Source organism: Echiichthys vipera, assembly GCF_963691815.1.
Source record: "Echiichthys vipera genome assembly, chromosome: 4".
NCBI classification, from domain to species: domain Eukaryota; kingdom Metazoa; phylum Chordata; class Actinopteri; order Perciformes; family Trachinidae; genus Echiichthys; species Echiichthys vipera.
The window spans coordinates 14,557,003-14,701,181 of record NC_139829.1 but is presented as its reverse complement, the minus strand read 5'-3'; the positions used below and the strand labels follow the sequence as shown (position 1 = coordinate 14,701,181).

Genomic DNA, 144,179 nt, shown 5'->3' with positions numbered 1-144,179 from the left:
TAAACGAAGCCCGAGCAAAGAGAGAAAAACAAGAGGTGGAAAAGAAGCTTCAGGTGCCATCCAGATTCCACAGCTATCCTTTAGTCTTTCATGACCAAATCAAAACATACCCAGCGTCTCTCGTCCACATTGTCAACCCCTTTACTGCCTCTCCCCTGCCCCAGCTGCTCCATCCATCCATCAACCCATGTTTTTCTAACCTGAAAGTACACACACAAAACACACCTCTACTAGCTTATCCATCTCAAGCTGCATCCACATTCATGCACACATTACACAAATACTACACACGTCTGCATGCTCACACAAGTACATACACACACTAACAGATGCACCAACAAACAGGCACCCATCACCACCTTTAACCCTTCCTGTCTCCATGCTAAAGTCGTGATAGCCTCCAAGAAGCCTGTTGAAACGCTAGAGTTGTTTTTAAGCCACGCTTTCACTATCTCAGGTCAAAATGCTTTCTGCTGAAGGAAGCTCATCATCTTGCAAACTCTGGAAAAGGGCTGTGAAAGGTTTTCCGGTGTTTCAAATTCAGCTTGTGTCCTGCCACCCTCAAAAATGGATGACTCCTGTCAACTTAAGTGCCTCATGAAAATGCAATTCTGAGCCGAATTTCGCCATTTACCTCTGGGGGTACGGTGAGGTGCAATCTAACTTTAAAACTCTTAGTGGTGCCTATGATAATAATAAACTCAAGCTCATGTTACGGGCATGCAAACCAAAACCTCAGCTTAATAGCTACAGACATCTTATTTGGGATATTCAAGATAACTTTGAGAGTTTTTAAAACTTTAAGAGCAACACAGCTGCTGGCAAGATTGAAATATGCCTTCAGACAGAATTAACTAAGTTTCAAACCATTGGTGACAAGGATGAACCCTTAAAAAGGTGGTGTGTGTGTGTGTGTGTGTGTGTGTGTGTGTGTGTGTGTGTGTGTGTGTGTGTGTGTGTGTGTGTGTGTGTGTATGAGGGTAACTGTCTCCCTCTGAGGGCTTCTCCCATCCCTGCTGTGACTAAAAGGATTGTGGGGATATTTGACATAATGGCAGAGAGAGAAAACTTTGTTGGGAGCCACAGCCAAAAGGCACAGGAAGATTTTTTTTTTTTTACATCCTAACCCCCACCCCCCCTACTTCTTCTTGTCTTCTCCCTTCTCCTTCTCACTACCCACTATCTCTTCATTCTGCTCTCCACACCGATGTGTCTTTTTAGAGGCTTCAGAGCCAGGGTGTCTTATCGAGGCTTCCCAGGTCTACAGGCAAGGCTGAGGAGAAGCCACTGTCAGTCCCACTCTCTGCTATCAGCGCTGTGGCAGTCACAATGAGGCTGACATGCATACTCAAGCAAGCACATTCACATTGGTACACACTCACACAAACACACACAGGTTTATCAACCCCAAACAAAAGTCTGGTTTAGACCAGAGTCATTTTCCTACAGAGCCTTCCTTCAGCAGAGAGAAAAATTGTGCTTAATGGACATAATTGTAGAAATGCTTTATGAAAACTGTCAAGAGGGACCAGACCAGTAAATACAGAGTGGGTGAAGCTTACAACAAGCTGACAGCTTATTCAAATAAGATGCTGAACACATCGAAATGATATCCAGTCAGTGACAAGGCCATATCAAGTGCATTATTTCCAAAGTAATAAAGGCACTATTAAGGCATAAATGGTGATAGTGCCGTTGAGGTTGGCTTTCTGCTATTCTCTCTTTTAAAAAAACAAACAAAAAAACAACTATCCTGCTAAATGTGCTCTTGTTATTCACAGTCACAGAGACAATCATAATATTTCCATCCATCACCAACTATTTCAAAACCATCAATCGGCTCTTTGTTTCCAACACTACACTCCTGTCACTTCTCGACCAACTGTCGTGTATCATTCTTAGACAAGTGTACTCATTGACAATTTGAGGTGGTGTTTATTCTTAACTGAAAATGGGCAATGAGTCACATCATGAGACACAAAAATATGTAGAAAAACATTCCTGCAAATCAAATTTACGTAACATCTGTGACAGGGCAGAGAGAGGGAGAGACACATCAAGAGGGAGGCTCAGACGGCATGAAAAAACATGCAGACTGTTAAGTTATTTGCCCATTGTTCTCGCAGGCTATGCAGGTGTGATTAGCAGACAAGCAATCTGAATCACCCATGTTGTTTTAATGGGTGACTCAACACACACACACAAACACACACACACACACACACACACACACACACACACACACACACACACACACACACACACACACACACACACACACACACACACACACACACACACACACACACACACACACACACACACACACACACACACACACACACACACACACACACACACACAAATAACTTCTTACCTGCTTTGGAGTGAAAATATTTGCAAAATCATATTTTTTTGTTTGCTTGCATTTGCTTGTATTTGTGTGTCTGTGGAGGACATGGTGGATGTGCTGAAGCATGACAGAGAAACACATACCTGCATATAAATATTACTACACCCAAATGAGCTTCAGTTAGCAGAAAATATGTACAGGCATGCCACAAAGATTAGCCAGGGTCATCTATCTATATCTTAGTGACATGAAAGTTCCCTGGCTGTGAGAGTTTGTCACTGCCACCTCTTAGTATAGGGAGACTTAAATTAAAGTTAACATTTACGTAAAAGATGTGTGAAATCCTTAGTGACTCCATAAGGCTTTAAGTAATATTACACTTTCCCTTGGGGAAATTTATCCTCTTCATTTGACCCATCCCGACTAATTAGAAGCAGTAGGCACTTGCCGCAGCATTAAGTGACCAACTTCACTTCTTTGATCAAGGGCAACAGCAGGAGTATTCCCAATACCTATCATTTCGGGTTGGAAGGAAAAAAGTACACCCAGAGAAAAACCATGCAAAAGCAGAAGGAACAAGATCGGTTCCAAAAAATGTTGAGCGAAAGAATATAGACGTTAACATAGAAGTTTTTCAAGGCTTTCACACTTTTCTTCCTCTATTTGTCTTCCTTTTGCTCTTTATCCATCTTGTGTGATCAAAATTAGTCTTCTCTACATGCTTATATTACACCTTACAGGTCATGTTCAAACTGGTATAAATTAAATAGCAGATACTTTGGGATTGCTTCTTAAACAAAAATGAAAAAAATACCCGCTGTACACAAAATGAGAGGAAAATAGATTTGCTGAGTTAGCGCGTGTGACAGTTACCTCTGTTAACCTTTGTTTTCTTTAGATTTTCTCTCACAGCTGTGACTTAAGTTAAATCCCAGCTGTTTGACATTATGCAGAGTCCAGCTGTCCTGACACACGCAACAGGATGAAATGGAAATCACCTGAAGAATGTATTTCCTTTCAGTAGAGGGAATGTTTGTGTGAAAAGGTGAGCATCGATTTCATCCATGTGTGCTGCTTTGTTATGTGCAACTCTTACATACAGTATGTGTATGATGGGGCCAAAGCCTCTGAAACACCGAGGTAGAAGACGCCTACATAAAGAAGTGGGTTCTGACACTTGTACTAGACCTAGAACAGTGAGGATTATTTCTCTACACCCACCACCACTGGCATGTTCTGGCCTATCTGACAAGCTGTCATTTCCGGCATTGTTCCCTCCGTGCAACTGCATAGTAACAGATGATATGAACAAAACTGTTTATAGTAGGAAAATAGCACAGATTGAAGAAAAAAATGTAACTGCAGAACTCAATCTCCACCACTGGCAATCATTCTAACAGCCAAGCTAGAACATTTTTTATTGAATCTACCTGCAGTAGTATATAATATACCAAATATAGAGCTGAATGCTTCATCAGCACTGTCAGATATCTTAAACAGTAGTCCTTCCCCATTCACATCATATGTTTAATAGTGCTAGTGGTAACCACTCTTCTTAAAACAATAAGTTGGTTCTCTTTAATGTGACAGTTCCAGTTTTATTTGGGTCGCAAAAACACATTATTCAAATTGGAAATGAAAGCAACCTTCAAGCTTTTGAACCGCCACCACGTCACAGCTGGGAGCGATGTGGAAGGCTTTTAAAGTTGGTTTAAAATATGTGGATAAATTCAGGTTAATAGGGGGAATGATGGGACTAAAGCTGCTTGTTTGTGTGTGTGTGTGTGTGTGTGTGTGTGTGTGTGTGTGTGTGTGTGTGTGTGTGTGTGTATGTGTGTGTGTGTGTGTGTGTGTGTTTGCGTGTGTGTATTGTTTGCACATGATGCATGCACAACATGAGAGTGTGTGTATGTGTGTAGCATCATTAGAGGAAGGTCAGTGTGACACTAGCAACACTACTTCATAAATAATGTAAAACGCTACAGAAATTAGACTTTGTAATTATACCTCTCCATGGCACGACGGGTGCAGTTTGCATGTATGTAGGTGTGTGCATCACGTGCGTGTGTCTGTGAGTGTGTGTTTGTATAATCTCTAATTAGCTCCAAGAGAATACCAGTGGCTATTAAAGTGCTGAATTAGTTAGAGCTAGGGATGAAGAAGGCAGTGCTCAAAATGCCTCAGTTCATTAGAATGTGTGTGGTCTTGTGTGTGCGCACATGTGAATAAACAAACTCACAATAGGAATATGAGAGGGAAAAGACGAAAAAGAGACAGCTTTTAGAAATATGCGTGCTCACAGGCCTATGTTATATTTGTATGAATGAGCATGGGTGAATCAGTGTAGCACTTGAAATGACATACAAACCTGTCAGGTCGGTCATAGTTTACACCGCCACCTCCAATCTCTGACTAAACCTCAAACGGCACATGGTATTTAGCTACTACTCTAATGACATTTAGTGCTGACCGATCAGGACTGTATGTTACTCCAATTAGAAGAAACACTCCCTGTATGGCAAGCTGTTAGACAAACCTCGACTTCTCCCTGCAAATTTGGGGATGAATTATTGAAAAGGGCAAAGCTGAGCACCTTGATGAGGTTAGCACATTTGGCTGGCTGAATGGTCAAACTGACAGAGCTTGAGGAAAGAGGAGAAAGGCCACTGCTATCTCAGCAGCTCAGAGCATAGCTGGTTCGGTGGCTTTTGTCTAGAAGCTGGGCTTTATCACGCAACCCACTGGTTCACTCAGCTCAACCCGGAGACGACTTATAAGACAGAAGTTCAAGTAATAATCTTCAAGATTTTCATTTAAATAAATGTCTGTTAAGTCACTATCTATTGCACAATGAGGTAACACTATGGCCCACTGAGGAAAGTATTTGCATTTGCAGTATTGCAATCTGGATGTCAGTGGTGGCGTGGTTAGCGACACATTTTTCATCATTCAGCAGTGGTTGGTTCACAAGAGACAGTGGGTAATGCAAAAGACTCACTCTTCAATTCACTTGTGTGTGAAGCAGCATAGTTTTATGGTCTTATGTTGCGAGTAAGCGGTTACTATGGCTGAACAAACAAAGAAAAGAGCAATGACAACTGAGTGACGTTACACACGGTTACTGTTACACACACCAAAAACACACCTGCAATTACTGCTTATCCCCTTAGGTTCCGCCAAAGAGAATAGGGCGGAGACCTTGAAGATTTTAACTTTAACAGTTCGAGGTTCCAACAACTGTCCGAATGGTAGTCATTTACCAAAAAAAATGAAAGATGTTGGTATTCTGAATGCAAGATTTGAGCCCACGTTGCTCCCAGGAGTCCAAGATCCAGTAAAGAAAAAGCCTCAGGCAAAGGACTGTCTTCTGTGGACGTCAGAAAACATTTGCGCTTTAAATATAGTAGCAAAATAGAAAAGTCAAATAGCTCAATACGAGTGTGAAAAGGTCACTGATATATCAGCTGCTCAGCAAGGATGAAAAAAATGTTTTTGTAGTTTTTTCTGAGAGGGTCTTAACCTGATCACACAGCAACAACATCAAATGGTCAGAAATGCAAAAACATTATCACAACATTATCTAGTCAATGGTTATAAAAGAGTTACACTATGAGTAATGTTGCAGCACAGAATTAAAAGTGTGGAAAGCATTTTCCAGTAAAAATAAAGTCAGTAAATCTTTTGATTTGTTTTGTCTTTTTTTGTCTTGCTTTTTTGTTTTCCTATTTCATATTGCTGATATTCTGGGATATGTTATGGATTATATGGGTTAAGTAAAAATAAACCTTGGGCTTCAGCCGGTTCCTTATTTGGTTATTGATGTGGATTATATTGTGTGAAATGGATCGGTGTAAGCATGTATCATAATGATTTTTTCTGTTGCATATTCACACAAATTGTTATGCTTTTGTTCTTTAAAATGTATAACCAAAATAAAAATTAATTCATCAAATGAATTCATCATCAGTGTATTCAGACTCACTCTACTATTTCCTTACAAAGCATTATAAAAGATAAATGTTATTACTGATAAATTGTGCAAAAAAAGAGAATAAACATGATATTGTGACATGATATTAAAGACTTCGTAAACAGTTCAGTGTCACTGCATGAAAGTTTAAATTGGCTATTGATGATAGAAATAGAGAGATTAGAACTGACAGTGAACTCATTTACCTTGATCATTTGACAAGTTCAAGAGAAAATGGCGATTGCAGACGTGAGCATCATGGTACCAAGTCTTCAGCCAGTTTGACAAGCTTACAGGTCATTTGGGATGGTTATGGGACATTAAGGCTAAAAGGCTGTGGAGCCTTTTAGGTGTTGTTCACATGTTGAAAACTTTGCTGCATGTTATAACCTACAACGCAAGAGTGTTCAATAACCATTTATTTGTGTTAAGCAATTTTGTGTCATTTGTTATTATTAATTTGTTGTTGTCACCCAACACGTACGGCACAGCTGACATTTCTTGAGGTAGTCAGATATTGTTTTTTCGATCAATTCTGCATTAGGGTATCAAATGCATGCATTGTTTTGTTTTCAACAGCAGACAAAATGAAACAAAACAGTACTATATCCAACCATATTTGAAAGAGTTTCTTGATTTTTTTAAATTTATATATTCTCAGCAACACCAAGTGCTATTGGGACATTTACTAGAAATGACTAAACCCAGCTGATGGAAATCTTTTTTTTGTTACATTTCTTCCATACATTTTCTCTTCCATACAATTCACTTGACAGCTGAAAGGAAACACAGCTACAGAGCCAAGCAGATCACTTAACTGTTCAATGCTGTTGTATTTCCTGAATGTGTGCATAAACCCTGTTCATGTGCTGATGTGTTTGAGAAATAAGGAGTGTGTTAGCCGTCCCTGAGTGTTGAAGATGATGATGACAGAACGGTGGTACTGGGGTTCTTTTCTGTCGTGCTCCCTGGGCCCCTGACCCACCTAATTGGTTTTCAGTGTTTAAAAGACCAAATCATCAAAGACGCGAGTGACGCGACTTTCAGAGTCACTCTATTATTTATGACTGACAAGCAAAACTTTTCGAAATACACTCTCATATAAACAGACGAGAATCAGGACATATGTGCGCACAGACGTATTCTGTAGAAGGGCACTTTGAGGTGATCATGTACGCACACACACACACACACACACACACACACACACACACACACACACACACACACACACGCACACGCACACACGCACACGCACACACCCACACGCACACACGTACACACACACACACACACACTGTGTAAAGGCATTGAAAGACAAGTCAGCCATCACACACTGACACAGCAAAGAGAATATATGACCAAAGGGGGCTGAATCAGTGTGTCTGTGTGTGAGTATATGTGGAGGTGTGTGTTTGAGAAAGGAAAAGGGAGATGGACAGTGTGTGTGTGTGTTTCAGAAAGAGATAGATTTTATGTGTGAGCGTGTGTGCACGTTCAAAGCCTTCATATCTTTCCTCTACACAGACTCTGCAGAACTGTTCTGACAGTGCAGAAGTACAAACACTGATACAAGTTCTGTGGGAGTTTTTGCTCCAAACAATACAGAAAAAGGCTCATGCTAGTGATCAAAGTTGTAGAATAACCCACGGAAACATCACTGCATAATCCTAGCCATTAAAAATAGGCTCATAAATTCTTGTTAAACTCTGTTGTGCACAAAAATAAATGTCAAACACATAATGGACTTGGAGGCTTAAATGTTAAATTTAAATCACGGAAGCGTTTGACACACAGCCTAAAAACAAAACAAAAAAATATGTTACTGAGCTCCCAGTTGCCTCAAAATGACTTTTCCAGTTCTACAAATAGGGCATACTTCAATAACTTCTCACATAGCTAAACAAACAGCCTCCTGCTCAGCCTCTTTTACATCAAGATGTCAGCTAAAGTCTGAAGAAAGGACTGAAACCACAACAAACAAGGAACTTTTCCTTCTTTCCATGCATGCTCTGCAGCCATCTCTCACCCCCTGAGCTGTGTTTTGACCAAACACATTTGGTCACCACCCAGCTAATCACTGCCTATCTGCCCTGCCTAGTGTTCAAGGCAGATGTAGCAATGCTATCTGCTCCAATATGAACTTGTTTTGATTTTTCCTTCTTATTTGATGGGTCTCCATCTCCACCAGGCTGACACTACTGGATACAGCTCAAACCAGGAGAGAACCTGGCTCCACCCACACATGTTCAGCGCACGCACACACACACACACACACACACACACACACACACACACACACACACACACACACACACACACACACACACACACACACACACACACACACACACACACACACACACACACACACACACACACACACACACACACACACACACACACACACACACACACACACACACACACACACACACACACACACACACACTTTCATCCTAGGCAATGTTTCCTCTTTGAGTGCCAATCAAACATTCATGACAACTTGCTTTTGGACTTTCAACAACATCTTTCTCTACCTGCCTGTCTGTTTCATTTCTTCTTCAAAAAGAATCATATTATGAGTTTGGTCAATATTGCACGGCATTTCTCCCTCTCTTTACTACGTTGATAGAGCTCCAAGCGATAAACCCTGCCTCTATTATTAGCAGGGTAATAGAGGGCTATGGTTCTGAGGATCTGACAAGGAGATGATAACAAAAGTGCTTACTCCTCCGTTCTCCCTGCACTCCTCCTATATCATTTAGAAAACAGTCGCAGTGCAGCAGCAGATCATGGCCAGCTAATGGCCTTAGAATATTACTGCTGCCACAGTAAGCAACAATTAACATTACTCAATTTGTACAGACATTAATGAGAACATCATTAAATCTAAGAATTTATCTGTTATTCTATTGCTTTGCTATGCTCCAATAAATATTTGTGATCACGCTCAACAGTCAGATGCCAAATTAAGAAGAGAAATTAAGAAAAAGTAAGATTTGTTAGAGCTGTGGAGGCCCAGAGTTGCTCTCAGGATTGAGCTTCCCATTATGGACTCACAGCTGCTTTGTTTAAGATTTCATACCCAGTGGTTTTGGCAGTTTCAACCATAACATGTATCTGTATTCCCAGAAAATGCCCCAGGGTTCTTTTCCAGACGCATTTATCATCTCCTGCAAATTATTATCTTTGGAGAAGCTCCAGATTAGACACCTGGTGACATCATAAAGTTGAGTCTAAGTTCACATTGTTCAGGCTTACAGGGAGTGTCTTCCTCTTATTCCCAAATACAGGCTGGAAGTTCTGACATGCAGGAATACATTTTGTGGCGATCCTCCTTGTTTCCTCTTTATTAAAACTTGAGTCTTACTTTTTTAGTTTTGGCCAGTTATGAAAACAATGTGCTCACTAAAAATAACGGCATTTGTTGAGATGTTGGAAAACAGAGACTTTGTTTCAGAAAGTCTGACTGGGCAAAGAAGTTCAAGCAGACAGGCCATTGGACAGTTTGAAAACATGCCAAAACAGTGTATTTGGAGGTAAAAGGAAAGTAAGTGCATGTGAAATGTCTGTGATAATCTATTATTACACAGGAAAACGGTGTGCACACAGCTACAGAATCTTGTACCAGGACCTTTAAAAAAAAAAGGCCCAACTAAAGTATCTGTTTAAGTGTATGCTATATTTACAATATTTTCACTGCTTCACTTTGCCATCAGAAAACGCTCTCCTTTGGCACTACATTTTTCTCACCGTATTCCTACGCATAAATGCAACAGCTGAGCACTGTATTACTCAGCAGAACAGCAGTTTGAGTCAGACAAATATAAGGGGGAAAAAAATCTGATCTGATCATGCGATTGTGCGGACTAGTGTTGAGTATTATGTTGGACAAAACTACAAAATAAGACCCATGTTGTATGAAACAAGAATTTCCATTATAGGACCAATATGCACTGTATAACACACACACACACACACACACACACACACACACACACACACACACACACACACACACACACACACACACACACACACACACACACACACACACACACACACACACACACACACACACACACACACACACACACACACACACACACACACACACACACACACACACACACACACACACACACACACACAACCAGACAGTAAAGCAGTGCGACAGAGAAGAAACAGAATGAAAAGTGACCGATTAACATCTCAACAGATACCAATATATACTACGGGCCTTTCCCAGTTTGTGGGAAAACCAACCGCAGAGAAAGTGTGTGTTTTCTCTATTCTGAAGATAAAAAACAAACACAGGAAAAAGTAAAACAATATAGCACATGCTTATCCCAACAGGCTCATATGATGATTATACTGCAAGTGTCCCTGTTCTTGTTCTGGGGTGAAAGCCAATAACATGTGCATGTCTGTGTGCTTGTAGTGGATTTGGATTTAACACTGCAGTAAAGGCAACCAAAGCCAGAGTAGATTTCCAAGGGTGTATGCATTTTGAACCATTGTGGGCGACCCTGAAAGGCCTTAACAATAACAAGTAACTGTTTCCCAGGATGACACCTCGTGTATGTATGTGGTGTGTATGTGTGTGTGTGTGTGTGTGTGTGTGTGTGTGTGTGTGTGTGTGTGTGTGTGTGTGTGTGTGTGTGTGTGTGTGTGTGTGTGTGTGTGTGTGTGTGTGTCTGCATTGTCTCTTGCATTCTCTAGTGTGTGTGTGTGTGTGTGTGTGTGTGTGTGTGTGTGTGTGTGTGTGTGTGTGTGTGTGTGTGTGTGTGTGTGTGTGTGTGTATGTGTGTGTGTGTGTGTGCGTGTGCGTGTTCTGCCATGCCTAAGAAAGTGACATATCGGAGCGGCTTCCTGTATCTATAATTCATAATGCAGGCTCTAAACAAAGACCGGAGTGTTCGGCTCCCATCAGACAGGCTACAGGGGAACCGACACAGTTGCTAAAGCTGCAAACAAAATATAGCTGGGTAGCTAGGACCTGGAGCTAATAAGAGGTATTACATACTGTGACAGCAGGAAAAAGCACACAGGCTGACAGCCACATGTGGAATAAGGGATACTATTTTCTCTCTGTCTCTTTTTCTCTCCACCCCGATGGATTTTCTCTGACCCACATTATCAGGAAACAGACAGGCAGACATGTAAACAGGTCTGAATATGACTCAGTGTGCTGTCTGCACTGAAACAAAAGCTCTTTCAACATCGTCCCATTTTTCTATTCTTGTGATAAACACCTGTAATCACCCCACACTCACCAGGAGGACAATCAAGCAATATTTAGAAACTCCAGCTCCAATTATTCTCAGAGGACAGATACAAAATTTATGCCTGTTGTCCGTTGAGGTTTATCTTGTCTGCTACATAGGCAGAAGCTTGTCGAATTAGCCACTCTTCGCTAAAAAAAAATATTTTTTTTTTTCTTTACATAAGGTGCAGTGATAGTCAAAGATATTTTCATATCAGTGAGTGACTACTTTTTTTAAAGCTTTAATGCTGGATACAATACAAAGATTAGTTAAATTACACAGTAATACTGAAATGATTAGTTGATAAATTGTTGAGTCAGGGGAGAGGAAATTAAAAATGATCAATTTGTGTGATCAATTAATCATTTAAACCTGCAATAACTTCATTTATTTATTTATTTCATCATAAATAAATCACCTTTTAAGTTGATATAGCAAAAGTGTTAGTTAACAGTTGCTTTTTTAAACATCCAGCAGTTATGTGCAACATTATCATTCAATTGGAGTTGTGTTTCTGTCCACCTGATGGATGAAGTCCAATATTCAGTCCCTTTTAGCTCAGTCTTTTAATCTCTACCAACTCCTGAGGGAAATATTTGCCTCTTAAGCTGCTAAGTGTTCCACTATGTTCACCAGCTGGGTTCTAACAGTTTGGCACTGAGCAATAGTGTAAAGTGGGTTTTAAAACCTTTTTTGCTGAAAACAGCAGCCTGTTCACAGACAGAGACTGCAAGTAGAATGGACCAAGATCAAACCAGAGCGGTGTGAGAAACTAGTGCCTTGGTTATTTAAAAAACAAGCTAGGACAGCAGTGGTATAGCCACAGCATATGCTCTTTCAAATTCTGAACACTTAAAAATATCAATATTTCAGAATAAATCAAGTATTAAAAATTTGCTTTCTAATGTATGCAGTGTATACTTGATATGGGAGATCCCGTTGCTTCTATGTATTCAGTGCATTGAGATGTAATGATGATCCCACAGGGCCTTACTTACATCTGCTACTGTTTCAGTAACTCCAGAGTCGATGGGACCTGTATTTGCTGTAATTAAAGTGCTACATTTTGTTCATAGCAGCAGGTGACATTTATGGTGCTCTAAACACACAAATTGTCATGGGCTTTTGCAAGACAAATGAGCAATTATGGTGTAAAGGAAAAAAACTCTGGAGAGAGAGTGAAATGAGGTATGTTAATATTGAAAAAAGAAAGATGAGCCATTGCAGAGATGGCAAAAATAATGACACAAGGAAATGGTATGGATGTGGCAAAGGTTGAGTTGGAAAAGTGGCCTTTCGTAACTGATGGAAGTATCATTTCTTATCTGGCATTGTGACTCATCCTTAAGAGCAGCCAAAAATAGCTTTATTACCGACTGCACATGCAGTACATTCCCCTCTTATTAAACCATGACTGGTCCACTTGCCTCAAGCCGGTATATGGTCCCACAGACCATCTTCGCCCCACTCTAATGTTTGATTGCAATAACAATAGAAACATTTTTAAGCAACTTTCAGTTCTGAATCAACACCTGCTGCCATTGTTACTGTTCTGTGTTTACAAGTAGGTCATTTCGGAGAATGTAAACACAACAATAAATGATTGCAGTGTCCTCTGCACCTATGGCAACATAAGGGCCCCTGCCAGATCCTTTTTTTAAGAATATTATTTGGCTTTTAATGCCTTTATTTGACAGGACAGCTGAAAGTTGATAGGAAATGTGAGAGAGAGAGAGAGAGAGAGAGAGAGAGAGAGAGAGAGAGAGAGAGAGAGAGAGAGAGAGAGAGAGAGAGAGAGACGGCAAGGACTTAGCCTCTGTATATGTATATATATATATGTGCCTGCTCTACCAGGTGAGCTAGTGAGTGCCTCGCAATGAAGAAATTGATCAACAAAGAAATAAAAAAAGGCACAGGAAGAATAAGATAAACAGAATTACAGAGAGGGAGAAGCAGAGGAAAATACTGAGGTTTAAAAGCAATGTGTACAGTGTATTCTATTCAAATGGCACCTGACCAAGGAAAAAAAAGGTCTGGAAATAGCCCGATGCTTTCAGATTGTTTGTTCACACCTCCCACACTTCCTAGATAGAAGGAGACAAATCACATTAAGCATCTAAAAACTGTTGAACCCTGAATTGGTATGACTAGAGCCGGCAGTTTAACCGTGGGCAGAGGGAGCTCTGCCTCTATGGACTATTTATGCAAGGCTTACTGTTTACAAGACTTTCAGCTCATCCAAGCCTTTCAACTGTTGTGTTTAGGTTTTGCCCACAACAATCAGAACACATCTGAAATTCCCTAAACATGTAAAGCAGGGTTCTGGCATACATGCATATTCTAGTAACTGTTTAAACCTTTCTGTTTGCTGAACAATAGCAACATGTAATCAAAATGTTCTTCGGCTTTGAACACATGCACTTCAGTCTACTTTACTCCACAGAAAGAGGCACAGGTAACTGAATGTTAAGTTGGCAAACATATTAGAAATGCTATGTTTTCCCTGTTCACCTTACAAATGTGGCCAGTTGTATTTAGTTTATCCACCCAGGAGAGACAGACAAAATTAATATTTATATTTATAAGTTGCTGGTGGGTGATATAAATAGTTCATTACCTTTAATCAATCAGTAAGAGCTGCAGTGTGCTGTAGTGAGAACAAACCATATTTTTACCCATTTACTGATCTAACACTATCAAACATATCCTAAAATTTTTCCCTGCACTCTTTTAGGCCTAAAATAAATCTTCATGTTTAAGAGCCTCTAAATCTGGAAGCTTGCTCGCTGCAGAGCCTGGGAGAATGGAGACACTCAACAGCTCCATCGCCAAAATAAACAAGCCAAGGAACACAAGCCGCGTGTGAGCCATAACAAGATGATTATGGTTGTGGCAGCTAGTTATTGTCGCCTGATATGGAGAAAGAGGAAAGGTGCCATGTCATACCAGCCTCTGCTGCCAAGCCCATAAACTCTGTCTATTATCCAACAGAGCTGGGAAATGATGTTCTAACTGAAGAGCAGCCGCCAGGGGGAAAGCTGTAGTGGTGAGGTATTAAATGCAGCACTGCCACTGCATGATGTGAACTAATAATGGGGATATCCATTTTGCATTCTGGCCCATCCTAGTGATAGCCAGGTTTTACAAATCAAAGTTTCTTCCTTCAAACTTTCAGTTCACCTCTGAATCTGCTTACTACAACGTGACTGAGAAAGCATCTGAAAAAGCTGTGTCAAACCTTAATCTTCTAAATGTGTGTGGGGTGGCCTAAATAAGATCTAAAGCTATAGCCAACATCTTGTAGTGTGAGCCTTAACTAACCATGTGTGCCAGGTTCTAGGATAAGTGGCACTCAACCCCTTTAGCCAAGGGCTCCATTTTGAAACAGTATGCATTTTAATGTATTAGGTTGGCACAAGGTTGGAGTGGGGGACATGGGCAACCGAGCTGTGGGTGGGTTCGTATCTGTGTGTGTGTGTGTGTGTGTGTGTGTGTGTGTGTGTGTGTGTGTGTGTGTGTGTGTGTGTGTGTGTGTGTGTGTGTGTGTGAGTGTGAGTGTGAGTGTGTGTGTGTGTGTGTGTGTGTGTGTGTAAAAGAGAGAGTGCTCGCACAAGACGAGTAACGGTTGCTATTCACAACTGTAAGACCCTTTTTTTTCCACTATGTGGCAGAGCTTTAGGATTACCAAGGCAGCCAGCCTGTGCCCCCATGGTATGTAGACACTGTCGCTCTTGTACACAAGGGAAGAGGGTGGGGTGTGAGGGGTTGGAGGAGGACTAAAGTGTGTGTGTGTGTGTGTGTGTGTGTGTGTGTGAGTGTGAGTGTGAGTGTGTGTGTGTGTGTGACAGAGAGAGAGAGTGAGAGAGACAGAGAGTTTACAGTACAGCTTGCAGGAGACAATGTCAGCTGCCCCTCCAATAAAGCAGAAGCATTTCATCACTATCCGAGAACACAAAGCCAGACATAAATATGGTGCCATCAACAAACATACTGTAGTTATGATAAGAGACAATGATGTTTTCCATTTATTTGCCATTCGGTTCCTGTCACAATACAAAGTCAGTTCACTGAGCAGTGTTGGCTGGATGATGATACACATTTTTAACACTTGAAGTTCTTTGAAAACAAAACCAAAGTTACAAATGTAACAAAGGTTCTATGAATCCTGGATGAATGCCGTAGGGAAATTTTTAAGCCAGCGCCCTGCCAAAGAAAACCCCCATGTGGACACAAGTAAAGTAGTCTTCAAAAATGAATATGTTTTATAAGATGACTACTTAGAAAACAAAACTCCGGCATTCACAAATTGCCTGTGATCCTAGTTTTGGAGCTGTATGTGCTACTTTCCATTATGACTAATTCCTTTCACAGCTGCTGTCTGAAGTTTGATTCCATTAGTGAAATGAAAAAAAGGTTTTGTAGAAAATCCTGTTTATATTCCTCACAATAGAGTATTGTCTACATAGGATGTTTTAGTCGCTCCTATTCTAATCAACACAGCTGTCTACACAGGCACAAACTTGGTGCTTCACTGGCGCTTTACAATCACAGTTGCAACCCCAATTTACTTTGAACGCTTCAAAACTATTTTCTTCACTTATACGTGCATAATTAACTACAGTGATTGTGTATTCTGCTCTAAGTGCTGCCAAACCACAGGTGACCTACACTGAGTACTGTGCCTGAACACATTCCTGTGTAAACACTGAGGAATGAAACTTGTGTAACATACTGAAAGACAGTAATGTAATGTGTAATATATCAAAAGGCATCAGTACAAAATACCTAGCCCTATAACCAGGTAGACCAAAGCCATGCTACTCTGAGCGTGGAGAATATTTTCTAAAGCAATACTTTACATTTCAACAAAACAGTCAAACACCAGTGTAACATCAAAGAGGTTGGGTGTTCAGTAAGACACCGGTGACAATTTGTTGATACAGGCGGAGGAAGCACTCTCTGCCCTATCATTGCATGTCAGATGACAATAGTACCAGGCTCTAACCCACTCATTATAATCATTATTTAAAGGAAGGGAAGAAGCCGACAGCTCATATCCTTCCATTGCCATTAAATCCTTTCACAGACAACTGTTGTCAACATGAAATGCAGCACAATCCATAAAAAAAAATGATACAATAATCAGACCCACATAAATAAATACCCAGGCCTGTCGATGGTGTGATGGTATATTACATCATGAATTCACATACTATATTTGCATTATTACAAATATTTGGCATTTTAATAAACAAAAACAGCCTTTTTACCCCATGTATGCCTATCAGCCAACTTTCACTGGTATGAATGGATGTGATTTGGCTCTGTGCTTCTGTAATCAGTGTGCCTTGTTAAAACTGAAATAGATTTCTCATCCCAGCATAGTTCAGCCAAGAGGCAGAGCAGCATCGAACAATAAATTCAAAAACTCCGACAAGGAAAAAACACATGCACATCTGAAAATCTCAGTCTTAAGCACTCTTTTACCATCGCTACAGGCTAAGGCAAAATGGCAGCACATTATCAGGGGATTAATGATTACTTCACAAACTGTGTGTGAAACAAAACAGGCTGAATAACTGGAGAGAAATAAAAGCTGATCACAGGAGTGGGAGGTGTGAGAATAAAAGAGGGATGTTAAATCAATGAGATTTAAATGGGAGTCACCGTTGGATTTGCAAGGTTGATGGCGTCCCTATCTGGGTCTCAAGCATGTACCGTGGGTGTACTAAACAACATCCAAACATCCCCAAATCCCCCAGGCGGCTTTTGAGAGGCAAAAGAATCTGGGAAAGAGACTGAGGAAAACAGGAGTGGAGGTTAGGGAAGGCAGGGGGGTGAAAGAGTGAGATATAGAGTGTGTGTAATAGGGAGAGAGAATCAATGGGTACCCCCAGAGAAAATAAAAGCCATGACATCATCGTATGGCAACAAGCAGGGAGGGGGGTGGCGAGGAGTAGGGGGGGGGGCAAGTGTACCCACAGTCACCCATTCTGCTTCTCGGGGCCCATCCTCTGGAATGGATAAGAGCCGAACAATGCGCTCTCGATGAATGGGATCCCAAATCCCACAGGAGAAAAACAAATCACCAGTGGGAAAGGGGGAGGGCGAGGGAGAGATGGAGAAAGAGACAGAGAGAGATGGAGAGAGAAAGGGAGACCCTTAAAAAGATGTGCACACAAAGCAACAAAGCATCTTGGGACATGTAAAGCAAGGCAAGTAGAGATTAAGACAAAGCTGCCTTTGTCCCTCCTGGCTGGTGGGTGGCTTGGTGCGAAGGATTTGAACGTGGTAGCATTTACATCAGAGCTCTCCAATATATTGATCGGGCCATGTAATCCCTCAAATGATCAATGAAAAGGTTGGATCAACTCTGGGTGTGTTGTTTGTTGGGTTGACATGACAAGAGCATGTGGGAGGCAGGAACAGGGCTTTATGTAACTCGTCTGGGGAGGTTTGAGTTGCGTTCAAAGTTTGGCCTGGTGCCCGTGAAGACGGTTTGACAGAGACACGTGAGGCAGGCAGGGATGTTCAGGGACCCTCTGATCACAACACCTCCTCACAGAAGTCAAAATGGGATGTTTAATTGTGTTCCTCATCGCACAGTGTTAGTGAATGAAGTCACAGCCTTCACCAGGAAGGCTAGATTTGTGTGTGCGAGAGTGTACATGCCTGTGTGTGTCCATGCAAGTGTGTGCGTTTTCTAACAAAGAGCTTCCGTTCCTCCGTGATTACAGCGCGGGTGCTGTAAGCCAGAACAGAGAAAATAAATTAGAATCACAAGAAGAAAAAAGTCTTTCATGTCTGATGCTTTGATAACAAAAACAAGCAGGTTTCCACAAACTAGAATAAGTTGGCTTATAATTCAGAGCTAGCTGGGGACAGCTTGACACAAAAATTTCAAACAACAAATGGAAGATTCGCTCATGAATAACTCTGAAATAAAAGAAAGGAAGAATTGCAATGTGAAATTTATTTTTGGAATCATAAAAAGGAAGATGGTGGAAAAAGAAGCTGTGCATGTGTTGAGGTAGAATAATACAAATGTGAAAGAGTCAAAGAAACCGACAATTCAGAAGCACTTGTGTATGAATGAGCACAATTACCAGCAGGGCTCCTACTGTATGATGCTTACACGGCTCCTATGAGAAATCTGAAACAAGATACAGCTGGAACTATTCTTCAAGTCTCACAATAATTCCAAGCATACTGAACTACTTTGGCATCATATCAATCAGGAACAGTGAGGGAGAGAAACACTTATGTTCTTGTTTCAGAGGCTACAAGAAATGGACAGTTGACAAACTACAGTTTTGTCTTTCACTCTTTTGATTTGACTGTACAAACTGACATTTAGTAAAGAACTGTGTGCAGGTAAGATGTAGGAAAGTTTACTTTTTAATTTAATTTGTAATGGAAAAAGAGGAGAAAGGGGTAAAAGGTAGACGAGACATTGACTAGAAGTCAAAAATCATTGCCTGAAAGTAAACTAAAATAACTTCCAGCCAAACACTGTGGCTGAATACGAAATTGCAAACTTTTTACTTTTTCGAATGTGCTGCAGCTGCCCTTACACAGTATGTGCTGTTGTGTGTAGTATGCATACAATACTACTTCTCAATAACATTACAGCTTGAAATGATACCCTCTTGCTCATATACGCTGTGCAAAGGAGTGTGGGTCAGAAAATCCAGAAAAGCATGTTGGCCTTTTAAGCATACTGCATTTGACATACTAAATATTTTTCTAGCATACTAAATAGTGTGGCAGATGGGTATTGGAATGCAGAGTGCATCTCTACCGGCTTCGAGGTGCTGACCCTGACCTTTAACCTCTGACCTCAGTGTACAGGTTTGGAGCAAGGCTGCAACAAATATCTTGACATTGTTTTTAACAACAAATTACAGAGATTAGAAAAATGTTTCTAAATCGATTTTAGAATAGTCCACAAAAGGTCAGACATTGTGAAAAAGGTCCTAAATGAAGTCTTTAAATTGTTTATGAAACCCAAACCAATTCAATTTGAAATTACACAAAACAGACAAAAACAGTAAATCTTCACATTTAAGAAAGCTATAAACTGGAATGGGAATAAAACAAGTAATAAGGTGCTATTACTACAAAGTAATTCTCAAGTTCATTATCAGCAATCAATTTTAGTGTCCCTATCAAGTAAAGGCTCTGGGAGAAAGCTGTTCTTGCTCACAAACTTTGATTGAATGTTTGAGGGCCATACGAGAAACACAAGAAACATCTGATTGGTATTCTGTCTTGAAGCTGATTTTAGTTATATTTCCCTTTTGAGGTTTGAAAGTAAGGGCGCACTCACACTGTCCTAAAAACCGCTTTGCTTTATCAATCCTCATCATGTCTGTCTGAAGCTATCAGTTAAACATTTCCTTTGAAGTCTGAACCAGCATGTGGAAGCTACAGTAGCTCACAAGCTCTCATCCTGTGCCTTTGCGGCCTAGCGTATTCACAATAAATATGGAAATTGGTGATGGCTTCCTTGCAAGTGGATGTTCTGTATTATAAATGTCACCCTACTCTTGGCCGGCGGAGCAGTGGCTCATTCTTATGCCATAGGACAGAGTGTCAGAGAGAGAGAGAGAGAGACACCAAGGGACTGTCAAGGGATTTCAACTCTCAGCGACATCAGAGTGTCTACTCGCATGTTTATGAATTAAAAAAAGAAAATGCATACTGTGGAAAAAAGAGGGCTAAAACGATGAAAGTAGAGGGACACAAAAGGAAAGAAAAGAGAGTGAGCCAACAGTCACCAAACGTTCAGGGTGCCCAAAGCTCATCACAGTTGTTTTACACACAGTAGCACACACAGGAGTACAGTACACTCAAGGGGGTTACAAAAAAGATGTAAAGAATCACAAGATGATCAACAAGTGAGAGGAGAAGAACAAAAATATTTTTCTGCTCTTTTTTTGGTGGAGGAATCCTTCCTTTTTTAAAAATACTTAATTGTTTTAACGCTTCCAGCCTCTAAAAGCTATTGAAAGTATTAAATCTTGACACTTATGGTACTCACAGTTAGAAGAACTATGATATGTCTGATAGTTTACTTTCCCATCTCGATTACATGCTTAAACAGTTGGGAATAACTGAGCTAGATGACTCCTTTTGAAACCTATGCCCAATGACGGCCCCTGATTTTTTCCTCCACATGATATCAGATGCTTGTTGCATGTAAGACTTAGACTTAGACTTAGACTTCTCTGTATTGATCCTTTGGGATGACTCCCGCAAGGAATTTGTGTTTCCAGCAGCTTACAAAAACACAAGGGAGGTATAAAAAAATACAGTATAGGATAACCAATAAACTCTTAGCTAAATAAATACCGAAAGTATACAAAAAACAATAAACAGTAAGCAATAAACTCTTAGTCAAATATATATGAGGTCGAGGTAAGAATACAGGTCAAATAAATTCACGGAACAATAAATCAGATAAGTTAAATGCAGAGAAAATGTATAAGATAAAATATGTATGACTGTATATGACAGAAAAGAGCAGTGAGATTCAATTATTGCACTAAAGTTGTGGATAAAGTTATTGCACAAAGAGAAATAGATAAGTGTCCAGGTATGTAAGAGTAGATTATTAATTGCAGTGAGTGGCTCCCACTCCTTCCCTTCTGTCCTCTTTATTTCCTCCTCCCCCCGAGTGAGGAGTTGTAGAGGATGATGGCCTGAGGGACAAAGGAGTTCTTGAGTCTGTTGGTCCTACACTTGGGCAGGAGCAGCCTTCCACTGAACAGGCTCCTCTGGCTGCTGATGACGGTGCGCAAGGGGTGGCTGGCATTGTCCAAAACAAGGTAACTTTTACAGTAAAATGTCAGTAGTCCATGGTCCACAACTTAATTTGTCTTTCACCCAAAGTGATTTGTCAATATCATGCAGCATTTTAAAACAACAAAGACTGTGCTTCTTTAAGTACTGCAAATAATATTATATCCACTCATCAAACCTGGGTTTTGCAGTTTGTTTTTGATGATGTTGGGCAAAAAATACATGATCATTTTTCATCATATTGTAATTCAAATGGTCTGAGAGAAAACTAGACTTCTGCAGCTCCCCTTGGGTTTGTTTTAAGGCTTAACAAAATCTAGCCTTTGACTTTCCTGGAGACCTTGGCCAGTCACAGGTCATTTCAGAGAGAGAGATAGTGTCCCTATTGGCTCAGGACAGAGAGGGGAGAGGGAGAGCTACAGGAAGAGTTCTCACTCTGCTTCCAATTCTAGTGTTTTTTTGTTTTTCGCCGACAGCTTTCAAAGTATCTTCGTTCTCTCTCCATCACACTGAAATCTGTTGTTTCCTGCCTGTCACATACTATACCTGGATCCACTACATTATTGTTGAACTGAATTATAAAATGTTTGCTGCTGATTCTGTTCCAAATATTTTGAAATTTGAAAAAATAGCCCCTTAGACTTACGTTGATCATGTATTAAATGTACCTCTTATCTTTTTTTTCTAGCTACTAGTTGATTGTTCTATTTGATTTCTATGTGTTGTACATTCAATAAAAAGCTGATCAGAAAAAGACAATAATAGTCTAAATACCTTTAAATGCATGATCATTCAACACAAAATGTTAGCTTGATAAACTATGTAGCTTAATGAGATATACTACATGAGAGTTGAAAAGACTTAATTTGCTGTGCATTCATTCAGGCTTTCACCACTCAGGTTTGTTGAACCCCATCACAGGGAACTGTGGTGTGTATGTATCTCGGTGATTTTACCACAGAAGCATACATCTAAACCTAAAAAAACAATTATTTAGTCTAGGTTCTCATGTCTTGCATAATCCTTGTGCCTCATATTCTGAGGTCGCTTTTACCTCAGCAAAGAGTGTAAGCAGCACAGATAGGAAGTGAGGGATTAACGGCACACCAACTTAAAATGTGGTGCAAAGGAGGCATGTATGTGTGCCCCACGCTACAGCAGCCAAGAGAAGACGGTTCACAAATACCAGGTAGCAGGAGGAATGCCACCTTTTGGCTTCATCCCACAGAGATTAAACCTCTGTAGATGACACACTTCAGAGTTTAATGGGTAGATTGTGTATTTCAAGGTTGATGTTCTAAAAAGAGTAGAATTCAATCTAGAGTCTGAATTGGTATGCTTAGCAAAAATACAGATAAAGGCAGATTCCTGGGTTTTGATAAATGGGAATTTACACATCATTAATAACTACAGGTGAAAATGCCTGAGACATCCCATATATACCATTACTATTACAGCTACTGCCATTAGTCCATAGTTCACAATAACAACATTAATTGTGGGGGAAATTTAATCAAATTCCCCACTTCCCCTACACGGTTCATCTTTGTTGTCGCCTACCCATCCATCTCTTCATCTTCTCTCACTGCCATCCTTCTGTTTTCCTCATCCTCTATTCTGCGTCCTTCCTATCACCTTCCCCTGGATCCTCATCTTCTTCCATTCATCCCATGCTCAGATCCTGTTTTCTTTCCTACAGCAGAGTACTTAAGTATTTTAATGTCTCAGCAGCTTCTCTTTTGGGGGTAACAAACAAGCTGTGTAACAGGTCTCATGTCATATCTACAGTGAAAATTCTACATTCCCATCAATCCTTGTGAATAGAAATTACAGATATCCCTCTTAAAATATTACAGGGTGGATGTGATATATTTACCTGTGCGCAGCTGTACTGCAACACTTCCTCAGTACAGCAACTTACCACTGAAGCCGATACAAATTCAGTTTAGGAAATAGCAGCTCCCCTGGGTGGGGTGTTGCACTGACTGCTGCATGGAAGTAGAAACAGCGATCTATAATTTCAATATATGCTGTTGGTCCACACATTTTGGAGGGAGAGGGGGAAATGTATCTTTTATTGTCAGGGGGATTTTTTTTCTGCTTCAATGAAAACAGAAAACTGCCTCAATATCCTAAAAAGCAGTCCATGCATTTGTCCAAATATGTCTTCTAACATCTCCTCAACGCTACTGTAGATAAACTGTATGTCACATATTCTTTGGTGAAGGAGATGTGAAGCTCCCTGGCAGTCCTCCTCCTCAGGGAGAGTGTTAATGAAGCAGGAGGCTGGTCAGATGGGAGAGTCTCTGACTCTCCACTTGGGTTCCAAGCAATCAATAATATACAGACGGCTACCCTCGCCTTCCTCTTCTTCTATTTCATTTTCTTTTCTTCATCATCATTATTTTTTTTCCCTTTTGTGCTTTTGTATGTGTTTTCACCTCCTCTCCCTCTCCCTTATACCCCCCCTCCCCTGACCCCTGTCTAATTTCTCCTATTGGAAGTTTTGCCTTCCCCTCTCTTTTAGACAGTTTGCAGTGAGATGTTATAAATCTGCCTTGTAATTAGCATGACGCTTGCAGCTGAATTTCTTTTCTATTTGCAACTAATTTACTTCTCAGTCATCACAGTGCTTTGACATTCCAGAAGTTGTGCTGAGTAATTCTCAAAGAGTTTGGAAGAAAACACACTTACTGTCAGGAAACTCTAATCGGGAAACACCGATGGAAATAAAATAAAAAATGTGCACACTCAAACTGCCTTTATACCAAGTTAAACGAGGTATTCTATCCATCTCAAAGATACTTTACTGCCTGAGGGATGCATTTGCACCTGTGAAGCAACAGTGCCCCCTGCAGTTCACCACAGGATTTGCATCTCAGTAATGTTCACTGAAGTTGATCCCTCCACACTTTTTAACCAGCCTTGTTTCAGCCTCCCAGCTATCTCCTCCACCAAGGGGAATTGTGTAAGTGGATTTAAATAAATTAATGCCTCTTCTGCTAGCCCAGGGAAAACAGCAGAAAAGAGTCCAAAACAAAATAAAATCAAAATGCTTTCGCATTCACAAAGATAAAGAAGAGCATATATATTTTCTAAGCTTATGCCTATAGGCTCACATTTAATATGGCAGCAATTTGAATATGTCATGCCTAATTCCACATTTAGGCTGAGGCGGCATTCTCTAGGGACTGAATACAAAGCAGTGTGCAAGAAAGACACTTGACTAGTCAGCTGGAACAACGCTATCCAGGCTCAGGGAATAATCAGTCCCACCATTTTGAGACCAAAACTGTTTTAAAATAAATAAATAAAAACAGTATCCATGCCAACAAACAGCAGTCCTGTTTAGCATTTACAATCTGCAGAATATATTTAAAATATTGGTTAAAGCATCGACAGCACTTGATAAATCTTACCTTACTTAGTATGTGGGCTTATCTAAGGTTGTTTGAAGAATGAAAAGAGCATATTGAGTTCTCACTCCTTTTGTTACCTTAACAGAGCAATCCTTGTCCCAGTAGAAAAGAAAGAAATGAGTAAAGGAGGCTCATAAGGGTGGCTATATAGCAGTAGCTAATTGGGATAAAAGCAAACTGTACAGACTACAAATGAATAGGAATAGAGAAATGCTACAGTGGAAGTCAAAACCATATTTGTATCATGATCTTCAGTGTTGGGTTCTTTTTACATATACACATATTTAGGGTAATGATTCATTAGGATGCTGCACAAAATCCTTAATGTAAAAGTCTGTTGTAATACACTGTTTTAAATTGACACTAATACATATTTGCAAAGACTGAGTATTAATTAAATAAATCATATCTAGGCATCACTAATGACCTCCCTAAGGCAGACACACTAAAACGTATTGTAAATACAACTGGATACAGTGCATTAATGGATACAGTTCAATGCTAGCTACAGTGAAACCCTCCAATAAATGCACATACTGTCCAAAATCTCTTCCACAGAGAAAATCTCTCTAGAGAACAAAGACACCCGGGAGGCTTCAGTTAACAAGCTCCCTGATCTCTGGTCTTTACACTACAGTTACTCTGGAGCCAGATGTCCGTCTACCTCTGGGTCAAGACAGACACCAGTGGGATTACCATCTAATAGCAAAGAAACACGGACAGATTGGAGATGTTTCTCATTTGGCATAAACACAGGAGAGTTCTCTGATAACAGAGGATAATAAGGTTTTCTTAGTAGTTAGTTTGAGTGGTGAGAAGCAGAGCAAGAGAGCTAATTACAGTTGTGTAATGTGTATGCATACTACATGTGTGTGTGTGTGTGCTGGTTCACACCTCAGATTCTTCACTGCGGAGTCCCAGTTGGAGTACAGCACTGGGAGATTTCAGTCTGGCTTGGCTGGACTGGGCCATCTGCAGGTTCAACTGCCAGCCGACAAACTCCAGCTGCAACACGGAAATGGAGCCAGTCCAATTTAATAAATGCCTTAGACACAATTTTAAAGACGCTGTCAAAAACTTTAAGGTGAAACTTTCCCCACAAAATAACAGTGGAAGCAGAAGAATTAGTATAGACCATTTCATAGCTATAAACACGGAACCTTTTAAATGTCTCCAAGTTTATTTCCTGTTGTAGTGCAAGGAAAATATGAAATAAGGAACGATCATGACGGCATGGGATGTCTCACTATAACCCATTATAGCTGTGCTGTTTGACCTTTGACTGAAAAATGCTTTCACAAAATAAAACACATTATGTGATGTTCACTGATGTTTTTTTTTTTATCTAAATATGCTCATTTGTTTTCATGGTATTGGTCTGCAAACAGATGATGGCTCTGCTGCAGCTCTATAAAGTATAACTCAGCCCAAACTCCTGTTTGGTCCAAGATAGCTGCTTCACAATCATACATGACTAAACGGGGTAGCTACTTTATGTCGAACGCTACAGAAAATAAATTTACAGTTATGTTACATTATGTGGAAGATTATCAATGGAGGATTACTGCAATCATTTTCATTATACACAGCAAAACTCTATGACTTTCCCAAAACATTCTTTGGTTTCACTAATTCGATGACTTTTCCCTGCCTGGAAAATCTGATTTTGACTTTGACTTTTCCAAGTTTCCCATGTAGTTCACTGTGACGTCATCAACAGTCGGAGACCAAAAAATATTTAAATTACTGTAATGTAAGACCAAGAGAAGCAGCGAATTCTAACATTTGACAACCTGGAATGAAATGTTTTAAACTATAAATCTATCGTTGTAATATAAATGTAATAAAATAATTATATTTCAACAGACTATGTAATAAATCTAATTGTTGCAGCTATGATTTGTTCTAGACTTCCTGACTTTTCAACTTATTATAATACGTGACTTTCTCTGATTTTTTGTTCCTGGTTTTAGGAAGATGAGGCTGCAACCTTGGTCTTATAAGAATAATAAGTGTCTTTAGATGAAAATGGAGTGTGCAAAAGTTATTAATGGCTTGAATGCTGACCATAGTGACCAGAAGACCTATAGCTAACATTATCATCAGAAGTCACTGCATTATCATGCTTATGAAAACAGTAATCATAAAAATTAAGATTTACATCTGAACTCTGCTTTATGTCCTCAAAGTTTAAGTTACGTTGTTTCCAAGCTGCACATTGTCAGACTATCACGCTCAGTCAGCTGCAGCAGTGTGATAGATTAGCAGTACTGAGTCAAGACAAGGCAGTTAAGTGTTTTATGATGCAGAGAGAGGCCATAATAATAAACCATGTGTGACTTATTGGGTCTGGATGCTTCAACAGCATAGACAGGTGGAGAAGGGATGGGCCACATTATTCATGACTGCAATAGCACATTAGCATGAATAAACATCACAACTCTATGATGTGTTACTTATTTTACATTTCTTTGGTAAATTGAAAAAAATTCCTCTAAATCAATTATTTGAAATAAATATATATGCTTTTTTAATAGCATGCAATACAGATTGACTAAATAAATGACTTATCATAAAGACAAACAGTAAGCAGTACCATATATATGTGTTTCTAATGTATTTCTGTATTTGCTGCTCCATCTTGTTAATATTTTTGGTGTGTTCTGTGTTGTCTGGCAAGTAGAAGAAGTTTGATCATTTCCAAAGGAAAAGTCCAGCCGAGTAAGGAAACTCACTCGTGCATAAAAGCACATGCTACTCTTCTATCAGGACTTAAACGCAACATGCATTTATAACATGCATTTGTAAAATTTTACAACCAATAAATACATAGGGGGAATCAAAAAACATTTCTAGACATTTAAATTTGAAGATGGTGTTTCAAACGCAAATGGTATTAGATCAATGGACTTAAATGTAGAAATACAGGCGTAGAATACTGACATTTGTTCAAGTTAGGTTGTATTTGTTTATAATAGTGTTTTGCATTTGTTTTAAACTGGTTTGTATTTGTTTGGTGGTTTAGCAAATTTGTGAGCACCTAAAAATCACTCACAAATCATAATTCACATTTGTATTTATTTGTGGATCATGAAACATGCATTTGCAAAAACATTGGGACTCATTTCTCTCCATAGGTCACCCCTAATTTGAACAGGGTTTAATTTATAGTGTTACTAATGAGACAGCAAGTAAAAATTTCATGACATATCATATTCAGAAAGGTACAACAAGGTGGTAATTAAAGTGTTTACTGGTTTCTTGAATGGCAAAAGTATAAATCTTCATAAAGGGAGGGGGGAAAGGGGCACAGACCAACAGCTCTTGGCTGTTCATCTTGAGCTCTATTATCAAATAAAAAGGTAAAAATGACACCATTGTTTTTTTTAGAAAGACATCAGCCTATTTTTTTGTTTAAAATGTCTATGTGCATTTCACATAATATTGCACTGTTTATGACTCCTGTAGCCGTGCACGTATGCGTTTGTGTATGTATGTGCATATGTTTGTATATGTGCAGGAGCTACATGCATTTGTGTGTGAGTATGTGTGATGATATGCATGTTTCTCTGTTTCCTGTACCTGCGTTCTTTTCGTTTTTGTCTCTGCTCTGTGACGCACTTTGGGTGACTGTTACAGGTCTTTTTAACTATGCTATATAAATAAAAGTGAACTTGAATATCTTTAAAAAAAAACATCTTACTCAAAGTCAAACAAGTGACTAAACACAAAACCCTGTTTTCTATTCAGTAGAATGTGTGTCAACAATGCAATGAAGGTCATGTTGAGGATCATCGGGTGTCATGGTCTCCTGATGGCAGCAACACATTCATTGGGGAGAGGAAGACTTGAGAGACCTACGCAGGTGTGATATCTTCCTTAATATGACAGCAGCAACATCTTCAGCATAATGTGACTGATGCGTACATGCAGCTTATTTACACTGCGTTAGATCTTTATTCCCTTGACTTTGTAAGGATGCTGTTTGAAGTGTCAATGCTTAATCAACTAATACAGGGGAACACATTTTTAAAATGTATGTGACAACTTGTGTGAGCTGTGAAGGAAACTGTGGAAGAAAGAAGTTTTTGTAATCCAAACAGCTGGAATGAATTCACAAAAAAGCAGGTCAGCATTGATATTGATAGATTAATGATGATTCTTAATTTAGTATCAAGAGACCAGAATGAAAGGGCTGGGTGATAACTCAATGTGATAATTTAGCATCTTTTAATGGAATCGTATCATGATGAAATCATATATCGAGATATTGTGATACTCAGTAGTGTCTAAGTTGTCAATATCAAGCTCAACTCAAACTTCTCAGAATATTTTTTGAAAATCATTTGAAAATTTCAGTTTATTAGCCATTAGAACGCTCAGATATATATCGTCAAAAATATATAAAACATCTGTCGTATATGTATTTTTCCATATCGCACTACAGTTCTTAATAAAATGGGAAAATATTTTTGTGTCAATTCACACAGTAGTACACAGAAAACAGTCTTTTTACCATGTGGTTATATCTCATATAGACTATTAAATTACCAGAAAACATGCTATATTGCTAAATAAGTTCAGAGTTAGTGCTGAAAAACCGAACTGAAAAAATAACCTTACCTTTTTTGAGACAAAAGTACTGTGCTTTAGTTTCTCCACAAGCTCAGGTCCGGCCGTGGCCCAGGTTTGAGAGAACACCTCAGCCTTGTCTGGGTTTAGATTAACTGCCTCCAGCTGCTGCAGCAGAGAGGCCGGCTTTACATTATGATACACTGCCTGCAGAGGAGATGAGATAAGAGTAGTAATTCAACAATGTTTGATACTGTAGGTGATATAGATCACTCTTACAGTCATATTCCTATTTACACCCAAAACATTCAACATTGCTACAATACAACAATTGACAATACAACAGCGACCCCAACTGGAGAAATGGGTTCAATGCAATCCACACTAACTGGCACACAAGCTACATATATGTTGAGGTCTATCTTTCTTTGAGTCATCATGTTTCTTTTTTCTCAAATCCAAAGCAATGTAAATCTACAGAACATTTTTTTACTTGGCCTCCTCCATCACATCGAATTCCTTAAGTCGAACCCTTTACAATACTAAATATTCCTTAAGAACATAGAGTTTTTATACAAAGAACTTCAACCTAGCAAAATTACCACCATTCACAATCATATTCTAAACAAAAATTAGGTAAAACTCTAACAATAATGTAACACATTTCACATGACCACCTCTCACCTGCTCTAGTATAAAGGCAGCAGTTTCCAGGACAAGACTGAGAGCATGTTTATCCAACGAGAGCGCAGCCTGAAGTTTTTCTTCCTCCTCTTCACTGAATGTTCGCTCTCCCTGTGTAGTAAACAGAATTTACTGTGTGTGAAAAATCCCTGTTTTCAAGAAATGAAAGATAAATAAAAAGCTCCTTTCTGATAACGATCAACTACTTAAAAAACAAAAGTTACTGTACTTTATGTTCAGAACATTAATATAGCCGTAATAACTATTTTCTATGTAAAGATGTCCCGAGCATGTGTGATGTAATCATAGTTTATCTGTTGTTGGTCTTGATATCAGTCTGGCCATGTGTGCACAACACGTTAGTGCGCGTAGCCATAAAAAAAACGTTCAGCCCACTTTTCTTTCAGTATTTGGAGTAGAGCACCTTTAAAGCATACAGTATGTGCAACCATTCAAATTCAATTTAATCTGACATTTTGGACTTCAACATTCGAGTTTAGGGGGTTTACCCGGTGTGAATAGATCTTTTCACAATAGCCTTTTTAGGTTTTTCTGAGCAAAAAAGGATCAGATTAAACTAATAACATTAACAATGGCTCTATTCTAATTAAGTTTAAATGAAAGCAATGCCAGTGAGCAGTCATGCAAAACAGGCAGTATTAAGTATTAACTACAACTGTGCTTTTCATACTTTGACAAATATTATTATTATATTTATTATGATGATTATTATTATTATACAAAGGTGTACTACTTTCTCTTAGCAAATCAAACCGTAAAACTAAACAGACAAATTGTTTTTGGACTGAACGACGGACACCTTGACAGCCAGCTAAGTCTTGTGAAAAACCAGTATGATCAACAGGCCCTGGCAAGTGTGTGCATTCATTATATCCGAGTGTGACTGATGCTCGTGTAAGTCATTAAACATGCCCTGCTCTCTCTGGCAATACAGCTTTGCAGCCAAAGACTCAAAAGCCTGTTGTCCTTGGCACAGAAAACACTGTGTGCAGTCTCTGTACCTTCAGATGAAGCTTTTGTATTATGCGTGAGATCAGCCTGGTGAACTTGTTCCCATCAATCGCGTTGATGAAAGTCACTGCTTCTTTTATGCTGTTTGGAAAGAAGAGTGTTAATGACGACAGCGTAGAAATCACTCAGATCTCTTAGATAAGAAACAGAATCAGGGTTTACTGCCAGAGTATGATGTCTCACATGAAAGCTGTAACACTGGCCGCCAGTCAATTTCAAAAGGTACTTCTATACATTGACAACAAACAATCATAAACTATAAATACATAGCAATGACAACATACAGCAGACAGTAGTGTCTCCTACCCTACTAGAATAGGATCCACTAGGTGAATACGAACATTACAAGTGTGAAGAGCAGTGTAACAAGGTTGTGTGTACATACGTTTTACGCATACACAATCAAACTGCTACAGTAGTTTCTGCACGGTGTATACACACACAACTATTCCAGAAGCTGTCTATATATGCATTAAGAACTAAGGTAGTAATAATATCCTAGCTATGTAGAATGGTGGACTTTAGGCTCAGCTGTGCACGTAAAATGATGTGCGTTATTATGTATGTATATATTTTTTCTCTATATCCTATCTAGTCCAACAACATACACTCTTGACTTTTGATCCTAAACTTACTTCCTTGTAATATGACCATCAATTAACAAATAGAAAATAAAAACTACTTCAGTCACAATAAACACATTGTAGCACTACAAATAATCAGCCACTACGGTACATCAAAGTATAATTAGAACAGCTGTGACTTTTAACCCCAGTTTGTGTAACTTGTTTGTACATTTGAGATGTTTTCACTCAAATGCACAAACACTACATTTGATTTGATTTTAAATTTTGTTTTAAATAAATTCAATGTAAAAAAAAAAAAAAAGAAACAGAAAAGGTCAAAAAGAAAATAATAATACTACACAACTAGAGTCATAGAGATACATGAATAAAAAATATATTTTTTATTTCTTTTTTGACATGTCTGAAAAGGAGTGGGAAGAAGTAAAGTCTTATTTAATGCCACTCCTTCTCCATAATTCATTGTTGGTTAATTAACAGATTCCTCTGACATACATCTATTTTTTTCTTTATTATATATATTTTTATTTCAAACTCACATTTTTTTTTTAACTTTACTTAACATATATCTTACAAAATACAATTTATTTCTCATATATTCTATCAAATATATATATTGTGATTTATTGCATATATATTTAATTTAATCAATAATTATAACTTGATACATTTTCGTATCCAAAATATAAATTCATTCAGAATTTAAAATGAATAAATAATAAAAAATATAAAATAATAAGTTACTACATTGCACTGGAGTCCCATACTATGTCATGTGTTTAATTATATTAGAGGTGGTCATTTGATTGCCCAATTCTCTCGTCTAGTATAAACCTAAAACAATGCATTATAGTCCCAATAAATGAATTCACTCATTTATATTACATTCTGAAAATGTTGGAGTATACAGTCTTTCTAGAAGACAAAAACACTCAAGTGGACTGCTAATGTATCCCTAAAGACTGCAGTACTACAAGAAGGAAACATGCGGCTGTGGTAATTGAAAGGTAATGTTTTGGTTTGTCTCTGAATAAGAAAGATGCCCACCTTTGTGTTTCTTTTATAAAAGAAGTCATTGTTGTCTGTCGCTCTCTGTAAATGAAAAATGAAGAGTTGAAAAGTGTCGAAGGAGCAGCAGCATCCTCAGATTGTTGTCCTTCCTTCTTCCGGTTTGTCACGAGCCGACTCATGTGACAGTCAAAGCTGCGCGATAATGCGCAGCGAAGTGCAACACAGAGAATAATGAACTATGGAGATATTTGAGTTAGAGTGTCAGGTCATAATGTTACCTTAAAGCAGCTAAACATTAAAACAATATAGCTGTCGGACTCTACGGAATAAGCGATGGACAAACGGCTCAAACTGCTTTTTTTATTTATTCATAAATATTGATTTCAGATTAAGAACAAGCGGACAATAAGCAAACATAGACTTAGACTTAGACTTCTCTTTATTGATCCTTTGGGATTACTCCCGCAAGAAAATCGAGTTTCCAGCAGCTTACAAAAACACAAGAATGGTATAAAAAAAAAAATACAGTATAGGATAACCAATTAAAAAAAAAAAAACAATAAACAGTAAGAAAACATAGATATTCATACAGATAAGACCAGTGTACAAATACTACATACACAAATATAGCTATATAATATATATAAAATATCAAATTAAAGGTTGAATATGTAGAATCTTTATTAAAAGCTATATTTTTTTGACGGATTAAACAATGACTTTCTGTCACGTTTCCATTGTAGCAACCAATAGCGTTAGGCGTTGCAGGTTGCCAGGTTGTCTGTTGTTGGGTGCCCAAATGGCTACATTTCTCCTTGATCGGTAAGCGTAGTTTCATGTTTACTTAGCTGTAACGGCTAATGGTTACGGTCAGTCAAACTCCTCTGCAATACTTGTTTTCATGGTGCGATTTGCCGTAGGGGATGGGTTCAAACAGGTTCAAACAGACTCCGGTCTCCTGAAGGCTACTGGGCCGGGTCTGATAAACCTGGCAACGCCACTGCTTTATTTTTTGTTATTGCGACTACGGTCTTGAGACACTAGATGGCGGTGTCCTGTTCATTCTCCATATTCAACCTTTAAGTATATATGAAAAACAACAAATTTTAACATAAATAAACAATGACAACTTTAGTCACAATAGGTCAAACCACATAAAACAATTCACCAAAATACGTCAAAGTAAACGGCTCAACCTGCTTTTATCTGGAACAAATACTCATTACCTGCAAATACACATAACTTTATGTCTGTGGTAATAGCAAAGGTACGTCTTAGTGAAACTTTTTGTTTCAAATAATATTACTGTGGCCAAAGAAGTGTTTGCAGTTCAACCATGCATTGTTTCCAAGAAGTTTGCAAATGTGTTTGTTCTATATTTATAAACATCTATTAATTATTTACTAATTATTTAATTATTTTCATTTATTAAAAATTAAATAGGTCAAAAAGAAATCTGTGAAAAACTAGTCAGAGAAACTCTTCCCCCCCAAAACAATTCAGTATATTGTAACTTCTTGTAGGATTATTGAATTTGCATTCTCAAAAACTATTCTATATTATAAACATATAGAAGGCAACACAGCTCTGTTGACAATACATAACGGTACATACATAAATTAACACAAACAAAATAAAGTACATAGTACATACATAATAAAGAAAAATACTTAAGGCAAGGCACTATCCCCTTCTATCATTAAATATAGAGGAACATTATTCAAACATATGTTGATTGTGTATGCTGATAGCAGCAATAAATTAATTATCAGACATTTTCTTTTTGACCTGTGTGTAGCAGCTACCTAGGTGTATGTATTTTAAAGGGTAGGCGTTATAAGCCTTAGCTTCTGCCTATTCCCTTTTTTCAGACCTTATGAATTTTTTTGTTTGTCATGAAATGTCTTTGTCTGAAATGTCTGAAAATAAACTGAACTGAACTGAACTGAGAACTGAAATAGGTCTCTATACACAAATAAATGAATGCATCACTCAGTATTTGTATTTTGAGACCCTATCAATAAATCAGACATTTTTCTAACAGAAAAAAGGGAATATCTGTTTTTTTTCAGCATCTTTTTGTATAACGAAGATATTAATTTAATTAATTTTTAAACCAATTTAGTGACGATTTATGATTTTCACATCTACATGACTAAATATGATATTGTCCCATAACTATGATAATAGTACATCCCTAAAAGAAAGCGGAACATTAGGCTGACTCACTTCCTCCGCCGGTACTCATTAGTATGACACTTGGCGGAAATATGCAGGTGCTATATAGCAGAAGATGAGCCTAAGCTGATAGTTAGTTCACTTGTAGTTCAGAAACAATGGCTTTGAGTATCTGAGAGAGTTTGTCAACCAGCGTCTCACTGCCGCTGCTGAAGAAATACTCGCAGCTTTTCAAAGACATATACTCGAGCTCGAGGAAGAGACCCATCGTCAGCGCAATCTGCTGGATATCGTTTGGAAACCTGAAATAAAGTTACCCAGAATAGGTAGGTACAAGTTTTTTATTTTACAGTTATTTTTAATAACACAGAAAATAGGAATTCAATTTGTATACAATCCAAATTGATGATATTCTGGTACTTGCTTCAATGTGATGTCCTTTTTTTATAAATAAAATTATTGTTAACAAAAAATATTTATTATATTATGTATTTAATCAGATGCAACATGTAAACATGATATCGGCATTACATTTCACCCATGGGCCACCATGCTCTTTGTATATTGGCCATTGAAAAGCCCAAATCGGTCGCCCACTAGTGCATTTTATTCTTTAACATCACAGTATTATCAATTCCTTTTGTCCTTCAACCCTCCAGAGCTCTCGCAGCAACATGTCTGTAAGCAGGAGGAGGTTCTTTCTGACCAACAGCTCTGTATTCAGGAGAGGAACTCCAGTGTGGACCAAGAGGACCCAGAGCCTCCACAGATTAAAGAGGAACAAGGGGAACTCTGCACCAGTGAGGAGGGAGAGACGCTTGAACTGAAGCAGGAGACTGAGACCTTTATGCTGACTCCTATTTATGAGGAAAGTGACCACCAGCTCCTTTCTCACTACTGTTATGTAGCTGAGAGCCAAGATCAGAATAGAGAAGAGCACAGAGACTCAGGATCAACTAGAAATGCAGAGCCAAAACCAATGAAAAGTCATCTCAGAAGCAGAAGTCACAGTAGCAGCGAATACAACTCGACCCTGCCGAAAAGACACTATACTCACAAAGCTAAAAAGTCTTTCAAATGTGACAAATGTTGCGAAGTGTTTAAGTGTATGAAAAGTTTGAATATACACTTGAGAATCCACACAGGTCAGAAGACGTTTTCGTGTAAAATCTGCGGGAAAGATTTCAAACAGAGTAGTAAATCGGCACTCCATGTGAGAAGGCACACAGGTGAGAAGCCATATTCGTGTGAAACGTGTGGCAAAGCTTTCAACCAGGGTGGTGCATTGATAGTCCACACGAGAACCCACACAGGTGAGAAGCCTTATACTTGCAAAACATGTGGGAAGGCCTTCGGACAAGGTTGTGCATTGCTAGCCCACACGAGAACCCACACAGGCGAGAAGCCTTATACTTGCAAAATGTGTGGGAAGGCCTTCAGACAGGGTGGTGCATTGATAGGCCACACAAGAACCCACACAGGTGAGAAGCCGTATGTTTGCAGCACCTGTGGGAAAAGATTCAGGATGAGTTCAGGCTTGAGAAGGCATATAAGAATGCATACAGGTGAGAAGTCATATTCATGCATTTATATTCAGACATAATCGTGCTTTGACAACCCGTGTGAGAAGAGTGGATAGTGAATTGCATTTAGGAAAGTAGCCATGTATTTGCAAGTGAGGTGGTAGACTATTCAGTATTAAAGGTTCATGGTTGAAACACATAAGAACTCAAGAGACCAAGGAGTCACGTAATTGCAGCGCTTGTGGGAAAAGTTTGACTCGTACCTGATAAAACACCTGAGGATTAATATACACAGGAGAAAATCCAAGTGAAATTCCTGTGGAGACGCGGTCACCTACTAAATAAAATACACTTTTGCAATGGCTACATCTCTGTATTTGAATTTAAGCTTTTTCCCATTAAATGAGGTCACAATATCTTATTGTAACGAAGCAGTACATTTTCAACAGAGCCCTCAAGTTTTTGTTGAACTAAACTAATTTTAAGCAACAGAATTTCATTGAAACAATTATAATCTCCTACATCTTTATTTCTACAAATGTTTTTACAGGTTAAATACTTTTTTTTAACACTACTTCCATGTGTTGTAGAGGCCCCTTTGGAAAGTGGTACAATTTACAATTATGTTTCACCTAAAGCGAGGGCCGGTGCTGAACCTACTGATGTTTTGTTAAGTGTGCTTCATTTTACACATGTTGCCAATATAAGATAATAATTAAATAAGACAAACACATAGGCTGAGTTTCGACAGTTTATTATGTTGAAAAAGAGAAAAAAAGTCATGCACAGATTAAAATTAAGATAATTATTTGATAAGACATGATAAACCATTTAAAAATAATTTGCATACAAATAAGAAAAAAAGAATCGTTTCAGCATATATATATCCATATTTCTGTCATACAGCATATCTGTAATATAATATTCTTTGCACTGATTTTACAAACGTATGTATGTATGACTTTCAATACTGTAGCAGACCTGTTCCAATTTGGTATTTGAAACAGCTCCACGCTCTTTCCTCTATTGTTTGATTTATGGTCTGGAATAATCAAACCAACAAGGTTGTCTCAAAACTTCTCCACCTGCTACGCCTTCTCCTTTGAGTAAACACTTGAGTCAGTGAAATGATTTCAGCTACAAACTGACACAGATCTGTACTGCAGCAGCTGAACGTCAACAGCCACACTCCAGCGAGGCAGAAGGAATGTACCACAAACAAATAAATACTTCATTTTTCCTTCCAACAGCAAAAAAAACATGTAAAACATTCTTTTTTATAGGAAAAACAAAGAGATAACACCAAAACAAGGAGTGTCAAACCACACAGTACCTTCAAGATGTATAGTTTTGATAAGTAAGTAGGCTAATTTGAGGTTTTGGTAAACAGAGTGCATCACGGTAAACATTGGCTGACATCTGCAGGTTCAGGATCTCGCTGCCACTATTTGAAGGAGGGTAAATTTGGCACTTTTATGCTGATGTCACCAATGTTGATGTTTCTGGGCATTTCCGGGAGGTTCATGTTCTTTACAGCTGATACGGCACGAGCAGGCGCTCCTGCAATACCGGCCTATACACACACAAAACACACACATGGAGGGTTGATAAGATACAAATCAGAAAATCAATAGGCCCGCTGTACACGACAACACATGGAACAGTGAACATTGGACACAAACACACAAACTGTGCTAAACAGAGTACTAGACAAAAACAGTCAACTGCTGACAAAATGCAAAAGCACTGACAGCTACTAGGACAGACAACGTGTGCAAATGTACATTCAGATGCCTTCATAGCTTCATATGCACATGCATTATTTGGTTCTATAATGATTTACACCACAACCAGAGCCAATTATGAATCAACTGTGAGACACACTGTACTAGACCATTCACTAGGTTTGATGTACTGAGCAGTACTGGACATTCATCAAATGGACAAAAGGCAGCATTGCTTGGAAAGTGAACCCACCGGACTCTTGAGGACCGATAAAGGTAAAAATGCAGGGAGAGAATTGGGTAAAGCAGAGAAAATGAATTTGGATATGAAGACGGAAATGATGTTTGGATAGATAGGTATGTATAGAATATGTGTGTGTCAAAACATGTTAATAATACAGATGATACTTCTAGTGGGTTGGATTACTCCAGGAAAGACTACATGACTGTAGCCATCTAAATATTTGTGACTAAAGGAATTTTGTGCACATCTATTGTGTTAACTACTGATGACATGAGGGAGTTGTAAGCCTAGTAGTACTAAACTACAATGGGAATTCTATTCTCAGGGACAGAGGAGGCCCTTCACTCTAACACAATGAATCTCAATGTGACAATAAGAGCAATTTAGCGTTTTTTAAAAAGAAAAGCTTCAATGTAACGTTTTGGATCAATAAGACACATCTGTGGAGAGTGAATGGGTTGATGTTTTCGTCTCAAGTGTGAGCAGACATTTGAGAATCACTGCGGTTAGAGATCCCCCAACTGAATCTTTAGCAGACAGACCCAAAAATGACCAAAAGGTTTGCACCACAGGGAACTCTGTGTTCTGTCTCTGTTAGAAACAAATTCATATAATAAGTAATAAGTAGCCTTGTAAAACATTTACTGATATGACACAAAGTATGTCTGGAATGTAGGATTATCCACGGCACTTCTTTTCACAAGGTTGTTTAAATGGGCCGTTTGTCTTATGGGGCATTCCTCTCCTTGCTAAGAATCAAGGATGCTTGTGTTCGAAGGAAAGATGACCGTGGCGTTAAAACAAGAGGAATGCTGATCCAGCACATGGGCTCGGTATTCAGGAGTCAGACTCCAGATAGTTTTCTCTTCACAGTGGGTACTGTGAAGACCCACTGTAGTCCATAATGTTAGGTTGTTAATCAAACGCTTGTTATGGGTTTTCATTGTTGGTTTAAGGCAATCTACGTAGGTTTGCTGGTTGAGACCTTAAAGGAATAGGTGATCATCTTAGTGATTATTTGCTTTTCAGCCAAGATTTCAATGACAGACTTGATACCACTCTCGTGTCTGTATGGTAGTAGTTACAGGGAGCATCTGTTCATCTAAGCTTAGCAAAAATAGGGGAAAACAGCTAGCCTGGCTCTGTCCAAGCTAGCACATTTAATGCTCAATAACCTGCACAAAAACATAAGTGTAAAAACAACAATTGCCTTTTTACCAGGGCTTATGCGTCAGAGGATTTCTTTGCCACAACCAGTAACTTCCGGTCTCCACTTGTTGCATGGCAACAGGTCCCGGCCGACGAATAGTCTGGCAAATAACCCCCCGAAACAAAACCTTTGTTTTTTTTGTACAGATGAAACAAACAAGCTATAAACTGTTGATAAGTGAGCTTTAGAGCAGCTGGTGGGCACCTTTGGACAGGGTAGCTGTTCCCTCCAGTCTCCACTCTTTATGCTAACCAGCTGCTAGCTGTAGCTACATTTTTACCGTACAGATATGAGAGCAGTATCAATCATCTCATCTAACTCTCTGCAAGAAAGCAAAATATCAAATTATACCTTTAATACACTGCACCATTTTAGGAAAGAGGGGTTTTGATTCTGTCACAACTACAAGATATTATCACACAAAGAAGCAAATATCAATCCCTGGAATGAATAGATTTAAAGAACGCAGAATATATATATATATATATATATATATATATATATATATATATATATATATATATTTAAATGGCCTTTCAGGACAGTTTTACTTTTAAAACAAGAAATGCAAAGAGTTCTACAGCCTAATAGGTAGACCTGACATTATGAATAAAGCCCTGCCACAAAATACAGCTTGAAAAATTATCATAGAGTTGAACAACCACTTCTATGACACAGTCCTAAATTCTGTTCAACATTATAAACTTTGCAAAGATAGTATTTATTTAAATATCTATTGTCACAGATTGGCATTATACTGCCAGCCATTTCTATTGCCTAGTCCACCCCCTGTAAATTCACCAGTGGCAACGTTTTTGGGTCTGCCATGAAAGATTCCTACTATATGTTAGTGACGTCAGTTTGCCATTACATGGAGGGCCATATGGTGAGACTCGGGCGGGGGAAGTAAACTTCAGTTAGAAATACAGTACTTGGTTGTAATTTAGCAGTACCTGTGTCTACCTGTCCTGCCTGGTAGACTGAAAGATAAACGTCTGTAAAGAGAGAGAAGAATGGAAAGAACTAGACAGGGTCAGGAAAAAGAGGAATGAGGAATGTTAAAGCAGATTAAAGTAATTACAGTTTATCTCCACAGAAAAAAAGTGATAGGACCTATCATAGACCACATCTTCATATTTAAAAATTAAGAGGAAAAAAAGCTTCCCACAATTATTTTTTTATATAAAATATATAATGATATTAGTTGAGAAAGTTTGATGAAAAAACACTGATGCCACTTCATCAGTCTTTGCCAGTCTGGAAGGAGAACAGCTCTTTCATTGTTCCCCCAGACACTGCCCTATAAATGGACAATGTCATTTTGAGTTAGCATCAGAAACACACACTGCGGTCTAGGGTAGGTCCAAGAGGGAAGGACAGAGCAGCTCTGATGATAGTAAAACAGTGAAAGACTCTGCTTACAGAACATCAATCAAAAAGAAGATTCTGTCATTAAAAGAGCACACAATGCAGGTCAGACTTTTAGAGAAGGTGTACTTTGTTGACACTTAAATTCAAATGGTAGAACACACAATTGATGTCAGCCAGTTAAAAACCTGACAACCCTTCACCTCGCCGTGTTAGCAACAAAATATAAAAAATGTTTACAACGTTCTGTCAGCGTTTTTCATTCTCAAGTAAAAAAGAACCCCCAAAAAACGATGCCTCAATGTTTAGACATCATTGCAGTGCATTGTAAGCAATTAAGTCAAATCATTAGTTGAGTTTAGTTTTAGGACTATCAGGGGCTATAATCCACATTAAGCAAAACAGATATGATTCCATGAAATTGTCTCTGGCTGTCTGTCTGAATTCAAACTTTCCAATACGTAAAGGAATGTGTATCTGCTAGCAGAAGCTTTATGGAAAGCAAAGCAATGCCCTTGCATAGAGTAAACATCTAAGCAAGGACAGTGGCTTATAGATGTAACAATACACATTGGAAAAGCAATTAATCCAACAATAAAAGCAATTCACATTCTCTTCTAGAATAATAAGAATGTAAAACACAGCCTAGAACCAATACATAAGTTGAATACGTCAAATCTACATGGTATAAAATAGAAAATGGTGATTGAGAGATTCAATGGACACAGATTCTGGGAGATGCACTGGACAATGGTACAGTTAAGTCTCCGTAACAATGACCAAAGTGATGACTATGATGCTGTATTTCATACTGAGGGATACAGGAGAGCATATGTTGACCTGTGTTGAGAGCAGTGCAGCAGCAAGAGGAGAGGCCGAAAAAAAGAGCACAAACACTCAAGAGTAGGTAGGGAGCATCCACAAGGACGTAGAGTAGCATGCAGGGTGCAGCATACACACATGCCTGCATACTGTATACGAAACCGCAGAGTATTGGAGGTAGGATCAAATCATTCATACATACAGTGGACGGGGCAAGGTCAGGCTTACCTCAGACTTCTCCATCTTGTTCTGGGCATCCACCTGTGTGATGATTTCATTCATGTTGGTCTCAAGGACCATCCCGCCCATCACCATCTCTGCCAGAATGTTATGGACCTGACAAAAATAAATAAGTGAATGATGTCCTTTATGTTTAGCATTCATAAGCAGTAAAGAAACATTTAATAGTAACACACTATAATATAGTTATATCATAAGGCTTAAGCAGATAAAAGGACATTTGTAACTGTTTATTTATATAAATTGTCAGTTAGAACTTATCCTATGAAGATACATTTTAAACTACGACAGCTGTGTTTTACTTTACTGTTACTCATTATCTATTCATATACCAGCCTCAACATATGACTGATAACAACTACATTATAGTGTAATATAACTGTTTTTAAATAGTTTATACTGCTTATAAATGCTAAATGGGGATTTATTTTTTCTATTAAATGTCTGAAATAGTAAAAAATGTTCATGTAAAAATTGCAAGAACATTAGGTTGCATATTTAAGTTGCTAATTTTGTCCGAGCAGCAGCTCAAAACCCAAACATATTAATTCCAAACGAGAATGGTAAATGAAAAATGATTAAAACGATGAAGCAATTAACAAGACAGCAGCCAATTAACTAATCGATTGATCAATTAATAGACTAGTCACGTCAGCTCTAGATTGCAGAATTTAAGTTGTTTTTAAGAAGTTGCTGGTAACACCAAACATGTCCAAACCACTGATGACTCATCTACAAAATCTCGGAAGTCACTGAAAAATCAGATAATGTCACAACAGTTAATCACAAGACACAAGGCATCAGATAAGTGTGACACTATAATATGAGGCTATAATGGCTAAGGAATAGAATATTAGAATATTACAACTTACAGTATTTCTACTTTCTAGGATCAAACATTAAAGCTGAATAAATATGAGCTAGATATGGAACATCACAAAACGGAAGTATTTCTTACCTTGTCTACGTGGAAAATTAAGTCGAGCTCACAGACATTCTCAAAGCATTTGTCCAGCGTTTCCACGAATACCTGAAAATGGAAAGAATTGAATGTAAAAGAAGACATAAACAGAATTGCCACAGATTGTAACACAAAAAAATCACACAATCAAAACAAGTTTTACCTGGATTAAGTCTAAAATTCCTAGTTCACTCTCTGAGGAGTCCACACAAAACACAAAGTACAGTGTGGCGTAGTGTCTGTAGATCAGCTTGTAGTCTGATCCTCCAATCAACCTGAAACACAGGTATAAGTGTGATGTTTCTCTGTTTCCTGAGTCAACACGTGACATGCAAAAAACATAACATGCAATGATCATCCCGTTGTCAATCACTGACTAAAGGGCATTTACATATGATCATGGTTGTAACATGTTTACAGCATGTTACGACACAGAAACATCAAGAGAGAAACAACAGGATGTTTTCGGTCATGAGTCAACATATATAAAGATATGATATACTAACATGAGAAGGAGTAAAAGTTAATGCTTATCCAGTGTGTACTGGGTTTGACCTCAGTGACTGTGTTAACACACCAAAACGGCTTAAGCCACAGGAGATGTTGTAACCCTTATCCTGTGAAATCACCCAAAGGAAAATGTGAATAAAGTGATTTTTGGTTCAGGGGACAATACTCAGTAGTTGTCTAAGGTTTAATGTACATTATGATACAATTTATTGTAACCATGTGGCTTTGGTGTCACACAATTTAAGGAGACAGAGAGAAAAGAGTGCAAGAGTAAAGTGCGAGCGGTGAGGCTTCCCAGGCTTAAATGACACCTAGTTGGTTCCTCATTCCTCATGAATCATAGATGAGCTTTAAACAAACATTGTTACTATTGATTGGCACTCATACAGCCCTCTGAGCTTTCCTTGTGTGTGAAATGAATTCCTGTGAAGCTGCATCAGAGTAAATGATCTACTTGAGTGTTGACGTCCACTGGCATTTAGACACCATCCCTTGTTTATTTGTCCCACACTGCGTACTTACATTCCACCTTCAAGGAAATTACAGACGTTCTCATCTCTTTTTGAGACCAGGTGGAAGGTTTCCCTGATGATCTGTTGCTCTGTGTCTTCACTCTGCAGGATGAATGAGGAAACAGATTGTCAAACAAAGGGAAGATGGTAAATAATGTGTTGATTGTGCACTCAATTGCTTCCAGTGAGACATTTTGTATTAGTTCTGATTGAAAAAAAATGATTTATATACTAACCCACTCTTTGTCATATCTAAACACACGCTAGTGCCCGCAGGCTATGCAGGCAATGATGTCAAGGTGAACCAAGGCAGGCTCATCTTATTGTTTGCTAATGGATGAGATTCTGTTTAAAACCTCAAGTATCCTCGGGCATGTTTGCAAGCACTAAAAGGCTTAAAGAGTGGGCTCGCAGTTAAAGATCTATTGAACTGATAAAAGGGTCAAAGTCCCATGGTGCAAAACAGACTTCTGAATTAGGTTGTTTTAGGGATTTTAACATATTTTAGTTGAGAAAAAATGAAAATTCCCACTCAAGTTCCTGGAGAAAGCATCCAAAAACATCTGAGTCAACACTGAAAGGTTGACTAAGAAAAGTCAACAGTGGTTAAAACCTTGCTGTGCGCAGCTCTCAGCTTCACCAAAGGGTGATAATGTCCTCTCGGGGTGCATAATAGGTCAGTGAGCACAAGGGGAGAAGAGGCTTTGCAGTACGTGGCTGGAACCCTGTATCAATCATGTGACTTGTAGCACGGTTACAGTACTCAAAGTTCAATGATACAGCTAAGACTCCTATAACGTTTCTGGTGCTGAGTGTTTTAATGAACTCCTCTGGACCACATCTGACCTCCTGAACCCGCAACATTCCTCAAAGTTTTGGCAAAGTACCGCAGAACAGCAGTAACATCAATCTATTGTGATTTTGTGAAACATTTTATATGAAATTAAAGGACCTATGGGTGGTCTAATGGTTAAGACACGTACTTTATAGATGCAACATCCCCAGTGTGATACTGACCAGGGACTTGTCACATGTCATCCCCTTCTCTCTCCCCTATGTTTCCTGTCTGCATCTTCACTGTAAAACTAATTTAAAAAAAATGAAAAGTGCTAAAAAAAAAAGTTATTTTACAAAAGTTTTAACACACTATAATATAGCTATAAGATGTAAATACATGTTACAGTGTTTATTAATGTAAAGTATTTGTTGACAATTATAACTTCTCCTATGAAGAAACATTTTATATTACTTCTGTGTTTTTGCCTGTTCATACATCAGCCTCCACTTACAAGTGACCACATAATTGCTTAACTACATTACAGTGTATTATAAACCAGTTATCCAATGTTGATATGCTGCTTATGAATGCTAAATATGAAGCTTAAAGTAAAGAAGTTCAGAGCAAGTGATCATACAGGCTACCGCAAAACTTTTCAGCTCTAAGATTGTCATTGTCTATAGGCACTGTAGTCTGCACAGCATTAAGTTATTTACTAACTTAAAATAACATAAATAAACTGACTTTCGAAAGCAGGCAGTATGTATGAAATATTATATCCTGCCAGCCAGTGAGCCAACGCCTCAGATTTTAATATAACAGATGGTGTCTACATAGCCTTCTTATAACACAATCAGTTTGAACGTATCCTTTTAAGTGCAGTGCGTAGACCTGCATGCTTTAATTCATAGTTTGTCCATAAAAAATGACTTTATACGATATCACATCATAATTAGTTGGTTGATTATGTTTTATATTATTAAACTGAATCAGCACAGTAACCAGCAACTTAAATTCTCAAATAAATGTAGTAATAAATGAAAAAAACATTAAATATCTGCCTCTGAAATGTAGTTAAATGGAACTATGAAGTAGCAAAAAATGTAAAGTACCTCAAAATTGTAGTTAAGAACAAAACTCGGGTACATGTAGCCTACTAAGTTACTTTCCACCACAAATAAAAGTCAGTTCCTCACATTTGAGAAGCTGATGCCTGTAAATGTTTAGCAATTCCCCTTGAAAAATGACGTCAAATTATTACCAGGTCGTAAAATATGTGCCAATTAATTAGGTTGCTTGGTAAGTCACCTTGCTATTGTAGCACCAATGGGCATGCAGCCAACCTTCAGATATAAATCCAATTATGAGAACAAGCCAACGCAGCTGCCCCAACAAAGGATATTACATAAGCTGTTAGTTGCTACCTGCATGGATCTTATTCTTTGAGTTTCCTGACAGAGCATACGGCAAGCAGTTTTAACATTTAATAGCTAGACTGCAGATGTATTGCAGATATCTGTAATTCAATTCTCCCTATATTCAAAAGGGGCATTTCAGATATGCACAACATCATTCTTACTAGTACAAATGTGTATTGGACTTTCAATTCTAGATGTCCACAGTTATATTGTAGATATCTGGATTTAACATTCTGCATATCTGTAATTGAATTCTTACTGGGAAAAACTCCCACTTCAGATATCTACAATCCCATTGTTGCTATAGTCATCATTTTATTTTCAGATATCCCAAATGAAAAAACCATTCCAGAGATTCATGATGTGATTTTGACTTTCCAAAATACAGTCTGACATGAAAACGTCATTACGGATATGTACAACTGCAATTTAAGAACTAAATGTAATTGTTCTATATGTAACTGTGGATATCTAGAATTGAAAGCCCAATACACACGAATTGCAAAAGTGACGTCGTCTGTACTAGTGAGAATGATGTTGTGGGTATCTGAAATGACAATTGCAGATAGGAAGAGTGTCATCGTGGACATCTTAAATGATCATTCTGACTGGGAAGAATTAGATTTTGACTAAGACAAATGTTATTATGTATACCCCATATATCTAAAGTGTAATTACAGAAAAGAGTGTGATTGGACTGAATGTTAAAACCGCCTGCCATAGGAGCAGGTAGGTGCAGTAAAGGGTAGATGACAATAAAGCTGAAATGCACCCGTGAGAGGCTGGAGTGAGCACGAGACCCTCACAAGGGCGTTATTGAAGTCATGTGACACAAACAGAGTGAACTCTCCTCACACTGTTCATCCCCAACAGCTGGACTGAACATGAGAAGTGGGCACAGGCTCGGCAGGAACGTGATAGCCTCGCTTCGGCTAGCACACGTTTAATTATTCATATTTTAAAAGGGGACAGCAGACTGACATTTGATTCAGCTGTGGCAGTTTTGAAACAACAGCCCATCACGGGGCGGTTGTGAAGTACACATGTTCCCATTCAAACACTTTGCAACAGTGTTAGATGAATGCACCTTCAAGATAAACCCACATCTGCTTTGGTTTGCATTAAGAAAACATTAAACAAAGTACCTTCACAGTCACAGCTTGATATTTTGAATCCACTTTTCTTCATCTGCCACAACCTTCGTGCACAATACAATATGTAAATACATAACATGTTACTCACATAATGCTCGTAGAATTTAGAAAGCCTTGGTTTCCCATGGTTGTTGAATATTAAAATGGCTCTTATCATGGTTGTAGCTGAGCGGAGGGAGGCGGGGGAGCAGAACGGGTCAGTCTGTGAAAGACTGTTGCTGTCAGCTCCCGTGAACCCAGATCTGAGTGAGATTTAAAACTAAATCCCGTCTCGATTTAAGGTTAATGCGGGATAGCTTCGAGCTACACGCTGTTACTCCTCCATCGTCTCTGTACGGAAATATTCCACGTCAAAGACCAGTCATGCTCGCCTCCTCCTCCTCCTGCTACAGCAGCCGCGATGGCTCAAACCTCTGCTCCCGGTGCTGCGCAGCTCGGAGGGAGACGGGATTATTTATACACTCATCCATAGAGTGGGGTAATACAGAAAACTGCTTTCGTTAAACTAAGATTTGTCTAAATTAATTTTGTTTTGACAAAGATTTTTTGTTTGTTTGTTTAATTTAATTATATTTTATTTTATTTTATTTTATTATTATTTTATTTTTTTATTTTTATTTTTATTTTTTTTTATTTTTTTTTTATTTTTTTTTTATTTTATTTTATTTTATTTTATTTTGTTTTATTTTATTTTATTGTTCCGTATGTCCCCTTGTCCTTCTTTCTGTTTTGATTGGGTTTTGTAATTGGAATATTATTTCTGACACATCATTTATTTTAGTTATTAATCTAATATTAAGTGGAGCTTCACTTTTTTTTAACATGTTTTTATTTGAGATGATGAGGATTGGTCACGGATATTAAACACATATTATTCTCAAGTTTCAACTTTTTGACTCTGACTAAACTTATTTCATTTTGTTTGTTGATTTGTCTCATTTAAAGTTTATTTGACAACAAACAGAAATGTGATACTTACACAACTTTAATAAAAACAAAATAAGTCGATATTCTTAATTCCTGGTTATTTATTAATTAGATTATTATAACCTTGATGTTTATTTTGGTTCTTTGTCTGAGATCTTTACATTGTAAATGATTACACATAATTGTCACTACATAAAGTTTGTCATAAGACCAAATTATGTTATAAGAACTAATTTACAGTATAAAACATATAACTAATAAAGAACTAAACGTTTTTGGGAGTTTTGCACAACAGCATCCTTTTAGAAAAGAAGTAACCCTTCTATCTTGCTTTTATGCAGTGTCCTGTCTTTTAGTTGACAGATTTTATTTTTTATTTCATTTTATTTGAAAATCAATTATTATTATCTATAACTGGGAGTTTCAGCAATTGAATTCAAGTGTAACATTGATTCTGTTCCATATTTACAACTTTGACATAAAATGTGAAGTTGTCTGAGCAGTTTGAGACTGAATCAGTTACTTGCATTTCAAAGCTGCATAATCTGCTTTGAAATTATTTACAAAACCAACAAACTATTCATATGTCAATTTCATTTAGCCAATTGAAATGTACCAAAGAGTATCTGTTTAATAGCCCTTACACTACGAGGAAAGTCGGTTTAAGTTTTAGCCACAAGGTGGAGCAACAGTATATCTGGTAATGATGATGTGGCAGCTCAGACGAAAACTTGCCACAACATCTGATGCAAAAAACAGTCTCCACTTTTAATACTGGCCTGAATATCTTCCTCAGCCAGAGAGGATTTTCCTTCGACAGACTGAAACATTTTGAGTTTCCCTGCTGGAATGTCCCAGCTCAACTGTGGTTTGGACGCTAACCAGTAATATGCAGGCCATTTGAACGTATCCATTTCTGGAAGAAAATGTGTTGTTCCTCCTCAAGCAGTGTCCTTTTGGTGTATCTAATATTCCTAGCAAATTGTCCTTGAGCAAGACGTGCTCAAAGTAGCAACTGACATCTGCAGTGGTATTTGATATGTTGTTGTTCTGAGAAACCGCTGCTCAACAGCATGTATAAACTATAACTGTACATTTTATCTCCACCATAGCGACTCACAATAACTACTACTACTGTGCTTTGTTTTTCTTCACCAGTCTTCCTCTTTTCTTTAAACGATGGAATGAGTGGAGCACCTGTAAGTGTGATGACCTGCATATTTATGTGCAAGAATGTGTTTTCACAGATAGTGTGATTTACTGCAAGTTGAGAGAGCTGGACTGGCTGACATACGGCGCCAGACATATGGATAACAGGCTGTTGGACGTGATATCAAATCATGGACAGGACCATCTCTACTTGAGTCTGACTGTCCGTAAGGGCCCAATCTTGTACATAAGTCTATCTTAAAGATATTCATGCACGCACACAGATGCAAACAGATGCACACAGATGCACAGGCTGCTGGAAAGTCAAAGTATTTACTAAATTTGCCTCCTGTTGTTACTGATCTGAGGCTGAAACTTCATATTTCATATCAGGGTCGTTGTACATTTGACTTATTGTGTTCCATCCCTTCTACTTTTTATTTTTTTTATATGTATGTTCATTATTTAATTGAAAATCTTCCTCTTAACACACAGGATACGTTAAATGTTTCACTAACACCCACCAAACATGCATGTTTTTATGAGCCATCATCTGATTGTCTTGTTTGGTTTGACTACATTCCTGCCTGCCTTCTTGAATTAAGTAAATCATTATTTGCAGTGTTAATGAATCGCCTCTCCTTTCTCCTCTTATTCCCTTTAGGTATTTATCTTTCAGCTTTTAATCCTTTGGAATAGTTTTCATGATTTAAGTTTTCAGAGTTTGGTTGACTACTTACTATTATTGCAAGCATCGCAAGAGTCATGTCATAATGTCTTGATTTAATGCATTTAAAACAATAGATAAATAAATGAAACCAAAATAAACAATGTTCAACCATAGCCTTACTTGCCAGCAAACAAAATTTTGTTTCCCAAAACATTTCTTGATACCATTCGGCCATACTTTCCCCATGTTTTTCTTTTCCATCCCCACACACAAGTTGGACAATGTGTTGATGACTGAGTTTCTGAGGAGAGGGCCCACAAAATGAGGCAGGACATCTATTGTTGGAGAAATGCCTCAGTGAGAAAGGGAGAGGGAGAGAGGGGAGGCTGTGTGGCAACGTGGTGGAATTGGGCTCAAAGAGGATTAGTCCAAGCTCTTAATGTGTGAGATGTGTGCACATTTTTTATGAAAACGTGCAAAATAAAAAATAAATAAAAAATAAGGTATATCATTTTATGGAGTAAGTGCGATGAAGACGCAGCCATATTTTTGCAATATTTCATCATGTGCTCATAAGTAAATGTATTCAAATCAGACTGTGTGCTAAGGGCGTCCACCTTTTCCCATAGTGGTACAGTCCAAAACCAGCTCGCCCCCAAATTGCGCTGCTTGCCTATAAAAAGTAAAGACTGCACAAAGTTAGTAAGATAAACCTGTCGTTTTTAACTGAAGAGAAATATCTGAGAAATAACCTGCTGCAGAGAAATGGAGCACACCGAGGTGGTGAAGCCAGAAACTCTGGATGACCTGATAAAAGTCCTGCATAAAATCTTTGAGAGTGACTGCATCAATGTGGAGGAGGTCCAAGATATAATGGAAGCATATGAGAGCAATCCTCAGGAATGGATGAAGTATGCAAAGTTTGACCAGTACAGGTAAGGAATAAGCTTGTTTCATAATGCGTTTGACATTTTACAGCAACCTACTCCTATCAGATATAACTGATTTATTATGCTGAGGCACTTTGCACTCTTGCTCTGTAGCCTTGTCTGTCACCTTGACTTGGCCTGGGGTGTTTTTGTGGTAACTTTATTTGAAATGTTTGGATTTTTTCACTTCATAGTTTTACTTTTGTTCATATTGTGTCTGTATTGTATGCGTACGCTTTTTTTATTGCAAAAAGCACTTTTGTTGCTATATAAAGTCAAACTTCCCTTGAAAAACGATAGGTTATTTATAAAGTGTGCACACCAATGAATGCATTTATAGAATGAATGCAATCATCCGTTTAAATGTATAGAAAAGCAAAAAGCATCGTTCTTATATTTGAATGAAAACCACCTGCTGTTTCCATAGAATAGCTTTCGTCGCCTATTATTTGAATAAAAGAGAGAACGACTTGTCTGCAGGATTCAAGTAAATACACATCTAAACGCCCCTTAAATAGAAACATATTCAACATAAATAGAAGAATAAACGTTGAGCTGATAACCTCACACAAAAGTGTTCACTATAAAATATGGCCTGTCCGAGTGTTTTCAAAGGCTGCAGTGTTTTGATCAGTGACGGGGTCAATGGAGGGAGGGGGAGTGAGCCGTCCAATCAGCACTGAGGACGGCCACACACCCGACTTGGACTGTTGTCCACGGGGAGCTGCAGCTGCTTCCAAAATATTTGGAGACTGACGGAATCGCACAGGGCAGGGGGAAACGTGCAGATATGGAGACTATTTACAGAGAAAGAAATGCAGACTGGCCTAAGAGTAAGAGTATCTGTATGGGAATAAAATGAACCAAATCTTTCACAAGTGTCAGTGACCTCTTTGTTGTCTGTCCTTGCGGGGTCCAGAAGTATTTTAGAGCATATAATATAATATATATAATATAAATGTGTTTTTATGGAAGCCCATTTCTGCCAATGTGATGACATTTTTTTTAAAGTCGTCCTGTACGTCCCTAAAATTACAAACTTTCTAAAAAATAATGACAAACCTAAAAAATAATGGCTTAGTAGGCCTCTCTCAAAATAATGAGAAACTTTCTAAAAAAAAAACAACTTTGATTTTGATATACTAATTCATTATTTTAGAGAGTTTCTAATTATAATGACCTGTAGGATCTTTTTTTGTTAATAACAAGGCAAGTTTTCATGTCATTATTTTTTCTTTTAGCAGCGGAAGTGGTGTATTATAAGTAAATGAAAGTCAAGTTGGCATATTTTGACATTTAAATCAAATAAATATAATAATGAATGAATACTTGTGCTCACATTGAGAATTGGGTTTTCCTTAAAAATTGATTCTACATTGTTATAATTAATTAGACAGCACATTTTTTGTTTTATGTCTTAACTGTACCAAAACATTTACAGTGCATTTAATTTACAATTTGTGACAAAAGCTCTCCTCTGAACCCCCTTGAAACCTTTTTAATGCACCCTATGTCTCCCTGTTTGTTTAATGAACTGTCCTCGTTTGCAGGTACACAAGGAACTTGGTTGATGAGGGTAATGGGAAGTTCAACCTCATGATTCTGTGCTGGGGAGAAGGCCACGGCAGGTGAGATGTTTCCACATGCATATGAATAATTAACATGACAAAATTAACTTTAATAGAGATAACAAGAGTCCAATGTTCTACAGACAGACTGGCGGGTTGTGTGAATAGATTTTATTTTGGTGATGATTTATGTCTCTCTGTCACCTGAACACCTAAAGTATAGAATTAGATTAATTTAAATTTGTTGTGGGTTGATAATATCAATGTCTTTAAATGACTGATTACATATTATTTGACTAGAAGCTGGCACTTACCTACAGTAAGAGCTAATGGTTACAAACATGGCTGTTAGTGGTCTGACAATCATATTTCACAAGAGGAGTTTATGTTATGCAATTGTTATGGTTTATTACTTACAGGAATGTAATGCCATCACATTACATCATGCACAAATCTAATATTATCTAGTTTGGGGGAACAGTTTGAACTTTATCACACAAGGAGAACATATCCAGAGTTTCTGTCAACTGTCTCAACTTTTTGAAAAATGTTGCTTTTGGTCCAAGAGTCATGAAGAGGACTGAATCTGACACTGTACGCTTGTGTGTTTTCTTGCGATTTGCAGTAGTATCCACGACCACACAGACTCTCATTGTTTCATGAAGCTGCTGCAAGGTCAGCTGAAGGAGACACTGTTTGAGTGGCCGGACAGTAAATCACAAGGAGATATGGTCCAGAAGTCACAAAGAATTCTCCAGGAAAACCAGGTTGCTTACATAAACGGTGAGAAATCAGACTGTGTGCTCATTGTTTATTTTATTTTTAATTAGAGTTGGCCATTTTCCCCTCTTCAGTATATTACAAACCTGTTTGTTTGTGTGGGGTCAGGGTGTGAAACTGGTTCTTAATACAGCAAAACACTCACAATATTACGCTGCCTTCAGCACAATAGAACAAACCTACTCACGTTCTTTCCTCATGAGATATGTATTATCGCTGAAGCTTAGACTGGCTTCATCTGTGTAATATGTGTCTCTTTACAGCAAAGAGAGAGTAATACCAAAGTTTACAACCTCTGCAGTTGTGTCAAGTAAAGCGTTAACGCAGCCAGTTTTAACTTTACAATGAAAAGTATTCAGGTCTCCCACCAAATCTCTGCTGACTGAGTATTTCCCCCAAAGCCAACAGAGCCCTGGTGCGATGTTTGGTCTCAGTAGTTGGTTACAGCGCTACTTCCTGTTGGCCCCATTTCACAGCATTCCAGTGGCAAACATTGTCTAAATATATGTGTTCCATTCACATGTGTGTTTGTGCATATTTCAGACTCCCTAGGCCTGCATCGTGTGGAAAATGGTAGCCACACAGAATGCGCCGCCAGTTTGCACCTGTACAGCCCCCCCTTCAAGACCTGCCAGACCTTTGACCAGCGGACGGGGCACAGGAACACTGTCAAGATGACCTTTTGGAGCAAACACGGGGAGAGGACTCCATTTGTAAGGGAGCTTTTTAATGGCTTTAATACATGTTTATTCCATGGAGCCCCAAACGTTGCAAAGTCAAATTCTGTAGGTGGTATTTATGAAACTGTAAATGTTGGAAGAGATATGTGATATTATGACAATATACACGGTACTTTGCATTGCATGCAAAACACTAAAAGGCTAAAGTAATATCACTATAGATGTTAGTGAGAGCTGAACAAACTTCTCTTGTTGAAAATTCAATTAATAGACATACTATAGACGCCATAAAGATTTGTTTATAAAAATGCATGACTGCAAGCATACATCTGTTAGTCATTTTTTAGAGACTTCCTCCACACACAGGATCACTACAAACAGTTAACTGAGCACACAGACTTCCTCACCCCTTTGCCTTAGGGGCAGGAAGAGTAAAGTTTTTATAGTCTCTCGCTAATCTCATTAAGCACAGCATCTTAGCAATTACAGCAGCACCCCTTGAAAGTTTAGGGATTTAATAGACATTTTCTATTTCTTAACCATTAAATGGGTTTCCAGTTGCTGCTGATTCAACAATAAGGTTGCTTTAGCAGGCTTAGAAATGTTATTAATTGAACATGTGCTAGCAGTTTTTTTATGTTCAGGGAGAAAAGCCTCAAATTAAGTCCAATTAACCTTTAAGAAATAATGTTTCCTATAAAATTGTAATCCAAAGCCCTTTAAAAAATAAAACCAAATACAGACAAATGAAAATAACACAAATATGTAAAACAAGAGCACCTAGAGTAGAGGACCTGCCAACAACAGTGGCTTTATCTGAAATCTACAAGTTGTATAATCATACCATGACCATAACACTGTCAAGTTGTTGGATTAGATTGCAACACCAAACAGAGGAGATAAGATAGTAGAAGTACGTACATAAGTGAGTACACAGGGAACTTAACTCATAACATGCCTCTAACTCTCAGCTGTTGTTGGGATGGATGGACATTTAGGTGCTGTATTACTTTGGAAAACTGTATTAACATCTAATTTGGAAGCTGACTTTGAGTAATCCTGGTTTAGCTTTGGGTAGGACTTGCTTAAAGGACAAGAGATATGTGCATTTCAGTGCCTAATGAACTGACCCCACCTTCTAAGCTGATCTGTTTTCACCCTTTTCTTAGGAGACCACAGTTTCACAAGAGAACAACTAAAGTTCACCAACGGAGGCTCTGGATGAAGAAAACAGTTGCATTTAAAATGACAATGTCGTGATATTGATTCAAGGGAAACTGCTGGAGAAGCGAAACGTGGACCTACTATGACTAAGCAACCCATTTAAAAATCAGGAGCGGGCCGGTTCAAAAGGACAACCCAGTAATTAGAATGGCTTTATCGCTGCCCAGTGTGAGCTTGGCAAATACTGATGAGCACAGGACGAATGCATGAATAGGCTTGGACATGGATTGAATCTGCCTTTTGTTTGCAGGGCCTGAGGAGACCCTTTTCCAATAACAACATTCCTGTCTATCCACGACCTGTGTAACCACACTTTTGTAAAGTTATGGCCCATAGTCAAAGAGTAGAGCTTTAACATTTCTAAAAGGGGGAAATATTGCTGTTATAGTGTTTAAATTTTATATCTCAAGAAAAGGAAAACAGTTCTGCAATCAACAGTTTTGTTATCGATGTTTATAGCTGTATTTACTGTCAATTTGTACCACTCAAAATTGTCTTAACACCTGTTGAAAATTGTGATGATGTAACATTGTTTGTATAATCTAATTAAAAATAACAATTTGTCCCATTTGCATTTGGAAAAGGAAATGTAAAGCTTTAGAGTTGTGTTGTTTTTAAAAGTGCGATGGTTGTAATTTATTTGCAGGGAAGAGAGTGTTTAGATCGCCGAGCTTCCATGTTACTCCTAAATGTATTCATGCTCAAGTTATGACTAAGAGTCTTTTGTATTATTAGCAGACAATATGTTTAGATAAAATTCATACCTTTTCTCAGGATTTTGGCATATTTTAATTGTAGCTGTATTTATATAGTGTGTAGTTTTCACAGCATAGCACCTCTCGTAGAACTGTCAAATACAAAAGTGATTTCTGTGATGCAGTAAATGATAAATCTGGCCATAACTGTAGACCATTAAACACCATTACCCTTTCACAGAACTTCATTTGTGTTGTCTTTGTTTTTGTTTTTCATGCTATTCTTGTTAGACTTGTGCCAATTCTTAGTGTCAATCGCCAAAATAACATCTGATATATGCGTGTGTATGCCTTTAGGTATGGGATGCTGTGAGTAAATACCTCAGTACCTCAGTGTTGGCTAGCAACTCCTGATAGTTCATTAATAGTCACATAAAAGTACATTACAGTAAATGTGGACATTTAGTAACACATGAGCCCTTTTAAGCATCAGCCTGACAAGCAAACTCATGCATGCGTTGCCCTCTGTACTTTGAGAGGAGGGAGTTATTTATTGGTCATTACCTTGACCAATAAACAAATTATTGTTAATGGTGCACTGATAGTAGTATTAAAGTACCAGATATTCTGTCGGATATCCAGTGGCATCTCCTTGGCAAGCAAACAAATGTGTGGACTGTGACATATAGTGTTGTATCAGTGAATGATTTGAAACATGAGAAAGGCAAGTGTGCGTGCAAAGCTCCATTTCCCTTCAAAATTAATACATAATTGTATTAATCCTTTATTAGTTTTATATACAAATATGCAAACTTAATCAACAAGTAGATACGAGAGTAGGTAACGGCATATGTGGTGAAATGCACAGCAATATATTCCTTTATATTGTATTTTAGGGTGTCCTGTATAAACCAATGATTTCTCAGCCTCTTCCATTGCCTTGTTTTTCTTTTTTTATACTCTCTTTATGCTGTCTGTCGATGTGAAAAAAGGGGGGAAATGCACAGTGTAGTCGGTGATTTTTAAATGAGCTTGGAAATGCATAAGCGGCTGTAGTGGCACAGTCATTAATATGGTTACTCAACAGATCTCCTGGATCACTACAGTGACCACAAGCCAGTGAAAGTGAGTCAGTCCAGCTAAAAATAGACAATAGGAACACCATTTCACAATTAAACATATGCATGCATTTGTGTGGCATTTTAAATGTAAATTCTGTACAATCATGGATCTCACTGTCTTTATTTGTCTCCCCTCTTAGTGACAGTTTCTCTAACCTCCAGCCTCTTGAGTTCACTCAGGCCTTAAAAGGGACAGTTTAGTCAAACAACATACGTACGTCCTCAGTCACATTTCATCATTATTTGTATTTGCCGAAAGCACACAGCGTATCGGGTAGGTGAGTTTGATAAATACATTTCTCTAAGGATTTCTCTGTACCAGGTCAACCGTGGGATGGCCTAGAGCCAGTGTTATGCAATACTGAAGCAACAGGCTCGATTGCCCCAATAAGGCAGTTGTTTTATAAGAGGACGTGATGATTAGCATGTGCCAGGCTGGATGGAGGACCTTTCTCTTGGGCTGATGATACATTTGGCTTGTCAGTTTAGTGGTAATCCTATCAGAAGATCAATACTTTAATAAAATAATAGCAATCCGGTGTCAGAACATTGGTGAGTGTTGACTCACTGATACATCATCTAAACATCAACCTCCAGAAAACAATCACTTTACTTTTCTTCACTGTAACACAAGGAGACACGACTACACTCTTTATCAAAATACATGGTGGAGTTTCAGTTTATGTAAAAGATCACAATCAATGATGCACTTCTCAATAAAACACTATCTTCTAAATCTTTCTATTTCGCCAGACAATGGGATATAAAGGAATTAGTAACTTGCACATTGCAAGGCCTCAATATCCTCTCACTTTCGACTCTTTTTCTCTCTTTGGTTTGGATGTGAGTGATTTTGAAGTTGAACACTTTGGTGATTTATATATGCATGATTACACATATATGTACTTGTTTTAGTGATGATTGTGATTGACTTTTGAACTGCTCCGCCTTTGTGTTTTGCTGCATTTATTTACTAAAGCATTTGTGGTTGTCAGTTGGCACAATTGTAAAAGGAGGCTGTGCTTCAACATTTCTTTATGCTGCAGTTAAATAAAGTTATTGCGTCCTCAGTACATTAATAGCAAAACACTCAATAGCAAAATAGTACATATGCTCAGATGTATTTTTTCACCTTTCCTCTTTTACTGCATTCACTATCTTTTAGTCAATTTAGTCGTTTTCAATGTTTTAACTGACATGAGCAAATATAATTTTCCTGTGTGAGTGACCTATCCCTTTTAATTATTTGACCAATGTCCATGCAGTTCAGTGCATTGATCATTTGGCTCCACTGGAGCTCACACACTGAGCAGAGGAAGTCATACCTCTTTGTGCTAAAACAACTCACCAAGTTTCATTTTTGTGTTACTTTTCATAAGGTGACTCCATCATTGTTTTTTTTGTCTATATGTTGATCATATGGAGTTTGAATGATGCACTCACTGCAAGTCACTTTGCCATTGAATGTCATTTTCGTTGACATTCGATGGTATCTCTAGCTGACACAGATAGAAGGCTCAGCATAAAGACAAAACTGATTTTGTCTTGCTGAAATATTTTGACATGTGTCAGTTTTCATGTTGTTTCTTTTGTTGTGGCAGCTCTGTCACACTTTCTCCACTTTTTTGTTTTTTTCTTTGTTTGTTCTAATACACTGTTCTCTGTCATTGCTGCCACGTTAATCTCCATATCTGTGGAGCAGCTATAGTTATGGTAGAGATCATAAAACTTGACAGCAATTTTCACAATGGTTCCCTAACGCCTTGCTTTGTTCTGGCAGTGCTGAGATTGAAAGTGCAAAGTAGAGCCTGGGTCTGTGATGATAACAATAAGCCAGTGTTGTAGAATCTTCTAGGACACCGAAAGCGGCAGAAGAGCTTTGATATTTTACTTATCAAAGCCTCCTCAGTACATTGATAGCAAAACACTCATTCATACAGCAAATAGTACATGTGCTCAGCTGTATTAACGTCGTGTGACATGACAGCCCATTGTTTTATTACATGACAGCGATAAAGAGCTTGTTTTGCACTCGTCTTTTAGCGTTCGACTTATATTGACTGTTTAATCACATACTTACATACATTTAAACATAAAACATTAAGAGTACAACACCCTGGGAAAACATTAAGAGAACAACACCCGGGGACAACACATGAGTATCCAGTTACTTCAAGTTTTTTGACATAATTTAATTTTATAAAATTAACTTCACTTTCATTTTTACTCGACATCTTTTCATGGTTCCGTTGTTATTATTCACTTTTTTATACTGGCAAATGCTCAGACATTGTGTAACAGTAACAAAATGTTATCAAAACAAAGAAACTGAAAAAGCTAAGTTTGCTAACATTAGCTTTATAAGCTTGGGGCGGCTGTGGCTCAGTGAAAGAGTGGGTCGTCCTCCATTCGAGAGACTAGCTCCCCCAGTCCGCATGTCGAAGTGTCCTTGGGCAAGAATCCTGAATTGCTCATCGTGCTGCACATGGGTGTGTGAATGTGGTGGGAATGGTTAGATTCGATGAGAAGGTATGTAGATGTCCACTGCCATCAGTGTGAATGTCTGTGTGAACGGGTGAATGTGACAAATAGTGTTAAAGCGCCTTGAGTAGTCAGAAGACTAGAAAGGCGCCATATAAGTACAAGTACATTTACCATTTGTGGTATAGAAGCAAAATCCCTTAGTGTATGGGGAATTAGGTTGTAGTGTGTCTATGAATTCAACACTTCATTTGTAACAGGACAAAAGTGCTATTGTTTCTTTCAAAAGTTACATAGTTATGCTCTAAATTGAATACATATACAAAATAGCAATATGACAGCTGAAACTATCTTTGTACTACAAATCTCTCTTCATGAAGAATAATGATGGGGGAAAACATTACAAATCAAACACTTTACACACTGAGTCACCTTTACGGAGGGCTGTACTTTTGGCTTTTACTGCTGTTTTGTGCTCATTTGTAATGGAAAACATGAATACTCCAACAGAACACTGTGTCCTACACTAACCCACAAAAAATCATCCTTTGGTCCAATCTTAGTCTCTCTGGACACAGGACTAAATTTTATTTTACAGCTGTAGATAACAATGTAGTTAGCAGATGTTGGTCTTGTTCAGGGAGCTTATGAACATTCTCCACTAAAACGTTTCTGCATCTAAGAAGCCAGAGACACAGGTCAAACACTTTTTTTCTGGTACAATTTCACTCACTGAGCATGGGATGGGGAAGTAACAGTGGATGATACTTTCAGTAAGTAGCCTTTCAGAGTTAGTGTCACAACACATTGATTTTATGAGTTAACATTTACTTCATTATTAGTTATCAGTATGGCATGTTATTAGCATAAACAGGTTATATTAGGGTATATTAAAAAGTCTTATTTAAAGTCTGTTAAATTCACAGGTAAATTAGGGCAATACCAATTACTTAATGTACTGTGATGATTTTCGACTTGTTTTTTTTTATTTAGAAGCTCAGAAACACATTTTGACATAACTAAAATAATTTATTTAAAAAACAAAAATTTCAGGGAAGTTCAGAACACACAAGAAATTATACAATTTTACATCTTAAAACTTTTTTTTAATGGACAAATTCATCCATCAAAAATAACTACAGCATTAACTTCTAAAAAAGATATTGCGCAAAATCGTCGTAAAAAGAGTAATGGTACACAAAACATTTTTTTCTTACTAAAGGTTTCCATGAAATGGTGGTGATTTGCAGATTTGCATTATAACTTGATTGAGATGAGGTTAGCTTGGAAAGGAAACTATCTACTGTCACACTGACTGAATTAAACTGTTTTACTTTAAATATGGGTCTTCAAAACATGGTCAAACGTAAATACAAAAATAAACATTGAATTGCATTTTTTGACACATTTGTCTCAATCAGAAACTAAGATTAGAATTTGGTGAAACTTGCATACTTTGGCTTCAATGCAACAAGATTGACTTCGCATGCACTCTCCCTAATAGATGTAACGTAAGATGTATAAAATCTGAGATGAACCAGAAATAACTTTATGGAGAGGGCACTGAGATCAGACCGAGAGAGAGACAGAGCTATTCATATTTCTCTGGTCAGTGGGTCAGAAGGATTCATCATCTGACTGCCCTCTCCGAAGGCCCTGAGACCTGATCTGCTCCATAGCCTCCCTCCCAGGATAGGCTTCCCCCTCTGACCCTTCTGACCCTGACCGACCTACTGCCACTAGCCTTCCATTTCCCCTATTCCTTGACCCTACTGATCCCACAGACTCAATGTCACTAACACTTGATCTTCCGGACAGTCCACCATGAGACCCGCTGCTATGGGAAACATGACTGTGAGGGTAGCTGTTGTTATAGCTGTATCCATTGGAACTGTTGCTTTTGTGCGAGTTGCTGTTGCTTTTAAGGTGGCTTGAATGCGTCTGGAAAGTTTTACTAAAAGAAACCTTATCAAAGGATTTTTGACTACGGAAACTGTGCTCAGAACCTGAGTCATGATGGGTATGAGGCTTTGAATGTTTATCTGATTCTACACCTACACCAGTGTCTCCTGCAGGTCCAGAAGCCTGATTGAAGGTCACATCTAATAGCCTATCTTCACGCAAAAAGTCCCTGACAGAAGATGGAGATCTGGGAGCGGTGGTGTCAGCCGGTCTACTAGAGGGAGCAGGCAGGACGTGGTCTACCTAAAGACAGAAATTGGAAGTTTGATGAGAAAAATTAAGTAGCAGACACATTATTAAATTAATATTTTCATGTTATTACTGGGATTATTACTGTGATTAACGTGAACAGCGTGCATTTGAAAAATGTAAATCCTCAAACTTTAAACAGAGTTTGCATACCCTTACAGAAGACAACGCATCAGTCTTTGCCTGAACATCCCGATACTCCCCTCCAGTCAGTGATGCTGCACCATTCAAAGGGGGTCCAACTGTAGAGGAGAGCTGAGGTCTTCCCAGTGGTTGGAAATCTGACTTATCAATTCCAGCCATTGAAGCTAATTGACCAAAGCTACAAAAAAATTTTTAAAGTAAAAGTTAAGGGCACATGCAATCCATTCATGCACTACTAGAGATATTTAATTTATAAGTTGCTACTTTACATACAAATGCCACTTCTATTAAGATTAACTACTTAATCAATTGGTATTAGAAGCACTGGTAAAAGTGTTTTTGTGCTTATGACATGTTCATACATGATATTCACGCATTATTAAGCAATAGTTTACATATAAAAGGATTTAATTCTGTGTAGACCCCCGTCCTTTAACATCATTTTAAAAAGCAGGCACAACAAAATCACAAATTGAGAATGCACCGTTGGCAACATCCAGTCAGAACGAAACTCTCTTTTGAACTGGACTCAGTCAGCACCAGGTTTCTAAATGAGGAAGCCAACAGAACCAGGACAAATAGACCTTTGTTTTTAAAGGGCATCTCAGAACGAAACAGAAATCCAACACCACACCTATGGTAAAAAGTACATTTCCAAAAAAGTAGCCCAGCTTTGCCATTTACCTTCAATCCCATGAGAGAATGTCCTTTTCATCTTTAGAAATACATAAAAGGTCTTAAAATACTTGACTACTCCACTTTGACTTCTGATTATCATGCAATCCAGTAAGATGGACATCAACTGTGCAACTTGATGTGGTTTTCCATAAACAAGCAAATTAATTAGAACTAAAATGATAATTTGATTAATCAGCAAATATCTGTCTTGTTTGGACAATCAACTCTTGGGGAAAAAAATCTGGGTCTCTTTCTAGATGTTAAACCCATCACTCACTCATTTCTGCTTTGACCCCTTTTGTTCTGGGCAGGTAGTGCACACTTGTCTTGACTGAGCTTACTTTAAACAATTGCCCATGGTTTTATTTTGAGAGTTATGTGAGTGCTGTTGGGAAGTCAACCAAACAATCTTTGTAATACTATGAAAATAAAAAAAGTCAAATATTTGCTATAGTATGCAAAGAAACAGCAAGTCAATAAAATAAGCAATTTTATGGCCTCACTTTTGGTTCTAGCACCATCTGGATGATTAACAGAAAACAATAATTTGAACAATTGATAATTATAATTGTCAGGACATGAATTGGGAAAAGCCAACATGACTCAAAGAAATGAAGGGGAAAAATAATGACCAGAGATGCATAACGAAACTGAAAGTTGTATGAATAAAAACATTCATTAAACCACCTAGAACCAGAACCAAATTGGCACTGTCAAAGTCAGAGGAGAAATGTTGCACCGGCCAGTTTTAAGAATACCCACCCAGCATCCTTGAGGAGATCCAGGAAAGCATGGAACTTTGTAAAAGAGCACTCAATACTCTCAAGCACTGCCTCATCTTCAAGAGCGCTAAGAGCAGTTGGTGCTGATGCAGAGCCGGTGGCTGCAAGCGCCTCTGACAGGGAGAGGTTGGTGTTTCGAAGACGGGCATTCTCCAGCTCATACTGAATAGAAAGAAAAAGACATTAAAAAAAACAAGCATCTTGAAGCCAGTCTCTTGTTTGTTCATTTACAAAAAACATTATATGAACATAATACAGTACTGCAACTTTGACCCTTGGACTGTTAGTTTGTTTTGAGACATGACAAAATTGGGGGAAGTAGACACTTATATCGGCCATTAAAGAAACGTTCTTCCAATTTCAGAATGAACAATAAATGCTTTATTTAGAGTTATAATGGCTATAAATATCCAAAACCGACCCTCAAACTACAGTGTATGATGTTTGCGTGGAATATAGATCCTGCTGTGTCATAACATAAAGTTTAGCACTGACAGGATCTATAAAGCTATAACAATGTCCACAAACTGCAAGAAAATTCTGGCAACTGCTGCAAAGAAAGGCTGCAGTACAGAAAAATAAATAACAGACAAAATCATATATATAAACCTCCATCAGCCTCGACTCAGCTTTCAGTCTGGCTCTGCGCTCCTCTGCCAGCCTCAGACGACACTCTTTTAGCTCCATCTGGAGGGCGTGCATAAAAACACAAACACACAGTATGCTCCAAGTTCTTCAAAGTAAACTGATAAAAGTCCAAAAGCTTTGACTTCCCGTCTACAAAACTTAGAAAGTCACAGAATGCTCCAGGTCAGTAACCAGCCTGATGTGACTTACCTGCATATGTTCAAACTTCCGTCCACTGATCCTGTCCTGGAGACCAGGAGAAGATGGTCCATGCTCCACTTCCACCACCACTTCTTCCTCATCCTCATCCTCATCCTCCTCTACCTCTGAATCTGACTCCATAGTAACCTTCACAGTAGCTGCACCCTAATGAAAACAATGTATTTCAACAAATGATGATGAAAATACAGCTTGACTTTACTTAGTCTCACACAGCCACACTTATGCACAGTCATCTCCACAGTGCTTAAGTTTGGTATGGCTACACCACTTACCATTCTGTGATAACAACAAAAAACCTGGCTAGTTTGTAGGGCTGCATGATATGAGGAAAATATGCAATGTGCGATAACTTTGTTGAATATGATGATAAAATTACTTGAGGTAAATATAACAGATTTTAAAGTGTACTCAGTTCTGTCTTTCTGCTGCTTTCAGTATACTGCTAAGACCATAGACTGTATAAAAAATGGACATAGCCTCTCCACTGGGCCCATTCTTTCAACTTGATCCAATCATATTCGCCTCTGGGAGCTGCCATCTTGTCAGACTTTGACTCCTCCTCATTTCCTCTTACCAAAAAAGGGCATTGATTTGACGTTGGAGGGAGGGAGGGAGATACATCCGTCTGGGTGACGTTTACAGAATTAGCCACATTAGCGCACATTAGCGCCACCAGCTACGCTAACAGAACATGTTACTAGATAAACAGGAGTCCCTCATAGACTGTAAAACACTGACCATCATGGCCCGAATCCTCCCACCTATCCCCAGATAGCAGGCTGTATTGCAAGTCATGGTACAAGTGTGGCTACTTACTTGGCATAACAAACCTAACGTTAACACAATGTGTTCCTAAACACACACAACAAATTGCTTGCTGAATCAAAGAAAGCAAACATTGAAATGAACACAAAAGGCACCATTAAGAAAAGATTGATATATATATTTTAAAATGCAGTTTTACTCTTGATACTCCCTTTCAACTAACTGACTAACTATAATCCTGAGTGTCTTTAGTGATGTGTTTATTGCTCAAGTAGATTAAAAAAGGGATTTATTGTTTTGCTCTACTTGTTTGTAACTCTTTAAACCGATTGTCTTGGGTGGTGCTAGGCTCTGGAAGACAGTGTAAGAGGAGGAATCAGCCTGACATCCAGTTCATGAGATTCCAGGCTTTATCCTAGCACTGTACATCGGGCAAAATTAGACTATACTTGACAGGGTTCTGATCCATTTTTAAAATTTCAGTCATTTCTACTGTAACACACTGTGCACAAACAAAAGAAAACTCACCTGAAAGCTTTGATCCATCACACAAACTCCAGGAGGCATACCTCTGCAACAAAGCCATCCGAGATAATATTAGTCTTTGATTCACTGAGTGCCATGGCAGTGATATCTGGTGGATGTTTTTTTTTAAAATAAAACAGGTGTGTCTGTGTCACTGTGACATAAAAATAACAGTATGTTTTATTCTGATTGGACACATGTTGTGTTACTGTAGCCAAAAAACTGTTGCGTGTTTTAAAATATTACATAGGATGTCCTAAATGTATCAATGGAATACAGTATCTTCTTTTTTAACTAAAAGTAATCGGCTTTGCCAAGATTTCCTAACCTCTGGCGTCCAGCTCGTGCAGCCGCACGCCAAGGCACATAACCGAAGCTGGAATAGGGCTTCTGTGTCTGAGCAAGGCCTGAACTCCGACTTCCATGCGATGTTCCTTTACGGGGGGGTGCAACAGAAAGAGAGCAATGTAAATCACAAACAGAAAGGTTTAAGCCACAGGTTGTTTTTATGGGAACATTGTCTATAGAGCTCTGTTTTTGACACACAGACTCTGGTAGTAGGGGAGTGACTGTGTTGAATCATGAGGAGCTTTACATCTAAAAAAGCAGGTTCTAAACATCACAAGCAAAAGAGAATAAAAGTCCAGCTGAAAATCATTAAAATCATAATAAATTTAAATTTAAAATAAAATAAAATTAAGTATTTTTTTTTGTTTAAAACAGAAATTTAGATTGATTGCAACACTAGTATACTTAAAAGGATCAATGATAACAAAAAAAATACTTTTTCCATTGTGATCCTGATATTTATGACAGGCTATGCAAACTATTTAAAAGTGTTGACTCTGGTGTGTCAGGCGATTATATACAGAATTTAATATAAATAAAGGTAGACTTGTTGTGAAAAACCATAGACACTTTATTGCACCGGTCAGCAGAGCTGTCTGGAGTTACAAAGGGAGAACGGGATGAAGTCCTTACCATTTCTCCAGATGACTTAAAAGCCAAAAGGTGAAAAGTCAGAAAGAGACAATATGAGTGAGAGATAATAGATACTTTTATTTCAAACAGACCCAACACTAAAGGTTATGCTCATTTTTGCACAGGCAGGAGACTTGCAGATTTGCATTCTAACTATGTCTTAATGCCAAATTTGGTGTTTGGGAGTCTGAAAACCAGACATCGAATAACACAAGCTACTCAAGTCAGCCAATCAGCAAGTCAGCAAAGGAAAAAGAATCATATTAGTCAATTACAATAAAAGTACTCAATCGTTTTATGAGCCTGATGAAGGGCTGAGGTTTTGTCTGACTATGGATACAATGATCAGTATTCAAAATCACGTGCCATCAGGTGTCTATAACATGCATTGTGAGAAACCAGAAAAAATGTAAACATATACCTATCCTAAATGTAGTTTTTCCTCTGACCGTACTAGGTAGTGCCCGCCTCTTTGGACCAGAAGTTCTCTGTGGCTCTGAAGCTGTAGGCTTGATCCAGCAGTACTGAAATACAACACAAGAAAGATAATACACAAGTCATGGAGAAACCATTCAAATGCACCACTCATTCACTTAGACTTGAATGACATTAGCTCCAGAGACTCACCTCTGGTGGCTGTCCATCAGCATTCATCAGTACTTTCTCTAGTACAGTTTTAATTAGGACCTTGTCTGTAAAGGAGATAACATTCACCAAGAAAAAATATTTGTCCAGATATCTATTTTTTTATTTTACAGAGATGTTTCAAACAATTATAGTAGTAAATTAGTTATAGCAGCAATTATGGCATTTCCCCAGTATGAAAACACTACATACTAGAAACATGGTTACAATTAACATGGAACTGGGACAAATCAAAATAAAAATCTAAGCTGCGCCTAGAGCAATGTTTTTTAGACTCACAATGCAAGTTTCCTTGTGTAACAAACAACATGGAAATAATTGTTATGACATGAATTGAACTGAGGTAGCTTCTTACCAATTAAAGGGTTACTGCGAATATCCAGTACACAAAGAGCAGAATTTGTTTTCAAGGCTTCCAGCAAACGACGAGCTCCTTCGTTGGACAGACCGCATCTCTGTAGGTCCACAGCTGTTCAACAAATCACAGAACAGAAACACAGAAGTAAATTCGTACAAAAAGCAAAAATGATAACACACAACAAATTGCTCTTGGTCTAATTGTATATCTCACAAACCATATACCTACTAACCTTTAACCCAGAGGTCCTCTGCCAGTTCATGCGCAAGGGCAGCAGCACCCCGGTCCCCAATCAAAGTGTTGCAGTTCAGGGTGACACGGCGGAGACCTCCCATTCCCTCAAACTGTGGCTGTCGATACCTCAGAGACTCTGCCCATGCGGTACCATGCCTTTGCATTCCTTGATGCTGAGAAAAAAATGCATTATTTTATTTTAATTTTTTTAAATACAGATCATTTTTAAATAGGGTCTGGGTTTATAGTTAATGGCCAATGACATATCACTATAGTAGATAGAATCCATAACACATTATGCCAAGTACAGTCTTAAACATGACATAGTGCACCTTGATGATGTTGGCCATATGTTCTGCCCCTCTCCAGGTGAGGTTGCATCCTGTAAAGTCTACCGTCCTGATGCTTGTTGAATACTTCACACTTTGGCAAATGACTGACATATAACATAAAAATATAACATATAAAGAAAAATGGAGGTTAGAAAAACAACATGCTCATATACAGTTCAATCTTGTGAAGGTTTTCTGAACAATAAAAAGTAAATAATACTGTGAATATACATACTCTCTAAGCCCTCATCAGAGATTGGACAGCTAGCCAGAGAAAAGTTTTCCAAGGAAACACTTTTTGATAAACCCTGGAATAAAAACAAAACATATATTTAATGGAAGTAACCTTATTTCATACTTAAACAGAACATCTGTTTGAATCAATATTCACCCCTGTTTTATGTCCCACAAATGGCAGTATTCCCCTAAGGTTATTTCTCACCACTCAGAAATTGCCCCCGATATCAGAGTAAAGGGAAAAGTTGGGAGTAAATCTTAATTAGCTTATGATTCTGTTCCAGTCTCTCTTATATTAAGTACAAAACACAACAATATTAAACTTCAATGTTTACTCTGCAAGTCATATTCTCAGGCTATGTTTACCTTTGTCAAGGTGATGAGGTCCCTCTCTCTCAGTGGAAGTCCATTAAGCTGCAGAGTCTTGAGGTCGGGAGAGGCAGTCAGACACTCTCTCAGGGCCTTGCACAACTTAAATGTCATGTCCTTAGAGCGAATGGCTGGGATCTTCTTCCTGAAGCTAGACTTATAGTACCTTCTATCTGAAATGGGTGGCGATAGGATTAATGTTTATATGCAAAACAGGTAATCTTACAAGTTTCTAATTTAACGTGAGGGTAACGTAAGGGTATATATATATATATATATTTTTTTTTTTTTTCTGCCTTACCTGCGTCTCCAGAGGCCGGACTAGCTTGGTATGTGCTACTTATTGCAATGTGGTGCAGGTGTTTGTTGATGCTGATAGAGTTGAGAATGGGTCCCCAATCGGTGAGTTTGGCCCTGTCTCCATTAAAGTCCAGCATCCCTTTGTCAAGGTTCATCTTAACAGCAGGAAGAGGCACGGATTCCTGTCTAGCACAGACAAAGTCATAGTATGCCATAAAGTCCTGGGCTCCCCGCCGCCGGATGTGAGCACCGTCTTGAACCATCTTTGACCTGGGAACAAAATATATCTTTTCAATAGTCATTTAGCAACTGTATTAACTTGATTCAAAAATCCTGCTACAGTTTATTTCCACTAACAAGGTTTTTTTTTATGGTCGTAAAAGCAAATAGTTGGATATGTGTTAACAAAAATTGTGACCCCATATTGGCAGGGTAACACAATTTGATTGGGGAGATGTTTTGTCTTCTTTTTTTTTTTAAAGACTTAATATAAACATTAGTTTTCTTGCATGTTCCAGAGTTAAACACAACACCAAAAATATATTTCTAAATGTAGAAATAATAACCTCAATTTAAATGTACAAAGACAGTTAACACATAGAAAAGGGAATGAAGAATAGCTATAGACTATTGACCTCATCCTGTACCCTGCACTGTGCAATATGCCTGTACTAAAGTCACTTCTGTTTTTGCACTATTTGTTCATATTTACTCCATATTATATTATTACAAAAACAAACAAAACAAGAACAACTGCACAATATCATGTGAATATGTATATATGTCTATTTCTATTTCTTCCCTTTTTAAATTGAACTTTATTGCTTATTTTTGCTATTGTTTACCTTATTTTATAATATTCTGTTGCTGCTGTGACAAAAGAATTTCCCCGTCTGCGGGACATTAAAAGTTTTCTGATTCTGATTCTGATTAAGGGAGTATATTTGAAATGCCTAGTAGTTTTTGGGAAATGTATTATTTCTGAGTTTTAAGTTCTACATAGTGGTCCAATATGATCGAAAATCTGAATCTTTAAAAATATAGGAGGGTTGGCTGGTTGGTTGAGCCAAATCATTTTATGGATATAGTATTTTGCTAAGATAACGTTCAAATTAATCATGTGAGTTTCATCTGCCGAATATTTGGGGGTGGTTAGGAATGAGTAATAAATCCATCTTTGTTAGTGTTACATTTTTTATAAAAAATACTTTGAAAGCTACTTCTGTAAAGCAAACAAAAAGAAGTAACGTGAAAACAATCTACAATAACATGTTCAGTCGTCTCCCCCACACTACGACAGATAGTGGCTTTGTCAGGATAATACCTCTGTACATGTTTTTGATAGCTCTGTTATGAGCAACAATGACCAGTAGTGAATATAACTGTCTGTAGAGCCAACACCTCTACGGTCACTATTTGGTCAACGCCTGAAAGTCAACGTTAGGCGTTTCAGTGCGTCCAGTACCTTAAAAGCTGAACAGTCTTCTGATTGGCTGGTATTTGTCAGTGACGTTAGCAAGCTTAGCTCCTAGCAACTGTTGCTAGTGAAAGAGAGTAGCTCTAACGTTTTTGCTAACGAGCTTTAAACGGTCAAAATGTAGCTGTACTTTCATGCATTATTAATAGACATTTAATCGAACTATAATAATATACCTTTCACATAAAACTGAAGGCTATAACGTCGTAGCACCGTTCTCTCGGTAGTCCTTGTTCAAGTGTCTGTCTGGCAACTTCTATTATTGTGGACGAGTGCTCAAAAGTGGCGCTGTTGTGCTGGTGTAGCCCCGCCCACATCTCTTCCTTTTGATTCATCCACCCAGAGCACTGCTGCCACCTGGCGGAGCGGAGACACACGCGAATTCCCTGGTGTCACAATAATGGTCTTGTGTGAATGCCAAAGGGAAGGGAAGGCAGAAGCAAAGGCTCAATATGCTCATTTAAATGGATTTATGGATGACAAGAAGGTGGACAATGAATGATATTTGCTAAAGGCGGCGGTTATAATTAAATTGATGGAGATGGCATCTTGAGAAAATGGAAGATAATGCTATTACCCTTATTAATGGGAAAAGCACACTTATATTTCAGTAGAATCATATGATATGGTATTATTATTCCCCATCATCACGTTCTATATACAAAATTGGACCTGGATTCATTGTTATTCATTTATTATCTCTAATTTATCATTCAATTTAATGTTTTTATATTTAACACAATTCTTTGTATCAGTGAATTTCCACTCAGGGGATCGTAAAGGCCTATTAGTTGATCTGTTGTCTAAATCAATAAATCACACAAACTGTCATTATAAAACAACAATTAGTCAGACTTGTCCTTATATTATTTATAGTAGTGTATTATTATATTAGTAGTATTATTGTATTAGTTTAGTAATTCTATTAATCTTTGGCTGATTATATCACAATCAATTCCAAAAAGTTTGCATTCAAAGTGAATATGTTATTATTATTATTATCATTGAATATCGGGTTACAATCCTCCAAACTGTCGGTGTGCGTAACATGTTATGGCACAGAAAAGTTTGCATAAAATGTTAAAAATAATGACAGGGATTTGTTGTGTTTGCAATGAGCATCCCTCCATTTCTTTTCATGGCAGTTAAATTATCCACTCGGTTATTGGAATCCAGAGAATCAGTCAAATCAGCTCCAGCAGAGTACTGACGGTGGTCTGGAGTGTCCTGACCATATGGCCATTTGTTTTGTCTTTTAAAACAAATTTATTTATTAAATACAATATTAAAATACAAACCTATAGGGAAAAAAATACCAATAACACATTTGTGCTGAGTATAAAAAACAATAGACACGAGAGAGAAGAAAAAAATTAAAAACAAGATAGTAAAATGTAATAATAATAAGAAGAAGAACAAAAAGAAAAGGAAAAAGAAAAAAGTTAAAGGCAAAGACCAATGCTAGGTGGGGATAAAGCGATAGAACAAGCTACAGTGTTAATTGCTTTATAATTAAGCAGTTGTGGCAGAAGTACTCAGAGCTTTTGGTTAAGTAAAAGAAGTGATACCACACTAAAAGTATAATTCCTGCATTCAAAATGTTACTTGAGTAAAAGTACAAAAGTATTAGATCGTTAGATTATTAAATTATCATTTTTGATAGATTTATGTAAATATAACAGTTTATAAAGGTAGATGTTATTAACTTTACTGCTGTGTAGCTTAATACATAACAATTTATGTTATTTTACTTGTTGATGATATTTTGTATTAATAATCTTTAATCTGTAAAATAACTAACAACTGAAGTTGCCAAATAAATGTAGTGGAGTAAGAAGTACAATAGTTTCTCTAAAATGAAGTGGAGCAGAAGTATAAAGTAGATTCAAATGGAATTACTCAAGTAAAGAACAAGTACCTAAAATTGTACAAAAGAAGAGTACTTGAGTAAATGTTCTTTGTTACTTTCCACCACTGTAATTAAATTAGTGTTGGATTGAAATAATGTATTGCTTTAACTCGTTAGTAAAAGCAATGAAACACGGCTTCATATTAGTCAATTTGCATTTATTAATATGGTATCTTGCCAATATATTAATACGATTAATCGTTTATTCCCATAGACTATTTTTATGCTCCCATATTGTGGCTTTTTTCTCCATGTCTATGGTATCAACCCATTTTCCCTGTGTGACTTCAGCACGACAACGCCCTCTCCCCTGGAAAATAATTTAGTGGAAGCCCATTGGTCAGTGTAGGTGTCAATCAAACCCAGCTCGCTCTATTCCAGTAATCCCAACCGCCCACTCTGGACTCGTTGGGAATGGTCTAACATTAACACTGGATTATTGGATACATTTAGACGATACATTCAAACGCAACGAAAAGACTTCAAGTTACATCAGAGGTAATTGTGGTTATTTGTGAATTCATGATAAACGTTTAACGTAATTTCGTAGATGGCAGCTACTGTAACGTGAACGTTAGCTACCAGTGTTTTTTACAAACATAGTGGCCTCTGCTGCGTATGTGTGGTGTGGTGTGGTGTGGTGTGGCGCTGGCTGCTAAGTGAATTTAACATGACATATATCCCAGTTTGTACTATTTAAGTAATACCGTCTCCCTCGATAACATGTTGTTAAGATGATAGCTAACTACATCTATAAAGTGTATTCGTTGTGTGTCCGTTGTTTATGATAATACTTGTTATACGTTAGCGTTGACCATCATGCTGTCCAGTTGCTAATGCTAATGTGATGATGCAGTATCATACTGCATCATGCCAGTATGGGTTATACCTGCTCTATATAACAAACACAGCTACACACCTGCTAAGCGTTGAGTGAGCAGCCACATGCCAGTTATTTTTAAGTTATGTTAGTTGGGACCCTAGGGTGTGACATGACGGTATGATATGGTGTATTTAGTCATCATGGTTGTTTCTAAATATTTCTGAAAATATATTTTGATTTACCTGACAATTTGCTACAGTGTGGATCATAGTCTGTTTGTGCTTTATATAGCGTATCCTTTCAGCAGTGGTGGAAGAAGTACTAAGTAAAAGTATTAACACCACACTGTACAAGTTTAAATGTTACTAAAAGTAAAAGTACACAATTATTGGCCTCAAAATGTACTTTAAGTGCTAAAGGTAAATTTTCTCATAATGGATAATGGCCCATTTAAAATATTGTATTATTGTATTATAATTATTGATAGATTCATGTAAATATCACTTTAATGTTGCAGCTGATAAAGGTGGGGCTAATTTTATTTACTTTATATACTGCTGTGTAGCTTACTCTATAACAATATATGTTATATCATTTGCTGATAATATTTAGTATAATCTGAATCTCTGAAGTAACTAGTGGTAACTGAAGTTGCCAAGTAAATGTCGTGCAGTAAAAAGTACAATATTTCCTCTGAAATGTAGTGGAGTAGAATTACAATGTAGCACAAAATGGAATTACTCAAGTAAAGTACAGGTACCTCAAAAGTGTGCTTGAGTACAGTATTTGAGTAAATGAACTTAGTTACTTTACACCACTGTATATAAGATAAGATAAGATAAGATAAGATATATATATATATATATATATATATATATATATAGCTGTTTGTGATTTCTATTGGTCTCAAATAAATATATATATATATATATAGCTGTTTGTGATTTCTATTGGTCTCAAATATATATATTTGAGACCAATAGAAATCACAAACAGCTTTATCCATACTGTAGCACATTGTCTGGCAAAACAAAATATTAAAAATGATCATGAAAAAGTAAATTTGTGATCAAAACAATCATCATAACAAAAATACACATTATCATACTGTCATATTACACACATATGTACAGTTGACTTCTTGTGGAAAAATCTGCCAGGTGGTGTTTTTTCATGCTATTGTCATCCCGCTATTACTCAATACAAGAAACACTGAACATTAGTCATAACAAATGGCGATTATGAGGCGCCTGCTTGTACCTGGCAGGACAATCATAGCCACCTACTTCCATGCTTAATTCCTGCGTGTGTGTGTGTTTGTGTTTAATTATATTCAGACAAGCAAAAATCTAAAAGCAAGCAAGCAGCTGCGTATTTCCAAAGTGACTTTCTTCTTGTTGTTTCCAATATTTACATTTACATTCATGAAGGCTTACAGGGAAAGGGAAGGAAGGAAACTGTGTTTGGTTGAGGTCCAAAAAAGCTACACACAGGACTGAATGTCCCTTCTTCACTGAGGTCAGAGCACCGACATTGCACACAGTCACACTCATCTATTAACTCCTTCAGTTTTTCACCCTTTCCCTTCCGGTCTTCCACTTATCCCATTCGAAGGTCGAATATAATTAGCAGCAACTTAAGCTCATGTTTTAAAATGTCACCACACTTGTATAGTACACTTGAGGCACTGTATACTTATTTCTTTGGTTATCATATGAAAACGTAATGATAGCTTTGCTGCAGAGAACAGACACTTGGGTTTTTTCCTGAGTTTGCCTTCATCCGTCATCTCACAGTTTTAGCATATAAAAGGTATAAGATGTTTTTTTCTTTATTTTAAAAAGTGGTTGTGATAATAAGTTGCTTCAATGTTGGTTGCTTTGGGTATACACACATAGATCAGATCTGCTACTGCCTTGGGGAAACTACATATTGAAAACACCACAGCTTCCATATAAAGGTTTCATTACAATCTGATGTACAGTATATTGAGATAGCAATGAAACTTTCTAAACCTTTAGTATTCTCCATGAGTAGGTTTCTCTTTCCAAGCTGTGGTAGTCCAGAGTAATTTTGGCTGTGGCTCCAGTTCTTTTTTAAAAAATTTTGTCCTGGTTTTGGCTCTAGCAATATCATTCCACTTTCTATTTTAGGATGTTGTTTGGACTGAAACAAGTGTTGAAATAGTTAATATACCAAAAAATGTATAGACTACTTGATAATTAACCATTTTTTCTAGGGCAATATTAGCTGAAATAGTAGTAGTTATGGGAAGTAAAGTGCCCCAGCCAACACACACACACACACACACACACACACACACACACACACACACACACACACACACACACACACACACACACACACACACACTCTCAAGCAAACATACTTAATTTTGTACATGCCAGTAACTGTGAATATTTTCTGTCTTGACTTTTCACAGTTAGTATTGGAAACAGGGTAACGGTGTGTTACATGTCATGTTACTGAGTTTGTTCAGTATTTTACTGCCATCTTAATTAAGCTCTTTGCACAGAGCACATTTGTGTTCTGAGAAATGATTGCATCACAGGGAGTCCTGCACAACATATTTTGTGTGAGAGTATATTTGGACATAGCCCATGGCTTACTCCAAAATGCTGCCTTGAATATCTGAAAAGTCAAACAGAACAGTGGCAAAGTCCAGTGTGGAGAGTGGCAGTGTTTTTTAGGTGAGTCTTTTCTTTCCTAAAATAGGACTACTGTATGCATACAGATGAGGTTTAGGCTTGGTTTTTAAGTGGCAGCAATCTCCTTGTGGTTTTTTGTAGTTTGTGGTCACATTTACTGCTACAAGGCCAAGAACCAGAGCCCAGCAGAGAAGTATTGATTTGTGTGCTGTTGTGCATTTGTAGCTATCAGTTTCTCGGTTGGATTTCCCAGAATCTATGGCTGTTTTTCCCGCTTCCCATCAGTGCTATTTTTTTTTTTTTTTTCAGGCTCAGAAAGTCATACAGTAGGATATATTAGAGGTTGCTAAATGTTTCAGCCTGGTGCTGAATTTGGAAACATCTTACGGATACAGAATCCTTTAAACATATAACTGCCCCTTTCATGTGGGGACCCACTAACCCTGCAACAGGCTCAGAGACCATTTTGGTTCAGGAACAGAAGTGTGTGAAACACTGACTCCAGACAGCTGTATTTATGTTGAGCCATGCCTCTGAATTTCATCTGGAGGTGATGTTTTTAAAGCCAAGAACACACTAGAAGACTTTTACAATCATAGCTAACTGTGGAATGACTTGGCAGCACATTTGGGTTAATAAAAGCCCACAAGTTCACATTTCCTTGTTAACCAAGTCAAACTAAATAAATTACACAATGATTAGTGATTTTTTTTTTTTTGCTGCAGAAATATTCGCTGTATAGAGGCTCTGCAGTATTTACGATACATGCATAGTATTAATAGCGGCAGCAGGCTTCAGCTGTTACACTTCCATAAAAATGCACAGGAAAATCAGTTATTTTGCATTCAAAACAAACAACTGGATAGATGTGAAGTTATCCATATAGGTCTCATGTCTGAACAGGCGATTGTTTAATATCATATATGCAAAACCACATTAGGAGTAGGCAGTAAAATCGCATATGAGATTGGCAAATCCTCTCTTACTACTTACTCCTGCTGTTGCTGCAAAATCATCTAAAGTAAAGATTGTCTTAACATGTTTTCAAAAGCCCCTTGGAATATTTGTTTTTATCTGACCTGTATAAGTAATTGATTATTTCAACTATCCACATGTTTTTATCCTTCCATTTTATCCCTGCATTAGCAATCTTTCAACAGAGTCTAGATAAAAATGACACTAAACTAACTGGTCATTTGTAATGAAACACTGAGCAGCTTGTTGGATAAACATGCCTTCTCCTCCTTTTTCATAATGGTGTGTGTTTTTTTGTGTATGCAATATCATTAATATTATTATTATTAATATTATGCATATTTGACACCTGTAGTAGCTTGCTTGCTCAGCGCATTCACTGTGAAAGGAAAACAGATGTATATTATCCATTATGTTTTTGGAAAGAAAAAGAAGATTGTAAGGCTGTCAGGATTTGAGAGCAGGGTTATGTTTTATTCTTGCATTACAATTTGTTACTGCTTTTTGGATGAATAGGTAGCGGATTTTGTCATAAGGCTTGCAGAAGTCATGATTTTATTAGGGTCACACTGTACTGTCTGAATGAATGCACTGGACACTGGCGTTTTATTTGTTTTACAAAGATGCTTCAGGTTAAGGTTGGACTTATTCAGTTATTTAAAACAGACTTTGCTTGTGTGTTTGCGTCGTTGCAGTAATGGGCTTGGCAGTATTGTTTTATTAAGCTACCAAGCTGTTTGAGGCCTGTCCCAGCCTGTCTCAAGTCAAACCAGACAGTCTGCTCTGCATCATCTTGGTGACAGTGAAACACACAGTAACAGTGGATTATATACACAAAGGTACATATGCAGGCTCATTAAGGCCAAGGCTCATAACAAAATTATTGCAACATATTCTTCTGTGTTTTAACCAGGCATGTTGATCTTATCTTTGTATTTGTAGAGCAAACAACAATCACATAAATCACAGGCTGAGCCTTGACCTTGCATTCCCCACCTTGATATATTTCCAGTTGACCTCATTTCTTTTCAGTACGGTGATCTGGAACACTTTGTTACTTGTTCTAGTCCCTTTGCATCCCCATTATTACGTTAGTGTTGCAGTATTACTAATGTGGTTTTGTTGAACCCATCATTGCCCAATTATTGCATTGCAAGTATTTGTCCATGGTGGTATCTTTTAAATAGCTTTTTCTTTTGTCAAACCAACAGTCCAAAACCTAAAGATATTCAGTATATTATCAGAAATCCTCATAACAGAGAAGATGGAAACTAATTGAATAATTGATCAAAGTATGTGGTTGTAGTGGACTTGCCAGAGAGCAAGTTTTGGCAGTTCAACTTTTTGGCTTAAGGTACCCATGGAAGAATGTGTGTTGAGAGTAGAAATTAATACCTTCCATTGCGTATAAAGCAGGTTATGCTGATGGATGAATATTTCCCTAGAAACCATAATGGTTCCATGTAAATCTTCAGCTGTATTTTCATACTTCCTGTTGCCTTTAAATATGTGTGTTTGTGTCTGTGTGTGATGTCTGTCATGTGAAACAAATAAATACTCCTATGTATTTGAATAGAGCTGGTGATGGTTTTATTATAAGAGTATAAGAGAACTATTAATTCCTGTAGTAACTTCTCTCTTGTTTTGAGGTTTAGCAACACTGCGTACTTTTACATGTTTGGCTACATATATCTGACTGAGATAACACTGAAACAATACGGAAAGTGCAAATGCAATGGAATGTGTAAGGCAATTTTATTTGTATAGCACCATTAAACACAGAGGCAGTTCTAAGTGCATTACACAAGGCATTGTGCATTAATGGGTTTGTTGTGCTATTTATGAAACTAGTAGATAGTAGCATTGTTGTTGGATAAGCAGCAAAACCAAGCCTTCAACCTTAAAAAACGCAAAACTACACAAGTTGAGATTAGTACAGGTGAACTGGATCAAGAACAAGGGTAATCTTTTTATAAACAGCATTTTCTGACTCGTGTCACACCTAGCCTGGCAGCAGCTGCCTGAGAGATCTCTGAGACCTCTGACTTCGGCATGCATTCATACAAGAGACACACTTGGCAGGGAATCATATCTGATATCAGACAGAATTGTCAGCTCGTTACACTCTGCTTCCATCCGTCAACAAGATGCAGTGGGTGCATTCAAAGGTCTGAACCCTGGCATACGGATTGCAAGTCTTCCCCAGAACAGGGACAAGAGCAAACTAGCCAAACTTACAAAGACATTTCATGAAAGTACTATGTGCGTGCCAGAATAATCAATAAATAAGGACATTTTGTATGCATGACTCCAGCTTCACAGTTCTACAACAGCACAGCAGCTGCCCTCATCTCAACACCACCTTCATAGTAAAACAGCACTGAGTCTTGACAGGAGTTTTATTTATGCAAAATAGTCTTTCAAATGATCATTCTAACCATGAATTTGGTGAATGTCCTTGAAGATTAGGTGTTACCTTTCTCTTTTTTGTTATGTTTGTGTTTGACCAGATCTCTTTGCCATTTTTCTTTCTCTCTTCTGCCATCCTTTTCCAGAGGGCACCCTTTGTCTGTCTCTTGCCTCTCAGGATGTCTAACACGGTGTTGCTATAGTGCAGAGGACCAGCACCTTAGGATCTGCAAAAAGTGACTCAGCCAGTTGATCACCATGCCTCGCTTAAGTGTCAGTCCCAGCTCAAAGCCTAACTGTAGCCCTGCCTGGCTCATCTGTGTCCTACTGGGCTTCTCGGCTGTACACACTTATGCCAAAGATGGTAAGAAACTTTGTTAAGGGACAAATTCCAACTTGGACATTCTGATAAATCAATTATGCGCCATACTCAATGCACACAATGTTGGAAGTGTTAAGTATTGATACAGCATCAGATCCATATGGGAAGGTTAGCTCTTTTTGTTCTTTGTGGCTGATACTAAGTCTGTAAACTTTGCCATTTAAATCACCTAATCCTTTTCTGATGTCTGTTTATTTTTTCAGTCCTTACTGTACCCGAGCAAGTGAGCCTATCAACTAATATGTATACACAGCAACTATCCATTTCATGGTCGGGAGGAGCAGCTGCAGCTTTTGACCTCATGATTCTAAGAACTGAACTTAATGAAACTGTGTTCTACGTAAGCGCATTTCTTTCTTTCTTTTCCTAATTTGTTCTCATGCTTTTTTCATTATCATACAGCTAAAAAAATTTGAATGCTAGAAAATTTTCAGATTTTCAGCTAACCCACAGCATAAATCAACATAATATATAACCATATATTTGTTTTTTCAAAACAATTGCAAGCAAGAAATTTGCTGGGCAAAATATTTTACAGCTGGAAAAAAGACATAAGAAACTAAAGAAGGATGACACTGTTTCAAAACATAACTTTGGTATTTTCGTAATTTAATTTATTGCAATTCATTGGCAACATATACACTAATACAGCTATGTCTGCAATGAGCCAATATTGGCCGATATTAATGGTCAGGCTCTTAAAGGAGCTTTGAAAGCCATATTTAGTTTGTATATCTCTGCACCACATTTTGATATGATAGCTTATTTTATACAGTAATTCAGTACAATAATAATAGCTCATTTTCCTGCTTGAGCTATGACTGTCATCACCAGCTTCAAGACCTTTCCCTCACTATGTTTTTGTGTATTATCTGTAGGAGACGGTATCTGTGATGGTGAATGAGGTGAGTGGTCGGCACCAGTGGAACTGGACCTCAGTCGAACCTCTCGAGTGTACCTCATTGTCCATCAAAATCCGCTCAAGAGATGGACAGACAACAAGTGAATGGAGCAACACTCAGATACTTCAAGGTCAGGAGCAGCAATAACACCCAATACATTATAGGACACCACAAATTAGAGAAGCATAAATACTGCTTTGTCTGTTAATTTGGGATTGAACATTTATTAATTCAGAGGGAGTTAATGTGGCTTTCTAATTCAAATAGTTTTTCTCTCTGAATTCTATCTTAAGCCAAATGACGTCCCTTTGTACCTAAATATAGATCTTTATTTATATCTCCCTCGTCCCTTTTGTCTGTCATTTGAGAAACATCATTATACACTGCCCTCTTTTTTCTCCCTTACTCTTCCTTTTCAGGAAGCGATCTCCCCAGCAACGAGAAATTTCAGCTGTATCCCCAGGATAGAATTGTACCCGTGGGGGCCAACACCACCTTCTGTTGCATTGTTGAAGAGAGGGAGCTATTTGGTACCATCCACTACCGCAACACAGTAATGAACACAACACGACTAAGTAGGCGGAGTTATGCCACTACAGTGGTTAATCAGGGACTATCCGGCAAAACGGGAACCAACGTCATCTGTTACAACAACCCGCGGACAAAACTGACTGGAGCAGTGGTGTTTGTTGGATGTAAGATGAATTACTGAATGGATAAGAACTAAAGTGTAAATGATTGTCATATCTAAGATGGGTCAATGTGCTTAGAGTGGCAGGCGTTAGCACAAAGTAAATCAGTCATTAAGACTGAGAAAAGATCAATCTTGGTAATTGTTTATGTCCATGTCGTTATTTATATATCAATGTGATTAAAAAAGTTTCTCCTTCTGTTCCCTTCACCAGATCCACCCCTTCCCAGGGATTTTGTGTGTGAGACTCGTGACTTAACCTCAGCTGTGTGCCATTGGAACGAAGGACGAGACACAAACTTGTATCGCAAACGAGGAACACGCTACTACCTAAACAAGAGGTACCATGGTCACACACTAACATTTTTTATTTTAATAGCCAAACCTCATCCGGGCTCACTCATGTACTCAACAAAAAAAGCTCTAACCCAACCTGTAACCTGTCGGAAAACGCTCGGGTCGAGTAGCAGACCTTTGCACACTCACTGATTCACAAAAAGCAGGCTACACTCTAAAATATATGGAGAAGGACACAAGCTTAGAACATCTCAAATTTAGAGATCAGTTTCTTAACGTTTCACAATCAGTAAAAGGTTCTAATTTGAGTGCAGCTTTTAATATTCATGCTAAAATCACATATCTGCTATCAAGAAAATCCTCTGGTTGGATGCTTTCACATCCCAAACCAACTGCACCAGACCCACTTTTTAGGCAGTCTTGGCAGTCTAAGTCCATACTTTGATTAGAGTTGATTAGCGTTTACATCACCTAAACAAACTGACAAATGGGCAAAAGGCAACCAAACAGGTCACGTGTGAAACCACCATAAGATATCATCGTTGTGGACACATAGCCTACTTGATCATACAGTGGTATCTCTATAACTCAGATACAAAAAGGCTATAAAAACAGGAAAAAACAGTGACACAGCATATTGGAAACTCACAGTAGTAAGTATGAATGCTGGAATAATGTTTTTTTTTGGCCAGATACATAGCAATTCATGGATAATCCAGGATGTTGTACAATGTCACTTTGTGTTTTGAAAAATGTTCCCGGAATTATTTATTATTGTTCCTCTGCCTTCCTTTAAAATGTGTTTTCTGCCCAGAAAAAAAAATCCACCAACAGAGAGGGGATGACAAGAAATATACAGCACTTAGTCTGAGTAACCACTTGCTGCTTGTGTGTCCATTTAACATTGATAGTGGATTGGCTCTGTGCCAGAGCTTTTACAGGAATTGTCTGAAGGCTGGCTTGAAGAGAAGTTACATTATGAATATGCCTGGGCCTGTTGTCTGCATCTGAGCATCTGTAGTGATTATACTGTATTTTATTTAGATTTCATTTTGTTGTTGATTTCGCATTCTTACCTTATCTGCTGGTCATTTTTTCTTTGTAGGAACTGTACTTTGACCAGTCCACAGGAGAATCACAAAGAGTGTAGTGTGGCCCAGTGGGAGGGGAACTGGACACTGGTAGCTGTGAATCCTCTTGGCCAGTACAGCCTCACTGACTCTGCTGAGCTCAGTCACAGGGGTAGGTCTATGACCCTCACCATATCAAACATCAGTGGATGGATTTACCATTTTTCACATTAGAGGTTAACATAGACATGAAATACACCTGTGATAGTTGTTTTTTTTCTTTTAAGTTCACTGATTGTTGATTCACCCCTTCCCCTCAGTGTACCCAGTAGCACCAAATAACCTGAACTGTGTCGCCCATGCCTGGAATGCCACAGCACAGTGGCAGTGGAAGTACAACAGTTATTCCTCTCTGGCTCTTGTCTGTCAGGTAGAGCTTGCTTCCCAAGGGTACAAAATAAAGGTGAGTTGTCTTGTTTTTCATTGGAAGATCACTTTTCAATTTGTTTACTCTATTCGTCTCAATGTACAGAATATTCTCTCTGCATACGTCAGTCAGACAGATCACCTCCATTGTTCTACCACATTTCCATTACAACATACTAATGACCTACCACATTACTTTTTACAAATGCAAGATTGTATCGGCATGTTCTCTCCATTTATTTGACCATCAATGTACCAGACAGTAATGAAGTCTAATGCGTGTGTGTCCAGCGTACTTTCTCTGGTGTGGGTCTGCAGTCTGTGGTTCTATCAGACCTGTATCCTGATGAGGATTACAGTGTGCAAGTTCGCTGCGGTGCCCAGCAGAATTTCTGGAGATGGGGAACCTGGAGCGAACCATTTTCCTTCAAAACCAAAACTTATGGTAAATGGTTTATTTGGTGCATCTCTTTACTTTAGCAGGGGTTTAAGTGAATTAGGACTGCATTGGTTACTATATCAGTATCGTTTTTTTTTTTTTATTAAATCAATGGTTTAGTCTATAAAAGCTTTACAAATAGTGATAAACCTCACAAGTTATCAGAGCCCAAAGTGATGCCTTTGTCTGACTGATAGTCCAAACTCAAAATTGATAAAAAGAAAACAACAAAAATATAAAAAGTCAAGCAACAAATTATCACATTTTAGAAGCTGTAAAGATTAATTGATTATCAATTGATGGGCATCAGTCCAATGCGTTGATGAATGTTGCTACATACTGAGTTAAACTTATATAATTATTACTAATTGCTCTGAAGTATAACTATGACTTTAACTTTTCAAGCTCAGAAGATGTCATTGTCATTTTTAGTAATCATCTTTTTTTTGCTTTATTTTTTTTATCAGTAAAATTGTGACTTTATTGCCATTACGAAACAGCAGCATTAGCACCATTATTCTTTTTCACTTGTATTTTTTGTATCCCCCCCAGTTCCAGATGCTCTTGATGTGTGGATGTGGATGAACAAAGACTTTACATGGCAGGTCATCTGGAAGGTATTTCTTTTTGTTTTCTGTCATGAATAGAATAGTTTTAGATTTTTAATGTAAGCACAGAATAGAGCACAGATTTACAGCATGTCCACATGAGTCACAATCAGATGACATTAATTACCTGTGAGGGTTCTTCTATTTCAGTCTTTATGCTTTGTCTCTGGCTTTCTTTCTCCTTCCTCCTTTTACTCTCTTTCTTCTTTTTGACATTGATACAAACTTGAAATGTTGTGAATGTATATTATGAATGTCTCAAATTGTAAAATAATTGTAAATATCTCTCCCCCCTTTCACTTAATTTCTTCTAGCCTCTGACACGAAGACAGAGCCATGGTCTGATCACAGGTTATGAAGTTACTTTCTGGAGCCCTGAAGAAAATATACAGCACACAGAAATGTTGTCACCAGATACTTCTGCTGTACCAGTCAACCTCACACATATCGCTACCCTCGGCAGTGACAGCACGATTATGGCAACCGTCATTGCAAAGAACACTGATGGGTCGTCTCAACCTACAAGTGTACTTATACCTCTAGGTTTGAGAGGTATGTAGATCGGAGTGTTTGGGATGTTCTTAGTATATAAGAAGCAATTATGAAGGAAAAAAGGGATTTGTTTGTTTATTGTTCAGTCAGTCAGGCGTCAGACTTTTGAGCAGCAGCTGACTGTTTTATTGTCTGTTTGGTTCTAAAGTTATAATAAAAGTCTCATTTGAAAGCAGGAATTTCTAGATTGCTGTATACATATTTTCTTCTTTCCAGATGTGGAACCTCCTCCTGTGTCTAGGGCAGTTTATACAGACAGAGGTTTCCCTCTGTTCTGGCAGAGCGATGCCAACGCCACCTGCGGTTATGTGGTAGAATGGTATGATGCCACCTGCAAGTTGCACTGTTCTGTAGAGTGGATCAAGCTGGCTGCTGGAAACACTAACGTCTCCATTGAGTCAGGTATGCCAGCCTTGATGCCTCCTTAACAAAGTCTGTGCAAAATAGTTTTCATCATATTTCAAATGTACTGCATCTAATATTACAGTCAATAGAGGGTAAAAACTCCACAATCTTTTTCCCTCTGCTATTCTTGGCTATGGGCAATGTTCAGTAATTTATAAAGTGAACAGGATTTTCACCTTCCCACATACTAGAGCATATCCTCGTATCTGCAAATGGGGGGCTATTGCATTCAATACTGTATAATATATATAAATATCTTTTTTTTTTACCATCAGCCAACTTCCAGCCAGGTGTGAGGTACAACTTTTCGCTCTACAGTTGCTCCTCAGAGGCGTTGGAGCTGCTGCAGCGCTGGCAGGGATACATGCAGGAGTTGGGTAAGGACTGCATGTGAAAAATTATCCTTTTAGAAGAAGCAGTGACTCTAGAAATCATTCTCTGCATTTCAATTGCTGACTCTGTGTTGCTATTCTCTCTGTTATGCCTCCTCTTCTGTTTTCTTTCCTCCATTCATTGTGGCTTCCACAGAGCCTTCCAGTTCTGTCCCTCTGTCAACCACTCAGGAGGATTCTGATATTCTCCTTACCTGGGGAGAGATCCCCCTGGTCAACAGAAGAGGCTTCCTCCTGGGCTACAACATTTACATCAGTAGTGGCTCCCAGCTCAAACTTCTCGGTAAACATATACAAATGCATGCATTTTTCATTACAACATTCATCCGAATATGATTTAAAAAGTGAATTTTGTATCCTGTTAAACGTACACATTTTCCTCTTTGCTCACCCCTTTTTTCACCCTTTTTCATTACGTCCCCTGCCTCTCTCTTCCTTTTCACCCTGTCATTTGAGCAGCAAATCTGTCAGACTTAGCAAGCAGGAGCTACACAGTTAAAGGTCTCTCTGAAGGATCCTATAAATTTACTGTCAAGGCCTACAACTCAGCAGGCGAGGACACAGGTGCCACTGCCTCCATAACGCTGGAGCCATACAGTATGTGATTATATGCAGTATAACATTTGTGTTTATTCTACAACTATTGCTATTATTTGAGGCTACAAATTATGCATTTTTAAATATAAGTTGTATAGTTAAATATTTACTGGTAACTACACAATGGTTTATACTAAAAGGTAGGAAAAATAATGACTTTGCTCCAAGTCTAATATCGCTAACAGTTATTTTGTCTTCTCCTGACAGCTGATTGGTTGATCCTGGAAATCTTGGCCTCCCTGGGAGTCACAGCCTTATTCCTAGTCATTGTCACCTTCGTTTGCTACAAGAAAAGGAAATGGTGAGATTGTTACGCTCATTCCATGTCTTTCTATCATGCAAGTTCCATGAAAAATGTAACAGATATACACAAAGCATGATGATATCTACCACAGACAAAAACCTAGTATGAGCCGCTTATTCTCTACACTCTATCTCAGATGAGCTATTAGGAAGTCTTATTTTCATTTGTTTAGACGTTTTATGATGATTAGCACGACTTTCTGCTTCATCACCAGGGTGAAAAAGGCATTCTATCCAGACATACCGGAGCCCAAGCTGCCTGGTGATTGGTCCAGATCACAGGTACAGTATCAGTCTGGTTGAGTGCTAATTCTGTATATAGAACTTAACATTGGTCATTCCCTATTTTTGTGTTTTTTGATCATCCCTATTGAGGAGACTATGAGGTGTTTTTCTCCTGTTTAAACTGACTCAGTAAAGTGGTTAAACACGGTGTCTTACAGGGGCCGTTGGATGTCAAGCCATCTCCGCACAGTTTGGTCCATATGGTAGAAAAGCCTGAATGGGATTCTAGTAAAGAGGTGCTCGTCGTCATTCCTGAAGAAGACGAGGATGAAGAAGGGCACGGGTTAGGAGACGAGCCAGTTGACACAGATGAACCAACGTCATTACGCTACTACAACCAAATGGTAGATGAGCGGCCCATAAGACCACGTTTCCCAGACTCCTCTGATTCCTCTGCATCCTCTTTGGATTCAGCACGCACTGATGTGACGTACACAGGGATCCAGACCTCAGGGTCTTCTTTGGTCTTCCAGCTAGATCCACAGGGCTCTTCTGAAGGCCACCAACCCCAGGCTGATACTTCTGTTTGTGAAGGTGGAGGAGAAGGTTACCGGCCCCAGATGCAATCTAGAGCTCCATGTGACGACATGGACCTAGCTTCACCAGAGCCTTTCCTAGAGTTCCAGGCTGCAAGTGCTGGGGGCTACAAACCCCAGAGCTCCTGGCATTTGGATTCCCCTGTGGAGGCAGGGGAAAGTGGCGGCCTGGCACCCTCTCTTGGATCCCCCACCTCAGTTGCTTCCACTCAGTTCCTCCTCCCTGATGGAGAGGAACATGCAGAGGAGAAACGACAGCTGTCATCATCGGCAGCAACATGGTTCACCAACCTGCTGTCATCCACAAAACCATGATATCCTCTCTCTCACTACTAGCAGCCAAGCCAGGGGAGTTAACATAAAACTTTCAGATTCATTACCGTTACCGGTGTCATGCATTAAGCAAGCCTAACCCATATGATCTAGGTTAATATCCCCTCTGGTGTAGCACTACATTCTTACAGTTGTACTTTGACAGGCAGGTTAATAATACTATTTAAGGTGTTTATTCCAAACATACAGAAATACATATAAAGTAAATCTTCCCTGTCATGCAAATATCATAAATCAAAATCTGTATATTTATATATCAAAACATTTTTATTCTGACGGCAAATATCTTCAAAGATTTCTTCATATATCTTTTCAACCATATTTTTTGCAACCCGTGGCAACCTGGTGGCTGTTAGTCCCCTCACTGCCTTTTGTGACTCCCTGTAAAGGGCATTTAGCAATTACATATCCCGTGTTTCAGTTGAGTATATCCAGTTTTTAGCTTGTATTTCAGATGTTTTTATTTTTTGTGATGTGAACTTTACTATGCTTCAGAAGAAAACTGAAAGCAAGAAAGTTTTAAACCAAATGACAGAACAATGCAAGTAAAGGACATTTTTGAAAGAATACTACAAAAGAACTGTTTCAATAGATGGTAGCTAAGTAGACACAAAACCTCAGTTTACGGTATCCATGTCTCCTGCTGGTTTGCCATTTGGATAGGCTTGCCTGTTTTATGATGGCGGATGAGCTACTAAAAAGAAAAAAGGCATTTACAATTTTAAAGGTATGTAAAGCACTCTCCTGTATCAATACAAGGGTAGCTCCTATCCTTACAGATGTGATCTTTTTTTCACAAATTACTGTCTGAAGAGTGATATGTTAATTGAAGGTGTGGGTGTGAATGCAAACATTCATTATTTTACACAGGGAGTGGTGCTGTCTGTTATGGTCTGGAATAGTGAGGGCGATGAGCCCCGTGGATACACTGATATAAGCTAGAACACGAATACAAACTGATGTAATTTAATGAACGAAAACACTATTTTGTTATTTTTGTTGTTGTTTTGTGTTCCTTAACTAGTAGAGGTTTTGTTTGCAGTCTTTTCTTTCTTAAAAAATGCATTTCACAGTCTGGCCAGTGCCTCTATCAATGTTGCTATGTGTTGTGCATTATCCTCAAGTTGCTGATTGGTATTGAACTCATTATGAGAATCAACTTGGATGGGTAATTACTAGTGTTTGAATTGCCTTGACAAATGTAATGCTTCCAGTCATTTGCATGGTTTGCACCATACCACGTCACGCACTGCCTTGCTCCTAAATGTTATGAAAAAGAATATCATATAATGATGCAGTTCAGAACTCATCAGACATGTATTTTACTGGACCCACAGATGCCACTGTCACTGAGCGTAAAGTATATAGAATGTCCATTTTAATCAATTAGTAGTAAGTGCCGGAATATCTCAACTTTGGTTACATTATAATTGCCATGTTGTTACACTAAGCCTTCTCATTACATTTCTTTGGTTGTGAAAATTCACTTTTCTTTGGTTGATTTTATCTTAAAGCTCAGAGATAGTCAGTAATGCATTTGATTTCGAGGGAGATCTAAAATACAGTTAGAAGTGTTCTTCTTTTTTTTTTCAAATGTGACTATCATTGCAATTCTTTTCCTGAAGCTTCATGTGTTTTGTGACTGGAAAAAGGGACCATGGGGAAACCATATATTGTGAAATTCTAGAGAATTTACAGAAATGCTATCACTTTTTTTTGACAAAAATGTGTGGAAGTGAATATTGGTTAATTGACAGCACTTTGGCATTTCTGTTATGGTGTCAAACACAAGCCACTAATTGCCCGAGTAGACTCCACATACTCCATTTGCTCTACACTCTTGTACATTGTTAAAGGTACACACTTGGCTATTATCCTTTGATATTCAAATCCAGTGGTAACCATGATGTCTGTTTTATCATATTTTTTAGAGCCAGGCCCTTGTTTGCCTGTGTGGCAACCGGTGGTATATTGTTTCTCAGTGCCTCCAGCCAACAAGCTTTAAGTAAAACTACTGTGACATGAATGAAGACTTAGACTAACTGTAATAGATGGCTTCACTGATGACAGGCAGGCAGTCCTCTGACTACTGAGAAAAATGTCCCTCTTTGTCTTGTAACACTAATCTGAATTTTAACTTAACTGGAAAAATGTTTGAAGAAATAAGTCAAAAGCTACACCTTTCAACAGTCAAATTGAGTAAAGAGTTAACCAACCAGTTGCATTGTGAGATCAGTGATCACTTCAAGGCAATGGTAAAGGGTGGATATAGTTTTAAATATTTAAACATAGCTGCAGATTGTTTTCCTTTGAAGTCTGCTTTCTCAAACAAGCACGGCTTTGGAGACTAACCTATGAACGCTGTGTGTTACATGCTTTTATGTTGATTTGGATCAACAAAGTGGCACCTTTTTATTCTTCTTTAAATCTTTGTTTATATAAAAAAAACTGTACATAATTTTATTTTTCTTTCATGTTTTTCCCTCTTAAAATACAAAATCATATTTTTCATACTACAGACAAATGTTTCTGTTGACAACACTACATGTATAGAGTCCTGTGAATTGTAGAGGAACCACACTTTGACTATATTTGTTGTGCTTAAACACATGGAAACCTTTTAAAAAGGTGTTTCTGAAAAATCATGTTGACATGTTGTTAATTAAGCATGCTTTGCATTCCTATCTTATCACTGACTTTTGCGAGACACATTGGAAGTATGACCAGAGTACTCACCATGCAGACTCAAACATGACAACTTTCTATAATCAGTCCATTACACTTTTTCCGTACATTTTTAATTGGACCCCTAATTAAGATTACAATTCTGTGCTTTATATAGCGCAATACACTTGCTGCCTCACACATCTTCATCTCTAGCCTTAGATGTTTTTGCGAAAATAAATGCATGTTGTGTAAACTATTACTACAAAAAAGTGGCTCGTAAGTCATTTAACCTCCATGTTTATGTCACCCTATAGATTTAAACTAACACTGACCAGTGTGCACACAAACATGACATAAGTATTGTGCACCTGAAAAATGCTTTCATTTCTCAAAATGCTTTAAAATTCATGATATTTTGCAGAATATTTTACTATGAATTGAATGAAAAGAGACAGCAAAGTGCTTCTGAGTGAATAAATAAATGTTAACACTAATAACTGAAAATGCTACTTGTTTTAAAGGCAATAAAGTTATTTGTCTGGCCACTTTGTCAGTTTTCCAGTGTTTTCTTTCCCACTCTTGTTCGTAGATTAAAATAACTGTCTGTTGCCATTTGCCATATTAACGGTGCTCAACATGACTGACAAGTTCATCATTTTTCGGTCCAGTAAATATAGCTTATCCTTTTTCACTAGTGAAGGGTGGCTGCAGTGAAGTGTCGCTAAGAATACAACCGTCCCTGCTGACCCTCAAGTGTAGAATTGTACAGGTTCTGGATCAGTTCGCAGTCATAATATCCCTATCACTAGATTGAGACTGAAATAAATGAAAAGTAAGAAAACTGATCCAGGGCCAGTTGACCTGCCTGCTCCCATGAGTGCTCCCTGAATCACGCTGCTGGGCAACCGTGTTGACATGTCACCATGACAACACTGCCCCTCAGGGGTTTCCTCCGCTCCGGTCTGTTTTTCAGCCGTTATTAGCGACCTAAAGAGTCATACTGTTACCTACCAACATGTCAATTATGATTAGGTAATAACGTTTTATAGTCCGACCTAAAATTAAAGGAAGACGATGTCGGATATATTGTGCAAGTGGCTAAACGAGGAGCTCCGGCTGTCAAAAGCTGTTGGTAAGTGTGACTTAAGTTACAGCATATCGTTATCTAAGTTAACGTTAGCTGTTAGCTTCATTATGCTAATTCGGTAGTTTAGCGCACTAAAAGGAAAAGGGTATGTGAATTTACAAAACTGCCAATTTAAGAATTGCTTAAGAAGCCAGTTGGGGGGGTCATGTTCTGTATGTTTTCAGTTATTTTCAGTTGTAAACTGTGGAAGATTAAACACCTCATAAGGCTCTATAAATAAATAGATAGATATAGGAATAAAAAGACAAATGCATAAATACGGAAATAAATGAAAAAATAAATGCTGAAATAAATACATAAATGCATGAATAAATAAATAAAAGCATTAAAGTAATAAAAAATAAGTAAATGCTTTACATATATTTCTACATTTTTGTTCACCTACATTTATTTATGCCTGTGTCCTTATGTAGGTCGATGGTGCCATTTATTCATGCATTTATTATTTATTCATTTATTTCAGCATTTATTTATTCATTTATTTCTGTATTTTTGTATTTATTTCTGCATTTATTTATTTATTCCTGTATTTATTTATACATTTATTTTTATTTTTTTATTGAGACTTAAGTCATGTTTAGTCCTCCGTAGTAAGCGCAAATTATATGTATGTTCATCTTCACAGAGCCAAAGACCTTTGCCAAGGATTTCTCCAGTGGTTACCTAATCGGCGAGGTTCTGTATAAATATCAGTTGCAGAATGATTTCAGTATGTTTATGAAGAAAGAGTAAGTTTCCCTCTCTCTTTCTCTAGCTATCTATCCATGATGTTTAGCTTTATGTTGCTGGCAAACTAGCTAACTGTTTCTTAATTTTTCCAGCTCATTTAAAGTGTTCATAATAATTAAATACAATTGCACCTTTTTTCATAGCACCTCCATCTCCAGGCTGAATAATTTTACCCGGGTTGAGCCTACTCTCCATTTACTCGGGATCTCCTTTGACATAAACACAGCCCAGGATCTGATGCAGGAGAAGCAGGGTGTTGCCACACGTCTCCTTTATCAACTCTACGTCTCACTTGAAGAGAAGAAGAAAGCAGAAATCAGCGGCACACTGATGGAAATCATGCAGCCTGCAGCCACTGCTGGCCTGCACAAAAAGGAGCATGAGATCTACTCTGATGTAAGGGTGCAGTATGTGTAGCATGTGGTTAGGGGCTCATCTTTTTGAGCAACAGCATATTCTGTTGAAACATATTGAGATAAGTAGTCCTGCCCTGTGCCAATACTGTAAAACTGTATAGTGATGTATGGCATTTCTGACTTGTTTAGTCTTTAATTTTTTATGTTGGCATTGTTTGTGTTTGAAGTTCACATTCTTAGTTTAACGCCCCATCAATATCTACTAAAACATGTCTTTTCAAGCATCTTGCTGTCATTCTTTTTACATAGCGACTGCATCGGGTGGTGAAACGTGATGCAGAGCTGAAGCTAAAGAAAATTTCTCAGCACTATGAGGAGAAATGTCAGCCACTGAATGACAGGTTTGTGATGACCCATCCCATCCAGCAAAACAGACAACTCAAAATCCAGGATGAGAAGAGATTGAAGAATATTGAGAAGGTACTGGAGACCACAAAAAAGTAAAATCCAGTATTTTAATACATCTCCCATGTATTCATTGACGTTAAGGCAGTCTACAGTGTACAGTACATCTTTATCAATTTTTTACATATTGTTTCTCAGTCAGTCAAAATGTCACACAGGTGCAATTCTTTGCTGTATTTAAGTGTTATTGTATAAGATACTCTACCAGTACAGAAAAACATACACTTTAACCCCAGCTGCTTGATGATGGACAAAAGGAAAGCTCATGCTAATGACAGTGGGGAACTGTTTATGTTGCAGCTGCGTGTGTGTCGTCAGAAGCACAATGCCATCATGACTTGTAACCAGGCCACTATTGCCCAGGTGCCCAAGCCACCTCCGTACACTTCACACCTCAACCTAAAGAAGAGACAACAGCAGCGTCGAGAACGACAAGCCCAGGTGTGATCCAGATTTAGTAATGACGGAATAATTTACCAGCACATAGGGAATTCCTATTTTGGTTTGCTGACACAGGCTCAGAGTGGTGCCGGAACTTGTAGAGACCAATGCTTGCTGACAATAAAAAAGAAGTCCCTTCAAAATGCTCCTTAAATCCAGGTCTAATAATTCTGTTTGTCCTAAAGTTTGCCTGATGTTCCTAGGTCTACTCAGAACCAGTAGCATGTTATTGCTGAACACCTGTCATTGTTTACAGAGGGGAGATTAATTCAAATTTAGTTTCTCTGGGGGTTTTCCTTGGGATTTTTAAGATTCACTAGGAATGTCAACTGATGACCATCTGTATACAATACTACCTCTAAGGCAGTTAGCACAATTAATTACATTTTTCACTGCACATTTGTTACACATCCTAATTGTAAACTATGGAGTAACATCTGGTCTTTCTGGGGTTATTGCAATTTTTGTTCACCTTGTTCATGCAGAAAGTCCAGACTGAAATAGCCCACTTTGAGACAAGGAAGAAACTGGTTCCATGTGGTTTTGCTTCCTCTTCAAGGTGAGAAAAGGAAACATCTACGAAGTTGGTAGTGTATTTATTTAGTAGTATTATTATGTAGCATGCTTGTTTGAAGTTGTATAGCAACCTGAGATATCCACCATCTTACATTAGGACACTGACCTGATTTTAACTTTTTCAACTCTAGTGGTCAGCCCTTCACTGGAGATTTTCCCCTTGGTGGCAGCAGCCAGGGCTGTGGGGTTCCTGGAAGTGGAACTAAGCTGATATTACAATCCAACAGCAAGTATATACAGGATATCCGACAGAGGCTGGAGGAGAATGCTGTAGCTCGCGAGCAGAGAGAGAAAAGACGAGACAGATTCCTGGTGGAGCAACTCAAAGCCTATGAAGCTCAAGAGGTGATGCTTCTCCTTAGTGCTAATATATCTAACATTAGAGATAAATATCCACTAACACATCCTACTCTTTGACCTCACACACAGTCTGTTATTTGACATTTGTCATTCTAACCCTAAATCAGCCAGCTGATTAGACACCTCTGCCTCTCCCTGCAGGAGGCAAGGCGAGATGATCACCTGGTGAAGCGTCTGACACGTCAGACTCAGCAGGAGCAGCGTTTGGCAGCTCAGCTTCTCCAGATACGTGTGCAAAAGGATGTGATCCGGGAGAACCGACTGTTCAGAGAGCAGCAGTACCAGCAGCGGAGAGAGAGAGACTTCCAGGAAGCTCTGGAAAGGGAGGCGGTGAGAAAGGATGAATAAGGAAGAAGAATAATCCTCTCTATTGTCGCTTTGTATTAGGCTGTGTCAGTGATAGTATGAGTAGGGTCAAAGGAAGAGAGAGGAAAGGGTATTAGGTATTATGAAGAGAAAGAGAGATAGGGAATTCAGAGATGGACAGATAAGCAGTAGAGTAAGCCTGTATGATTCGTGTCATAAACAACTATATATCTATCTTTATGTCCTTCCAGTTGTCACACTTCGACTGTAGATGACTGTTTTAATTGAAAAGAAAGCAGATACTTGGATACATGACAACCATGGTCCAGCATTGTTTCAGTGTTAAATATTCAGTATGTTGTAGTGAAGTATGGACATGGTGTTCTTAACATAATTTGTTTGGCAATCCCAGCGCAGATAGTCACATTATTACGTCTCAGATTCTATGGTTAAGTGCTATTTACTCTAAAGAGTGAAACAATCTGTTTTGTTAGATGGTTTTGGGAAAGAATCATACAATATAATGTACATAAATACATATGGAAGATTTAATGGACTACTATTGATGTTGTGTGTATTGGCAAACTGGGAGGCTGAATTAATTGTTACCTATTGTTTATCATTAGTTACAGTAGGTAGCAAAGTTCTCTTAAAATTCCTTTTTCTGCAACCTCCAATATCAGTAATGTACTCATTCCTAAACTGATATCTGTTAGTCTGTTAGCCACTTGGAGGCTACTTTCTATTAAGAAAAACACCTAGTCGTATGTTTTGCACAATAAATGACCTCTTCATGTAACATCTGTCATATTCTTTTACTATTTACATCTGTGGTGATTAGCAGGAATATTTATGCCATGTCTTCTCCACTCATTTCGTCTTTCCGACTGGGGCCTGGTATAGGCTTTGGCTCAGCAGGCTAAGATGGACCTTGCTGAACAGATCAGAAAGGAGCTTGAATTCTGTAACAGGATTGCTGCAGAGCGTGCTCAGAACAGATACAAGAAGCACTTTAAGAGCTGCAAGGACATTTTGGAGCAGATAGTGGACTTGGCCACCAAGGTTGGAGAATATCGACTGATCACCGGGAAGTACGTAACACAATTGCTTTTAATGATGCAGTTGAAACATTTACACAGTATTTGGGCAAGTATAATAAAAAATGATTGAAAAAGTAAGTTATGCAATCTAATTGTAAGAGTTAAATGTACTGTAGTTGGAAAGACATTTCGACCACTTCATGATCTGAGGGATGTAACTGAAGGAGTAATAGGACAAGTCCTTTGCTGTTTCTGCATTTATACTTGAACAAAGTTCATATTCAAGCAGAAAACATAATCAAAGTTTTTTACTATACAGAATGAATATATATATTTTCTTTCAATGCAATCAATGCAACAGGAAAGTTCAGCTGTACTTAGTTCAAGACAGACAATGATCAAAACAGGGAGAACAGGCAAAGGATCAGATGAGAGACAGGCAAGGGAATCCAAAATCGCATAATCCGGCCAGAAGGTTCAAACAGGCAGATCAGTCAAAAAAGGAGTCCAAAACGCTGAAAAGCTAAGCAATTCATACTAAAGAATCTGGCAGAGCATGTACAAAATTAGAGCGGTATAAGTAATGAGGGACTGATGAAGGAGTGAGCTGCAGGTGAGGAGGTGTCAGGGAAAACGGAGTGGAGGAAATGAGACAATTGCAGGGCAGGAGAAAGTGATAGGGTCTTAAATAACACGAGACTTTGTGATAAGACACAGAAACAGAACAGCTAAGGAAATACACTGGCAGGGGTCAAGTATTTTCTGTAATGTACAAAAACTGAAGCATTGCAGAGCAGTGCTAATTCAGACAAGTCACTACCAATCCTGCACAACTGATCGGGGTCAAATAACAATCAAGAGATGTCAACATGCAGTCTCCATCTTCTTTGGCTCAAATATGAATAAATCCCATACTTTTTAAAAAACTTTAATATATACTGCACCTGCCTTCATATAGTATGTAGTACAATTTGGGACATACTACTTCTTCATGACATTGCGACTTGAACTTTGACCCTCTTGCTCATACTGTATATGCTGCTCATAGCAGAATAGACAAAAGCATTCTGGCTTGCACACTGCAAAATCTGACTAGTTCTTCTAATCTTGGTTCGATTAAAGCAATCTTGAAATACAGTTAAATTTAATAATTTTCCGGCTCAATTAAAAAAAACGTTTTATTTTTTTTAATACATTCAGATATTTGTACTAATTTTATCTAGCTTTACCTTCTGTCATTTCCTCTGCTGTCATGTCCAGTCTGATTCCAGAGAAGCCGATGAGAGAGTGGAAGGAATTGCTGTTCAGTGGTCTGCCTCTCTATGAGCCGATAAAGTGCCAGCAGCCAGAGTTTGAGTTCTCTACTTCACTAGATCCTGTAGAGCTAAAGAAGCAGGAGATACTCAAAAACCAGGACTATGATGAATACACTGTAAGTTTGAAACCCAAGTACAGTGTGTTTAAAATCATGTTTTGTACATGTGTGTTTGCCCGCACACAGACTGGATAACTTGGTGGTCAAACCCACATTTTCAAATACATACTGATTTCACTACCATTATCAGGCCTGATTAGTCTGGAAGTAAGGAAAGCCAACCAAGCTATATTTTTTAACACTGAAAATGTTAGAATTGTCCCTGAACTGAAGCCCTGAACTGTCTGAATGCTGGAGACGCTCTATGTCTTAGCCTTATGTCATGTTTGTCAGAACATGGTAGGTGAGTGGGCATGGCCAGAGGAAGCAGGGGAGACCAAATTACCCCTGACCAACAACAACATTCTTGGACATGTTGTCCTGCGACTGAGGAACATTGTTCATCAACCCATCATGGAACCCTCTTCACCTTCATTTCCTCACTTTACCCTCAAGGCCTGTGTCCTGGGCAAGTTTTGCTCAGGCAAGACCACTTGCTTGGCCAAGTTGGCTGAAGGTACACAACACTTAATTTGAACACAGATGCAAGCATACACACAAAAACATTTCCACACCACTTAATTATGTATTTACTGAAACTATATAGTAAAAATATGTGGAATAAGAGTACTGTATGTATGTGTTCTTTTCCTGTTTTAGCCTATGGCATCTATGTCTTATCAGCTGACACACTGATTGAGGAGGCATTGAATGCTTACCAGAATGGAGAGGAGGTCAGTCTGATACATTGTAACAGTAATGTAGCTTCACTAGTATCTCTTTTTATTTAATCTTATCACATAATTTTGCTGTAAAAAGATTTTTCAGAACAATAGAAAATCTCACTAGTCTCTACAGATGGTGCCAAACGTGTATAAACTTGTGAACACAGGTCCTCAGTGATCTTAAACATTTCACCTTTTTAACATCCCTTTTTGGATAAAATGTACAGGTCATAGAGCAGCAGGAAGAGAAAGACAATGAGCAGCAATTAACATCCTTCAAATCACTGAAGCCTGGTGGGTTACTGAAGCCAGCATGATTCTGGCCTTTACTATGTTGTACTATATCACAGTCTGTTTTGTTGCTTGTAATAAAGAAAATGCTGCATATTAAGTTTTTCACACTGATGTGTTTTTTTATGTGATGTGTGTCAATAATTTCTTTGTTTTTCAGATCTTGACACTCAAGAGGAACATCGTAGAGACAGCAACGTAAGAGTAAGTGTCTGTGATGTTCTGGCTCTTTTCTTGTTTCACTTAAACATATGTAACCAGTATTAATTTTATATCACTAACCAACCTGATTGACAGTTGCTTTCCTTGCTGGTAAAATAATTACGTTTGGGAGAATGTAATCATCTGAAATAATGATGTGCACCTATTTTGAATGAAATGCTTATCCTGCTCTTATCCTGCTAACATGTGTTCCTTATCCAGCTTTCCACCCGGGCCATGCAGGGAGCAGCTGCAGAAAAGGAGATGAGGAAAGGCAGCGTCATCCCTAATGAGCTGTTAGTGGACATCATAGTAGAGGCTATCAGGTAGAAGCACATCACCTGTATTGCTATTAAATACTGTATATATGATTTAGTCAATTTTATCATTTCAATTTTACCATATGCCATTCATTTCACAGTCAGTATTCAAGACAAAATAAACAAACAACAACTCCGCAATCACTCTCTAGACAGTGAAATATTTGTTGTGTCCTTACTAGGAATGTTCCAGCTCAGTCAGGATGGATCCTGGATGGCTTTCCAATGGACATCACCCAGGCCTACCTGCTGGAGAAAGCCCTGGGGGGATCTGTAGATGTAGTAAAGGATGTTGAAAGCGTCAGGACAAACCTTGCTGCTGATCCTAATCCACCCAAACCTCCACCACCCCCACCTCCTGTACTGGACCTGGCTCTACTGCTGGATATCCCTGATGAGTGTGTGCTCAAACGTCCTTTCAGTCAGATGGGTATGTTACACTGTTGGGAGTTCAATGGTACTGTATGGTACTGTATGTATCTGTGTGCACCCACCCATTAACTGTTACAGGGTGTGTGTGTATACATATACAAGTAACCAGTTCATTTTAAAATATATGTTTGTGTGTTCATTTGATTCTCCTGCTTCCAAATCTGGTGCAGATACAGAAGATGCTGTTGTTGCTGCTCCTACTGCTGCCTCCCATCCCACAGATAAGAACTTGTATCTGGCACAGATTCCACACAGGTAAAAAAAGAAGAAGGCTCAATTGGAAAGCTAAAATGAAATGAGTACATCACTGCAACTGTATGAATGTGTGTCTAATATCTACCCCCTCAAGGATCACAGCTTTTCAAGACACCTGGCCAAAACTAGAAAAATGGTTTGGTGAAAAGCAAAACATTTTGGTCCGTGTTGATGCAGATGTAGATGAGGAGGAGCTTTACAAAAGGGTGGAGTCGGTCCTACAGCAAGTTTTGATGCAAACACAAGAAGGTAACTGGTCGTCACTTTAGTATTAAGCAAACGTGACAGAATCGATTTCTTCAAAATTCTTAAATATTAGGTTAAAAAAACACTCATGATGATATTCTGTATCTTTTAACGAAATGTAAAGTAGACGATAAGTCATTTCTGAATGAAACAATATTTGCTTATTATATTCTGATTTTATTCCTTCATCAGCTCTCGCCACTCCTCCTGTTGAAGATGTAGTTTTGGAAAGTGGGAAAGCTCCAGACTCATCCTTTTCAGCTACACCTATACCTGTAGACCAAACTCTGGCCCTGGTAGACGAAGACCTTGGCCCCACTGAGTCCAATTCTAGCCTTGATAAGGAAAAAGCCAAAAGTGTGGAGTCACTTTCCATATCCAATACACACTCCCCCAGAGGTGATATGATCAGTAGTCTGAGGATTACACATTTGAACTGTTATTGTGAAGTCACCTCTGGTCACAAAAGACATTCTGCTTCAAAGGAAGGATTTATTAATGACATCTACTGACCATGACGTGACAAAAATGATTTCCAGCTGATAATTACTTAGTGGATGGTGCATGTGTTTTTTACACAGAATATAAACACTTTATTTCTCAAATTTCTCAAAACTTCATATTTGATCAGCGCTGCCTAGTTTCACTATTTGATCGGGGTTCAGGAGCAGTCATTGACACTGCGTCTGAGGCTGCTCAGCCCTGATTGGTTGTTTTAGGTTGGTCGCGATGGAATTGAGAGCTGCAGGTGGAGGCAGAAAAACAGGACTTTTTCCACAGATATTCTGCCTCATAGTGCTGCAAATATGAGAACTTATTTTTTATAGAAAGTTTCCTACTTTAGCTTTAGGGTAATAATCAGATAATGTGATACTATGAAAAATTATTAAGCATTCATTAACATTCAATAAAAATGAATAATTGTACCTTGTTATAGTGATTAAGTATGTACTTTTTTCTGGCTAATCAACAGGGCACTCTAGGAATGCATCAACTTCCTCAGTGACAAATCAGGATCCTCAGGGAGTCCCCGAAAGCCCACCTGAGTCTGCCTCTCCCTGTCCAGGTTCATCCAGCTGGGTCTATGTGGATGAACCCCTTCCTCCAGTAGGATAAAACTTTTAATTCATGTTTCTTTTGCTTATCGGAGTTGGAATTGCACTCTTAATGTTTTTATCCCTTGGAACATCTGGTTTTGCCAGTGATATATGACATGACATTCAGATGCACTCACTGGAGGTTTCCATAAGGTCGCCCTCTAACATGATTTAGCCCGTAGACCTATTTACCTGTGTTGTCTTTCAGAGTCTGTTTCAATTATATGAAAATACATGACATGTGACATCTTTTTGGAAATCTGTTGCCTTACACGTTGTCTTGTATTGTAGTGTTTTCTATCCTCCCATTCTCCCTGCTTTGTTCATATTTCCCTATCCCCATCTCTATCTATAGGAGATCCCAGAGTACTTATACCCCCATTGGGACACAGTGTGTGATTCTTATGTGAACAACGTTAAGACAGTGATGCTGCAGCTGCGCTCACAACGCACTGTTATTAACCGTCACCTATTCAACATCAGGTATTCTTCCAGGCCTTTGAAGTAGTGTGAACATGGTGTATCTCATGTATGACGCCAAGTGCAGATTAACACATAACTAACCATTTGCATAATGTAATACTTTCTGTGCTTGTATTTTCTCAATATTTATATTTTTAACAGTAAATCTAACAGTGTTGGTTGCGAGCAATTTACCTTTGCAGAGCCACTTATATCTTGTTAGATAGTTCCTCCTTTCTCATCCTTTTAATACTAGTTTTTGTCATGTAATGTAAAAGCTACCTATGCAGTATGAAAGTTGAGTATTAATAATAAGCCTCTGAATACAGTTATTTTTTAGGTACAATTGGATGTGACCTAAATGTAATTACGTATTACCTGTTTCCCTGAATATGTAGAGAGGAGTACAAGCATTACCTAGGGCGTCCAGATTTGAAGCAGGAGTTAGTGTCTCATTGGCAGAAGGACTTCAACAGCATACCTGATGATATGAGAGAAGATGAGGATACCAAGGCAGAGCTTCATCTGAGACTGGATGTGAGAACAATTTATAATATAATACAAAATAAATATTCTTAAACTGATCATGAAAATAGTGTTAAACAGCTTAAAATAAAATATATAAAATATGTGTTCTTATGTGTACACAGGAACTATGTGAACGTTTGTGGGACATTAGTGATAAGCGCAAGGAGGAGGACGAACATGAGAGGGCTGCACTCATGGGTGACGGCTGGTTGGAGGAGCACACTGCCGTCCTCGTCAACCACCACTCTGTCCTCATGCAGGTACATTTTCTGTTTACGTGTAACTATTTGACTGAATACCCATTTCCTTTCTTATGGCTCGATGAGCTCATGTTATAGACTATTTCCTTTGTTCTGTGTGTTTTGTAGATGTATGCTTATTTTCTGTCCTCTTTGTGTTTATAGTCAAACCCATAATTTTGGATTGTTTGTGTTCTATAGCTAGAGTTGGACCGTTTCCAGGACACACTCTGTATTCTCAGGGTCTACTATTTGAGCATGTACAAACAGGTGCTGCCTGAGCTCCCCTCCAAGTTGGTTTGTATCCCCCTATTGGACACTGCAGAAATTGAGGATCTGGACGAGAGGCAAGAAGCACACTAATAATAGCAATCTAACCATGTTACTATAGGTTAAATGATACATTTGTAAATAGTTTATGGATTATGATTTATTTTGTTCCACCAGTACTGAGCCAGCAGGCACAGGTATCTGTAGTCAGATGGATGACGGTGAGGACAAGAGGAAATCTAAACTGTAAGTGAGAGGCACTATCGCACACAGTATTTCCTTTAAGTTTTCTGCAGGCTGTTTGAAAGATGTAAGGGATGTTGTCATTTTCTCATAGCCCAAATGCTCTCCAGCACAAATACATCCACACATACACAATTAAACCTCCTCTGCTCTCGTTTTCCCCTCCCCCAGACATCCTGACTCCAAGACGATAAGCCAGAATCAGACAGAACCTGTAAAGGTCATGTCAAATCCTTTTTCTCTTTTTATTTATCTTTCATTCACTTTCATATCTACTTATAAAGGACTACCACAGATATTATATACCCTACTGTCTTTGTTTATTTTAGTAAACAGCTAGTTCCACTAGCTTATAAGAAAGTTGATGTTGGTTGAGGAAACAAAAAATCCTTGAATAATTCAAATGTTGTTTTTGGAATTTTACCTCGAAAACAATCCAAACCACTTACATAAAATATGAATGGTGATATGCTGATATAAAATCCTATAGCCAGAGATACTGACCCTTTTCATTGTTAACTCTAGCAATCCCATGAGAAACTGATCTCCCACTATGAAGAGGCACTCACAGCTATCAGCAAATTGGTAATGCTTTGTTCATGAAAATTTGCATGGGCATATTGTGGAGGTATGTATAATTTTGTTTAAATTTCTGATGTGTATGGGTTTTACACAAGTGTAGGTGTCAGCAGAAGCCCACCAGGGGGAACTAAAAGAGCAGAACGAGAGGGCGAAGTCTTCTGTAAGTGCAAATAAAAAGGAAAAAGGGAAGAAGTCATCAAAAAAACAGAAAGGTATTTCTTTGATATAGTATTATAACATGTACTGTAGGTTTCATTAGGTCTTCTACATCATGATCTTCCTGAAAATCTTGTTTCTCCAGGTTCACCATCCCCACCTCCAGCACCCAGCCCTGCACCAGCTGTTGACAAAAACTCAGAGAAGACTCATGATCAAAAAGTCACAGACAAAATACATAAAGAATATGCAGCCGCACTGGATCATGAAGGTATGCACACAAAGAGAACTTTATATGACAATGTATTGAATCGGCATATTAACATATTGTCAATTTCTGAAGTGGTTCTGTTTTCTAAGAACTGTGTACTGTGTACTATGGATCAATATATATAAATATATGCAGATGCGTATGTTGTTATGTGTATCCATTTATGTATTTTCAAGATGAGACGATATATGTGTATGTGTAAAAGATAAATATGCGTTCCTCGTTTTTTTTTCCCCTGTGTGCATGTGTGTGTTTTCCAGAGAATGCAGCAAAGGTGCGCATTGCGCTAATAAAAGGTCATGGTCTGGTGATGGTGCACTCCCTGCACAGCAGAGCAGAACAGACATTAAGTAGCATGCAAAAGTGGTTCGAAGCACACTATCTTGCAGAAATGAAGAGGTATGGCACAGTACAGTGTGGGTTCATGGTATGGTGTACACGTGTATATAGAGGGACTCGAATGTGAATGAAGCAGCGATAGTACAGCACTGCAGTGCTGTCCTGATAATTTTGTTGTCTATGATTAGTGTGTTATAAATGCTGTCTGTATTTTATCTCCATGGCAAGTTATAATGCTACACTTTGTTTGGGTAGTGTGTTACTGATTTTTTTAAAAGTCACAGAATATAAAAGATGTTCAAATGAATGAAAGCACTTTATGCGCTTCTGAAGTTTTGCCTGAAACTGTTACTTGTGAAAAGTTGTAGGTCTTAGTGTCCATGAGGAATTACCACTTCTAATACATTTAAACCTTTTTTCAGAGTTTTTTGTCCCTAATTACACATAGTTGACATATTTGTCATGTTATCTGTGTCTGTGTCCTTTCCTCTAGTATCGACCAACTATCAGAAGTGGTCCACCACCACATAGAGGCTGGTGCTCAGTTGCAGAATGAGCTGGTTTTGGTAATTACTATACGATTGTAGTGACTGTATTTTTTAATAATAACATTTGAACATCTACCCCAGGTAGATACAGTGGTGCTTACTGGTCACATGATTGCTACTGCAGGATGAAAGGTCAATTGTTTAAAGCGCCTGACATTTGACAATAAGACAACAGTCTCCTTTATCTCACTCCTTATGCTTCAAGATTCTCTATATTCTCTTTTCAAGGAATCTACTGATTTCTTCCTGAATGGAGACTGCCATATGGTAGCTACGCCGGCTCCCCCTCCCCGCCCACCTCCTCTGGAGAAACCCACACGGTCCACCCCGACTATCACTCAACTAGAGTCAATCCACCAACAGCTATGCAACTTTGCTCCATCAGGTTAATACAGGGGAGATCATTTGTTATTGGCTCTATTGTCCTGCTATCCATCCATCAATCCTTTTTCTTCCTTTGTAACTTCCAGGACTCATGTCCACGTCTGACTTCTCCACTTTGCTCGGGAATATCACCTCTGTTAACATGGGCAGAAACATCTTGCCTGAGCCCTGGATTAACAAAAATGAAAAACAGGTACCCTTCAAGTATTTCAGAGACTAAAAACAAAGAGTTAGGTGATAATTCCTTTTCTCTTTGCCTCATATCTCTAAATAATTCCACAAGGCTGCTAGGAACACAGTTTATGAGCAGTTTTAGTCAATAGACAAAACAAAAAACACATAATTAAATAGCAATCCTCTGACTGCAACTCAGTGTAGAGGAAGTTAAGCAAGACACACAACATGACTTACAGGAGCATTGTCCTTTTCTCTCTTGTCCCCAGTTGATGGAGATTGTATCTCTGCTAATGGACAACTATGAGTTGATAGACTGGCGTCGGTTTCTTCTCAGTGCTGCCCTCCCTTGGCCATTTCCCTCCTTATCACAGCTGCTGGTCGTGTTACAACGTTTCAAGGCAGCAGATGTTGACGACACAGGCTATATAAACGAGGAACAGTACCTACAGGTGTCTACAAACACAAACTCAGGCGTGCACTATAATTTCTGTTTTGGTGGTCTGGTCACATATTCTAACTGTGTTTTAAATCACACTACATCCTTCTACTCTGGATGAATAGGCCTAGGTTCAAGTCAATGTGACAGCATATTTAAATATACACTGTGTACTTTATATATTATAAGGTGAAAACTATAGCAACCTGAATGTAGAAATAAATGTTCAAGTTGCTTCTCTCACCAGACAGAGTTGTGGTTTTCCAAGGAGAGTGTCCAGCCTGTCCCAGAGGACCCCTCTGAGCCTCTACCTTATGATCGTCTGGCTAACCTACGCAAGGTAAACTACCTGTGAAGCCTGCTTTATTCCAATGTAAAACTTTATTATTCTTAACATGCGAAATTCAATGATCATGGTACACAGACAACTTTCTGTAAACGACATAAAAGGAAAGAACAAAGACAAAAAAGTAATCAAAGAACATGAAGGTACAATTTGAGAATCACCCAATTCTTTAAGCTATTACAGTAAGATGACTTTTCAGCTATTTTTAATTATATCTTTGTATAGGCAGTCATTAATCTATAACACGTATATAGGATACAGTCATCACAATGCCATGCACTTTGTTCTAAACCTTAACATCTTGTGCTTACTGTTCATTCAAATTAACGCCGCAAATAATAAATGACAGAAATTAACAGAAACGTGTGCCTCTGTTCTTCCTTCTTTGTTAGTTCTTTTTCCAGTTATTTGCAGACCACTCTCTCCCTCCCCCTCGACTGGACTATGTGTCTATGCTGCAGTACTTTGCAGCTGACCCGAACCCTAGACAGGGCTTCATCAGAGCACTTAGTGTAGTGCTGGGACAACATATCAAGCACTCCTCACCAGGCCATCTTGTCAGGGTGAGTAAATTAACGTCCAAAGGAAAGTGAATGAAATGTCCACTTGAAAATCATTACAAAAGGACTTTATCTTCTTCATCTTCTGCCATCAAAAACATTATCTGCCACCAATGTCTTATGACAATAATGCTTCTGTAGCATGCATCTGTTTTTTCTATTGGTTAGTCATTTGTGTTGTAATTAACATGAGTTTTAATGTTTGTCTTCGGTACAAACTATTGCACATCAGCAGGGCAATATCATTATGTTTTGTGTATAAAGTCTATGCCCAGTATAGAAGAAGCTACAGTGCTCAGCTCTTCAGAACTTGATGGAGACTACAAGAAGGAAGAGACTCTCTGTGCATCAAGCAGTTTGCAGGAAGTGTCCATCCCTGCTCTCCTTGCTGTCATCTGCCACAAAGTGACCAAGATGAAAGACAACAACTCCTTTCCTCCAGGCTGCCTGAGTCAGCAGGAGCACACTGAGGTATAGCACTATGGAAGTTCATACTAGGTTCTTAAGGAAACACATAAATGACTGGTTGAATTGATTAGAGAAATAAATTGTAAAATAAATCAGCTCCCGGTATACTTAAGCTGTTAATAGTTTAAATTTACTAATTCTAAAGGTTTACAGAATACTTAGCGAATTTTAAAGGCGAAGATGTCTTTACTTAGACAATGCATTTTTTCCTAACTCGAATCAGTAACAATATATTGTAATTAACATTAAACTCTTCTGTCATGGTAATACTTTTTAACTGTGTTGGCTTCTAGCGACTGGAGCATCTATTCAGAGAGCTGGGCTACAAGCCTGAGGACCGTGTTCCCTTCTCAGTTCTCTCTCAGCATCCTTTCATCCAGGGTCAGATGGAGACATCCACACACTACCAGCTTGTAGTAAGTCTATATGTTCACTCATCTATTTTTCAAAAATAGAACACCACTTGTTCTCTGCTGCTGCGGCAATCAGTCACACATACTCATCATACAGACTGTCCACCATCATGAGGATGTGTCTTTCTTTTTTCTCTCTTTTTTTTAACTTTTATTTATTTCTCAAACTTTTGTCCCTCTTTGTCTCTCAGAATATTCATAGAGTGCTACTGGCCAATCAGGATGAAGGAGAGGGTAACAGCTTGACACTTTCCTAAAGGATAAGACATATACAGTACATTTACGCCTGTCTCCATCACAACAAACTCTTCAACTGAGGAAATGCAAATATGTTACTTTGACCATTTTGAAGTATTCTAATGAGTTGTCTAAGGAGAATGTTTGCTGAAGTGTATTGCTTACTTCACTATTGAATAAATACATTTACAACCATAACTTGTGTCAGCAGGTAGAAATGTCTATAACTGATGAAGGTTGGAATGACAACACAATTGAATGACAACAATAGCATCGATGATGGCAGGATTGACCCCTCTTACTCACTTTTTTTCCACGATACACTCCAGCAGTTTTTCTGACTGACTTGTTTTTCTAATGACCTCTCTGACACAGAAAAGCATTGGTTGCGGCTACAATGAGTGCATTGTCCAGGATAACCTACATGTCAAGCCTGACTTACCAGCAACTGCCTGCCAGGGCACCCACAACCCTATCACAGTCCCTACAGCAGTGATGTGTTACGGAAGCTACCCTATTTAGCGGCCCCTGCTGCCTGTCTGCCAATCAAGTTAATGTGCATGCTGCTTTGAAAAAAAATAATGAATGTTTAAAAATAGGGGCATGTATCAATAAAGTAACCGGTGTTGTTAGCCAGCTTTTCTTGTTATTAAAGTCAACTTATAAACGCATCATTAATTAAAATTAGGTACGGGTGTCACAATGAATATCATTATCATGAATAAGTGCCTTCCTTTACTTATTGATGGAGGGGGTTACATTCTGTCAGCATTTGTCTAATTTGATACAACCAGAGCTTAGGGAAAACCCCACCCCTCTGACCCACCTCCCTTTCTCTCTTTCCCTCCCTTTAATTATCACTGCAGGTCCAAGGCTCTTGGACTTCTCAGTGTCTGACTTTTAGAGAAAACAGAGCTGCTCACACGTGTCATATAGACTTAATAATACTTGCAGACTTGCATCCAAAACTTCCTGAATAATTAGGAATAAAGGAGCGTCTTAATGTCGGACCTTTTACATTTGTTGCAAGACAAGGCATACTGGATACATTCAAGGTACACTAAATATGGATTCTGGATTTTCGCCTGTATCAACTTGACAATGCAGACTGTATAATCCGTAGAATCTTTACTTTCGACTCAAACGGACATGGACATGAAGAGAAGACTCTCAGGGCATGGCGTGGTGCACTGAAAAGATGATATTATCAAGAAAGTGATTTTTTTTTTTCTGTTTTATGTTGGTAATCCTGCGTTTGACATTTCTTGTTGAAACTTTCCATTTGTCTGGATCACAACTCTGTTTCAGGACCCGTTTGACCCAGTTCCACTCTGGATCAAACTTCGTTGCTGTATTACAGTTAAAAGGGCAAACCTTCTCATGAGGAATTCAGTTCACGCAGCGAGGTTTTCATCACAGTTTTATTTTTGAATTGAAAGACTATTTTGAGAGGACTTTGGCTGCAGGTCAGTGTGTGGAACTCTAATGACAACATGAGGATTGTATTTTGGATGTTTTCTCTTCTGGCTCTTCCAATACTTCAGTCTGCCAAGATCCTGACTGTCTGTCTAATTGGTGAGTAGTGGAGCAGTGATTGTGCCTTTTACTGATAGCAACAGACGATATTCATTGTAAATATTTGTTCAGAACTATGTGAAGAATAAGCACATCCCTGCCCGACTGGTGGGTCAAGAAACTACAGTAAAGGGTACATTTCGTTAAGAGCTTGCGAAGAAATTTGCTCCAGTGTGTTTATATACAAATCCATGTAGTATGTTGCAAACAGCAAGCAGTGTGTTCAGGTAGCATAGTATTTTGTCTCTTCTGTCCTTTCCTCCAGGAGGAAGCCACTACTTGTTATTAGATGAAATTTCTCATAACTTAAACCAGCATGGCCATGAGGTCCGCATGCTCTTGCAACTGGGCAACCCTGTTATTACAGGTAAACTGATCGTACAGTATAAGCATATATATACAGAAAATATATGGACGCATTTCTCTTTTTGATTTAGTCACTCAAATTTCATGCAAATTTATGTTGAATTCCTCCCAGGTTTTTCCTATGTAGGCCGTGCAGACAGTTACCAGATGAGTACCTGGTCCTTAGGAGAGAAATACATCAAAGAATACAATGGCTGGTTCCTGGAGCAACAAAAACTGTTTTTACTGGGAAGGTATCACACAGATTTTTGATTTCTTTGAGACTTTGTTCTTGTTTTCGATCCTGAGTCTGGTTTTCCATCAGCATTTTGAGGCTCTTGAATTTATCTTATACTGATTACCAATCAATACCAATTTGTCTCTGTTGTAGACTTCTGAACCTTCTTGGATTAAAGTGAAAATACTTGTATCTGACAGCATTTTATTATATCAGATTTAAATTATTTCTCACTCCCTTTTCTTCTCTGTTTGTCTCTCTCTTCACTCACTGTCATTTTCCTCCCTCTCTTTTTATTAGGGATAACTTTAATAGCTTCCTAAACTTCATGGGGCACCTGTCTTATCAGTGTGACAGGCTGTTAGGGGACAAAGAGATAATAACATTCCTCCAGAGGGAACACTACGACATCGCCATCCTTGATGCTTTTAACCCCTGTTCCTTCATCCTGGCACACAAGCTTGGTACATATGCTGTTTATATCACTTTGGTTCATGTCATGATCACTATCATCCTCTAAATCTTTACATTAGAACAGTTAGATTTTATTCATCCATAACTTTCCAATTTTGTTATTTGTAGCTCACAGATGTTTTCAAATTTGCTAATTCAGACTAATGTATGTACAGCCATAAATCTACAGCTGTCCCATGTACTTTACTCTTGATTTTCTTCAGGTGTCCACTACATAGCTTTCTATCCTGGCACTCTGAACGGTCCTCTTTCAATCGCTCTCCCCAGCTCAGTCTCCTACATCCCAGTGTTCGGCTCCCAGCTGTCTGACCACATGAACCTCTGGGGTCGTGCAAAGAACCTCTTTTATTCTATCTTGGCTCCTGTAGGTAAGAATAGTGTTACATAAGAGAACACATATTGTCAAACGTATTATCTGGCTTGCTTAATAAATTACATAATCATCTTCAGTGTACACTGTACTAGCCCTCTAGACATATTAATATTAGAAATTAGCACATTCTTGGGTATCATGAATATAGGTTTTTACACAATTTCTTCTTATATTTCATTCTCCTCTCATTTGTAATATGCTGATTATATATTAGAACTTTTTTCCTGAAAGAATGTTCTGGGTTTGCTACTAGCCAGAAAGTGGTTTAGCACCACTGACAAAATAAATTATTATAATGATTAAATCTGAACAAAAGTTGAGCATACAATGTTGGTGTTTTTTTAAATTGTGTCCTGTATCAAAGGCCAGGAACTTATTTGGTCGACATTTAGAGAAGTAGCTGAGCGTCACCTTGAGTCAGGCTCAGCCTCTGGAGGATTGGAGGAGTTACATCAAGGAGCTGAACTCTGGGCCTTCAACACTGACTTTTCACTGGAGTTTCCCCAGCCTCTTATGCCTTACACAGTGCTGGTTGGAGGTCTGCTGAATAAACCTGCAAAGCCTCTAGAGCAGGTCTCTGCTCTTGATACATATATTCAAATACATCTGTGAGACCGTGAGATGTTTTCAAATTAACTAGCCTTCTTTCCCTCTCTTTGCCATTCCCACTCCAACCGAACTCCTCCCTGTTCACAACCATCTGTCATCCTGCCTTACTCAACACTGCAAATGTTCCTTTGTATTTGCCATACCAAAACCATGTTGATGCCTCAGGATCTTGAGTTGTGGATCTCCAGTTTTGGAGAGGCGGGTTTCATTGTTGTGACCCTGGGGTCAATGGTCTCTTCCGTCTCTGTTGACCCTCTGCTTGTGGAGCTGGTGGCTGGCTTCTCCAGGATCCCTCAGGGGGTGCTCTGGAGGTAAAAGTATGACACAATTCATAAAGGCATAAATAATATAACACTTGTATCATTATGTGTCACATAAATAAAGATAAATGGGGTAAACACATATTATTTTTTCACAGTCATGAAATGATAAAATCCCATTGTTTTCAATTAATGTCAGTATGTTCCTAAGACCCTTGTGTTTTGTTTGCAGGTATGACCCGAAGCGATGGCCATCTCACTTGGACAGACCACCCAATCTCAGGCTAATGGATTGGCTGCCTCTCAATGACCTGCTGGGTAGGAACAGTCTCTTACCCTAACCCTTTGTTACAAACATAACAGTGGGTAATAGTATATGGTAGATTGACAAAAGGCTTGTTAGTTGCAGGAATTGTGGACCTGAATTGTGGATTTGAAAGAACACTAAACAATAATAATAACAGCTCCGTTCTTCCCCCTTCATATTTAAAGAAATACCACAAGACTCTAGTGATTGCTTTAAATGTTCAGTAAATCTGTTTTTTTTTTAATTAAAAGTATAAACAGAGTAAGATACCAATACAGTGTGAATTATCATGGAAGTACTTGCTGGTCATTGCTCTGCCCTGTAATTTAGCAATGTACCGGTCAAAAAACCCTAGGCTATAAGATAGACTGTTCTTATTTGTAGATTGTATCACTCTCTACTACACACAAAAACTCTAACTTCCTTTATTCAGTTTATTTTCTGTTTACCCTAGGCCACAAAAAAGCATGCCTCTTTATCACCCACGGTGGACAAAACAGCCTACTCCAGGCTGTGTATCACGCTGTTCCGGTGCTGGGAATCCCTCTGTTTGGAGACCAGTTTGATAATGTGGTGAGGGCTGAAACAAAGGGACTTGGCTTCACCATCAACCCCACGCACATCACCAGGGAACTTCTCAGCTCAAGTATTCAAACACTCATACAGGACATCAGGTATGTGGATAGATGGCTGGGCTACATTTGTGATGCCAGTAGAGTACAGAAATGTCTGTAACTACACTTTTTACAAATTCTCCTTTTCTAGGTTCAAGTCTTCAGCTTTGTCCATTAGCAGGATCCACAAATCCCATCCCGTCCCGCCAGCTCTTCGACTCATCCAGTGGGTCGAGCACATCCTGCACAGTGGAGGTGGAACTCATTTGAGACCGGTTTCACTAACGCAACCATGGTACCAGAGATACCTGTTGGACTTGGTGCTTCTTCTCTTCCTAGGGCTTCTTGGTCCTGTGGTTGTCTGCTGGACTTTCTGTAGGGACAAGAATAGCAAGGACAAACACAAAATGCAATAGCAGTAGATCATCAGACTTATACCTCGTGTCTGTGTTACTTGTTTATCTTGGACTTGAATACTTCTAGCTTTTAAACGATGAAATCCTGCTTCCCTGCTACCCTACAGTACTGCAGATGTTCAATAAATAAGCCATGCTTGTTGTAACTGATTTATACATTTCATCTTTACCTAAATAAAATAGATAATAATGGGCTGTCATGTGAATGTAGGAGACCTTTGCTTTGACACAAGTAATGAACTTAAGTTTTCCCCCCCCCCTGTAGCCCCACCAGGCCCAGAAAAGATACCCCTTAAGGACAAAAATATAAAAAAGGAGTTTTTTTTAAAAGTGGTTTCAACATGAGTGTGCAAAAAATGCATTTAAAGGGGTTTTTGATGCTTGATTAATACAGTTTCTTTTCAGTGGAATAGCCATAATGCCAAGTGTCCTGCCCTATCCCCTCCCAGCGCCATCATGTCTACCAGACGCCAGCGCCAGACTGTCCAACACCTCTGTGCTGCTTTGACCCGACTGTGCTGCAAGCACGTATACAAGAACACACACCCTAACTAAGCAATGCTTTTGTGTTGTTGCATGTTTCCAAAAGGTAGGAAGCCACCTGCGTTAGGCTGTGGTAGGGTGGATGAACATTGAGAATGTTTTTGTGTGCTGCTTTGCTTGCCTAGTTTGGGTTCATGAACAGATGAAGTATGTTGAGAAACTTAGAATGGAAATATGCCCTACCTGCAAAGTTTATGTATGCAGATGTGTGTATGTGAATGTGTGTGTTTGGGGCAGCGTTTTGGTCTACTGGCTCTTCAATTATTAACCACCTGCAAGTCTCAACTCTGACCCCCACACCCTCCTCTGCTGGTTTCCACTTAGTCTCCTTCCCCTTTCTAAACAAGACACAAAAGCAGTGAACAGCAATGTTCACGGTCAGCGCTCAAGCCACTGTTGAGAGCAGACCAAGCCTTGGAGGCCCCCCTTCTCTGATCTGTTCTTCCTCCCACTCCTCACATCTGTGTTGGGGGTTAGCAGAGAGAAAATATAGATTAGCAAGGAAATAATGACCAATTAGAACGGCTTGTTCTCTGTCCATTCAACTGTCTATTTTGTCATCCCTTCCCTGCATTTCATTTGTCTGTTTAGCTGGCAGTTGCAGGTGCCAGTGAGTCTTCCTCTGTCTCGCACGCAACCAAAACAGGCAGGGCAAAGCAGCCAAAGCATGACTGGAGGGGGGGGGGGACAACAACGCAAAAGGGAACACAGGGAAATTGCAATCAGAGAAGAAACAGCACAGCAAAGCAGACTTAATAACTTGATATAATGATAACAATATAGCAGACAACACAGACATTAGTCCAAAAGGCAATTTTAATACTGCAAATGCATTTAAGTTATAGTTATATTATTGATATTTGACTTGAATTGGAATTGCAATCATTTAGTTCAAACAGGTTTATTACAGGTCTCCTGCAGTGACAAGCAATATACAATCAAACATAAAATTACATTTTTATAACTGCATCACAATGTCATATAAGATGGAACAAGTGGAAGTTGTAAGGTTTAAAGGTTGTGTCTTCCGAACATTAAAAGTTTAATGTGCTCTTTTGAAGTCAGAGATATGGCTCTGCTGTGAATGTTGGTTACGTGTGGGGGAAAGGATGTTTAAACATACTTGTAGCTGGCATTAACAGTGCATATGTGGTTTCACACTTGTCAGATGGCTGTAGTAGCAGGTTCCTGTCTTGATGAGTTGTCTTAATGATAATGAATGTCAGAATGAAAGAAAGGACTGTGTAAAATGGTGAGTTCAAAGAGGAAATTGGAAATACATTTGATGGTTTTGATGAGATAAGATATACCTTTATTGTGTATGTAAAAATGTATAATATGTGTTGGAGTTGCTGGGATTTCAACCTATTTGTTTTCTGAACCTCCAATCTGTGTTGTTTGGGGGATAGAGCCCCATCTAGTGACCCGAGAGAAAGACTTCATTGAGAGTGAGACTTGTGCCTGAAAAATCATGACTTCCTGGACAAGAATTAAACCCAAATCTAGAATTACTCATAAGTATAAAATAAACAACCCATGAAATGTATTCAGACACTGTTATTAAAGTTACAGATTCACCCCATTACTATTTTCTGATGGCTGCACTTGGCTTTTTTGTATATTTTACAAAAACACACACAGTAAAAACAACAGCCCTGCATTAAATCCTACAATCTTCTGAGACAACTGAATGATTCTTTGTGGTGTAATTGTATTGCATTACACCAAAAGGTGTTTCTAATATTTAGTCTACCCTCATTTATAAAGATTAGAAAAAAATATTAGAAACACCTCTTAGGAAGAAAATAACATTGTAACCTTCACTTTGCTACTTTATAATCCATACAAATTCATTATTTTGCTTCACCACCACATTTCAGAGTGAAATATTGTATTATATATATATATATACATACAGTAAATCCATGGGTGTCAAACTGATCCAGTAAAGGGCCGTGTGGCTGCAGGTTTTCATTCCAACCAAGCAAGAACACACCTGACTCGACTTACTCAATCACCTGTCTTCACACAGTTGATCTGTTGGACCAGGTGTGTTTTTGATTGGTTGGAATGAAAACCTGCAGCCACACGGCCCTTTACTGGATCAGTTTGACACCCTTGGATATATATATATATATATATATATATATATATCCTAAAATGATTTAGTGTTATACATACAGCTACAAAAATGATAGAAATAAATTTAAAATACTGTTTACACATTATTACCTCAGTAGAAATAATCCATTAATATTATATATATATATATAATATCTTTGAAGTCATTTTATATAATGACTACCTCTACATTGTTGTATTGTGAGTGCAGATCTTTTACTGTGGTGTGTCTATTCCCCTATTGCTACTTTCATTTAATAAAAGATATGAGTATGATGATGATGATGGTACTTCGTTTCTTCAAGCACTATTTATTAATTTGTATTATAAAGGAAAATAAATATTGATAAAATAAAGTTACTGTTAAAAGCGTCCATCCGCTGCCAAGAGGGCGCAATAGATTTTTTAGAGGAGGTGGCACACAAAAGTCTTGACACACTCGAACCTGATTGGCTAGAGTGCTGTCGCCTGATTGGTCAAAGTTGACAACGTGGGCGTGGCTGACCGTCAATGTTTATGTAGCCCGCTGTCCGTGATATGTAACCGTACCGTGACTCTGCGATGTGATTTTCGGACATTGATTTGTTCTCACGTCATTTAACCCGCTTTCTTTACCACATTATGCCCCAGCCGTTGACATGGGGACTCACTAGCAGGTGAAACACGGAAGGGGCCGAGCAAAACGCCGGGATGGCGGGCGCCTTTGGCTTCAAAGGCTGCCAGAAAATCCGCGGTCCGCAGATTAGAAGTCTGCTGGAGGCGAAGGACTTCATTCTCCTCGACTGCGACGGGGTCATATGGCACGGAGAGAAGGCGATCACGGGCGCGGCGAAGGTGGTGAGCTCGCTGATACGGCACGGCAAAAACGTAGTGTTCGTCACCAACAACTGCACCAGGCCCCGGGAGAATTATGTGCACAAGTTCTACCGGCTGGGCTTCACCGACGTGATGCTGGAGCAGATCTTCAGCTCGTCGTACTGCTCGGCTCTCTACCTGAGAGACGTGGTCAAGATCAGCGGCCAGGTGTTCGTCATGGGCTGCGACGCACTGCGCAGGGAGCTGCTGGAGGCGGGCATCCCCTGCGTGGAGGAGGCGGACGACCCGGACGCCACCATCTACAACTGCGCTCTTGCTACGGACGTCAAGGCGGTGCTGGTGGGACATGATGACAAACTGACTTTTCTCAAACTGGCCAAAGCCTCGTGCTACCTGAGGGACCCGGACTGTCTGTTCCTGGCCACCGACAACGACCCATGGCACCCTCTGTCAGGTGGAAGGATACTGCCAGGTATGGTGGTGATGGGGCTCTGTAATGCCAACCATATATAGTACTGAAAGGGCTTACTGAGAACAGACACAGGAGCTCCAAGAGGTCAGCTAGAGCTAGAGCCCCAGTCTGAAGCATTTCTGATTTACTTTTGTATTATGTTTTTGTTCCCTTTTACTTAATACAGCTGCACATTACATACTTCAGCTATATCTATATCTTTAGGTTAATGGTTTCCTACTGTAGTTATTAGTTGTAGCTGTCATGTTTTGGGTGATTTCTGTAGTGTTTGTGTGAATCTGCTGTGACATGAAGGTTTGTAGAGAATGTAGACAGCCTCTGTTCATCTCCAGAATGGACACTTTCGTAAAACACATTCTAGCTGCATTTCTGCTAAGTTACACCCTTTTTTGTCTAAAATACTAATAGACGTGTTCATTGTGATGGCCTGCCCGTGGCTGACTGACTGCCATTCTTCTCATTATTGTTTATATACCTCATCACCCAGAGGCCCATACCATGGACAGTGCACACGAAAATAACCACCTGACCTCAGGGTTTAGCAGTTTGACTAAACACAAATGTATTTAAGAAGAAATATGCATGATGTAACTGCAACACAAACTCATTTTAAAATATAGTAAAACAATTTCACAGGGCCTCAAAATCATGGGATAATGGGGCAGCCAGGTGGCCTTTGCTGCATGTCACCCTTCCTCTCTCCCTTTATTTCCTCTCAACTCCTTACTCCTTAATAAAAAAAATGCTTAGCCCCTTTTTAGGCAATACTGTATGTGATGAGTAGCAGACGAGCACATGCAGAACCATAGTCAAAGTACTAAAAACATTGCAGAATAAATCTCCCTCTGTGTCTTATTTGTGACAAACGTGTGTAGTCACTGCAGATAAGTGATGCACAATACAGAATATCTCAATTGCACCTACACTGACTTAAAGGAGAGGGGTTAGTGGGTGGTTGGAGGAGAGGATGAGTCTTAAGATTCACTTTAATCTGACCTTTTCGTCTCATCTTTACCCCCCGGCAGGTTCTGGGTCCCTCACTGCAGCTCTCGAGGTGTCCTCGGGTCGCAAGGCCACCGTGATCGGCAAGCCCAGCCGCTTCATGTTCGAGTGCATCTCCAGTCAGTTCAGCGGGGTGGACCCCGCCCAGTGCCTGATGATCGGGGACCGCCTAGAGACAGACATGCTGTTTGGGTCCAACTGCGGCTTCGACACCATGCTCACTCTCACCGGTGTGTCTCAGATCGAGGAGGCCCAGGAGTACAGGGATAGTGAGCTGACAACCAACCACAGCCTGGTGCCTGACTACGTGGTGGACACCATCGCTGATTTCTTACCTGCTTTTGAGGAACTGGAAGAACAGGGAAATTGACAAGTCCTTTCGCCTCCAGTACAGAGCATAGATTGCTTCTACTGCATTTCAAGTGCAATGTTAAGCCTGGCGTTTGCAAGAAAACATACGTATCTAGCCACAATAATCAAAAACTAGAGATGTTCTTCAGTAACAAGTCGCTGGTCATGTTGTGGCCAAGACACGCATAGGACAGAATATTCTCCCCAAAAAATAATCAGAGTAATCCAGTGCATACCTCAGTGTTTCTTCTCGTGTTGTGCCCATTTGTGACTTGACAGTTCCTTGTTGCTGTAAGTGGTTATATTAATGTATGAATATACTGCACTTTCTTCTTCATGAAGTTCATAGATCGTGTTTGATATTGGGGTTTGAACATCAAGAGGTATTTTTGTAAAGCCATGAATTGTTCTGTGAAGGCATTCATGTGTTCATGAGCTGGTTGTGTGGTACTTGCTAGTCTGCTTTTCTCATATGTGTTTGCCTGTGTGTGACTTCTCCTCGATTTCATTCATAGCAAAAGGAGAGAATTAAAAACTAAAACTGTGGGCTTTTCTCAGCTCTGGTGGAGACAAGATGACAATCTGCCACAGGTGAAGTGTAGCCTATATTCACCTTTCTGTCATGTCTGTGCTACATGTGCCAACATTCATCTGAGTACTAAACCGCTTACTGAATCTCATAGTTAGTAAGTAACCAGTTACACATTAATGTTTGCTGGTTATACTGCACTGTTGTGAAATTTCAATGTTGTTAATGTTGACCATATAGAGCATGCCAGCAACGGTAACAATAAATACCTAACAATGAACTCTAAATTTGTTGCTGTTCATCTGTTGAAGACAGTGTCCTGTTATTACAGATGTGCTTGGGTCTGCTTGTTTTGTTTCTAAGTATCTACATCAAGCATAAGAGCACCACAATCAAAATACAATATTCTTTTAATCATTTCAATCCAGCAGCAGTTCACATGAACATAACACCATTCCATTCAGTACTATTGCAACTTGATATCCAGCATCTCTTCAGGCTTGTTAAGCTCAAACTAACAGATCAGTCGTGCCTTATTTCCACCTCATGGTTCAGCTCGACTCAACTCACTTTCGATACCAGGTTCATTTCGTTTCCCACTGCAGATAGTACCCCCCTCAGTGTAGAAGGGATTTGCAGCTGATCACATTCATTTTACGGGATTGCAATTTCTGGGTTGAGTGAATAAAACAATTGCGGTCACTATTGACCTTTTTCACAGCAGATGTTTTTTCTTGTAAAAGTAGGAAAAACAAAATGGTGAAAACTAATTTAGTGACCAAGTGACCCGGTAAGCCATGACAGTACCCTCACCAATAGCTCATCTAAATGGAATGCCGTCGTTTTTAACGTCCTCGATTACAAATGTAAAAAAGGTCTAGTGATGTTGGCTTGACTATTTAAAAATGGCAGGTTTGTGCAGGATATCCTTCACACACATGGCCATTCTCTCTGTCCAATCAGTGGTCTGTAGTGTTTTATCTTCACCTGTCATTATCGACTCAGCTTGGAGGGAACAGATACTATACGCACTTTTGCTAATGGCAAACCAAGTAAGATCGAGTTGAGCAGTGCTGAACCATGCAGTGAAAAGCAGAGGAACCTTCCCATAATTTTCTTCTATATGTACCAGAGTCTCATGCTTGGATTTAGATGTGGTATTTCAAGTGAAGCTAAAAATAATGACAATTAGAAATCAGAAAAATCTTGAGTTGAGATGGTATGTTAAAACCAAGGTTTAACAAAAACAAGAAACATGTCTGAAATAGCTGCAGTGGCTAAGGAAAACCTAGAAGCTTTTGGTATAGATTTGCTGTGTGTAACAGCATGAACTTAAAATATAGTTAAGATTTAACATCTAAAAAATAAACATATGTACATTTTAACAGGCTTTATGCAATACTTTATTCTACATCATGTCTTAAATGTGGCATTAGGTTCTCTTGTGCTGAGTTAAAGACACGTACTGATCTCCAACAGATAAGGACTTTGGCTGCAGTGATTGAGTCGCTTCATGTCACTCTGGTCCACCACGCTGTGAAGAAAGAAAACAGAAGACTGTCTGTGAAAAACATACCAAATGTTTGACTTATGACATGACGTGCAGTGCACACGCAATCTCTCTAAATAGGCCATCTTTATTTAGGTATGAGTTTTTGCAACTAGTTGTAAAGTGTCCACAAGATGCTGTAAATCAATTAGAATTCCTTCATGTCAGTGCAAACAAAAACTCTGCCTTTTAATACATTTTTATCACATCTTAGTTCTGAAGTTAACTCACACATCACACTATCTATTCCTACAGTTGCAATACAGACATCTCTTCAAATTTTTGGTAGCTTTAAGTCCAAAGGTTACTATGCAGGTTTATCTTAAACCAAGGACAAAGGTTATAACCAAACCTGGATGTAGTCCATTTCATCCACCGCCATCGCTCTCCTGCGGTACCTTGCAGGTATTAGCTGAATAGAGGCCAGGGTGTCTGGCGTGCCAGCAATTGGGGTCGAAGGTACACGAGGTCTTGATAACGGAGGCGGTGCTGGAGCATTGTGTGGTGAGAGGTTGACTGCTAATGTTTTCAGTGCTTCTTGGGCTATGAAAAAGACAGAAGAAAAAAATGTCTATAGATAACGAGAAACTAGAAGAAGCCCTGAGGAGAAAAAAACACAAAAGCAAATTCTCAAGAGCAAAATTGTGCAAATATTCATCTAGTATTTCACCTATTGGAGTATAAAAACAACAGTTTCTAAAGGCCTGTATTTAAATTATAGTTGTGCAGTCTACAGCTGGATACACTTGCACCCCTTAATAATTTCAAACTGCATTGCAGCTGTACTGTAAATACAGTAACTCAACCAGACATTGAGAAAGAATCATCAACTCAAACAGAAAGCGAAAATACACAATAAAATAGGCCTGGAAGTACTTTACATAGTACATTACCAGGAGTTGCTTTTAGGGTCATCGTGTCAGCTGTCTGACCCTTATTCACTTCCTTCACACTCACCGTTGGGCTTTACGATGTCTTGTCTTAAAGGGAACTTGATCAGCGGAGCGTGAGGCCGAACAGCCTGCAAACACACATTTGTTAAGTCAAACAGCTGTGTGAATTATGAAATGTGAGTCAATTATGCCAAAACCAAACAAATATTTTCCCATTTCCCTCATTAAGAATCTAATCATGCAGCTAGGTTTTTTTTTTGGGGGGGGGGGGGGGGGGGGGGGCTGGCGCTGAGATAAACCATAGACAGTGTAAGTGAAAAGATGTTAGTGGTGCTAAAAATAATTGAAAACTGACTTTTCAAAGCAATTTTTCTTTACAGAGTGAGCTTATTTTTCATGATTATTTCTCAACTTCAGTGTTGTTGACCTTTTTCAATTACATTATTAAAGCTTGGTGCACCACAGTTTAAGTGACAGATGATGCTAGCTTCTCAAATGCAAGTATTTGCTATTTATTTTTCTGTTTGAACCATTGCACAGTAACATAACGTTTACTCGGTTCACATTGCATGTCAAATATTTGTAATTTTTATCTTTTGGACTGACAAATAACCAAATTTAAAGACGGCTCACTGGTCCGGAAAATATTAAGAGCCATTATTTTAAAAAAAGATACTAAACAATTCACCAATTAACCAAAAAATAGGCTAAATAGGCAGGAACGATTTCCTGCCACATGCCATCACACTGTACAATAACAGTTAAACTTTTCAGAACACAATCGGAAGCACCTGATGATCTGTCCACTGAACCTCGGATTATTATGTTTACATTTGCACTACAATTGTTCCGCTTATGTATACAGTTTAGGTATCTTTTATATTATATTTCTACATTACTGTTTGGATGTGTCTGTGTGTAATGCTGCTGTTACACTGCAATTTCCCAGCTTGGGATCAATAAAGTATTTCTATTCTATTTAAAAATAAACTGATTAAGAAAACAATCATTAGATGCATTCCTAATACTGGGCTACTGGGGTATAAATGTAAGTAAAAGGCGTGTCAGATACAGTAAATTATTTGATCATTAAGCGAGTGAATAGAAGAAAATGACTAAAACCGAGTGACTGAATAAGTTAACTGAGTTTTTAACCTAAATTACAGCTTTTGATTTTAGCTGAACTTAATCTCTAAACAACGTTAACTAGCTAACGCTACATCCTGAGTACATTTGCATTGGCAGACTGAGCTAACGGTGCTGCCAAATCGGTGAAAATGTCAATAACTGTTATTGATTTAGTCGGTAAAAACCGTTTCTGTTGCTGTCTGAACACCCTGTCTGTGTGGTAAAACAAGGACACCAACAAGGGTACGATGGTATTTATCACCCAAAAAATGCCCAAATTAAATAAGACATCACCTGTACAAAACAACAGAAAAGTGACATGTTTACTTCATTGCGTTATTCTGACTTTAAAACACTGAAGTCTACAGTATTTAACATTTCAGGAGCAACGTTACCTGGATAACTCGGGCGGCGGGCGCTGCCATTTTGGAGCTGACTTTGCTTCCCATGATGACCTCACGGGTTCACTTCCGGTGTATATATGGAGACAAAATAAAAGCCCCGTGTAGTTGCTGAAACAGAACACAAGATGGCGCCGCTGCCATTATAAAAAGGTGAAGTCTATACCATAAAGAGTGGTCCAGAGGATGCAGTTCAGGGAAATATTGCAGGGGGAAGATGCCTCACTGTATACACATCAACAAGACATTGAGTTTTTAGACGATAGAGCAAGAATATTATAATTATTATTATTATTATTTATTTTTTACATATAACACGTATAATTAAGACCAGGCTTCTATTAGCTATACCCTTACCTCAAGCTATGTCTTCACCTCTCTGGCAAAAATGGCAAGTAGCCGACAGATATGTAGACCCAGTTTTATCCTGTGAGGTCAATCCTCAGGACATAGTGCTGTCGTATCATTCCGGGTCGTAAGTCAGCCTCCTGGCAAAAAAGGTCATACAATAAAGACAAATTAAAATACCTTAATCCTCTATAAGGCCAAACCCGTCGAGGTGAAGTGAAGCTCCAAGTGCTCTTATTTCTCATAAAGCAATTAAAAGCGTCAAATATTACATATGCATGTCAATATAAGCGTATACTGTGCTAGGGCAAAGGCAAATATCATACCCTATCTTTAATTTCACTTCGCCTTGGATAAAAAAACAAAACAAAACCGGATAACCAGGTCAAGTGGTTAAAGTTTATCCAATCAACGACGAGGAAAGCGGCAGAGATCTTCTAAGGAGAAGATGAGTCACCTGCAGAAAACTCACAGTCATGCACAGGAAAGCCTGCACGCTGCTGCAAATACATAGTAATTACATATAAATGAATAGAGATATAGATCAAATCATCCCAATTTATTATTTTAGCATAAATAAAAGATAAAGTATCTTATTAAATAATGCCTTTCCAAAATGCTCATAGTTTTTTTTTTTAATATCCAGAATGGTCAAAATCAAAACAGAGCACAGAGTCTGGATATCCTGACTTTTTGTCGCTTATTAAGGGTCAAACCGCTACACTTTCCATAATGTAACTTGAAATAATCTTCCATTAATCATTAGGCACTTCCGGACACGTAAACGTGAATGTCTTCTTAACTCCACGCCCCTGTATGCGACACATAAATGCCCAAAATGTCTGTTTTCCACTGTTTTCACAGGCTGAATAATGTTCTTCATAAAGAGTCCAATCAGCGCCCCTTTAATACAAATCATACTTCATTTGTCTGTAGAGACAGTCTTGTAGAATTTGCTCATTGATGCTAAAATTAAGATGGGCTAACCTTTTTTTAAATTAACACAGTCACAGTTTTTTACCACTGCTGCTAGGTGGTGGATCATCTTTCCTATATAAGGATCTTTGACAGTGTGGGCCACGATATCATAACACCTCCATCTACTGGATCCATCATTCATTGCATGATTCTCTAAAGCCTTGTAATGTCCCTCTTTACTCATGTGTAACTCCACATTCATTAACAATAAAGCCCGTTTCCAACCCTTACCAACCCCACACAGATGTTTTCAGTTATTCTGGCTGATTAGACCTCTGCTTGGGTTGAAGGTGGACGGGGTTTTGATGAGAATTTGATGGGAATTTATGGGGTCTGCCACTAACGTCGTACTCACACTGTCCTTCTGGCCGGGGCCAAAACCAGTTTTTCAGCTAAAGCCTAGTACCTTTAAGCAGTGTGAGTACTTTAGAATGATAAAGGTCATGGACGTGCAGTCAGGGGGGGCATCCCCTGTCATCATGAGAGGAAAAAGAAACAAAATAATAAAATAACACAAGTATTATTATTTGTCCTCTGGACGATGATTTTGGTGTGGTTCTTAATGTATTTTGACCGTTTTTATATAAAAATGGCACAAAATTCTGTATTTCCTGCTTAAATAAACGGAGTCTTCGAAGACGAGAGGTGAGGCACGGACAGCCGAGCCTCCCTCCAGATTGCGCAATCACTCACAAACTGGATTGAGCGCGTGCGGATGGCGCGTGCTTGTTCCCATTTCTGTTTATGTTTCTAATATGATGGTTGAGGACACTTTTATGAAATAAAAGCATACGCCTTCTTTTCCATGGTGTTCAGTAATGTATTTTACGTATGTGTGTAATATTTGCATCTTATTGATGTAACATAAATCCTCTGCGGCAATAGTGAGCAGCCTGATAGCCTGCATCCAGCCAGGTCACGGTGAACTCTAACCTGTGTGCAAAAAGTAAAGACAAGAAGTGTGCTGTGCGACGCTGTAGAGCTTAGCGACAAGCTGTCATTTCTCGTCCTGAAAATGGAGGATTTGATTTCTAAACTAAGACATTTTTCAAAGCTGGACTTTCAGTCAAAGCAAGAAGTCATTTACAAGTAAAGGTAAGATATACTGCAATATACAGTGGCGCTGGTGTTTTTAAATGGTTTTCAGCATCCTGTTCGCTCCTATTCTCTCATCCTATCCTATTGGCATCCTACTGTATGTTTGTAAATCTGACTTGTGAGTCAGTGCCTCCCCAACCCTCACTGCATGTCACTGATAAAGGTGTACTTTATCCCGCCTTAACGGGTGAAACAAAGCTAACAGGAGACTCGGGAAGATGTCAATCAATCACTGTAGACACACCCACACAGTCCTGAGAAGAGGTCTAATCAACCAGGTTAACTGAAAACACCTGTGTGGGTGTTCAGGGGCTTTAATGCATGTTGATTATATGACATTATGTTGTGCACACAGCAGAGTGTTGATATGTGTATGATGTCAAATGTTGCCTCACATATATTGGAGTCATTTAATCATTCAATTAGTATTATCATTGCATTGAAGCTTTTCTCTATTTTGACATGTTTAAGTCTATATTGCATTTGTCCCTGCATAATAGATCAAGACAGATGGCCGTCCTCCATAGAGCTGGGTCTGTCTGACGTTCCTGCCTGTAATAGGGAAGGTTTTCGTTGCCACCGTACTCTATGAGGGAATTGTTGGGTCTATGTTTATCATAAATAAGTCATAGAGTGTGGTCTATACCTACTCTGTAAAGTGTCCTGAGATAACTTTTGTTTTGATTTGGCGCTGTAAATAAAATTGAATTGAATAGCTCTTTCCAATGATACATTTATTTGTGTGCATATTGTCATGAACACCATCACATCACCCGCTCGTCCACAGCAAGAAACTACATCTCAACAGTCAAGTGGCCAATTCACATTTATTAGATCTTATTTTATTAAACAAACTGGTCCAGAGTCATGGAAAACAAAAAAGGTCCCGCTCTTAACACCGGTCAACTCTTAACTTGAGAGAACACTGTGGCTACACATATACTACAGTTTCACAATCAACAGAGTGTACAGAACAGTGACAGCCTCAAGTGAAGACTCGGCCCCTGGCATTTTGCTTGTTAGGTGCAGCACTGGTGCAGTTCACCACTTTGCAGTGCCAGCAGCTGCACGGCATGGCTGTTTGACTCAGGTCTGCTGCCAGCTGTCTGAAGGAGACAGATTGACTTAGTGGCTCGTTGACCTGTCGAACAGCTGTTTGAGTTGGTCCTTAGAGGTGGCCTCTGTCTGCTGCATGAGATCAGCGTGGCCCTTGGTAATACCCCAGCCATCGGGAGTAGACATGGAGGCACACTCGGGGCGACCAGAGGCTGGCTTCAGGTTCTCCCAGTAGTCACGACGGGCTCTAGAAAAGACAAAGGTATTCATACAAGATAGAACCGGTGCTGAAAAGCCAATATTTCACATTTAACTAAGTTTAGGTGCATATTCGGTGACGGATTAAAAGCTGCCTCTGACCTTGCTCTGACCCACGGCTTGGTGTGCATCTCCAGACCAGCACCCCAGTTGCCGTGTTTCTCTGACGCAGCTGGGAGGAAGCCTCTCTCGGGGGCCAGCTCCTCTGTAACAGCCCGGATATGATAAGGCTCAAATCCACAGCAGCCACCAATGAAGCGAATGCCAGCATTGTAGGACTCTCTGGCGTACTTGTGCATGTCCCAGCGGGTAAGGATCCTGGGCTCCAGACCTGACAGAAGATTTATACAAATTTGATTGCATTGTGGTTGCTTTTTGGTAAAATTGTGTATTTCTTTTTTGAATGGTTGGCCTTATGCACCAGCAGAGGGGTGTATGTGTATGCACACTTGTTTTTAAACATCATTACAATAATCAAACAGTTAAATTTAAATGCAGCACAGTATGTTATTACCGAAGGGGAATTCTGGCAGATCGATAAATCCCTGACAGCTGCAGTCGGGGGTGTGGTATGCCAGGGGCTGCACCATGTAGTGAGCCTTGAGCCCGGCCTTCTCCACTCCCTCCTTCATCATCTTGACAGCTTTCACGCAGGTCATGGGGTCAAAGTGGCAGTTGATTCCCACAATCTGGGCACCTATAGAAGAACATGCGTTGGCTTGAGCTGGCTGGTACAGATAAGCAATGAAGTTGAAGAGAGAGTGCCAACTGTGGTTTGCAGCTGTGGTTGCAAGGCTTGGGTTGAAATACGTAAATATGTATGTATTTATATCTTGAATTTGACTTTTATAGGTCAACGTTTTGGCATTGATTACTTGACAAAGCAACTACAGCTTTGGCGTGTCAGCAAGTCCCAGTTATTCATTCATAATATATATTGTAAGACTACGAGAGACGTGTCTTATCTTATGTCTACCAGTTCGAAATCTTGCCCTTGCACTGCACCGCCTACTCACACAACAGAGAAGTCATTTAAGGACAAGAGGAGTTCTTTAAGTTTGAAGTTAGGCCTCACATTTCATGCTTCTCTTACATTTACTGTCAGTATCCAATAACAAGTTATGCTCATGTTATGTCACATGTACCCACCGGCTTTGACCAGCCTGACAGCGCAATCTCCAGGTGAGACACCGTGCATGTCTCCGTCTGGTCCGATGCACATACAAGCAGCAACAGGCTTCCCTGTCTCCTTCAGCGCCTCCACAGCCCACACGGCCTCCTCAACATGCTCAAAGTACTGCAGGGAAAAGACATCAGCACTTTCATTTTTAAGAACACAAAAATGCTAATGGTTAAGGATTGATTTTGATTTTTATCTCTACCTCAGCAATCAGGAAGTCCACGTTTTTCTTGACGAATACATCCAGTTGTTTCTTAAAGATGGCCTTCACGTCTGTCTCACTCTTGCAGCTCAGGTAAGATGGAGTCTGACACACTCCTCCGGCAACCAGAGCATCGCCCTCATTGGCAACCTCACGGGCCAAATCGCAGGCCGCCTCGTTGATCTGAGCTCCCTGCAGAACAAAGACAAATAAGGGTGAAACAAAGGTGAGAATTAAAAAAATATATTAATAAAAGAAATGAAAATGAGCATTGCGTCTACATTTTTTACTTTGTGATAAACATTGTGGTGTGGTGTGGATTTGAAAGTATGAAGTCTCATTTAACCTACAGTGAAGGTGAGCTTGTTGCCCCTGTTCTCCAGTTTGTCATCACTGGCGTAGAAGGTGAAGGTCTGCATAACATTGGACCCGGCCCTCAGGAACTCCCTGTGCAGCTGTCGCACTGAAATCATCACACAAACCGATTTTCATGATAAGACACTAGCAATCCATTTTTATCTATACAGCAATTTTAAGTTGTAATAGCTTATTAAAGATGGTCATATAGATTGCTCTCACCTGCTTCGGGGTGCTCTGCGGCGGCTTCAGGGGTCCAGGGACCAGCCTTAACGTAGCCTCTCTTCTCCAGGGCAAACACGAAGCCTCCATCACCGATCACAACCTCCCCAGCGTCAAGACGCTCCAAAATTCCCTACCATGATGGATCAATGGAAGATTATAATAATGTGGATTAAATGTGACTATTAGTCACGCTGGGGATGAGCCACTGAGGCCAACGGGACTGCAGGTTTACGTACATCCTAAGTGACTTTACAACAGCAGACACCAGCTTACCATTTTCTGGTATTGGCCCTGTACAACATTATGGCCCAGATGTGGCCAGACTGACTCTGTTCTTAATCTTATTAAATGCCAGTTATGCTAGAAGAATATAGACACTATAAATAAATAGGATATTTTTTCTATGGATAGTACCTCATGGTGGTTTCCCAAATACAGTGCTACATCCCCCCTTATCCCAAAGACCCTGAGTCATCAAGACAGCAGCACATGTCTGAGAACAGCTGCACTGCTCCTCATGACTGATAGACCTGAACCTTTTGATTCAAACGTGCTTGGCTTTCAAAGTAAAAATCTAACTTTGTGTGACCATTTATGTTACCTCCATCTAAAAAAAGACTCTATTTATTTTCTGTTTATTCATGACACTTTAGACTGTGTCTGCAAAACACATTTGCATCCAGATTCAGTCATTAAGGGTAAACTGTTGGCTAAATCAGTTTGAATTCACTGCCCTTGCACTAGCTATGTGTGATTGTTTATTTATACACCCACATATTTGAACCTAAAAAAAGGCTAAATGTGCTCTCATGTCATGAAGTCTTAGAAGTGAGGAAAGTAGTTCCTCTATGGTTATTTCAAGAATCAAAAAATGCAAAGTCACTCTTAATGAGAGATTAATAATCACCATCTATGTTACAGTGAGCTAAAAGGAAAAACAGGTCAGAGGGGTCCAGAGGAGTTTTCATCAAGATGTTTTTCAAGTTACTTTAACTTCATTTAAAGGCTTTACTGAACGTATGTCTCCATGAACTGTTCAAAGCTTCAGTTCTCATGGATATGTGACCTGATATGCCAGTTGTGAAGAAGATGCATTAGAAAGACTATATAGGTGACTGCCCAGAATACACACACCACACAAAAACACGACCATAAATATGCAGTATGTCCCCCAGCCAGCCACCCTCGACCATTCACCTCCAGTGCATTGGGATGGTTCTACGACATAATTATCTCAAAACCTGAAGAAAAAAAAGCCAAGCATATCTTCATTTTGGAGCTCTATACAACTAGACATCACACATATTATAATTATTCAGTCCACAAAACCATTTTAACTCCCTGCATGGATATTCTGCAGGACAGTCCTAAAAGCATACCCCACCTTTTGGACAAAAGTTCACACATACCTTCTTTCCTGGTGCCATAATCCTGCAGCTGTGTGGACCCCTGACTGCTCAGACTTTGAATGGCTGAAGCAACATTAGAGTGGAGAAGAAGGCCACTATAAATCTCTCTGAAGCAGGGGAGGGGTCTAGGTAAGACTTACTCTGATTGGCAGCTGGCAAGTTACACAACTCCTATGTTTACTTGCTCCCCTCCCCTCTTTAACTGAATGAGAGTATTGTGAGTGTCCCGCTAAATTATGGTTGTTGGTGTGTTTTTGTCCGTCCCCATGTTAGTTTGTGGGTTTCCATTTTTTTGGACCCTGAATAGACAAATCCAATCCATTCCACAAAGTCCATCTTCAAAGTGGGCAACCACTTTTAACAAACCATTAAGGGTTGAGTCACTTCTAAATCAGTCCATATGTGACATATCTATAGTTAAAGACAAGGTTTTATAGTTTTCTTTGAATGGTTTGTGTTTGTTGCAGCAGTCCAATAGCACTCATTGCACAATGACCACACGTAGCAGTAAAAATTAAGTGACAAACTCAGGTTTATTGTTTGGGGTTTACATTATAATACTCCACAACTGGAGCATCGCTGTTACAAGTGCTTATTATCTTCAAACTGAACCCGGAAAGACTTCACTCTTTCCCCCTTTCGCTCTGTCTCGTTCATGCAGAGGACTTGGCCTTCTTCTGCATCTCCAGCACGTGCTTCATTTCCTGGCTAGTGGTGGCCTCCTTGTGCTGCAGCAGGTCAGCGTGGCCCTTGGTCACACCCCAGCCCTCTGGTGTGGACATGGATGGACATGTGGGACGACCAGACGCAGGATTAAGATTCTCCCAGTAGTCACGACGGGCCCTGGAGGTGGTAAAAATGAATGTTACGCAGAATAAGAAAAATGGAACCAATTTGTTTACTAAAATTGTGTGTATTTAAGTATCTTAAATATCTTGGATGGTTTACCTTGCTCTGACCCAAGGTTTGGTGTGCATCTCCAGACCAGCACCCCACATCCCATGTTTCTCAGAGCCAGGGGCGACTATCCCTCTCTCAGGGGCCAGCTCCTCTGCTATAGCCCTGATGTGATAAGGTTCAAATCCACAGCAGCCACCAATGAAGCGGATGCCAGCCTTGTAGGACTCTCTGGCGTACTTGTGCATGTCCCAACGTGTCAGGATCCTGGGCTCCAGACCTGAGGAAGGAGAAAGTAAAGCAATTGTTAAACACCGACAAACTACACGACTGTCATGTGGTGTTGTTTTTTATTGTGTCCTAGCAAAATATATTACCAAAGGGGAATTCTGGCAGATCGATGAATCCCTGACAATTGCAGTCGGGGGTGTGGAACGCCAGGGGCTGGATCATGTAGTGAGCCTTCAGCCTGGCTTTCTCCACTCCCTCCTTCATCATCTTAACCGCCTTCACGCAGGTCATGGGGTCAAAGTGGCAGTTGATTCCCACAATCTGGGCACCTGGAGAACAGAGGGAAATGGTTACTTGCCACATCAGATAACACAGCTGGCTTTCAAGTAACGAAACAAAAGGATAAAACGTGATAAACGCGTACCGGCCTTCACCAGCCTGACAGCACACTCTCCAGGTGAAACACCGTGCATGTCTCCCTCCGGTCCAATGCACAGAGAAGCAGCCACAGGCTTCCCGCTGGTCTTTAGCACCTCAACAGCCCACACGGCCTCCTCAACATGCTCAAAGTACTGAAATGAACAGAAACAGCACAGTCACCACTAAGCACTTACTTGCTCCACTAAGCCTATTTTAGATTGAAGTAGGTTTGATTTGACTCGAATTAAGACGTGAATCCACCTCAGCAATGAGGAAATCCACATTCTTCTTCATGAACACTTCCAGCTGTTTCTTGAAGATGGTCTTCACATCTGTCTCACTCTTACAGCTCAGGTAGGATGGAGTCTGAGACACTCCACCAGCTACCATCGCATCTCCTTCACTAGCTACTTCCCTCGCCAGGTCACAGGCTGCCTCGTTGATTTTTGCCCCCTGAGGGAATGAGGCAGAAATTCATGTTTATTGATAAACCAGTGTGGGGTAAAGTGGAATTTGGGAGATCTGGACAAGCTCATGCTGGCTGACAGGGTGCCATAGTTGGGTACTCACTGAGAGTTTCAAGTTCTGACCCCTGTTCTCCAGTTTGTCATCACTGGCATAGAACGTGAAGGTCTGCATGACATTAGATCCTGCCCTCAGGAACTCCCTGTGCAGCTGCCGCACTGATGGAAACATACACATTTGTCATTTTAAAGGTTTGTTCTTAAAGGTTTATGCACCTTCCCTCCATGTGGATTTGGACGCAATATGTGTATGGGCCGTCTGTCTTACCGGCCTCGGGGTGTGTGACAGTAGCCTCGGGAGTCCATGGCCCGGCCTTCACGTAGCCTCTCTTCTCCAGAGCAAACACGAAGCCCCCATCACCGATCACCACCTCCCCAGCATTCAGACGCTCAAGTATACCCTGGAGGAGCAGAGGGATCCAAGCACTCACATCACTTGAGCTCTACACTGAATGGTTAATGAGCTTATAGGTATTTTGTACTTAATATCTCTAGAAATACAACCCGGAAGAAGAATGATGTTGGTCAGACATAATGCATGTGATTTAAAGACAATATACTATACAATACAAGCACAGATGTGAGGTCATGCAGGTTCAGTTTTGCATTATCTGTTACAGCTGATAAGTAAAAATGTCTTCATATACAATGACAATGTTATATCGCTGTATGTGTTTATATGAGAGAAGCTGCGGTTTGGGTACAAAGGTGCAAAGATAAAAACTGTTTTTAGCCTGAGACTCTCCAGCGCTGACCGCTTTAATCTGGCTATTACACAAACCACATGCATGCGCACCCATAAAACCTGTACTAACATTTTCCTCACAACAGCAGTCCATTGACCAATAGGACACCTCTGACCTATATAATTACATCGCATGATGTTAAAGATATATTTGCATGCTGCATCAACATCTCTGTTCTCTTCAGAATAATAATAAGAGGTTTTACCTTCTTGCCGGGTGCCATCTCTACTTCCCAGTTTCAGTTGGAGCACAAAGCACTTTGCAACAGCGAACCCCTTCTTTTGACCTGAAGAGTGAAGAGAATTGCACCTCGCCAGATTTATACTGCTGTGTGATATGGGAGGATATCATTTTGGTGCCAAATTCATGTCTAATTGCAACACGTCTGTTTGGACATTGTGCAACATAGTCTGGCTCACAGGTCAATGAAGATGGCATGGGCAGCAGTGGGTTCAGGTAAGACAGGGACATCTGTTATGAAAAAAGAGATCTGCCTGTTTAATGGTTATATTAATATCCCTAGTTTAAACATTAACATACTCACAAACCATTTGTGCTTTGCTGGCATATTGCTGGCCACAGTGGAGTGTAACACATAAGTTACAGGTTAGTTTAACAGAAACTTTGAGTATGCAAAGTAGTTTCCTACAAATGAGCTTAATTGGTAAAAAAGCTCATTTTCAGTGTTTTTGGTTTATCAGCCTGGTCACATCAAACTAAATATTGCAGGTGTTCGCCTTCTTAGGGTGACCCTGAAGACTGTTGCAATTGGGGACAGTTGTTCAGTGTCCTCACAGTTGGAACCATCTACAAAGGCCTGAAGAGATAAGCTTGTGTTTTGCACCTCTGTCTAAATCCAGTAAGTCTGGACACACAAGACTGATAATACAGGCAATGGTAATCATTCAAGCCCCAGTGCAATGTGAGGTGACTGAATGTAGATTTGATATTGCTACTATAGTAGTTAATACTATCAATACAGTATTGTTATATGAAAACCTCATACTGTAATAGGAGGGAAGGATTTGTGTATTTTAATCTTTTCGGTTGGCAAAGAAGCCAAATTTTATTAACAATTAGTCAATTCAATGATTTGCTGATCATCATAAAATTAATTATTTTGATGAGTAAATTTTTAGTTTATTTCTAAGCAAAATTCGGACAATAAGATTGTTCCAGCTTCTGCATTGTGAGAAACTGCTGTGTTTACGTAGTAAATTTAATGTCTTTCAGCTTTATAGTGTTGGTTGAATCAAACAAGACATTTGATGGAATGACATCATAAACTTATTTTCTGATGTTTTTGGATCAGGCGAGTAATTAAAAAAAAGGAAAAACAATTTTATTGATAATGACAATAATTGTTAGTTGCAGCTCTCGACCGATATGTTTTTAAAAATATCAGTGCAGTTTTTCCTGACCCAGAGCCCTGCTTTGTCTTGTATGACAGAAACTAGAATTACTTTGGATTTAAAAACACTGCTACAGTAGATCATTAAGCATTCATCCTGGTTAACCAGTAACATGTCCTCTCCCCAGTCTAACCGCTGCGCGCAGACACACATTAAAACATGTACAAATACACACTCACAGATAGGGGGATAGTGACCTTCAGTTTAGTGTGCGTAGTTCTGTCAGCTCTGGGTCTATCTGGTTTCAGGGGGAATGTTACAGATATGCCGCCCATAGGTGTTTATCAACAGAGTTAAAGTTCAAAAAAACGCCTCCAATCTATAGTTCACTATAGGATTCCATCAGCTTGTATTTAAGTTGCACTAATCACACTTTTCTGCTGATCTAACTGTGTTTACTGCATTACATGAAAGTGTTGTCAAACCAAATGATAGATGTTCCAAATATTTTAAATAGGTTGGGCTAAATTTTGAAGAAACAAAAGAAACAACAATACTAATATTTCATGAACAGTGTGGCCATAATATGGTGTCTTGTGTGTGTCAACCTTGAAGCCTCTAAAGGGAAGTAAAAGGTGAAAACTGGATTTTACAGGTAACATGTCAAAGGAATAGTTTGTCTGTTTATTACAGAATATATATGAAGAGCCAGAGGTTGTTACCTAATCTGCAGGGTACAAAGACAATAAACCAGGGGAAACAGCTAACCTCTGTCCATAACAAGTTCTGCCTACCAGTACCTCTAAATTCCACTAACATTATATCTTGTTTGTTCAGTTTGGGCAAAATGGTAAAAAAAATCACAAACTGTTGTTTTTACACTTTAGATTTTGTACAGATTACACCAAAAATATATAACATTTTAATGAATGAGCTTTAAACAGAGCCAGGCTGTTTCCTAAACGCCTTGTGCAAACTAGGTTAACTGTCTACTGGCTGTAGCTTAATATTAGAGTGGTATCAATCACACCCAACCAAAATAAATAAGCGTGTATCCAATTATGCCTTTAAGCCTAATACAATGTTTATATTTATATTCAACATCTTAATAAAAAATAGTCTCTCAGACAAACAGGAGAAATATGACGACAAGAAAAAGAGTGAATCTGTGAACTTTAGCATGTGAACGGTTAACAAACAGGGCCAAAAAACATTATGATTATGATTTCTCAAACTAATGATGGCTGTCTCACAGCTGATATGACTTTGCCCTGGCTGTATTTAGAGGAGTGGTCTATTTACTACAAGTTGTAGTAGTTTCACTTGCAGAGTCTTCCCTCAGGCATGACTGTGAAAAATGTACATGTGTGGTGCACATGTCTTGTCTAAGCGAGTGTTTGTCCATATGTTTGCAAGAATGTGCATGTGCAGAAATAGCTCTAATGCATCAAGTGTCACTGAAGTCAGGAAGCAGATCTCCACGGTGTAAGAGACCCCCAAATTCCAACTGCACACTGAACGGCAAGTCTGTCCTGAAAAAGGTGACCATTACGTCATGATATCTGACGAATGGCTTATGCAACACGTAATGAATGGACCAAAGAAGCTTTTACTAAATCGTTTTTAGTAAGGGATCACCTTCTGTTTGATAAAACATTTAGACCTTTGTCTCTTTTCCCAATCAACGTCATTGACTTCTCCTTGTTGCAACATCTAGTTTCAGTTCTATGAAATCTATTTTCATGGTATATATTGCCTATATCCCATTTCTTCTGGGTGATTCCAGCTATTCAAGTCGTATCAGGCGTTGACCAGCAGCTGAACTGAGTGACATTTTCTCTTTGCAGCCACAACTAGTTCTTGCAGGCTCAAGCTGGAACTGAGGCCGTCCATGCAGTTGCAAATGGACCAAAGGCTGAAGCAGAGGGTGAAGGGAGAAGGACTGATGCCTGATTGGAAAGGGGAAGAACTCTCCACAGTGGGCTGGAGCTGGAATGGTTGAAGGGGTGAGGATTGGGGAGCGAGGCTGGCTGGGAAAAAGGCCAGATTTGAGAGCGGAGGAAGAGCGTGCACAAAATTTCACATTTGCAAGTCTGGTTCTTTCTGAGGAGACACATTTGTTAGGTGAATGACCTGAGCTGACACCGATAAAGTTGAGGTTAACTATTAACTCCTAATGAACTGATAAAGTGTCGGACTTGTCACATGCTCTGTGGATCAGGTGGCAACAGAAATAGAACAGAAAAAGGTTGTCGTAACACCCGAAACAATTATGCTTTATATAAGATTATGTTTTTGCGTTTTTGGTTATGTTGCTTTGTGTTGATTATTGATGATCTTACCCAATTTCTTCAGTCTTTCATATGTCATTGCACATGCATGTGTTTCTGTGTGTGCACAGTTTGTCAAAGTTCCCCATGTGCTGAAAAAGCCAACCCTAACCCATTTTTCTCCCTGTATAACTTTCTCATATGATCTGCTTTTTCTGTGTTGCCTCACTCTCTTCGCTCCCTCTTATGGAGGGACTCCCTGTGCCACAGCAGACCCTGTTTACCTCCACCCCTTCCTCTGGTCCAATCACGGCTCAAGCTGAAAAAGACATTCTGCTGAAACCGTCCATTCTTTGTGGATTTGCAGGCCACAGAAAGACAGATAGGGAGAGAGACACTGAGTGAGTTAGTGAGTGAATGAGTGAGTGAGTGAGTGAGAGAGTGAGTGAGAGAAAGAGAGGGAGGACAATGTCAGCTAAACTTGCTGTTGTCTCTTTCGCCTTGTTTCTTATCTCTCTTATCTTATATATAGACACTGGTGGTAAGAAATAGCATCTGGTAGCAATTCACTCATTATGACACACTTCTTCTTAGGTTTTTAAAATGTTTTAATGTATTAAATAACAAGAAGGCAGTCAAAATGATGCAATGCAATACTAATTTCAGACACGAGAGGGCACAATAGTGCACTTTCTTCAGTAAATGCAGTGTTTTTTCTCTCATGCACAGAGCATACTGTCTGGGCACAGACAAGAAACTTGACACCTGAGTAAATGAGTGGAGAAAGATAGTTCAGATGCTTTCATACAAGGAGGTCACTCAATGGTTTGATCGGAATTACAAGATTTGAATGACACATTCCAGGCTTTTCACCAGATATCATATGAAATTGAAGTGAGGTGTTGAGACATTTGCACTATCCACCTCCATTAATAAAACAGCGAATGAGGGAACAAGGTTTGGAGGATTCAACTCTTTGAGCACCGAAGCTTCCGCAGGTTCGTGGTGACCAAGCACCTTACTGACACGTTATATTTGTCAGGAATCCACACAGAAAACGACCTCTGTGAAGAATCACGCTTCCAAATGTTTCAGCAATACCAAATGGGTCAGGCAGCTTCTTAGAATCGCAAGGTGTTGATGTCATTTGCCATACTTGTCTGCATTTGTGAACAAAGTATTAAAGATGTCTTTTCACTTCTTTATTTATTTAAATGTAATTTTAAAAAAAAATATGAAATGTTTCGCACATCAGCTATTACATAACTCAGTGATTAATGTGTTGGGCACAACTACAGTAGTTGCTTAACAGCAGTTGAACATACATTTTGTGACACACATACAGTTAAGAGAGGGATGGTTTGATCCAGCCAACTTGTACTTTACTGTTTTAAAGCAGCTGCACAGCTTTTCATAACCTCTTGGCGAGAAGGCACGTATAGAAGGTTTACAGTAACTTAAACTCAAGTTTCACGGCATGACTGTGTAGAAAACTGAACAGCTACTCCCTGAATGTACACAAATAAATTCAGGAGAATATATCATCAAATATTAGCCAGATAAGTCCAATAATATCCATTCTGGATTTGTATATATGCAGATTATTGATCACAAAACAGGGTTCTCAGGTTACATCCATGTGTCCATTTTCTATATTCAAAATCAGGCTGTAGGATAACGAAAAGCATTCTTGAGGAATGACCCTCTTCAAATATCAGAGTTAGCTGGTGTGTTCTGTTTCTCTTTTGTTTGTTAGCAACCACAGATGTGTTGTCCAAACACGATTCATGAAGTCACCTACATCCAAGAGTTGTGTATATTTTGGCAAAACCGACAGCAGTTTAACACGGTTGATGCTAGTAGGGTTTGAATGCTTAATGTGATTTTATGGGAATGAGTCAGGGGATCATTCCTTGTGTCTGCAGGTTGATTAATATGTTGACATTAGTAGAGGGTTTGTCAGATATATACAATTTGGATAAGCAAAGAGTCAAAATATTTGTAAAGCACATGGTGATCCAAAAGTAGTTTTCAAAATCACCATATAAGATCATCTCTTTAGGTATTAGCATGCACACGTATGAGTCGGACACCGTGTCTTTTTTTAAATTAGTTTAAATGAAATACAACTTCATCATCCATAATGGGGAAACTGGGTCTACAACAGTGATAGCAGATCATCTTCAGTCCTGATTTATAAAGACTTAAAAGGGACATATTATGCTAATTATAAGGTCCATACTTGTATTTCAGGTGTCTTCTAGAACATACCTTATATACATGCTTTAATGTTCAGAAAACACATTATTTTTCTCATTCTGTCTGTCTGAATATACCTGTATTTACTCTCTGTCTCAAATGCTCTCTTTAAGCCCCCCTCCCAAAAAAAATATTTGTGCTCTGATTGGTCAGCGTATCCCAGTCTTCGGTGACTGCACTCTTCGTGTCTGCACCCAGCCCTATCCCATTCCCAATGCGTCAAATACAGCACTTGGCTTTCAACTCTAAACCTGTCTGTGGTGATATTAGAAAGTGCTCCAGTATTAAGAGCGTCAAAGTGTCATGTTTGGAAATCAGGGCTACCCAGTACATTGTCATGTGACGCCAAAGGGTCCTGACAGATTGGAAGCATGAGACGAGTTGGGCTGAAAATTGGTTGCTATGTTGTCAATGCAGCCGGGAAATGACTGTAACGGCACCGTGGCAGCACTTTTAAGATACTAAAGTAACATCACAACCGTACGGAAGTCCTGGCGACTCTTTTAAAGGCACAGTTCCTGAATACGGGCTGTGTGAAGTTATCTGGGGATTGGGAAATTTTAGATTTCACAATTTTGTGCAGCTTCAGCAAAGCTTCCATTGCTGAAGCTGCAGCGGTGAGCTGTGGCCTCAAGGTCTCAGGTGCCTCAAGGGGCGGTAACCCTCGAACACCGTGGTGGACACCGGTGGTCAGGGAAGCTGTCCCACTGAAGAAGGGGGTCTTCTGGGATATGCTATCCCAGAAGACTCCGGAGGCAGTTGCAAGGTACCGACAGGCCAGAAGGGCTGCAGCCTCTGCTGTGTCAGAGGCAAAGGGGGTGAGGAGTTCGGAGAAGTCATGCAGAAGGACTTTCGGGCGGCACCAAGGTGCTTCTGGAAAACCATTCGACATCTCAGGAGGGGGACACAGGGAACCGTCCAAGCTGTTTACAGTAAAGACGGGACGCTGGTGACCTCAGCCGATGAGGTAATCGGGCGGTGGAAGGAGCACTTTGAGGAACTCCTTAATCCGACTAACACGCCCTCTTTTGCAGAGGCAGAGCTGGAGGCTGATGGGGAATCAATGTCAATATCCCTGGCGGAAGTCACTGAGGTAGTCAAACAACTCCACAGTGGCAAAGCCCCAGGGGTTGATGAGATTCGTCCAGAAATGCTGAAAGCTTTGGGTTTGGAGGGGCTGTCTTGGTTGACACGCCTCTTCAACATTGCGTGGAAGTCTGAGACAGTGCCAAGGGAGTGGCAGACTGGGGTGGTGGTTCCTCTTTTTAAAAAGGGGGACCAGAGGGTGTGTGCCAATTACAGGGGTATCACACTACTCAGCCTCCCTGGTAAAGTCTACTCCAAGGTGCTGGAAAGGAGGGTTCGTCCTATAGTCGAACTTTAGATTGAAGAGGAAAGATGTGGATTCCGTCCTGGACGTGGAACAACGGACCAGCTCTTCATTCTCGCAAGGATCCTGGAGGGGGCCTGGGAGTATGCTCATCCAGTCTACATGTGTTTTGTGGATCTGGAGAAGGCATATGACCGGGTTCCTCGGGAGATACTGTGGGAGGTGCTGCGGGAGTATGGGGTGAGGGGGTCACTTCTGTGGGCCATCCAATCTCTGTACACCCAAAGCGAGAGCTGTGTCCGGATCCTCGGCAGTAAGTCGGATTCGTTCCCGGTGGGGGTTGGCCTCCGCCAGGGCTGCGCTCTGTCACCAATCCTGTTCGTGATTTTCATGGACAGGATATCAAGGCGTAGTCGTGCTAGGGAGGGATTGCAGTTCGGTGGGCTGAGGATCTCGTCTCTGCTTTTCGCAGATGATATGGTCCTGATGGCATCGTCGGGCAGTGACCTTCAGCACTCACTGGATCGGTTCGCAGCCGAGTGTGAAGTGGCTGGGATGAGGATCAGCACCTCTAAATCTGAGGCCATGGCTCTTAGCAGGAAACCGGTGGATTGCTTACTCCAGGTAGGGAATGAGTCCTTACCCCAAGTGAAGGAGTTCAAGTACCTTGGGATCATTTTCACGAGGGAGGGGACGATGGAGCGTGAGTTTGGCCGGAGAATCGGAGCAGCGGGGGCGGTGTTGCAGTCGTTCTACCGCACCGTTGTGACGAAAAGAGAGCTGAGCCGGAAGGCAAAGCTCTCGATCTACCGGTCAATCTTCGTTCCTACCCTCACCTATGGTCATGAAAGCTGGGTCATGACCGAAAGAACGAGGTCGCGGGTACAAGCGGCCGAAATGGGTTTTCTCAGGAGGGTGGCTGGAGTCTCCCTTAGAGATAGGGTGAGAAGTTCAGCCATCCGTGAGGAACTCGGAGTAGAGCCGCTGCTCCTTAGCGTTGAAAGGAGCCAGTTGAGGTGGTTCGGGCATCTAGTAAGGATGCCCCCTGGGCGCCTCCCTAGGGAGGTGTTCCTGGCACGTCCAGCTGGGAGGAGGCCTCGGGGAAGACCCAGGACTAGGTGGAGAGAGTATATCTCCACACTGGCCTGGGAACGCCTCGGGATCCCCCAGGTAGAGCTGGTTAATGTGGCCCGGGAAAGGGAAGTTTGGGGTCCCCTGCTAAAGCTGCTGCCCCCACGATCCGACCCCGGATAAGCGGATGAAGATGAGATGACAATTTTGTATAGCACCTCAACCTGTTTTAGAATTTAAAAAAGACATAGAATTCTCATTTCAGGGTATGTTTGCCCTGTTTGCGTGACCTAGCTCCACTATTATGTTTTTCTTTCTGTCTTGTTTCACCTTTATGTCATCTCTATTTGTGTCGCATGTGTGTCCCACTGCGACCTCACTTCCAACATCAAACTCTGTACTGCTGGGAAATGCCCCAAAAGACAAAAATGGAAATGATGGATTCTCCTTTTTTCTAAATGCCAGGTCTTTGACCACACTGCTGCCTACTGTGTGTTTATGTTTACCTCACTGGATTTTAACCCCTAATTAACTGGATTCTTTCTTCAAGGACTGGCAGTATGTGTGACAACAACAACCAACCCAACAACATGAGCTCAAAGTATTTTAATATGAAAATAGAATCCTATTTACAGTAAGTTTGGAAAAACTGGATGAAAATGAATATTTTTAATCATTATGGTTATTTAATTATCAATATTTAATTCATGCCATCAAGGCAAAGCATTACCAAGTGTAGAAGCCTTCAATCAAGTATTAGACAGTCAAAAAGTAACCAAACCAATACTTTATCAAATCCTGCCATCATATTTTCAAAACTGGATCTCTGTTAGTGTGTATAACACCGACCACACAACAGGTATATTCTCCCTTTAGTCCTTCTCCTTTATATCCATTGGTCCCTACCATTTTGTTTTAAATAAAGGTCTACTTGTGAGCCTTAGTCACTGATCGATAATTCACAAAAAGCCTAATTTAAGAGAAAATTCCAAACAAATGAATCCCATTTTTGTAGCCATACTTCTTATTTTTTATTTTATTTTCCCATAAATCATCTTTTGACCCCTCAGATTTACCTTGTGACCCACTAGATGGGTTGTGAACCACAGGGTGAGAACTGCTGCTTCATCCTATATCATATTTGTTTTTCTGGAAGGTTTTACAGTAGGCATCTGTTAAAGTTTGTAGCCTGTATGTGACATATAATATGTTTTGACTTATGTTCTGAAAGCTCCTTACCCATATTATTTGAATATGAATTCCTAATGTGGAATTTAAAGACCACTTACATGATTTATGTGTTGGTAGTTTTAGAATGAGAGGAGCTATATGTTTAAAGCACTATACAATCAACACAACTATACCAGACCTTTTTTTCACACACCAGGAATCGCATCATAGCCACTAAACATCAACCCCAATTATCTCTCCCGGTGTCTCTTAAGTCTTCTCTGTAGTTCCCATGGAGTTGCCCTGCAGCCAAGAACATCTTCCTGCCCCTGAGACTGAAGGGCTGTGGTGACCACACTTGTCTATTTACAGACTTTTCTGCCTCCCACAGTGTTCTCACCAGGCCGACACATACACAGACAGATCTGGTGTGGAAAGAGGAAGTCCTGAAGGCAGGGCCCACCAAATGACACAGTGGCTCGGCCGCGGTGGAGAAGTGAGGCACCATGTGAGCGAGGAGACAAACTGTAGGGTATGAAGTTTAAGGCTGTGAAGAATGTCAGGCGGGCGGCGTGAAGAGCTGCACTCAACAAACTCCAACTGCAGCATCCCAGAGAGGAAATGAGAGCCGGTGTTAAGAGGCTGGGAGGAGAAGAGTTTCTTTTAGGGTTTAGTAAATGGCTTGCACAAAATAATAAAAACAGCATGCAGTGACAGTGCAGTAAATACCAATTTGATGACACTCATGTTTGGGGGAAAGACTAAAAAAAGTGTGATGACGCATGTGCAACACATAAGTGGAGTGGGAGCATATATTCCTTTTTCATAATTAGATGATGCTAGCGTGCCATATCTAAATATCTTGTCCACCAAATTTGGTTTCAAATCACATGAAACATCAAAAAGAAGAAAACGTAACATTCTCTGGCTTGATCCAGAGATGTTCTGTAACTATTTCGGTGACGATTTCTCAAAAACTGTAGGACTTGTACTAAAAAAAAAATAATTAGGACACAATTCAAAATGATGGAAAATCATTCCAGAAGCAAATGGGCATTGGCTCATATGGATAGATTCGTCTGGACCCACAGAATCATGGCAAAAGAAAAAATTACGGTTCAAAAGTCACAGGCCAAAACATAAAGTTTGTTGTCATACCGCCACCAACTGGCTAAATAGCACCATATTTGACACAAAGCATGTAAGTCCCCAGCAATCCACTGCCAAGTGTGAAGTATAAGGTAAAATAAACAGTTCTTGAGATACACTAAGGACTAACACACACACAAAGAGAGACTGCTTGCTTTGTTAGATTTCACACACAAAGGTAGTTCACAGTGTTTTAGGCATAATAAGACAATAACTGAGAAATGCTGCATAGAATTTAAATCATAGCCTACATCAAAAGAATATGATTAAAAAGATTTAAAAAAAAACATAAATAGTGCAGGATGATGAAGCACATGGATTTTGAAGAAAGTAAAAGTTGTTATACTATATTCTCAGCTGCAGTATATGTGGACCATATAACAGTAAGTGATGCTGCTCCTTAATGTTTGGTTTAGACTATTTGAACTGTTAGCTGACTTGATTATATGATTTAAACCAGACATATAGACAAACAGGAATATTTTAAACATTATTCCAAAACACACTAGAAGCCAATGCAAAGACCTGAGAAAAGATGATTGTTTCCAACCCCCCGAAAAAAAACCCTGAGCAAGAACATGTTTTTCCAAACCTGTCTGAAGACCTCTCTTACTATGTTGAGACTCAACTGACCCTAAACAGAATACATATGGACTTCCTACAGCAATTTATCCCCATCACCTTTTTACATTGCTTACAAGCCACACAAATCCTTCAAAACATGCAGTTGGGGCCCAGTGTCATTCACTGTTCCCCACTGCAGAACATTTGCCCTCCCATAGATTTTCATATGGTTCCAGTGTGACAGTCAGTCCCTGAGCTGTCACAGTTCCACAGACCACAATGTAATAAGTGTGGTTTATGTTTCTAGCTCTGAGTGAGAGGACAGGAAAGAACTTGTCTACAGGAGGAGACACAGCATGCAGAGGGAAACTTAGGATCTGAAACTGTTTCTGGAGTCTCTCTGAAGAAAACAAGGAAGGCGTTTTGTCTGTCTCTCTATTTAGTGCTGCAGAGCCGGTGACTCCGCTGTCTACAACCAGCAGCTGGTTAACTTAGCTTGTTAGCTAGCCTGGCTCTGTCAAATCCAAAGTGTAAAAGCAACATGTTGTGGTTGTACAGGGTGTTTTTGCAGAGAGTTAAGTCCTGGTCAAGTCTTGACATTTTCATTTTTGTAATTAAAGGGGAACTACGCCCATTTTCATACTACTTACATGTTATTCCTGCAGTCTAAACCAGTCCAAAAATAGTAGCTTACTAACTCTCTCCCAAATCCAAAAATGAGAGTGTCAAAACTTTGTGATTGTCATCATGTAAAAAGTGTGGTGCTGCTCCACAAGACAAGGAATTGAGGAATATGCTATACACTGAGAGCACCCAGAGGAATGTTCTGACTATATTTCTACAGTTTCTGTTTTAGAACTGACAACACTACAACAGAATAAAGCTAA

General features: G+C 39.1%; 11 protein-coding genes across 14 annotated transcripts in view; 5 read left to right on the top strand and 6 right to left on the bottom strand.

The window, feature by feature from the left end:
* The window catches only part of commd10 (COMM domain containing 10), a 119,057-nt gene extending 86,198 nt beyond the window's left edge, over window positions 1–32,859 (bottom strand). For all 3 annotated transcript variants that reach the window (XM_083912748.1, XM_083912747.1, XM_083912749.1), the window contains exons 1-5: window positions 32,736–32,859; window positions 31,095–31,185; window positions 30,073–30,183; window positions 29,440–29,595; window positions 25,711–25,821 (exon numbers count right to left, since the gene is read on the bottom strand). In XM_083912748.1, the coding sequence (XP_083768874.1) occupies window positions 25,711–25,821; window positions 29,440–29,595; window positions 30,073–30,183; window positions 31,095–31,185; window positions 32,736–32,764 (498 nt within the window). In that variant the 5' untranslated portion in view covers window positions 32,765–32,859. The remainder of the gene's footprint in view (window positions 1–25,710; window positions 25,822–29,439; window positions 29,596–30,072; window positions 30,184–31,094; window positions 31,186–32,735) is intronic.
* Window positions 32,860–37,138: 4,279 nt separating this feature from the next.
* Window positions 37,139–47,676, bottom strand: ap3s1 (adaptor related protein complex 3 subunit sigma 1). Its single transcript, XM_083911762.1, has 6 exons — window positions 47,430–47,676; window positions 44,002–44,093; window positions 43,133–43,244; window positions 42,967–43,038; window positions 41,997–42,104; window positions 37,139–37,973 (listed from the first exon to the last, which is right to left on the bottom strand). Exons 1-6 carry the CDS (start codon window positions 47,496–47,498, stop codon window positions 37,845–37,847), a joined length of 582 nt encoding a protein of 193 aa, XP_083767888.1. The 5' UTR covers window positions 47,499–47,676; the 3' UTR covers window positions 37,139–37,844.
* A 3,122-nt stretch (window positions 47,677–50,798) lies between these two features.
* Window positions 50,799–56,189, top strand: cdo1 (cysteine dioxygenase, type I). The gene is made up of 5 exons (XM_083912514.1): window positions 50,799–51,022; window positions 52,567–52,644; window positions 53,210–53,367; window positions 53,908–54,077; window positions 55,214–56,189. Exons 1-5 carry the CDS (start codon window positions 50,853–50,855, stop codon window positions 55,241–55,243), a joined length of 606 nt encoding a protein of 201 aa, XP_083768640.1. The 5' UTR covers window positions 50,799–50,852; the 3' UTR covers window positions 55,244–56,189.
* A 4,993-nt stretch (window positions 56,190–61,182) lies between these two features.
* On the bottom strand, window positions 61,183–69,238 carry cep78 (centrosomal protein 78; the record flags this gene model as incomplete). The annotated part of the gene is made up of 15 exons (XM_083912206.1): window positions 61,183–61,770; window positions 61,936–62,098; window positions 63,361–63,542; window positions 63,990–64,067; window positions 64,218–64,373; window positions 65,523–65,565; window positions 65,848–65,953; window positions 66,922–67,024; window positions 67,128–67,192; window positions 67,501–67,614; window positions 67,736–67,910; window positions 68,070–68,173; window positions 68,305–68,377; window positions 68,673–68,848; window positions 68,977–69,238. 15 exons carry the CDS (start codon window positions 69,236–69,238, stop codon window positions 61,183–61,185), a joined length of 2,388 nt encoding a protein of 795 aa, XP_083768332.1.
* A 3,513-nt stretch (window positions 69,239–72,751) lies between these two features.
* Window positions 72,752–90,660, top strand: lifra (LIF receptor subunit alpha a). The gene is made up of 18 exons (XM_083912923.1): window positions 72,752–72,859; window positions 79,384–79,601; window positions 79,823–79,959; window positions 80,498–80,651; window positions 80,941–81,216; window positions 81,427–81,553; window positions 82,615–82,751; window positions 82,900–83,042; window positions 83,297–83,450; window positions 83,997–84,061; window positions 84,367–84,604; window positions 84,821–85,006; window positions 85,285–85,386; window positions 85,538–85,684; window positions 85,861–85,998; window positions 86,206–86,299; window positions 86,517–86,583; window positions 86,745–90,660. The coding sequence occupies exons 2-18, from the start codon at window positions 79,496–79,498 to the stop codon at window positions 87,435–87,437; spliced, it is 2,964 nt and encodes a 987-aa protein (XP_083769049.1). The 5' UTR covers window positions 72,752–72,859; window positions 79,384–79,495; the 3' UTR covers window positions 87,438–90,660.
* Window positions 90,661–91,196: 536 nt separating this feature from the next.
* Window positions 91,197–107,241, top strand: spef2 (sperm flagellar 2; the record flags this gene model as incomplete). The annotated part of the gene is made up of 39 exons (XM_083912203.1): window positions 91,197–91,254; window positions 91,895–91,997; window positions 92,142–92,394; window positions 92,664–92,834; window positions 93,120–93,260; window positions 93,746–93,819; window positions 93,968–94,181; window positions 94,338–94,526; window positions 95,406–95,593; window positions 96,803–96,974; window positions 97,251–97,473; window positions 97,617–97,690; window positions 97,909–97,975; window positions 98,133–98,170; window positions 98,396–98,499; window positions 98,676–98,923; window positions 99,102–99,180; window positions 99,275–99,429; window positions 99,619–99,825; window positions 100,400–100,533; window positions 100,879–101,006; window positions 101,384–101,522; window positions 101,636–101,773; window positions 101,954–102,099; window positions 102,200–102,268; window positions 102,437–102,479; window positions 102,791–102,850; window positions 102,948–103,059; window positions 103,149–103,274; window positions 103,535–103,673; window positions 104,107–104,179; window positions 104,390–104,546; window positions 104,632–104,738; window positions 104,989–105,171; window positions 105,406–105,498; window positions 105,897–106,067; window positions 106,329–106,535; window positions 106,826–106,948; window positions 107,137–107,241. The coding sequence occupies 39 exons, from the start codon at window positions 91,197–91,199 to the stop codon at window positions 107,200–107,202; spliced, it is 5,172 nt and encodes a 1,723-aa protein (XP_083768329.1). The 3' UTR covers window positions 107,203–107,241.
* A 1,408-nt stretch (window positions 107,242–108,649) lies between these two features.
* LOC310945940 (UDP-glucuronosyltransferase 3A1-like) lies at window positions 108,650–112,393 on the top strand (the record flags this gene model as incomplete). Its single annotated transcript, XM_083912202.1, has 10 exons — window positions 108,650–108,757; window positions 109,023–109,124; window positions 109,236–109,356; window positions 109,641–109,804; window positions 110,018–110,182; window positions 110,552–110,760; window positions 110,962–111,107; window positions 111,289–111,374; window positions 111,818–112,037; window positions 112,129–112,393. The coding sequence occupies exons 1-10, from the start codon at window positions 108,676–108,678 to the stop codon at window positions 112,391–112,393; spliced, it is 1,560 nt and encodes a 519-aa protein (XP_083768328.1). The 5' UTR covers window positions 108,650–108,675.
* A 3,212-nt stretch (window positions 112,394–115,605) lies between these two features.
* Window positions 115,606–118,495, top strand: pdxp (pyridoxal (pyridoxine, vitamin B6) phosphatase). Its single transcript, XM_083911697.1, has 2 exons — window positions 115,606–116,345; window positions 117,371–118,495. The coding sequence occupies exons 1-2, from the start codon at window positions 115,748–115,750 to the stop codon at window positions 117,715–117,717; spliced, it is 945 nt and encodes a 314-aa protein (XP_083767823.1). The 5' UTR covers window positions 115,606–115,747; the 3' UTR covers window positions 117,718–118,495.
* A 124-nt stretch (window positions 118,496–118,619) lies between these two features.
* kgd4 (alpha-ketoglutarate dehydrogenase subunit 4) lies at window positions 118,620–122,895 on the bottom strand. Of its 2 annotated transcripts, XM_083913016.1 has the most exons (7): window positions 122,873–122,895; window positions 122,556–122,686; window positions 122,365–122,423; window positions 122,193–122,264; window positions 120,734–120,797; window positions 120,129–120,319; window positions 118,620–119,761 (listed from the first exon to the last, which is right to left on the bottom strand). In XM_083913016.1, exons 4-7 carry the CDS (start codon window positions 122,244–122,246, stop codon window positions 119,744–119,746), a joined length of 327 nt encoding a protein of 108 aa, XP_083769142.1. In that variant the 5' UTR covers window positions 122,247–122,264; window positions 122,365–122,423; window positions 122,556–122,686; window positions 122,873–122,895; the 3' UTR covers window positions 118,620–119,743. The 2 variants fall into 2 exon arrangements, with proteins under 2 accessions (XP_083769142.1, XP_083769141.1); XM_083913015.1 differs by lacking the exon at window positions 122,365–122,423 and having other exon boundaries at window positions 122,193–122,309.
* A 2,547-nt stretch (window positions 122,896–125,442) lies between these two features.
* On the bottom strand, window positions 125,443–129,367 carry LOC310946445 (betaine--homocysteine S-methyltransferase 1-like). The gene is made up of 8 exons (XM_083912908.1): window positions 129,310–129,367; window positions 127,898–128,030; window positions 127,669–127,781; window positions 127,319–127,510; window positions 127,086–127,233; window positions 126,451–126,633; window positions 126,039–126,267; window positions 125,443–125,925 (listed from the first exon to the last, which is right to left on the bottom strand). Exons 1-8 carry the CDS (start codon window positions 129,325–129,327, stop codon window positions 125,748–125,750), a joined length of 1,194 nt encoding a protein of 397 aa, XP_083769034.1. The 5' UTR covers window positions 129,328–129,367; the 3' UTR covers window positions 125,443–125,747.
* Window positions 129,368–129,962: 595 nt separating this feature from the next.
* LOC310945673 (betaine--homocysteine S-methyltransferase 1-like) lies at window positions 129,963–132,350 on the bottom strand (the record flags this gene model as incomplete). The annotated part of the gene is made up of 8 exons (XM_083911842.1): window positions 129,963–130,152; window positions 130,258–130,486; window positions 130,584–130,766; window positions 130,862–131,009; window positions 131,119–131,310; window positions 131,428–131,540; window positions 131,650–131,782; window positions 132,333–132,350. The coding sequence occupies 8 exons, from the start codon at window positions 132,348–132,350 to the stop codon at window positions 129,963–129,965; spliced, it is 1,206 nt and encodes a 401-aa protein (XP_083767968.1).
* Window positions 132,351–144,179: the final 11,829 nt, after the last annotated feature.

Coding starts and splice junctions, on each gene's coding strand:
- kgd4 (XM_083913016.1), bottom strand. CDS start 122,246: ATGGGAAGCAAAGTCAGCTCCAAAATGGCAGCGCCCGCCGCCCGAGTT. Junction 120,798..122,192: donor CCGCCGCCCGAGTTATCCAG/GTAACGTTGCTC, acceptor GTGTGTTTGCAG/GCTGTTCGGCCTCACGCTCC. Junction 120,320..120,733: donor AGACATCGTAAAGCCCAACG/GTGAGTGTGAAG, acceptor TCTTTTTCATAG/CCCAAGAAGCACTGAAAACA.
- pdxp (XM_083911697.1), top strand. CDS start 115,748: ATGGCGGGCGCCTTTGGCTTCAAAGGCTGCCAGAAAATCCGCGGTCCG. Junction 116,346..117,370: donor AGGTGGAAGGATACTGCCAG/GTATGGTGGTGA, acceptor ACCCCCCGGCAG/GTTCTGGGTCCCTCACTGCA.
- LOC310946445 (XM_083912908.1), bottom strand. Junction 127,511..127,668: donor GCAACAAGCTCACCTTCACT/GTAGGTTAAATG, acceptor TTTGTTCTGCAG/GGAGCTCAGATCAACGAGGC. Junction 125,926..126,038: donor AAGCCGTGGGTCAGAGCAAG/GTCAGAGGCAGC, acceptor TGTCTTTTCTAG/AGCCCGTCGTGACTACTGGG.
- lifra (XM_083912923.1), top strand. CDS start 79,496: ATGCCTCGCTTAAGTGTCAGTCCCAGCTCAAAGCCTAACTGTAGCCCT. Junction 85,387..85,537: donor GGGATACATGCAGGAGTTGG/GTAAGGACTGCA, acceptor TGGCTTCCACAG/AGCCTTCCAGTTCTGTCCCT. Junction 85,999..86,205: donor CATAACGCTGGAGCCATACA/GTATGTGATTAT, acceptor TTCTCCTGACAG/CTGATTGGTTGATCCTGGAA.
- cdo1 (XM_083912514.1), top strand. CDS start 50,853: ATGGAGCACACCGAGGTGGTGAAGCCAGAAACTCTGGATGACCTGATA. Junction 52,645..53,209: donor TGGGGAGAAGGCCACGGCAG/GTGAGATGTTTC, acceptor TGCGATTTGCAG/TAGTATCCACGACCACACAG. Junction 53,368..53,907: donor CCAGGTTGCTTACATAAACG/GTGAGAAATCAG, acceptor TGCATATTTCAG/ACTCCCTAGGCCTGCATCGT.
- ap3s1 (XM_083911762.1), bottom strand. CDS start 47,498: ATGATAAGAGCCATTTTAATATTCAACAACCATGGGAAACCAAGGCTT. Junction 44,094..47,429: donor CTAAATTCTACGAGCATTAT/GTGAGTAACATG, acceptor TTCATCCTGCAG/AGTGAAGACACAGAGCAACA. Junction 37,974..41,996: donor ACAAGATGGAGAAGTCTGAG/GTAAGCCTGACC, acceptor GTGTGTGTATAG/GCCGGTATTGCAGGAGCGCC.